General features: G+C 42.3%; 1 protein-coding gene across 1 annotated transcript; it reads right to left on the bottom strand.

Moving 5' to 3' along the window:
• Positions 1 to 29,180: 29,180 nt before the first annotated feature.
• On the bottom strand, positions 29,181 to 98,578 carry LOC126263422 (trissin receptor-like). Its single transcript, XM_049960516.1, has 4 exons — positions 98,539 to 98,578; positions 98,251 to 98,395; positions 73,663 to 73,822; positions 29,181 to 29,447 (listed from the first exon to the last, which is right to left on the bottom strand). The coding sequence occupies exons 1-4, from the start codon at positions 98,576 to 98,578 to the stop codon at positions 29,181 to 29,183; spliced, it is 612 nt and encodes a 203-aa protein (XP_049816473.1).
• Between the last annotated feature and the right edge of the window lie 45,601 nt (positions 98,579 to 144,179).

The raw sequence follows: 144,179 nt of genomic DNA on the forward strand, positions 1-144,179 counted from the left end.
ATCAACAGCAGCATAACATGGTATAACGGGAGTAGGATCCGTTATGAATAGGAAGGTCGAGCAAAAAGTGTGTTACTGTGAACAGTTCAGTTATATGGTTGTTCCCATCAGAACCGACAGCGATAGTTCAGGTAAATATGCCGACGTAGCAAGTCGAAGATGAGAAGTATTTGAGGTTATTAAACGGGTTATTCAGCACGTAAAGGGAGCTGAGTATCTGACAGTTATGGGGGACTGGAATGTGGTTTTAGAAGAAGAAGTAGAAGAAAGAGTTGCAGGAATTGTGGGCTTGGTATTACGAATGAGAGACGAGAATGGCTAAATGAATTCTGCAATAAATTTCAGGTAGTAATAGCGAACATTCTTTTCAAGAAGCACAGTAGCAGGAGGTATACTTGGAAGAGGCCTCCAGGTATGGAAAGGTTTCGGCTGGATTTCGTCATGGTCCTGCAGAAATTCCAAATCTAATTCTGGACTGCAAGATGTACCCAGGACCTAATACAGACTAATCTTTGTTGATCCATTATGGACTGTGGGACAACGGCTGGCATATATTTCTTGATACAATTGCAAGGTGGCAACACTGAGCCACAGCGCCAGAGATTGCGTCAAAGAGTATTATTCAGCCGCCTCCACTGGCAGTGGTTGTTCAGAAGTTGCCGTGGGCAGTTGTAGTTCATAGGTTGCCGTGGGCAGTGCTTGTTGAGAGGATGTCGATAGCAGTACTAGTTGAGGGCATGTAGTGTGTAGTCGTTCTGTTGGACGAGACAGCAGATGCTGTTTGAGTGGGAATGTTGCAATGATCACAGTTTATTTTTCGTCAATATATATGAAGGTACCCAAAAATTTTTTATTTCAAATTTCGTAAATAACAATGCCTCTTGGTCACAGGTTCAGTCAACAAAGCATCTGGCCTGTGTTCATGTATTAGACTGTAATTCTGGTTTCTGTGTGCAATTACAGTATTTCTGGTTTTTTTATTGCTTCATTGTAAATGGTGTTTAAAATAACTTGTCGTATTGAGGAAGAACCGTGCCAGGTGTGTACGTTGAATCACTTCCACACACAGTTACACTTGTGCTTTGTTGTTTCGTAGCTTTTATAGTTTCTGGGGACTTAATTAATGAACTGTGTTAACGGAAATTTCCTTTCATTCTTTATTGTTATTCTATGCAGTCAGATTGCGTACTAATACTACTCAGGGCCAACCGGTTACGAGACTTCATAACCGAACATACAGCTACTAAAAATTATTGGCATTATATTTAATTAAGCCCCCATGCACGTGGCGACCGCTGCCAGGATCGTCCCTTGGAATTCTTTTGATGTAAAAATAGCAGACAGTAGGATTGTTGTAGTAATTGTCGGCCGGAGTAGCCGAGCGGTTGTAGGCGCTTCAGTCTGGAACCGCGCGACCGCTTCGGTCGCAGGTTCGAATCCTGCCTCGGGCATGGATGTGTGTGATGTCCTTAGGTTGGTTAGGTTTAAGTATTTCTAAGTTCTAGGGGACTAATGACCTAAGATGTTAATTCCGATAGTGCTGAGAGCCATTTTTTTGTAGTAATTTGTAGTTTAGTAATTGTAGTCTATATTGTATGTATAGATTTTGTAATAGAACATTTGTAGTTGTCTTGTCATTCTTCTGATGGTTTTTTTTTGTGGAATTTAATTTTTGATGAGTCGTATACGGGTTTGACAATTTTGTGCAATTGTGAAGGCTTTAATTGTTAGTTAGGCGTGTTTTTTCGGTAAGCATTTCGTGTGAATGGTACTGTTGGTGATAAAGTGTTATATTGTGTGTAATTTTCGTATAGTGACGAGTTTTGTGTGTTTTGTAAATGATTACGCGATCGATGAAAAAGGCAAAAATGTTGGATAGTCAGAATGACGAAATTGTTAACACGGCGAACTCGCCAACACAGGAGAACGGTGTGATGAAGAATGAAGTAGAAAATAATTTAATATGCAGAGAAAATAATCTGGAACCAGTTCAAAATTTTTCACAATTGCCAAATTTTCAGAATATGAGATTAACGACAGAAGATTCTGAAATAGTATCGAACACAGATAGCTTTACAGCTATGACGATGGAAGTTAGTTTTACGGGAAATGTTAGGGGGGAAAAGTATTTTGAACCAGTTAATATGGAGCAGTTTATGGGTGCTATATTAAATTTGGGATCACGGATGGGAACAATGGAGACACAGTTAAGATCTGGATTAAAAACAGTGGGATCACAAATAGGAACAATTAAAACTGATATGGGAACAATGGAAACACGGTTACACTTACGAAGAGGGACATGTTTCAAAAACATGAAAGATGAATTAAAAAAAGAAATTAGAGAAGAAGTACAACCGACTTTGAATGCTCACAATAATAGATTAATTTCAATAGAAATTAGACCAAAGGAACAGGATAGAGAACAGGAAGAAAGAGATCGCGTCACAGTACAAAAATTTTCCGAGTTAAATCTTCAACGTGCACACGATAAAGAAGAAATGTTTGAAAGAGTCGAGGAATCTCTACCAAATGACAGAATAAATAACCTAAGACAACAATATGAACAGTCAACTACTAAATGTGACAATACCGAAACCCGAGTCGCGACACTTACGGAAGACGTAAATAAACAGATAGAACAAATAGGTGACTTATCGGAAAGAGTTGGGGAGATTTCAGATAAATTAACAAGTCCTAGTTTAAATGGGGTCAGAGATTCAGATGATACAGCTCCATTGCCATTTGCAGAAACCGAAGAGTACCAGAACATAAATAAACATGTTGAAAATCAGGGAAAATTTAATGAACGCGTTAAAAGGGAATTGGAGACGTTACGAAAGCAAGTTAAACAAATTGAAAGCGAAATCGTAGGGAAAGACAGTAGAAGAAATTTAGAATCACAGATAGCAGCGGGTTTTGAAGAAAATAATTTATTTCATTTACGAAATGCAACAGGAGAGCGCCAGGAGCGCGAACTTGACAATGATCGACATTCGGACTGGGACAGACGCGGTAGGTCTTTGTCGCCACGAGGCGAAAACTTTGACTATAAACACTTTTTAACTGTTTGGAAATTTAAGATCTTTCGCAATTCTAAGAATGACATACATCCATGTTCATGGTTGGATCAATTTATATACGCACTTCCACCAAATTGGCCAGTAAGTCCCAAGCTGGAATTTATGTGCGGCTATTTAAGTCCTCAGGGGATTCGCTACACTAAATGAATATGTGCCGTAGCGTGCACAGGGTCCCGAGCTGTAGTGGTGCTATTTCCCTTTTAGTTTTCTGCACCGCTGCCTACTCTTTGACAATTCTATCAAAACAACTCTTCAACTATCAATCTATCTAGAGAGTCGGTAAAGAATAACCGGATATGACTGTTTTACCCCGAAGTGATTTCTGAAATTACCGTTTGGACTTACTGTATCTTCAGCAGCATTCATTCGTAGCTTAAACAAAAATTTACCTGTTTATCTTCGTGACAATATTACTTCATATGTTGACGATATTCTTATTGTTAAACGTTCTTGGAGTGAGCATAAAAAAATTTTGGATCCATTATTAAGTATTTTTGAAAGAGTTGGCATTACAGTGAACTTGGAAAAATCTGAATTTGGTCGTTCTCAGGTGAAATTTCTTGGTCATGTTATTTCTACAGAAGGTATTCTTCCTGATCCAGAGGAACTAGACGCTATTCGTAATTATGCTGTTCCTACTACAAAACGTGATGTTCGTAGTTTCCTTGGTGTCTGTAATTTTCTTAGACGCTTTGTTAGATTGGGTAATATGGCCACACCTCGTTTATGTGAACTATCTGGAAAGAATTATAATTGGTGTTGGGATGAGGAAGCTCGATCAGAATTTGAACAACTTCATGATGCTTTAGTTGCTGCTCCACTTCTTTCACATCCTGATTTATCTAAAGATTTTTGTTTGGCGATGGACTCACCATACAAAGGCCTAGGTGCACGCTTATTTCAAGAGATGGAAGAAAACGGTGTTGTAGTACAGAAAACTATTGCATTTGGAAGTCGTGTTCTCTCTAAATCAGAAAAGAATTATTCGATTACGGAACTTGAGGCTTTGGCTGTTGTTTGGGCTTTCACAAAATTTCGCATATTTTTGTATGGCAGACATACTAAGCTTTACACCGATAATCGAGCTCTGTAATTTCTTATGTCAACACAATTAACACATGGAAGATTGTCACGATGGGCGCTGTATCTACAGGAATTTGATTTTAGTATTGTTTACATACAGGGATCTTCAAATATTATTGCTGATGCTTTATCACGTGCACCTATGGGTTTGAAACAAAGTGCTGAGGAGGACTGCAAAGAACACAATTATTGTTTGATGTCTATTCAAGGTGTTGCGTTTGAAAATTTTATTTCGTCTTCGCTCCAGGACATCGCTAAGGAGCAAAACGAGGATCCAATCTGGAAAGACATTAAAGAGGAGGAGAAAGGAAAGCGTAGCGATTAGACAGTATTATTTAGTTCGCAATCATATTCTTTTTAAACGAAAATCGGTCGACAACTCTGTTTGGTTAGTTTGCAATCCTGATGAGTGTGTTAATAAATTGATTTGGTATACACATTTTAGTTATGCACACTTTGGTCCCAGAAAATGCTTTCATAAATTACGAGAAAATTGCTACTTCAGTAATATGGAAAAACGTATTCGATCTGTTCTTGCCAAATGCAAATTATGTCAAAAGGCTAAGCCGCAAACTATTTCTCACAGAGCACCGTTGTTTCCTATCATTCCAGCGAAATTAAAGGAGATGGCTGCAGTCGATTTGTTCGGTTCAGTGGTTCGTTCTACTAATGGTTTTGCGTACATTTTGGTAGCAGTGGAATTGACATCAAAATATGTGTGTTTTACACCTTTACGCAAAGCAACGGCTCGTTCAGTATCTAATGCTTTCATCAAACATTTTCTTAAAGAAGTGGGTCATGTTGATAAGGTTATATCAGATACTTCATACTCTACGGCGTCGTAAGATTAAACCAATTTTCTTTTCACTGTTTCACCCTCAATCTAACGCTTCAGAGAGATGGCTGAAGGAAATCAATAAATTGTGTCGACTTTATTGTCATCAGAATCACAGAACGTGGGATCAGTATCTCCATATTTTTCAAAACATTCTGAACGAACTCCGCAATGATTCAACTTCTTTACCCCCTCTATTGATATTAAAAAATAAAGCACCGACAAATCGCATTTCTGAAATCGTTCCTTTTCCGCCTTCATGGAAACTGCGGCATTCTGAAGTTGTCAACCTGGCTCTACAAAATATTGCATCTGCGGCTGCTAGAAGAGAAAAATCAGCTAAACGTCCTGGTCGTTTAAAAACCTTGTCAGTTGGTCAAAAGGTGTTAATTAAGTCTCACCGTTTGTCTCACAAAGGAAAAGGCTTGTGTCGCAAATTTTTTCTGCTTTATAACGGTCCATATAGAGTTAGCAAAATTATTCATGATAACACTGTCGAAGTAGAAACTCTTAAATCTCGGCGCTCTAAGGGAATACATCATATATCGAACGTTAAAATTTGTGTAATTACATACTTTTGAGAAGCTAACAGTTACACGTAAACACGCAGAGAATACAAGGATACCTCGCCGTGTTCTGGCGCCGGCATATACTCAAAGCAACAGTCAAGTCTGCGCGCCGTACAAGGCAGTCGTTGACCGCAAACAATTAATTCCTACGTCACGCGTACCTACAGCTGATCGAGCGCTCAGTGCGAATACACTGATAGCCGTAAACAAATACACAGTCTAATTTCTCTGATTAAATTCAGTATAAAGCTGTAGTGACTTGATAAATTATGTTATTAACGTTCAGTTTTTTTCAGGATACAGTTGTATAAAATATTTAAGAACCTCAGGTAAATTCTGTGTGTGTCCGACGTTAAGAGGACTTGCTATCGAGAAAATTTCAGGAAGGATGTAATTTCGAAGAAGAAAGTAATAAACTGAAAAGGTAACTATTAATTGAGTTTATTTTTCAGGTAACATATTTCCACTTAGGTACGTACTTTAGACGTAATTTGCTGCTCGCGATTACGTGATTTATACTTTGTGTTAACCGATTTTGACAATGATTGATTAATGAACAGGGTTGTTACTTACGCATGTTATGCATCGCTTGGCTGCACTGCTTTTTCACTGATGTCACTTTTTTTATTATGTGCCTGCTGTGCTTATTTATTTAAATTATAATTGTCACCTGGTTAGTTGTGCTGATATGGTTATGTATGTAGGTTATACTTTGTGATTTATCTGCTTGCGCCTTCATGGTTACTTATTAACATTACATATGAACATTTATTTGCTTATGTTGATATGATGCTAATGCCCTGTTTATTATGTAAGATATATATTTGCTGCTTTGCGTATGGATTGCATATTTACATATTTCTGTTTTGTTGTCATAACTACTCTTTAATTTGGTATATAGAAATGCTGATATACGGTGTACGAACACGGAGTTTAGGTCACACTATGGTATTAATTATTGATTGTTCGCTTGGCAGAGCCTCGTTATAGGGATTGTGCTACATCCACTTGTTAACATTCTGTTCTTTACTGGTATATTTACTCGCTATTGCATGTTTTGCTTACGCTCAGTGCTTTATATTGTAAGATAAGAAAATGAACTGCTATAATTCTACGAACGACATTGGTACAAGAAACTTCATTGAAGTCACATGAGCTGGAGGTTTTATGGAAGCTGTATAAATTTATGCTAATAGGAAGGAAGCTAACGACATGACATACCAACACTAGGTTTAGACCATTGACAGTTATTACACTGCATTCTTCGCGAGCAATTGAATTAGCAAGTGACACTTGACACAAAAAATACTCCACATGTTTGCTTCTGTTTTCCCATGATTCTTGAAGTGGTGTACACACTGTGAAATATTATGATCATTCACACTTCGTACTCGTACTTACTGAGAGTTATTCAAACTAAAGGCTGTTAGAGGTCATGTGTGCATTTCTTTTATTTAATGATGGACAAGGTAACCAAAATGTTTTTTATGATTCGTAATGAGTAGAAGATTTGTGTCATGTGGATTACACAGAGGTTGTGTGTGGACATTGTGTCTTCGGATTGTATGGGATGATGAACTGAGGTTTGCACTAGGATTTTAACTGTACTTGTTCGAGGAGACTGACTAGATGAAAGAGTTGTTATGGAAGTGAAATGTTATTGGCGATAAGGTTTATATGTATCGACGTATTGAAGAGGTATTATTGAGGTATTTAGATTGTGTGAAGTTGATTATTGGAATTTTGGTGGACAAGAGGTAAGGTAAATGATATTGAGGATAAGGTTTATATGTATCGACGTAAGAGGTATTATTGAAGTATTAAGATTATGTGATGCTGATGATTTTTGGAGTTTTGGTGTATAAGAGGTAAAGTAAGTGAGGAGCATTTTTCTTTTTTTTTTTTTTTTTTTTTTTTTTGGTTGGTTTATATGGAACAAGGACGATGGAGATGGCAGACTAGAACACTCAAGTAGAAGGAAGATTGTCTACACACACTTTGTTAAATCAATAAGCAGTATATACTTTTTTTTGGAGAGAGGAAGTATTTGCGTATCTTGGCAAACTGACAGTTGTTCAGCAAACGTACATTTGATTTGGCTTGGCAAACATTGGTCTTGACATGATGACTATGACATTGACTAACTGTTATTGACTGTTATACACTGCTGCCACTACTAATTGATACACATGTTGAACATCAAAATTTTTGACAGAATTGCATTTACACAGTTAACACTATTCAAGTAGATTGATGAGTGAGCGTGTTTTGTGTGTTTTCCTTTCCTAACCCCAAATAATTGGTACCGATCTACCTCCTAAATATTATTTAACTTGTTTGTTGTGACTTGCACTGACACCCATAAATATTATAGGTTTACTGATATTTGTGTATTTGTAATAGTTAATATGACACTTCCTGGCAGATTAAAACTGTGTGCCCGACCGAGACTCGAACTCGGGACGTTTGCCTTTCGCGGGCAAGTGCAAGAGCAAGTAAAGCTGTGAGACCGGGCGTGAGTCGTGCTTCGGTAGCTCAGATGGTAGAGCACTTGCCCGCGAAAGGCAAAGGTCCCGAGTTCGAGTCTCGGTCGGGCACACAGTTTTAATCTGCCAGGAAGTTTCATATCAGCGCACACTCCGCTGCAGAGTGAAAATCTCATTCTGGAGTTAATATGACAATTATCTGATATCATTTGTGTGTTGATTATAATTTGTATGTTTAGTGTAAGAGCATTGATAATAATTTTGTAAATGCAGTTGTGTGTGCATTCAAACTGCTGTTCGTGCTTGCACCTATCATCATTGATGGGTGCTACTTGGAAATGTTTAATTTCTGTTGATAAACTCTGATGAACTGTTTGATTAGTGATAGTGAATATTATGGACTGTTACCAGCACTTATTCAACATTGATAGGTGCCACTGATGGAACTGCTTCTACTGAAATGATGTCACAGGTTGGTGTCTGCACCTGTCAACATTGCTGTGTGCCACTGATGGAACTGCTTCTACTGAGATAATGTCACTTGTTGCTGTCTGCACCTGTTCAACATTACTGGGTGCCACTGATGGAATTGCTTCTACTGAAATGATGTCACAGGTTGGTGTCTGCACCTGCTCAACATTGCTGGGTGCCACTGATGGAATTGCTTCTACTGAAATGATGTCACAGGTTGGTGTCTGCACCTGCTCAACATTGCTGGGTGCCACTGATGGAACTGCTTCTACTGAAATGATGTCACTTGTTGCTGTCTGCACCTGTCAACATTACTGGGTGCCACTGATGGAACTGCTGCTACTAAGATAATGTCACTTGTTGGTGTCTGCGCCTACTCGCCATTTTTGGGGGCCACTGTTGAAGCTGTTTAAATACTGCTGATGAAATGTTATGAGACTGCTATTTGCACCTGTTGACCATTGCTGGCTGCTACTGTTGGAACTGTTAACTACTCTGAGGAGTGATACTTGTTTTTTGAACTATCGAAAATATTTTATGTGAATATTTGTATAAACTGATTTTTTGTGTATTTACTGTTTATGAAATGTTATGAGACTCTTACCTACACCTGTTAGTCATTGTTGGTGCTACTGACTGAATGATACTGGTGTAAACTATTATGTAAAATCACATGTATGCAAGCATTTGTATGCCTTACTGTATTTTATATTTTAGGTTATTGAAGGGTCAGTGCAAAGCCAAAATTTATTTAGTTATGTGATATTTACTTATTAATATTATCTTTTATTTTTGTCTGTATTTTTTTGGACGAATTTGGTGGAATTTTCACCACCAATGCTGGCAATAACACCATCAAATTCTAGCCTGTGGAGGAGGGGCATATGAAAGGTGGCTACACTGAGTCACAGCGCCAGAGATTGCGCCAAAGAGTATTATTCAGCCGCCTCCACTGGCAGTGGTAGTTCAGAAGTTGCCGTGGGCAGTTGTAGTTCAGAGGTTACCGCGGGCAGTGCTTGTTGAGAGGATGTCGATAGCAGTACTAGTTCAGGGCATGTCGTGTGCAGTTGTTCTTTTGGACGAGACAGCAGATGCTGTTTGACTGGGGATGTTGCAATGATCACAGTGTATTTTTCGTCAATATATATGAAGGTAACCAAAAATTTCAGATTTCCTAAATAAGAATGCCTCTTGGTCACAGGTTTAGTCAACAAAGCATCTGGCTTGTGTTCATGTATTAGACTGTAATTCCGGTTTCTATGTGCAATTATAGTATTTCTGGTTTTTTTATTACTTCATTGTAAATGGTGTTTAAAATATCTTGTAGTATTGAGGAAGAACCGTGCCAGGTGTGTACGCTGAATCACACTTCCACACACAGAACAGTTACACTTGTGCTTTGTTGTTTTGTAGCTTTTATAGTTGCTGGGGACTTAATTAATGAATTGTGTTAACGTAAATTTCCTTTCATTCTTTATTGTTATTCTATGCAGTCAGATTGCGTACTAATACTACTCAGGGCCAACCGGTTACGAGACTTCGTAACCGAACATACAGCTACTAAAAATTATTGGCATTTTAATTAATTAAGCCCCCATGCACAATAATTAACAAACAGCCGTTTGTATTGCAAAAATTTATTTTATGAACTTCTTATGTTCATAAAATAAATTTCTACAATACATACGGCTGTTGGTAAATTATTGCATCAAGTTATACAGACTAAGATCACAATTTAGTAGTGATGAAGAGTAGGCTGAAGTTTCAGAAAACCATCAGAAAGAATAAATGGTCAAAAATGTGGGCTACGTAAGAACTAAGGAATGAAGAGATACAGTGGAAATTCTCTGAGGCTACAGATACTGCTGTTAGGCATAGCTAGGTAGCCAATTCACTTGAAGAGGAATGGACATCTCTGAAAAGGGCAATCACAGACGTGGGGAAAAGAACGTAGGTACAAAGAAGGCAGCTGCGAAGACACTATGGGTAACAGAAGAAAGTTGATTGACGACAAAAGAAAGTTTTGTACAAAAATGTTCAGGGAAATGTGGAGGGCCACATCAAACCCGGTAGAATACTGATTCGTTCTGTATATACACATTGTAACTAAGAGACTGTAATTTCATTTGTAATCAGTGCCAACTTGTATGTACAACATTGTTTATTGCTCCCCTTAACTACCTATCGCTATGAATGTAATCTGTTTTGCAAATATTTCCATTTAACGTCACGTTATTCCACTTTCACACAACGCAAAATTAATGAGAAAGTGTGTCAGATGTAATATGGAGGTGAAAAATGATTTCTTGTTCATATAATGCACGTCACTTCTACCTGTAGCCGGACTGGATCATAGCATTTCCGTTGCATTATTTTATATCAGTGTCGTATTTAAGCCTGTTCGCCCGACATTGCACGCACGGCAGACGTGGCCAAGACGGAAGTTAGTAAGGCGCTGACTTCCCCCAGTTAGCACAAATCTCTGGTATGTGGCAGCACGTTTCTGGACCCACGTTGCTAACGTGCTACGAATTGTTCCATTTGAGTTTTCCCACGAATACCGACGTAACGTTTCAAATGTGCGCCATGGCGGCTCTAGTTTTGGAAGGGTTGTCACCCCGCTGGCGCCACTAACAGCTGATGTCGATCCTGGTCATTAATCAGGGTTAGGGTCTTTGGTCGAGGAGTGTGTTGATGGGTTTGGTGGTCCATAGTCCTGGCAGTTAGCGGGAGGCCATATGGCTGGTGAGTTGGTTTCTGCGGCACTCTTGCTGCCCGGTCGTGGAACTCGTGAAGCCACGAGTTGTTACGTAGTCGCAGCCAAAGTTTTTGGCTAGATTAACTATTGATAGTGGTGAGTTGCGGGCACCTCATGCTGCATGCAGCCTGATAAGCAAGCACTGGGCCAACTATGGAGGCTTAAACATTACATCACCTGTTGATCACCTGCGTGGATTGCAGGGTATAACTCTTCTGCTTGGAATCCTGGAAGTCATGGCTCCTTCGTACCTGAGCGGAATCATAGTCATTGCAAGTGTATGAATAATCCCTGTTGTAAACTGAGTCGATGTAACTGAGACTACAATGTAGTCTGTGTGGAAGGCAATGCACTGTTATAAGAGAGTGTTCCCTGGTATTTGGATTTGCTGGTGGATGCAGTTTACGTCGTCAATATTCATGTAATATTAAGTAGAGTCAAGTCAAGACTTGTAGTGTAGTCATTTCGGCAATAAGTTAATATTTGCTATATTTTAGATACTGTCGTTTGTAACCTTATTTGAGGAGCTTACTATTTCCTTTCTGGTGGATGTTGGCGGGGTAGTTCTGGCAGCGGACGACGCTTTCCTTTTTCCTGGGTCTGGAGCAGACACGTGTTTCCTTCCTGCTGCGGCGTTACTTCCGTCGTCACTCGACGTCTAGGTTTCCCACAGCCAGGGTTCTCTCTCAGCTCAAGTTATGTAAATTTGATCGATTTTGTACTTGCCATGGCGGAGTGTAGCCCATTTAATTCCGGAACCCTTGAACTATCCAAATATTGGGAGATGAGCAAGCACACAATTCTTAAGGTGTGTTATGGAAGTCTGATGGTCCTTGTGACTACACCTGTCCTTTAACAACTTGTTTAAATCTTGATGACCCCATTTGCTACTTCTGGAGCGTGTTAAATTTTAAAGGCTTATACTTATGAAAATAGAGTGCTGAGCTCTTTTGTCCTCTGTCATTAGCTAACTCCAATCGGTGTCAAATTCACGTGGCGGCTTCCAGTTTAAATTACTATGAAATGAACACCCTTAGCTGCTTACAGGCGTTGACATACGTCAAAGGGGACAGATGAAAATGTGTACCTTGACCGGGACTCGAACCTGGGATCTCCTGCTTACATGGCAGACGCTCTATGCATCTGAGCCACCGAGGATACAGAGGATAGAGCGACTGCAGGGATTTATCTCTGGCATGCGTCCCACGAATCACACATTCTCCACGTATTGTCCCAGCCTACATTCGTAGTGCCCCCGCCCATTTTACTCATTACTCGCGGCGCGTTGCCGATTCCCGTAAGAGCTCGGGCACTGTTTGTACATTCGCACAGAAGAAGATGGTCAAGTGGCCGGTGAGCCTTAACTATATATATATATATATATATATATATATATATATATATATATATATATATATATATATATTCCTGGAAATTGAAATAAGAATACCGTGAATTCATTGTCCCAGGAAGGGGAAACTTTATTGACACATTCCTGGGGTCAGATACATCACATGATCACACTGACAGAACCACAGACACATAGACACAGGCAACAGAGCATGCACAATGTCGGCACTAGTACAGTGTATATCCACCTTTCGCAGCAATGCAGGCTGCTATTCTCCCATGGAGACGATCGTAGAGATGCTGGATGTAGTCCTGTGGAACGGCTTGCCATGCCATTTCCACCTGGCGCCTAAGTTGGACCAGCGTTCGTGCTGGACGTGCAGACCGCGTGAGACGACGCTTCATCCAGTCCCAAACATGCTCAATGCGGGACAGATCCGGAGATCTTGCTGGCCAGGGTAGTTGACTTACACCTTCTAGAGCACGTTGGGTGGCACGGGATACATGCGGACGTGCATTGTCCTGTTGGAACAGCAAGTTCCCCTGCCAGTCTAGGAATGGTAGAACGATAGGTTCGATGACGGTTTGGATGTACCGTGCACTATTCAGTGTCCCCTCGACGATCACCAGTGGTGTACGGCCAGTGTAGGAGATCGCTCCCCACACCATGATGCCGGGTGTTGGCCCTGTGTGCCTCGGTCGTATGCAGTCCTGATTGTGGCGCTCACCTGCACGGCGCCAAACACGCATACGACCATCATTGGCACCAAGGCAGAAGCGACTCTCATCGCTGAAGACGACACGTCTCCATTCGTCCCTCCATTCACGCCTGTCGCGACACCACTGGAGGCGGGCTGCACGATGTTGGGGCGTGAGCGGAAGACGGCCTAACGGTGTGCGGGACCGTAGCCCAGCTTCATGGAGACGGTTGCGAATGGTCCTCGCCGATACCCCAGGAGCAACAGTGTCCCTAATTTGCTGGGAAGTGGCGGTGCGGTCCCCTACGGCACTGCGTAGGATCCTACGGTCTTGGCGTGCATCCGTGCGTCGCTGCGGTCCGGTCCCAGGTCGACGGGCACGTGCACCTTCCGCCGACCACTGGCGACAACATCGATGTACTGTGGAGACCTCACGCCCCACGTGTTGAGCAATTCGGCGGTACGTCCACCCGGCCTCCCGCATGCCCACTATACGCCCTCGCTCAAAGTCCGTCAACTGCACATACGGTTCACGTCCACGCTGTCGCGGCATGCTACCAGTGTTCAAGACTGCGATGGAGCTCCGTATGCCACGGCAAACTGGCTGACACTGACGGCGGCGGTGCACAAATGCTGCGCAGCTAGCGCCATTCGACGGCCAACACCGCGGTTCCTGGTGTGTCCGCTGTGCCGTGCGTGTGATCATTGCTTGTACAGCCCTCTCGCGGTGTCCGGAGCAAGTGTGGTGGGTCTGACACACCGGTGTCAATGTGTTCTTTTTTCCATTTCCAGGAGTGTATATATATACTAAGATGGTATCTTTCAGTTTGTTGTGATAACTGGCTGCCGTAACTTGTCACTTTTCTTGTATTTTGAGGGATTATATATTTATTTAAGGGTCATTATTAATATTTATGCTGGTGTGTACAAGTTGACAATTACATTTAAATTGTATGCCTTCCCAGCTTCTCTTGTACTTTGGTGGTTTGTGGATTTTATTGCTCAAGGGGCTTTAGTATGGTTTGTAAATTGTAAGGGCTTTCCAGCAGCCACAGTCAGTGGCCTGGCTTGTTATCCTTTCTGTATTTTGGGTGTGTCTTGCGTATTTGTTTCAAGTTTCCTCCATGGGTGTAAATTGCTAGTACTTTTAGTGGCAATCATTTGTAATTCATTTTGCTGGTAAAACTCAGTTTGTTGAACCAGCTTGCAGTCACACCTAGTTGGTGTCACTTCTGACTTGCATTTGGGAACATATGTATATTCATGGTTTTAGACTCTGTTCTTAATACTATAAATTGTTAAAGAATCTTATTTATGAATATATCCTGTTCAAGATTTTTAAATTATTGTGAGCGTTGTTATTCATTTTTTGACAAGGTTTTTAATCTGTAATCATAAAATTTTCTGATAAGCAATAAAGTGTATTCCATGAAGTGAGAAATGACAAAATATGTAGGTCCGCCTTCCATGTGTTTTTCCTTAAATTATCCCAACCGTTGTTGTGAGGTATCAAAATGTACCGCCTATTCCTTTGTGTATCTGACAAACTCCCTGTTACTGGAAAATAAAAATTTGTTAGGGAAACGACGCTTATTTCGTCTGTAATAAGAACTCTCTGCTCTATCCCTTGCCTCAGAGGTGTTAGTAACATCTTTCGTGAGACAAAGTCTGTGGAGTTTGTTAGGTATCCAGAGGAATTAATGGAGAGCTGAAAGTGTATACTTTCCAACGTTGACGTAAACATGGATATGCAATCGAATGATAAATTGAAGAAAAGAATGGCTTTGCCTTAATGACTTTGCCTTAACTGTCATTAAATAATCTTCAGTTTTATTGTAACATGATGAATTTCCAGGCATTTAGACGTGTATATGAAATCGACGTGTGGTATGTTTATCTTAGGGCCACGTGTTACTATCGCCAATTGTTTTTTGTGTTCGGCCACTAAGCGTGTCACTTTGCGAGTGGTCATATAGTTCACATTTCTGCAATCGACAGCAGCAAGACGCGTGCCTCAGGTAAGCGTAACACGCACCGATTTGATGTGTGTGATCGAGTAGATCTGAACATGAGACTGGATGCCTTGAATAGATCATGTTACAATAAACTTGATGATCGCTCAACGGCAGTCTGAACATATTCCTTCTTGCTTTTAACTGCATCCTGAAGCCAATATTTTCTTACTTTTTATGTACTTTTGTTTAGTCTTTAAGAGGTTTTGTTGATATTTACAGGAAACGAATGGGATGATATAATTACATGAATCTCAGTAACCTTTAGTCCGCAGCTATTGGTCTCGCGGTCGCGTTCTCGCTTCCCCAGCACAGGGTCCCGGGTTCGATTCCCGGTGGGGTCAGGGATTTTCACCTGCCTCGGGATGACTGGGTGTTTGTGCTGTCCTAATCATTTCATCAGAGTTCATGAAAGTGGCGAGATTGGACTGAGCATAGATTGGGAAATTGTACAGGCGCTGATAACAGCGCAATTGAGCGCCCCACAAACCAAACATCATCAACATCATCAGTAACTTACAAAGTGGTCGTGACAGCAAATTTCTGAGAACGTACGTTTGGAGCACGGCATTATGTAGAAGTGTCTCATGGGCTGTGGGAAAACCATCTTTTGAGATGCGATGGTTGAGCAGAATTTTGAAAATTAGTTGGACATAACATAAAAGATGAGGAGGTTCTTCACATAACCGATGAGGAGAGAAACTTGCTTAACATCCACGGTACAAGAGAATGCTGTAGAGGTTCAAGACTGTAAGGAAAGTCGTAGATTGGAGTGTATCCAACAAATAACTGAGACGAAGAGTTTGGCACAGGAGAGAAATTCGGGGCTGGCCGTACCAAGCCAGTCAAAAGACTTAAGACCCCCCCCCCAAAAAAAAAAAAAGAAAAAAGGTGCCACAGATGGGTTAGCATTCCCCTTGAACACAAAGAACTTGTCTTCAGAAGCCGGCCGGGGTGGCCGAGCGGTTCTAGGCGCTACAGTCTGGAACCGCGTGACCGCTACGGTCGCAGGTTCGAATCCTGCCTCGAGCATGGATGTGTGTGATGTCCTTAGGTTAGTTAAGTAGTTCTAAGTTCTAGGGGACTGATGATCACAGATGTTAAGTCCCATAGTGCTCAGAGCCATTTTTTTTGTCTTCAAACACATAACTGTCAATAACGGATATTCGTCTAGTATGATGGACAAAATAACGTCCGAAACTCGACATCTGGGATAGAGATGTTACTTTATGAAAAGAAGAAAAATGTTAAGATTCTCCGCCATACACCTCTCTTATGTCTGACAGAATAATCACAACACTGAAGTGGGCGTGGGTATTTGCACTAAAAATACTTTAGACAATACTGTGCGACATAAAGTCAGCATATTAATTCGTTTCCTTTTTCTGGTGAGTACAAAATTAATTCTGGGGACCTACAAAAAAAAAAAAAAAGGAAAAACTGAACTGCGACGTGTACATCTTTTAACCATGTCATTAAGCAGACTACTTAGCCAGTTTCTACTTGAGTGTGTATTGGTGTTAGACCTTGATCATGTTACATATGCTTGGTTACTTTCATTTTCTGTAATGTTTTATCTTAACCTTAATATTTTACGCATGTATAATCACTTCCTTACATAATACATACCTGATATACAGATTCTATATACGGCTTTCACGTGAGATGACGTTTTTTAACTGATGTAATCATTTTTGTTTTGACAATTCATCTGTCTCTTTTATTTACTTGATTTTACATGTAGCATTTCTTACACGGAATACGTATTCCTAGCACGATGTTCACATTACATTTACGTGAGGACCCTATTATTATAAGCTATTTTAAACAAGATTTGTATTTTGTCTTGTTAGGACTGTTAGTACGATATCGCACTAAAAACTCCATCACGGATTCTGTATTCTATCACATTGCTTCTTAAGCCTAGAGATTTTGTCTGTCGCTTTACGGTGTAACATGCGCTTATCACGGTCTTATTATTAATATTGTTCTTTCAGTCTCTTTCAAACAACCACTTATGTTTCTTGGCCTTCATAAGACAACTGTCCAAATAACTGTTTCGTATTGTTACATGCATAGTAATTGTGTATCGACTTTGTTCGCAATGTTTTCACCGCTAGTGTCTTATTCTCTTCGAGACTGTTCCTATGGCTCTCATCCGTGTCATTGGTTTTCCTGGTATCAAACAGGGTGATACGAAACTTAGACTTGCATTACTGTCTCGTATTAATCTATTATTTATGTAATGTTGAAATAACCAAAATTTCAGGTAGCTTTCCATCCTAATCATCATTTTCATAGCTTTACCGTAAACAAGAATATTGCTGTTCTCATAAATGATAAAGAGAACTGATTAAATTTTGTTGGACGATGCAACGTTCAGGCCCAGAAAATTACGCCGGGAACTAGGTTTTACAAAGTAAATGCAACTCCTCTCTACTCTCATGTCCAATTAAGAGGCCTTTCGCTGTGCCGTTTAACCCGTTTCCCTGCCGCCTGGCTCCTACTTTTGAAGTAAAGAAGCCGCCCACTCACGGTGAAGTGGAACCCTATTTGCCTTGGCCAGCGACTTTTGCTGTGCCACCCAGATGCTTTGCCACTTTTCAAATAACGTTCCTTGGCAGGTGAGGGACCTTCCCCATCTTCATTCAGGTGGGATGTTTAAGTATTTCAGCCACGTAGAAGCTTCTTTTCCATTGGAAAGTTGGTTTTCTTCTGTATGAACTTGTGAACGTGCAGTATAGTTGACTGACACAGTAGTAGACAATTATCTATGAATCTGTAGTTGTATATTCTGCAGTTTTTATGAACCTACATTTTGTGAACAACCCGACATATAAAAATGAACGTATTTTTATTATTTTTTTTAAATCATACTTTCTTGATTTTCTAAACACTCAGAATTCTTTGCCAAATGATTTTCCGATTGCATTGTTTATTTACATGTTAGTAGATGATCTAACCCACAAATGGTAACACATTTGTTTCTAGGGGATTAAGAAAGAGTTAATTGCAAAGGAAAATCAGAAGATAGTTTGCTTCAATAAAAGATATTGAGGTGCTATACCACATCAAATTAACTGAAACTGATTGTGCCTCAAATTCGATGCCCAATGCAAGTAAATGCCAGCTACTGGAAAACATTGATAAGAAAAGTCAATAGAAATTATGGAATGCTCGGATACTGAGAACACACACTGGAAGACACACAACAACAAATACTGCATTCACTCTTTGGTTATTGAAATCTTTGTCCAATGAGTTACACTACATCGACTTGTACAGACAAAATCTTCAGTGGCGAATAAAACATTCTTTTGTGAATGATACCGCTCAGACCGCTTATTAAAATTTCTTTACTTATTACGACTGAAACCATCAACAGATATCGAAAAGCTTAGAACTTTTAAAAGGAGGTTCTGTGTTAGTATAAAAACCTTTGCCTAGTCGGGGAATTAATTGACGCGATTAGACATAGATTATGGTACTGACACAGAACCTTCCTTGATAACTCCTAAGCTTTATCGTATCTGTCGATGGCAGCAGTCGAAACGTCGTAATAAATAAAGAAATATTAATAAGCAATCTAGACGGTTTTATTAGCAAAATATTCACAATGGTCCTGAGTTCATACAATAAATTCATTTCCTTTATTAATACAATGAAACGTTAATAAAATAACTTGATCATTGAGACGATGAATACTGTTACCAACTTGTATTCATATAAAATGTTAGTGTTACAGCAAGTATCTCATGTCAGCGCCGCTTTTATTGTAATATTACACTTTGATTCGACGAAAGCGATTCGCATGACAGAACTCAGGTTGAACTACATTCAACTTTTTATAAAAGCGCAAATAATAAATTCCATGCTTAAATGAATTAACTTTTCATAACTGGAATTCACAGTCACGTAAATTTTTTTTAAAGACATCATGTTTACGCCAGTGACTGTTAAACTTTTTATTTCCACCATTGCTATTTCGGCCTTTGGGCCATTATCAGGTGCAGACGTTTTGGCTTTAAGCCATGTCATCTTTATACAAATGTGTCAGCTTGTATAAAGTTGACATGGTTAAATCCAAAACACCTGCACTTGACAATGGCCCTAAGGCCGAAATTGCAGTAGTGGAAATAAAAAGTTTAAAGTCATTGGCGTAAACATGATGTCTATCTATATGAATTGTTCATTCTGTGGTACCGGTATGTCCTGTGTTCTATATTATTTCCAGTGTTGTATATTTCTAGCCAACGGCCTCGCCGCAGTGGTAAAAACTGTTCCCGTTAGATTACCGAAGTTAAGCGCAGTCGGGCTGGGCTAGCACTTGGATGGGTGACCATCCAGTCTACCGAGCGCTGTTGGTACGCGGGGTGAACTCAGCCCTTACGAGGTGAACTGAGGAGCTACTTGATTGAGAATTAGCGGCTCCGATCTCGTAAACGGACGCACGGCCGGGGGAGTGATGTGCTGACCACATGCCCCTCCATACCGGCATCCAGTGACGCCTGTGGGCTGAGGATGACACGGCGGCCGGTCGGTACCGTTGGGAATTCTGAGGCCTGGTCGGACGGAGAACTGTACGTTTGTGGGACATATTCCTGATAGTTCTATGTCTAGCGATGATTTATTATTAGTTTATTTCTTTTAATCGCTGTTTTGAGAGTAAGTTTATCACAGACGTTCCTCATGACCTTGTTTGTAATCGAAACCTTTAAAATCTTTACGCTTTAATCCGCCTTTAGTTCTAGTTTTTTTTAATTATTATTTCGTGTATGCCAATCAACAGATTCTTTCTTCCCTTCTTATTATACACTTATTTATTATGTATCTAATACGAGGAACAAAGTAAGGCAATATTTTAAAGCAGCAGCTGAGATTCAGAAAGGGTGTATGAAGAGATCACTGCTGACTTGCTAAGGCAGGGTCTAGAAATGATATACGGAAACTACTCTAAATAAGAGCAGCCAGGAAATTGTTTGAGACATATTGATCCCACGATACGACTCTGGCTGATCTCACTGCAAGCTAAAAAGCAACAGATATTACTACGATTGGCTATTTTTGAATGGCTGGTCAACGGATCTTTCACTTGATGGTGCGTCAGCGGCTCCCTTTTGACTATTATGGTCGTGACAGGACAAGTGTCAAACAGTTTCCCGGGACCAGGGCTGTGGCAGAGGTGGAAGGAACGATTACAAAAACGTGTTTGGCTTGTCTTTGAAATGTTGGTAGGGCTAGTAAGCTTTTATCATTCACCAATTGATTATAGCCCATTTTACATGAGCGACTTTGACTTCAAAATCGACTACTCGCAGTGAGTGAGCGTCACTTGAAAGCGTGTAAATCAGGCGCCTACCACACCACTGGTGCGTTGATGAAGTCAGTTTCATGTTTCAAGGATCATTAGCACGGTATAACGTAATGATGTGGAACGAGTCATTTTACATCCAAAAACAAATTAATTTGTAAATATGGTTACAGGCTGATCATTTACAACTTTTTACTACATCAGGAAACATTCTTCTGCAGAATACAGTGAGTTGTGATTGTTTTAAAATTTTAGTATGCTGTCTGTCACGTGTTAAGACTCCGTGGTAAGTTATCAAAAATGTTGGAAATTTGTGGTAAGTCTTATGAGACTAAACTCCTGAGGCCATCGGTCCATAAGCTTACACACTACGTAATCTAACTAACTTATGCTAAGGACAACACACACAAATGCGCGAGGGAGGACTCGAACCTCCTGCGGGTGGAGCCGCGTGAACCGTGACGAGGCGGCTAGATCGCTCGGCTACACCGCGAGGCGAAATTATTGGTTGCAACCATTGTGCACCTCTTTTTGTGCTAAAGACCATCTTAACGTGGAGTAGTTAATCTCATTTCTTCTTCTGGTATTGTAATTTTGCACAGTGTTGTCCCTTTTGAACTGGAGTGGATTATTTTCAGAAGATATGATGAGGGAATAAACACGCTGTGAAGTATTAGAATGAGTGATACCTTAAGCAGATGTTTACAAAGTAATTGTTTGATAAGCACCAGATATTATTATTACAGCACGGTTTTTATCAATAAAGGCTTTGTTTCTGGAACATGAGTTACCCCACAACGCTATTCCATATGTCATTATTGAATGAAAATATGCGAAATATGTGAACTTACTGATTTGTCTGTCCCTAAGAGCTGCAATTATCCTAAGTGCAAATGCAACTGTACTAAATTGTTTTAGGAGTTCCAAAATGTACTTCTCCCCTTTTAAAATCTCATCAGCATAGAAAACCTAAAGTTTTTAACTTTACACCCTGCTTATAATTTTGTCACTATGTGTTACACTTACCAGTGGTGTAGTACCTCTAGATGAACAGAACTGAATATATTTGAAATTGAGAGTGAGGCCATTCGCACTCACCACCCACCTCCTGAGACGGGCCACCTTATTAACTGAAGTAAGCGTAAACAAGCATTCTCAGGGTAACTCCGTCGAGTGAACTGTCTCTCCGGTGTCTGATGTAAGGAAATATCATTATTATTATTATTTAAGCATCAGATTGAGAAGAGGAAGCGACATATATTTGCTTGGCTCCCTTTCCCGTTTAGGAAGTGTCGCGTACTATTGTGGAACAGTGAAGCTTTGTGCGAGCGACGTGCGATTAGAGAAGTTTGCTAAGAAATTCCCGGACGTCACTCGCACTGAAAATGTGCCCAAGGACCAGTTTAAAATAGTTTGACGAATATTGCAAGAGGGGAGGGGGGGGGGGTATAAGTAGTATGTTAACGTCGGCCTCGACTGTTCTGTCCACACAATGACGCGTCGGACACGGTTGGCTCTGTTTGTGTAGAAAAAAAAAAAAAGAAAAAAAGGAAAAAAAAATTGGCACATAGAAAGTAAATGATTAAGCAAATACAAATTTGAGTATTTGACATTTTAATTACGAACTTGGACGTACGTATAACATGTTAGCGCTTATGTCAATAACAATGACTGAGCTTGAGTGGTTTGAAAAGTTTAGTAATCGCGTTGAAATGTCCATTCATTAACCACTCTGTGTTTTTCACACATTCTAGTCACACACGCTACAAAATTACAGTATTTATCAACAAATTTAAAAAAATTACAAATCTTGTAATGACGCCTATGTAATGGTGCGTCCTTATTATACAGGAGATAAAAAGACAGAGAGATCGTCCGGCAGTGACAATGCTTTGCGCGCTTGTTTTTTGTAATATTCAAGTGTCTTCAGAGTCTGTCTTTAATATCGACGTTTTTACATGCGCGTTGAATTAGTCTATGCTTTCTTAGGCGCGTCAGTAGCACTGGATTCATTTCTCCTTGTAAATCGTCAAAATACATTATAACAATGCGTAGTTATTTACTATACATTGACAAATAAATGGCTCTTGGCCTCTTCCGTTACTCAAATCAGTGTTTCATGTGACGAGATGTGGCGGTGTGAAAATACTGCATCTCATCGCCTTCCGTGTGGGGAACGAGAGGTGGTGTAAAGAACAATACTACTTGTCGGCTGTCTGTCGGCCTCGAAGCCTCGTTTCAACGTTACGCCTGAAGTTCATAGCTTCTTTATCATAAGAACGGCTATTAATACGGGAGGTTGGCCGCTGAAAGTGGAGTACACTGTAGCAGTACCGTAGTAACAGTAAACGTTTCGTGAGACACAAAATAAAGAAGATCTACACAGTAGTGACCACCCATGATGAACAGCATAAGCTGATTAACGCTGCCTCCAAATTATAGCTTCTAGTTTCCCTGAGGAGAGGGTGTCGTAATAGCGTGCTTCGTTTTTAGAGGTCACTAGGAGGTCTCTGTCTAGCCGACAGTACACAAACTGTCTCCATGCCATCACATTAGGCCCTATAGGTCTGCAGAACGCAACAATACGAAAACCTCACCACAGTGGGGATAGGTCAGAGAAGATGTGAGAGGCAACACTTGGAATGGAACCTTCACTGACAGGATTTGTCTGACGTCGGATGACCCAGGTAGAAGAGTATATGAACAATTATGATTTTGAAACTCACACTGATGAGGCCAAACAAATAACCTCTATCCGCCATAAGGCCGAAAGCCACCAGTCGGTGTAAAGAGCACGTAACGCGGCGAGGAAAGTAAATAAACAGGGCAGAGACGACTGGAGACTCAGTCTAGCGACGATAAGGGTAAGTCCATGGTCATATGGGACATTGTCAAAGGGCAGCAGCGCCTTGGAACGAGAATATCGCTAAACAGCGAAGCCAATAGGCTAGTCGGCAACTACTGCCGTTATCATCTATGGGCAGTAGTTGAACGACGAGGAACATGTTTTCGACTACAGCGATCAGCGTAAATTGTTGAATATGTGCCTCCGCAGCAGGTCGAAGGTCATATCCTAATATGCCAGGCTAACGGCTGCTCGAATCATGCGACACGCAACTTATTTACACTACTGGACATTAAAATTGCTACACCACGAAGATGTGCTACAGAAGCGAAATTTAACCGACAGGAAGAAGATGTTGTGATACGCAAATGATTAGCTTTTCAGAGCATTCACATAAGGTTGGCGCCGGTGGCGACACCTACAAAGTGCTAACATGAAGAATGTTTCCAACCGATTTCTCATATACAAAAAGCAGTGGACCAACGTTGCCTGCTGAAACGTTGTTGTGATACCTCGTGTAAGGAGGAGAAATGCGTAACATTATGTTTCCGACTTTGTTAATGGTCAGATTGTAGACTATCGCGATTGCGGTTTATCGTATCGCGACATTGCTGCTCGCTTTGGTCGAGATCCAATTACTGTTAGCAGAATATGGAATCAGTGGGTTCAGGAGGATCCCAACGGCCTCGTATCACCAGCAGTAGAGATGACAGGCATCTTATCCGCATGACTGTAATGGATCGTGCAGCCACGCCTCGATCCCAGAGTCAACAGACAACAACCATCTGCACGAACAGTTCGACGACGTTTGCAGCAGCATGGACTATCAGCTCGGAGACCATGGCTGTGGTTACCCTTGACGCTGCATCACAGACAAGAGCGCCTGCGATGGTGTACTCAACGACGAACCTGGGTGCACGAATGGCAAAACGTCATTTTTTCGGATGAATCCAGGTTCTGTTTACAGCATCATGGTGGTCGCATCCCTGTGAACGCACATTGGAAGCTTGTATTCGTCATCGCCATACTGGCGTATCACCCAGAGTGATGGTATGGTGTGCCATTGGTTACACGTCTCTATCAGCTCTTGTTCGCATTGACGGCACTTTGAACGGTGGACGTTACATTTCAGATGTGTTACGACCTGTGGCTCTACCCATCATTCTATCCCTGCGAAACCCTACATTTCAGCAGGATAACGTACGACCGCATGTTGCAGGTCCTGTACGGGCCTTTCTGGATGCAGAAAATTTTCGACTGCTGTCCTGGCCAGCACATTCTCCAGATCTCTCACCAATTGAAAACGTCTGGTCAGTGGTGGCCGAGCAACTGGCTCGTCACAATACGCCAGTCACTACTCTTGATGAACTGTGGTATCGTGTCGAAGCTGCATGGGCAGCTGTACCTGTACACGCCATCCAGGCTCTGTTTGACTCAATGCCCAGGTGTGTCAAGGCCGCTATTACGGCCAGAGGTGGATCTTCTGGGTACTGATTTCTCAGTATCTATGCACCCAAATTGCGTGAAAATGTAATCACTTGTCAGTTCTAGTGTAATATATTTGTCCAATGAATACCCGTTTATGATCTGCATTTCTTCTTGGCGTAGCAATTTTAATGGCCAGTAGTGTAGGTCGGTGGAGGCAGTGTTATGCTATAGGGCACATTCACCTGGGCTACCATGAGGGCTGTGATAGTGAGCGAAGGCGCCTTGACAGCTGTGGGCTACGTGAACATCATATCGGCCCAGCTGCGTTCCCTCATGCTTGAGGTCTTTCCCGACGCAGATAGCATCTTCCAGCAGGATAACCGCTGATCTCCCAAGTCCATATGATGCTACAGCGGTTAGAGGAATATTGCAGCGAACTCTCGTTGATGTTCGGCCATCAATTCGGCTGATCTTTATGGAAAGACGATATCGAGCGCCAGCTCCAAACTCGCCCACTGAACACTGGGCTGTGATGTATGGATACTGAGTCACCTGTACACAGCCATCTGGTGCCACATACATTCAGGAAAGTGTGAAGGTCTTTTAGGATCTATGACATGCAGAATCGCTGTTGTATTGCTTTCCAATGGAGATGTATTGCTTTGGCTTTCAGTGTCTGAGCACTGTTTTTTAAGACACTGCGTTTATTTTTGAATACGTTGGTTTCATTTCGTGCAAATTTATTTTTTAACATAAAACGTTTTTCAGTTTAGAGCCATGTTTTCCTGTACAAAATATATAACATTTCGGACATGGCTTTAGTGACTTTCCTTTGAGTCCAGTGATGTACTTTGTTTGTCCATGATCCATTGACATTTAATCATGACTACTCTAATGAGCGAGACATGTCACAATTCCGGAAAATCGTTTGTATAACTAGTCTTGCGGTGCAAGGTGTGATTAACTTTATTATATTGGTTTCCTGCAGCACAAGGATTTGAGCTCTGCTATTATCAATTGTCCCACTGAATATTTGTAACGGCAGTTTAGCTTTAGAACGTCCATGATGTTGTTTCAGACACGTGAACGACACACTCTCTACGAGGAATGTGACCTGCAGCGGGTTCTTATCTGAACACCCTGAGCAGAAAGATTCAGGTTATGCTGCAGTAAGTAGATATCATTGTGCAGTCCCATTCCTAGATGTGAAAGCGTAAATGATATTCGATGGTACGCTATAACTTGAGTATTTGGAAGCAAACACATACGGACAGGTATTTACATGCAAAATCGCACCACAATCCCGGCACAGAAGAACTGTCATCCAACCTCTGATCAGTCAACCACAGTATATAAGTAATGTTCACAATTTAACATCTGAGCTTAAACGGGTGAGAAGAACGCTTTGCGACAATGTCTATACTCCTAAATTTATATGCAGAGTAATGGCAAGCAATAAAAGAACGAACTACCGGCAGGACATAGATAAACGGCAGCCAGCAGAATGCGTAAAGAGTGTGTGACAGAATAGGAAAACATTTTCGCTTGATTTCACGACCATCTACAGCAACCGTATTCTCCAGAATGAGTTAGGTTCCACAAGGGACGGTATAGATTCTCTGCATCCTTCCGTCGTTTACAAGGCGGACTGTGACTGCAGTGATGGCAAATAAGTATTTATCGGCGAGAGCGGTATGGTACTTGCGACATGCATCTTGGTGCACGAACGTCACACTCTGCTTGGGCAGTAGAAGCAACCAGTGGTGGACGACACACCATTCCAATATTAAAACACCATAATATGTGATAAGGAGCTTGGCTGTAGCTTCGTACCATCCTCGCTGTCATCGTAAGAGTCGTACGGATAGAACAAACAACGACCCAGGGCTCGCACGAGGGAAACAGGGCTATACTCTCCCTTTGTCGATGACTACAAATCATGGGTTACACTGTTTTTGGCTATGGACAACAGCAGATCGCCACTCCTTTCACCCCACTAAATAAATTAGAATTTCTCACTCCGTCCACCATAGGAGGCAACATCTTAAATGGTTTTCCTGAATTGTAGCGCGATGTCATTCTTAGTAAAGACGTCATGGAAGAATGAAACAAACCCCGGATAGTACACTATACCAACATACCAAGAAAATGACCACCAAAGTCGAGCCTGAAAAGTAAGTTTTATTCAGTGACGGTTACTGTATGATATGATTGGTACCATACAAGGAAAATTTACGTTAACTGACTACAGCCTACGAACTTACGATTTTAGTTTCATAAGCCTTATTGTTTCATTCCTAGCTCACCTCGGGTCCAACAAAATTCAGAGACACGTAGTTAGTGGAAAGCGTATTTTGGGCCGATCGATTAGAGTTCGGGGGTGCAGCAGCAGAAATTCCACTTCTTCAACTAATGTTTCGATCATAGCCTTTCCCCCATCTGCCGCGTGAAGTGACAGACGGCAGAAACAGCACTCACATCCGCTATTCTAAATTCTGCGCTCGTGTCGAAGAGTACAGAAGGAATGGAGCTTTGTGCGAACTGAAATTGTGGTCCGATGCTCGATCGATACAGAGATATGCAGCATAGCGGCGACGTCTTTCTGAGTATATCGAAGAAAGCTCCACATTCCATTCTTTGTCCACGCTGAAACCGCTACCTACTAATCAAATCCTTCAGTACCGAGTCCTAGATGAAGTCGACGCTACAGTTTCGACATTCTCATGCAGCATACAGATGAGAGAAAAAAGGAACACCACAACTTCGACTCGTTAAGATGTCGCTAGATTTGCGGTCTTTGACACAAATCAACATCTTTTACTCTGAAACTACCTGACAGATTGAAACTGTTTATTGCACCGACAAATCGGAACCCTTGCCTTTCGCAGGAAAGTGCTGTACCGACTGAGCTGCCCAAGCTTGTCGCACAACCCGTCCTCACAGCTCCACTTCCGCCAGTACTTCGTCTCCTACCTCCCAAACTTCACAGCACCTCTCCTGCGAAACTTGCAATACTAGCATCCCTGGAAGAAAGGCTACTGCAGAGACACGGCTTAGTCACAGCCGGAGGATGTTTCCAAAACGAAATTAACACTCTGTAGCCGATTGCGTGCTGATACGAAACTTCCTTGCAGACTAGAACTGTGTGCCAGATCGAGACTTGAACTCGGGACCTCCGCCTTTCTCAGGCAGGTGCTGACCCTACTTTTCTTTCGCTTTTTTTGTCAATTTTGTTCGTTATTTTTCGTTGGGTTTAGTCGAGGTGGATGTCACATGATACCCGTTCAACTTCATCTTTGATCCTTTCAATCAGTTTTTTTTATTTTTTTAATTACAGGGGCAGTCAGCCAACACGCTACCTTGCTGGCTGACTGAGCTACCCAAGCACAACTCATGTCCCATCCTCAAAGATCCCGAGTTCGTGTCTCAGTGCAGCATACAGTTGTGATCTTGAAGTTTCATGTGAGCTTACACTTCGCTGCAGAGAGAAAATTCCATTCTGGACCATTTACCCTTGCGCACTGTGTGACCTTAGGCATTGTGGCGCAGCTCTCATGCAGTTACTTCATTCTATCAACTCACTTTGAAGATAGGCGAAAGTATACTGCCGAGAAATGTTGTACTGCTGCATGCGTGATATCTGATGATTAAATCATTCATCATCGGCTTCTTTGGGCCATTGTCCCGCTTCAAAGCGGGGTCGGCCTAGTTACTATGGATTTGGCAATGTTAGTGTCAGAGGGTGGTCGGATGCCCTTCCTGTCGCCACCCCGAACCCCTCAGGACGGAATTAGTGTAGCCCAGCTGCAAGCGTCTAGTGTAAGCTATGAAAGAGTGCGAACGATTTCAAATGTCTGAGAGTCGAGTAACTGAGGCGGAACGTGGGGACCAGCCCGGTATTCACCTAGTGGGATGTGGAAAAGCGCTTAAAAACTACATCCCGGCTGGCCGGCATACCGGCCCTCGTCGTTAGTCCGCCGGGGGGATTCGATTCGGGGCCGGCACGCCTACCCGAGTCCAGGAAGCAGCGCATTAGCATTCTCGGCTACCCTGGCAGGTCTGATGACTAAATCATTACGCCGCGAAAGTATGTGTGCGTCACTTGTTTTAAAATGTTCCTCTGATCCTAAACTAGCAAAGGGAGAGTTTCTGAGGCACAGGATTTATAAATTTTGATTTTCATTGGGTGCAAGCAGCAAAAGTCAAGTTACAGGGGCAACGTTGGTGCGCCTGCACAGCAGGTGGTCGAGGCTACGGTACCTGGTGGCAGTGCCCCGCCGGCGAGAGACCGCGGCTGCTGCGCCAGAGCGCCACGGAGATGCGCGAGTAGAGCGCCAGCATGACGGCGAGCGGCAGCACGTACAGCAGGCCGAACGTGAGCCCGTCCAGCAGGCCCTGGTCGTAGCGCGACCGGTCCGGCGCGCACAGCGTCTGATTGCCCAGCCGCACCGTCTTCATCCACAGCAGCCGCGGCGACGAGTAGCCGGCCGCCAGCAGCCACGCCCACGCCACCACCGCCTGCCCGCACAGTGCAGAAGGCTCCATCAGCAACTACAGCAGATTGTCCTTGAAACGTAGAAAACTAAAGGGGCAAAAACGTTAGATTGTTAATAAACCGTCGTAAATTTTACAACTCTACATTTTTGATATGGTCCTACTCAAGTCTGGATTTATCGTTAAGTGGGAATGTACGTGGGAGGGCTAGGCCAAGTGCCGGGGATCGAGCAATACAGGCTCCGACAAAGATAGCGAGTGGCGAACCTCAGAATAGGCAATTCTCTCAATCTAATTACGCGCCCAAGGTACAGCATACAAGATCACGGTTGGGTGCGGAACATCGGAAACCAATGCTGGCCCTGCAATGATCATAAATATCGACGTTTCTTGTCTTCTCAACACTTAAGTCGGAAGAATGTATGTAAAAGAATATACCAAAATTATGGTCACTACATAGTCAAATCAACAAATGGGGCACAATTCTCAATAATAAGTTAATTCTCAGACCCGTTGTACCCAAAGACACACACACTAATGGCCATTAAAATTGCTACACCACGAAGATGACGTACTACAGACGCGAAATTTAACCGACAGGAAGAATATGCTGTGACATGCAAATTATTAGCTCTTCAGAGCATTCACACAAGGTTGGCGCCGGTGGCGACACGACACCTACAACGTGCTGACATGGGGAAAGTTTCCAACCGATTTCTCATACACAAACAGCAGTTGACCGGCGTATCCTGGTGAAACGTTGTTGTGATGCCTCGCACAAGGAAGAGAAATGCGTACCATCACGTTTCCGACATCGATAAAGGTCGGATTGTAGCCTATCGCGATTGCGGTTTATCGTATCGAGACATTGCTGCTCGCATTGGTCGAGATCCAATGACTGTTAGCAGAATATGGAATCGGTGATTTCAGGAGGGTAATATGGAACGCCTTGCTGTATCCCAACGGCCTCGTATCACTAGCAGTCGAGATGACAGGCATCTTATCCGCATGGCTGTAACGGATCGCCGGCCGAAGTGGCCGTGCGGTTAAAGGCGCTGCAGTCTGGAACCCCAAGACCGCTACGGTCGCAGGTTCGAATCCTGCCTCGGGCATGAATGTTTGTGATGTCCTTAGGTTAGTTAGGTTTAACTAGTTCTAAGTTCTAGGGGACTAATGACCTCAGCAGTTGAGTCCCATAGTGCTCAGAGCCATTTTATTTGTAACGGATCGTGCAGCAACGTCTCGATCCCTCAGTCAACAGATGGGTCGTTTGCAAGACAACAACCATCTGAACGAACAGTTCGACGGCGTTTGCAGCAGCATGGACTATAAGCTCAGAGACCATGACTGCGGTTACCCTTGAGGCTGCATCACAGACAGGAGCGCTGCGATGGTGCACTCAACGACGAACCTGGGTACACGAATGGCAAAACGTCATATTTTCGGATGAATCCAAGTTCTGTTTACAGCATCATGATGGTCACATCCGTGTTTGGCGACATCGCGGTGAACGCACATTGGAAGCGTGTATTCGTCGTCATCGCCATACTGGCGTATCACCTGACGTGATGGTATAGGGTGCTTTTGCTTACATGTCTCGGTCACCTCTTGTTCGCATTGGACGTTACATTTCAGATGTGTTACGATCCGTGGCTCTACCCTTCATTCAATCCTGCGAAACCCCACATTTTAGCAGGATAATGCACGATCGCATGTTGCAGGTCCTGTATGGGCCTTTCTGGATACAGAAAATGTTCGTCTGCTGCCCTGGACAGCACATTCTCCAGATCTCTCACCAATTAAAAACGTCTGGTCAATGGCGGCCGAGCAACTGGCTCGTCACAATACGCCAGTCACTGCTCTTGATGAACTGTGCTATCGTCTTGAAGCTGCATGGGCAGCTGTACATGTACACGCCATCTTTTTGACTCAATGCCCACGCGTAACAAGGCCTTTATTACGGCCAGCGGTGGGTGTTCTGGGTACTGATTTCTCGGGATCTATGCACCCAAACCGCGTCAAAATGTAATCACATGTCAGTCCTAGTATAATATATTTGTCCAATGAATACTGAATACCCGTTTATCACCTGCATTTCTTCTTGGTGTAGCAATTTTAATGGCCAGTAGTATATATATATATATATATATATATATATAGTGGTCTATTGATCGTGACTGGGCCAAATATCTCACGAAATAAGCGTGAAACGCAAAACTTTGTCTAGCTTTAAGGGAGAAACCAGATGGCGCTATGGTTGGCCCGCTAGATGGCGCTACCATAGGTCAAACGGATATCAACTGCTTTTTTTTTTAATTTGAACCCCCATTTTTATTACATATTTTTGTAGTACGTAAAGAAATATGAGTGTTTTAGTTGGACCACCTTTTTCCCTTTGTGATAGATGGCGCTGTAATAGTCACAAACATATGGCTCACAATATTAGACGAACAGTTGGTGACAGGTAGGTTTATTAAATTAAAATACAGAACGTAAGTACGTTTGAACAATTTATTTAGGTTGTTCCAATGTGATACATGTATCTTTGTGAACTTATCATTTCTGAGAACGTATGATGTTACGACGTGATTATCTGTAAATACCACATTAATGCAATAAATGCTCAAAATGGGGTCCGTCAACCACAATGCATTTGGCAATACGTGTAACGACATTCCTCTCAACAGCGAGTAGTTCGCCTTCCGTAATTTTCGCACTTGCATTGACAATGCGCTGACGCATGTTGTCATCCGTTGCCGGTCGATCACGATAGCAAATATTCTTCAACTCTCCTCACAGAAAGATATCCGGGGACGTCAGAACCGGTGAACGTGCGGGCCATGGTATGGTGCTTCGACGACCAATCCACCTGTCATAAAACATGCTATTCAATACCGCTTCAACCGCACGCGAGCTATGTGCCGGACATCAATCATGTTGGAAGTACATCGCCATCCTGTCATGCTGATGTTCCAGTTGTCGGAGCCATCGTGGATATTTCGTTGCCCAATAGTGCATATTATGCCGGTTTAGATTACCGCTGTTGGTGAGTGACGCTTCGTCGCTAAATAGAATGCGTGCAAAAAATCTGTCATCGTCCCGTAATTTCTCTTGTGCCCAGTGGCAGAACTATACACGACGTTCAAAGTTGTCGCCATGCAATTCCTGGTGCATAGAAATATGGTACGGGTGCAATCGATGTTGATGTAGCATTCTAAACACCGACGTTTCTGAGATTCCCGTTTCTCGCGCAGTTTGTCTGCTAATGATGTGCGGATTAGCCGCGACAGCAGCTAAAACACCTACTTGGGCGTCATCATTTGTTGAAGGTCCTGGTTGACGTTTAATATGTGGCTGAACATTTCCTGTTTCCTTAAATAACGTAACTATTCGGCGAACGGTCCAGACACTTGGATGTCGTCGTCCAGGATGACGAGTAGCTTACATAGCACAGGCCCGTTGGGCATTTTAATCTTAATAGCTATACATCAACACGATATCGATCTTTTCCGCAATTGGTAAGCGGTCCATTTTAACACGGGTAATGTATCGCGAAGCAAATACCGTCCACACTGGCGGAATTCAAATGGTTCAAATGGCTCTGAGCACTATGGGACTTAACTTCTGAGGTCATCAGTCCCCTAGAACTTAGAACTACTTAAACCTAACTAACCTAAGGACATCACACACATCCATGCCCGAGGCAGGATTCGAACCTGTGACCATAGTGGTCACGCGGTTCCAGACTGTAGCGCCTACAACCGCTCGGACTGGAGGAATGTTACGTGATACCACATACTTATACTTTGTGACTATTACAGCGCCATCTACCACAAAGTGAAAAAAGTGGTCCTGCTAAAACATTCATATTTCTTTACGAACTACACGAATATGTCAGAAAAATGGGGGTTCCTATTTTTAAAAAGAACGCAGTTGATATTCGTTTGACCTATGGCAGCGCCCTCTAGCGGGCCTAAATGGCGCAATCTGGTTTCCCCCTCAAGCTAGGCGAGTTTCGTTCTTTGTATTTTTTTTTCGTTTGATGCTTATTTCGCGAGATATATATAACTAGAACTTTGAAAAATGCACGGAAGTATGTTTTTTAACACAAACCTACGTTTTTTTAAATGGAACCACGTTAGTTTTGTTAGCACATCTGAACATATAAATAAATACGTAATCAGTAACGTTTGTTGCATTGTAAAATGTTAATTACATCCGAACATATTGTAACGTAAAGTTGACGTTTGAGTACCACTCCTCCGCTGTTCGATCGTGTGTATCGGAGAGCACCGAATTACGTAAGGATCCAAAGGGAACGGTGATGGACCTTAGGTAAAGAAGAGACTGGAACAGCACATTACGTCCACATGCTAACACCTTTTTATTGGTCTTTTTCACTGACGCACATTGAGAGGCACCCACATGCCTCGCTCATACTGTGGCATCAAGCAGTCAGGCCTGCAAAATGAGTGGTCTGCCAAGCGAGTGGATTCATTCTTAATTTATCGAGTAACATGAACTCTCGTACTCACAATTTAGTTACCAATTATCCTCCTGTAAGATTAATACGCAACGGAAACACGCATCTGACTATCAATAATTTACAGAAATCTGACTGTACACTACGCACTGGCAATACCACATTTTCTTTTCGTCTTTTATTTAACGGCTTTTATTAACACGTGCCCATCCCACTGAATATGAATGGCGCACACATTATAAATTCGGGACATTATGACAACATACAATTTGAAGGAAAAGTCTACCAATCTCTTTCTTTTCACTATCTGATTTATTCCGATAAATTCTCTAACCTAAACACACAAATTCTATAACCTACAACAATAACATATGAGAAATTCCGCCCAGTGCGCATGGCTTTACATTAATGAATCTCTATATTATGGTCTCGTAATTTATTTAACGCTACAGTACACTTTCTGGATAGGATGGTGGATCTTTCATTATACCTCGCACTTCGACTCTCACAATCATCATCACGAAACTTTCCTCCAGATCGAGCGACACAGAAGGAGCAAGCATAACCCACTAATCTTTTGAAACTACGTTGCTACTCTCCCATGCAAACCACACATACCCAAAATTACATGACATACATCACACTGCAACATGAAATACAACACTAAATAGTCACAACACTATCACTTTCAGCTTTCCCACTTCAATTAATATTTATCCCAGGTTCACACGACACTGCCCCACTTGTAATTCTACTTTCCTACTATGAACTCTGGAGATATATGCACGTCTTCCTGTGCAATGCAAGCCAAGTGGCGTTGCTGGATAGACGGCCGACTCACCTTGATTCTCTCTCAGAGTTTAAATCTAGCGTCACACGGAATAACATTAAGAACATATTCATCACACACGCGAGTCCTCAACTGATACCATGGACGAGTACTTCTCTTTATCCTATGTCTCATACACAGATTGAGACTCACACAGTACTCACCACGTGGAAGTACTCGTCTCTAATTTCAAGTCCTGCACACGCCGTTTCTTAAATATTTCAGCTTATGGTACACACGCTATTTCTTAAATATTTCAACTTATTGTACACACGCTAGTAATTCAGCTTAACTTAAGCACACGGAAGTATTTCAACTTATTGCTACACGTGGTTTCATTGTGACCGTTGGTCACTTCCGAAGATTACTACAATCTCATTAATGTTACCTGCCTGACATTTAATTCTCCCCACAAAAGTTCCTGAGATAGAGAAATTATTAGTTCAAACTACTCTTAAATATTCCACATGCATACCATGTCTCCACTCTTCCGTCATTACGGAGCACAACTAAAACAGGTCTTAACAGCACAAGATCCAGCGGCAGAGTGCTGAAATATGGCCGTTCTATAGGTCATCTCGCACCTCTGTCGAGGTGGGGGAAGCACCTTGCTATCGTATTGGTCAGCCACATTTCAGGCGCTCAAAGCTCTGGTAAATTTCATGTCTTTGGTCCCACCAAAGGTGGCCAAAGGATCGACTCAAAGATGATCATATATTCACATTCACTATCTGTGGTTAGCAGACGACCATACATTCATTCATTTCACAGATCTCACCAAACTGGATGTAGGGATTTACTTTGTGGGAGTGCACATGCGATCACTTAAATAAATAAATTGTCATTCTTTCCCACACTGGTATCCGGCTTCGCTGCATTAATTGAAATTGAGTTATTTTTACACAAAAAATGTGTTGTTCTGACAAGAATAAGAAGTATTTTGTACCTATTTTCAATGTCGGGCGGTACTGTACCCTTTCACCACCGGCTACCCATGCAGAAAAAAATGGCACGGTACTATCCTTGCAATGCGAGGGTAGTTCCGAAAATTTTTTAAGAAAACTTTATTAGAACAAAAATAGCAAGTCATCAAAATAACCAGGCGGAGACCTTAGCCCCTGGTGACCTCAAATAGACGACCAAATGCTGTTACTTTACCAAATTATTGACACAGTTGTTCCATTATTGTACTCTCCACAATCCGGATTGACGTACACATAAAAGTTTACGACAATCAAAATTACAAATAAAACATCACGCCATACAAATAAAAAATAATGGTGAGATAAAAATTGGCTTAGTTACCGGGATCTCCGTTATTTTTAGGAGTACTCCAAACTTCAATAATTCTAAAACAAATGAAAAATACTAATTGTACTCATGAAATTTTAAATAGCTCAGCGTCCTAACACAGACCAAGTAAGCTGACATTCATAAATTGCGTTGTAATAATCTTTACACGGCAATGTCTAAATACAAAACAAAATCAACAAAAGAAAAAAAAATTCGTACACTAGTTGCACGTAGAATGTCAGGCTCCATACCATTACTCTAAAATATACCTCAAACCTACAGAGAAATAAAACTGAGAAGAAAAACAATGAAATATACCACAAGTTACGTACTGGTTACGTAATATAGTTCGTCTAAGACATCATGTCATACCCCATTAACTATCATCACCTAAGCAATTGCCACAACTACTCGACTGTGAGTTTAACCTTATCCTCATCCACCAGTACAAATACCTGTTGCTGAGCCCGTCAGTCGATCAACTTTGATCAATACACACAGTAAATAGTTTAGCAATAACTGCTTGAATCCACCAGTAGCTCTCGTATCTTACTCTACTGCTCATTTCTCTGTTGTTACACATTTGGACGACAAGAACTTGCATTTCGACTAGCCTTCGTTACACTTTAATGTGAAATATCACCACTGTGATAATGCAAATAAGTGGCTTCAGTCAACACGCCAATAAGATCATTACTGTCCATGACATCAAAATGCATCAGTTAATTCCGATATTTGTTGTGCAATGCAAACCCTTGTCCCCTGTGACAACCTTACTGATCAATGCTACAAGAGCCGCTACGTTAGTATTACGCCACTGGCTAATAATTAAAGCATTTCTAATAAACATGCTACATGAACTTGATAACCCAGAACAAACAAAAAACAAACACTAACTATTCTAAACACAAATGTTAATGAAATACAATTACACTTGCTGTCCCTTCAGGAATGAAACACATAAAAAAAAACATTTACACAATTACAAATACATTATTCCCTATCTTGCGAGTCACACAGAAACATTTCATTCTGTGATTTTCTTGGGGTCAAAAAGTTGCTGACAGGTTCCCTAGAAACACTGTCTCGGTGTCAAAGCTCTCCCATGGTTACCCGGACGAAAGTCTTTAAGTCACTCAAAGCGGCATTTTGAACATGCACTGAACAGTGAACTGTATCTCAGATTAAACACAAATGTCATAGTCACTCTCAGAGTACCATCCACACAGATCTGGTCGTCCAGAAATGGCCCTACAACTACTATTACCCACGGTTCTGTCCTTTCAGTTCATGGTGTAATTAAAAGTCGTAAGTTCCATCAAACAGCACTTATTCCCGCACCAATTCAAGAAATGTCTCCTACTACAGACGCAAATGTCAATGTCCCACTCTAGTTTCTTGCGTTCATACAATAATTAGTCACCGTACGACAACTGTCCTCTTCAAGAATACCAAGCGTCCCACATGCAATTCACAAAGCACACTTAACAAGTCACTGCCAAAAGTTTATGGATCCCACCGTTCAGTGGTCAAGACAAAACAAAACGATCATCCTGTATGCTAAAGACAAAATCTTTTCCACCACTCACAACGTGGAAACACCAGTCCTTCACTTTCCACCTTATGGAGACGTAACGAGCAGTCATCTTGTTTCACAGCTCCACAGTCCGGTACTAGTTAATAGTTGCTGGTAACAAATGCCCGCCGGGCTCTGCCGCGCGTCGTCCATTCTGCCGTGGCGCCGCTGCGCGCCCTGTTGAGCAGAAGAAACCACCCGCTGTTGCCTCCGCGGGATACTTTCCCCAGTCGTAAGGGTGGCGGAACTTATGAATGGCCAGTGGTACGTGCGTGTCGCCCCAGGCCGTTGACCTGCTGTAGCGGGCGCGTGGAGTGTACCTCATCTGACAGTGGAGTGGGGAGTGCCGCGGCTCTGTCGCTCGTCGCCATGGCGACGTCAGCTCGGCCCGCTAGCGGTATGGGCGTTACGACACCCAATCAGTCAGACCCTTCCATGCATCTCGCAACATTACATACAAAAGGATATTCTTACATTATTTAAATACTCATTGATTACATGTATGATCTATTAGATACATTGGTAATAAAAGAATCTTTGTTCTAAAAAACATAAAATCATACACCCTAATTTTCTACACATACAATCATCAACATTTGCCTCTTTTCTATATACAGCCCACACTCGTGCTATTCATTGTACCCGTCGTCCCTCATACAAAACATGAAAGTGTAAAAAAAACAAAAGGAGTAATAAGCAATATATACTGCTCATAATTACAACATAAAATAGTAGGCTACTCTAATATCCTATCACAGTGAAAATATTAGAAACTGTTTATTCTAAAACTACAATATACAGTGAACCTTTGTGCTTGTGACAGAGTGAAATTAATACCCCTTGAAAGTGTTCTAACAAAAAAATAAGAAATAATCTACACAGCTCACAATTACCTACCACATGTTATTAAATATTAAACTACTTTAACATCCTAACACAATAAACATTTTAGAAACTGGTGACTCTAAATCTACAACATACAATGCACCTTTGTGCTTGTGACACACTGAAATCAGTATCTCTTTACATATTTTACATTTTATTATATATAACAACATTTCTAGGACATGTGTGAACCATCCACTTGATGTCAGATCCTGACCTGCCATCGAGGTTAATCCAAATCAAACAATACACAATAATGTTTTAGTTACAGATCGGTAGCATCCCCTTTACAGGAGTGTGCGCATTGATCACACTACTCTACGACTCTCACTCACCAGACATCACATTCTCCTTCTCATTCAATCCATTAATACACTAACAGAATAGGTCCAGAAGTCAGCTAACCTTAACACAACCACACTCACGACAACATACCATACCTTTGCTCCCTTATACTCATAACACCTCCACACTCACAACATACCATACCTTTGCTCCCTTATACTCAACCACATAACACATGAAGCTGTTTCGGAGATAGCATTCCAGTCTCCGAATTCGTCCTTTCACTCTGGCACCTCTCTCCATCGGCTTACCTCTGCATTCACTTTATGCTAAATATCAACTTAGAATTGCGACATTTCATCTAAGAACAGAAATACACAAATTATTCAACCTGCAAAATAACAGTACACATTATTGGTACCGTTTTGATTAGTTATATTGGTACCAGGCTTCAACAACAACAAAAAATATTATTTTTGCCAAATCGCAAATGTTATGCTAAGAATTAGATCTACACTTATATTACATCTTACGTCAGTATTCCACAACGTTCACCATCTGGATCTCATACTCCCTCTATGTCCTTTCACATTGTGCAGTTGTCCTCATCTCTTCATTCGTATTTCGGCTCTCCGTCCGTCCATTACTCCATCATTTCCTGGTCTTCCTTCGCCATTGGCATCAATCTCTATTGCAGCATACACAGGCCTCTCTGTAAAATACATCTAAGACATCTCCACATTATTAATTCCACTCACCTTTATTTACCACTGTTTCATCACGTCGAATCTCTCTTTATTAATCACACTGCTCCACGTCGCTTCTCTCCTTATATATCACCTTTATCCACTACTATTTATCTACCATCTTTATCCACTCATTAATCATCACGTCGTTTCTGCTTGATCCTCATTCATATGACAAAAAATACGTACATACACCACTTTGTCGACTCCTGTTGATGACTCATTCGACCAGTCTATTCCGTCATACTTCCTGACATCCCGCCTGAAAATTCTTATGTTCGATTTGACCCTGCACAGCGTTACACACCACAAATAAATACACTGACTATCTACCATAAATTGCCTACTTTCGATCTATCCTTAACTTTTCCATAATTTGATGTTAGAAATGTGATGAAGCCCACGCGATTGTTTTCCCTTGATCGTCTCAATCAGTACAGCATTTTCATGGACAATCCGCCTCACTCTGAATGGTCCATTGTACACCGTAAAGAATTTGCTAGTTAGAAATCTGTGCTTCTTTGATAATCGATGAGTTTTTATTAGAACCTTGTCTCCTACTGCCAATTCGATCTTACGGATCTTTCCTTTCTGCTTCTCCTGCCTATCCTTAGCTGCTTTCTTAATACGCTCTATCGCAACCTTGACAATTTCTGTGTGCCTCTGCTTTCCTGATCGCGGAAAATCTACCAGCTCCCTGACTCGATCTGGTGGTGGTTCATTCTTTAGTACCGTAATTGGTGATAAACCAGTTGCTCCATGTGGTAGCTCATTGAGGATGTCCTGAAAATCTTTGAGAAAAATACTCCAACTTCTGTGTTGCCTATGGCAATAGATCTTACACAATTTTCCCAGTTCTTTTACCACTCTTTCACTGGGGTTACTTGCAGCATGGTATCGGGATATGAACACCGGTTTTATCCTTCTTCTCTTCAGTGTGGTTAGCCATTGTCTGGATCTATATTGCGGTCCATTGTCAGCTATGAACTTTTCTACAGTTCCTACTTCTCGCAAAAAGTTTTTAACGATCGCTGCTGCCACTGTCCTTCCCGTCGCACGTTTCAATGCGGTAAAAGTCACATACTTTGACACCACTTCCAATGCTACTAAAACATATCTATATCCCTGCACTGACTTAGGTAGCGGGCCAAACAAATCTGTTGCTCCGAATTCCCTCAATCTACCTGGCACTATCGGAAAAAGCGGTGCTTTGCATGAGATAGTTAACGATTTTGCCTTCTGGCACAATTTGCAACTACCAAGCACGTTCTTGATCCTCCTCTCCATACTAATGAAATAAACTGATTCCCTTAACTTCTTACAGCATTTCCTTGCCCCGTAATGCCGTAACTTAGGTGCGTGTACAAGATCAACTTGTTGACTATTTCATTTGGTATACACAACACCCAGTCCTGTGTGTTCGGATTTCTACGGTAGAAAAGGACCCCGTTCTGAATTGTATAAAAACGTGCTATATTGGCATCTAAGTTCGCTCTAATTCTGTCCTTCACCATTCTCCATGACGCGTCTTTATCCTGCTCTTTCGCGATATTTGTGAGTACCGCCCCCATGTATTTCTCGAACAGCACGCCCTGCATATACACTCCTGGAAATGGAAAAAAGAACACATTGACACCGGTGTGTCAGACCCACCATACTTGCTCCGGACACTGCGAGAGGGCTGTACAAGCAATGATCACACGCACGGCACAGCGGACACACCAGGAACCGCGGTGTTGGCCGTCGAATGGCGCTAGCTGCGCAGCATTTGTGCACCGCCGCCGTCAGTGTCAGCCAGTTTGCCGTGGCATACGGAGCTCCATCGCAGTCTTTAACACTGGTAGCATGCCGCGACAGCGTGGACGTGAACCGTATGTGCAGTTGACGGACTTTGAGCGAGGGCGTATAGTGGGCATGCGGGAGGCCGGGTGGACGTACCGCCGAATTGCTCAACACGTGGGGCGTGAGGTCTCCACAGTACATCGATGTTGTCGCCAGTGGTCGGCGGAAGGTGCACGTGCCCGTCGACCTGGGACCGGACCGCAGCGACGCACGGATGCACGCCAAGACCGTAGGATCCTACGCAGTGCCGTAGGGGACCGCACCGCCACTTCCCAGCAAATTAGGGACACTGTTGCTCCTGGGGTATCGGCGAGGACCATTCGCAACCGTCTCCATGAAGCTGGGCTACGGTCCCGCACACCGTTAGGCCGTCTTCCGCTCACGCCCCAACATCGTGCAGCCCGCCTCCAGTGGTGTCGCGACAGGCGTGAATGGAGGGACGAATGGAGACGTGTCGTCTTCAGCGATGAGAGTCGCTTCTGCCTTGGTGCCAATGATGGTCGTATGCGTGTTTGGCGCCGTGCAGGTGAGCGCCACAATCAGGACTGCATACGACCGAGGCACACAGGGCCAACACCCGGCATCATGGTGTGGGGAGCGATCTCCTACACTGGCCGTACACCACTGGTGATCGTCGAGGGGACACTGAATAGTGCACGGTACATCCAAACTGTCATCGAACCCATCGTTCTAGCATTCCTAGACCGGCAAGGGAACTTGCTGTTCCAACAGGACAATGCACGTCCGCATGTATCCCGTGCCACCCAACGTGCTCTAGAAGGTGTAAGTCAACTACCCTGGCCAGCAAGATCTCCGGATCTGTCCCCCATTGAGCATGTTTGGGACTGGATGAAGCGTCGTCTCACGCGGTCTGCACGTCCAGCACGAACGCTGGTCCAACTGAGGCGCCAGGTGGAAATGGCATGGCAAGCCGTTCCACAGGACTACATCCAGCATCTCTACGATCGTCTCCATGGGAGAATAGCAGCCTGCATTGCTGCGAAAGGTGGATATATACTGTACTAGTGCCGACATTGTGCATGCTCTGTTGCCTGTGTCTATGTGCCTGTGATTCTGTCAGTGTGATCATGTGATGTATCTGACCCCAGGAATGTGTCAATAAAGTTTCCCCTTCCTGGGACAATGAATTCACGGTGTTCTTATTTCAATTTCCAGGAGTGTACAATATATCATATCTGTTCTCGTTTACCTCCTCATCAAAGCATTGACCATGACCTACTGGGTTCCTTGACAACGCATCTGCCACTATATTCTGTGGCCCAGGAATATACATGACCGAAAACTGAAACTCCTGTAAATAGAGTGCCCACCTAGCGAGTCGTCTGTGGTTAAGTTTGGCCGACATCAGAAACTGTAGTGACTTGTGGTCAGTATAGATTTTAGTATGCCTTCCATACAAATAGTATCTAAACTTACTAAAACCCCATACTATTGTCAAAGGTTCAAGCTCAGTTACCGTGTAATTTCTCTCAGCTTTGCTAAGCACTCGGCTCGCAAATGCAATAGGTTGTTGTATTACTTGTCCTCCTTGCTCTTGCTCTTGGAACAGTGTTACCCCAAGTCCACTACGGGAACTGTCCGTGGCCATACAAAACTCTTTCCCTAGGTCTGGATGCCCGAGAAGAGGCGCCGATAGCAGTGCCTTCTTTAACGCCTCATACTCTTCCTGTGCGACAGGGTCCCAATTCCATACCGTTTTCTTTCCAGTCAGCTGACATAGTCTGGGTGTCGCTGCACCCCCAATCTTAATGAACCTCCTGTAAAAATTGATTAATCCTAAATAACCCCGTAGCTGACGTTTTGTTCTTGGCACCGGAAAATCTCTGATTGCTTCGAGTTTGTCTGGATTTGGTCTTATTCCCTCTGGTGTCACAATGTGACCTAGAAACTCGATTTCTTTTCGTCCAAATTCTGACTTTCCCAAATTCACGGTCACCCCATGTCTCTCCAGTGCACCGAGCAATATGCCTAACGTTCTATTGTGGTCTTCCCAGTTTCTTTCGGCTATCAGGACATCATCCACGTACTGTGTTACCTTGTCTTTTATTTCATTAGGAATGACAGTATTTAGCGCTCTGATAAATGCCGCGGATGATACATTTAACCCAAATGGTAGTTTCAGGAATTGATACGATTTCCCGTAGCACAAGAAAGCAGTGTATTTTCTACACCCCCTATCTAACTCCACCTGCCAGAAACTCATTCTCAAATCAACTGAGCTGAGAACTCTGATCCCGTGGAACTTTTGTAGCAATTCGTCAAGTGTCAGCGGCCGATCTGTCTCTGGCTCTATTATCTTATTAATCCTTCTTGCGTCCAAAACTAACCTAATTGACCCATCCTTTTTTTCAACACAAACTAAAGGGCTGTTGTACGGACTGGATGCTGGTTCGATAATCCATTGTTGTAGCATGCTTTCGATCTCAGCTTCCACTCTTTCTTTGTACACAACAGGTACCTGGTACACTTGGGCCCTAAACTGTTTATGTGGCTTGACCTTGAATCTATACACAAAATTTCTTATTGTACCCGCAGCATGTTCAGATACCTTTCTGTTCTCGTATAAAATTTTCTGCAATTCCCCGTAGACCGTGGTCCCTCGTAAATGCCAGATTTTCTCCCTGATCTCCTCCTCCAAACATTTATGAATTTCCTTCTTCTCTTGTTCGAGCCCCGTATTCTGTGCCTGTCTACCGGACTTTACCGCCAGACATAATGCTAAGTGTGCGTTATCTTTACCATGTAAGCAATCGTCGAATCTTAATGTAATTTCCTCCGAATCTCGTTTCAACTCCATCGAACCATTTCTCATGTTAACGACTGCTTTATATTGGTTCAAAAAATTAACGCCTAATATCCCTTCAACAGTTAGAGATGACACAATCATGAACACTGTACTAAACCTCTTCGCCTGGCACACAAAGTCTACCTGCGCTTGTAACTTCACCTCAGTTCCCTTTCCTGTAATTGCCCCTCCCACTGTTGTCCTTTGCAATGGCAACGTTGGCCATGGTTTTGTAAGACTACAACACTTAAACACATCTTCCCTCAAAACACTCATTACACTGCCTGTGTCGATGACACAAGGTACGATTATATTATTTATTTCTACGCTAATTATTGGGTGGACTTCACTCCCCACATCTCCTACCTCCTCTAACAGATTCTCCCTTAGTTTTCCGTAATCGATATACCTAATATTTACATCATTAATAGTCCTGGTTTGTACCCGTCTATCAAGTAGTCACCTTCTTGTCCCTCCGTCATTGTGACAATGATTGTCCTGTCGTGAACCCAATGACTGCCTATCCTCTCTTCGCCCATCATTTTCATTTTCCCTCCTTCTTCCATCTCTGTCCCATCTTCTATTTTCCCGGTTTGCTGCTCGATATCCCCATGAATTCTGCCCCCCTGTTTCCTCGCCATCTTCCATTTCCGTCATTCCTCTTATTCCATGCTCTCCTGTCATTCTGATAGTTTCTACCGTTCCTATCCTCAACTCTGTCTGACCTATGAGTCATGTCGCCGTTCACAATGTTGCTCTCATTACCCAGTTCCAGTAAGAAGTGCTGAAATGACGAAGAATCGTCTATGCCTCTGCCTGCTATCACTATATCTCTGCGCAATCTCACTGGCAACTTCGTTATACAGATCCTAATGAGCTCCCCAGTTTCGTATGGCACATCCAAATACCTGTTTCGTCTCAGCATTTCCTCATAGCACGACACTGGATCTCTTATACCACCTTCGTTACAATTTGGCATCATCAATATGCTTTGCTTAACCTGGTCCTGCTTACTTTTCGACCAGAATTCATTTAAAAACTTGTCACAAAACATCTTGTAGCTACTACAGTCTTTAATAACTTCCTGCATTTTCGCTCTAGCCTCGTCCCTCAAATGGTTACACACAAACTTCATTTTGAGGAGCGGTCCCCACGATGAAGGTAATGAATCTTGAAATTGAGACAGCCACAGGCATGGATGTCGGTAATTATCAGGATCCCGAAAACAAGTGTACGTTTGTACCGACACGAAGTGCCTCCTACATTCTTCTTCCGCATTTATGTTTTCCGACCTTGGGCTATACCCAGTTGGGTTTGCCACCTGTTTTATCCGACACAACCGTTCTTCTAACTCTCTGAGTTCGTCTTCCTCTTTCTGCCTATTTTCGTTTTGTGAATTTATCTCCCTCTCCCTCTGCAGTCTACCTGATGGTGTTTCACCTTCGCTTCTGCACGCTAATTGCAACTGTGCTAGTTCTTCCCTATGTTTCCTATTCGTTTCTAATTGTGCTTCTTTAAACTGTAATAGTGATTGTATCTCATCCTGGTCGGCATAAACCTCTCGCTGCATACTGTCAGAGCCTGTTTCGCCTCTCATACTGATCTTTTCTACATCTGCGCTAATCGTATTCATTCTGACCACTACCTCCGCAACTTCATCCCTGTGTTTATTTAGCGCCACTTCCTGCCGTGTGACTTGAGCTTCCACGCTAATGCCCCTTGTTTATCTGCAAGTAAGTCCTCCACTATCTCTTTGATTCGCTCATCCGGCAACACGTCCCTACGTTCTGTAATATCGCTCTCTATTGCACTTATTCGTACCTCCAAATTATTGGCTTTTTCTTTCACGGCATCACATACTTGCTTCATCGCACCCATATTCTTCTCCCCCTCATCTAACCGATTATTGACTGCGGACAGACGCTCATCGATAACTGTGTGTAGCTACCTCATTGCCTCTTTATTTCCCTTATCCATTGCCTCCAGTCTTTCCTTATTTGCGTCCAATCTTTCCTTAGTTGCTTCAAATCTTTCCTTATTCTCCCTATCTCTCTCCTTATTCTCCCTATCTCTCTCCTTATTATCTCTATTCATCGCTTCTAATCTTTCCTTATTATCTCTATCCATCCTCTGTAAAAACTGCAGTAGCACACTGTCATTTGCTACTTTCGGTGCGCTCACCTCGCTCGCCTGAGAAACCGTAGCTTCGCCAAGGGTAGCTGCACTTTCACTGCATACCTGACCTAGTCCCGGCTCGCCCGCGTCGTCGGGAAAAGCCCCCGATTGTGAACAAAGCCCACCGCTCAAAGGATCACCTTGCAGCGGTCCACTGAACAATTCAGCCTCTTCCGAGTGTTTGTCTTTCTCGCTCATTAACCCATGGTCAACAGCTACTTCCTGCTGCACCGCTACGTTCACAACAGAATCGCTATTCTCCATGGTGGCTACGCTTTTCGACTGCGACCTAGTTACTACGGACATTACGCAAAAGAAATTATACAACGATCTTCCAACCTTATATGATATAGCAATTAATTACATAAAAAATAAAAGACCCTCACCAATCCAGAAAGAAATTGCAAACAGAAAAAATTTTACTTCTTAGCGCTATCACTACATATTCCATCGAAAATAAAAATAAAATCTTAACAGCAAACCCTAACAGCAAAATATCCTGGCAGAATATATCCTGGCAAAAAATATCCTGGCAAAAAATATCCTGGCAAAAAATATCCTGGCAAAAAATATCCTGGCAAAAAATATCCTGGCAGAAAATATCCTGGCAAAAAATATCCTGGCAAAAAATATCCTGGCAAAAAATATCCTGGCAGGGTCGAAATTATGAGAGGCACCCACATGCCTTGCTCATACTGTGGCATCAAGCAGTCAGGCCTGCAAGATGAGTGGTCTGCCAAGCGAGTGGATTCATTCTTAATTTATCGAGTAACATGAACTCTCGTATTCACAATTTAGTTACCAATTATCCTCCTGCAAGATTAATACGCAACGGAAACACGCATCTGACTATCAATAATTTACAGAAATCTGACTGTACACTACGCACTGGCAATACCACATTTTCTTTTCGTCTTTTATTTAACGGCTTTTATTAACATGTGGCCATCCCACTGAATATGAATGGCGCACACATTATAAATTCTGGACATTATGACAACATACAATTTGAAGGAAAAGTCTACCAATCTCTTTCTTTTCACTATCTGATTTATTCCGATAAATTCTCTAACCTAAACACACAAATTCTATAACCTACAACAATAACATATGAGAAATTCCGCCCAGTGGGCATGGCTTTACATTAGTGAATCTCTATATTATGGTCTCGTAATTTATTTAACGCTACAGTACACTTTCTGGATAGGATGGTGGATCTTTCATTATACCTCACACTTCGACTCTCACAATCATCATCACGAAACTTTCCTCCAGATCGAGCGACACAGAAGGAGCAAGCATAACCCACTAATCTTTTGAAACTACCTTGCTACTCTCCCATGCAAACCACACATACCCAAAATTACATGACATACATCACACTGCAACATGAAATACAACACTAAATAGTCACAACACTATCACTTTCAGCTTTCCCACTTCAATTAATATTTATCCCAGGTTCACACGACACTGCCCCACTTTGTAATTCTACTTTCCTACTATGAACTCTGGAGATATATGCACGTCTTCCTGTGCAATGCAAGCCAAGTGGCGTTGCTGGATAGACGGCCGACTCACCTTGATTCTCTCTCAGAGTTTAAATCTAGCGTCACACGGAATAACATTAAGAACATATTCATCACACACGCGAGTCCTCAACTGATACCATGGACGAGTACTTCTCTTTATCCTATGTCTCATACACAGATTGAGACTCACACAGTACTCACCACGTGGAAGTACTCGTCTCTAATTTCAAGTCCTGCACACGCCGTTTCTTAAATATTTCAGCTTATGGTACACACGCTATTTCTTAAATATTTCAACTTATTGTACACACGCTAGTAATTCAGCTTAACTTAAGCACACGGAAGTATTTCAACTTATTGCTACACGTGGTTTCATTGTGACCGTTGGTCACTTCCGAAGATTACTACAATCCCATTAATGTTACCTGCCTGACATTTAATTCTCCCCACAAAAGTTCCTGAGATAGAGAAATTATTAGTTCAAACTACTCTTAAATATTCCACATGCATACCATGTCTCCACTCTTCCGTCATTACGGAGCACAACTAAAACAGGTCTTAACAGCACAAGATCCAGCGGCAGAGTGCTGAAATATGGCCGTTCTATAGGTCATCTCGCACCTCTGTCGAGGTGGGGGAAGCACCTTGCTATCGTATTGGTCAGCCACATTTCAGGCGCTCAAAGCTCTGGTAAATTTCATGTCTTTGGTCCCACCAAAGGTGGCCAAAGGATCGACTCAAAGATGATCATATATTCACATTCACTATCTGTGGTTAGCAGACGACCATACATTCATTCATTTCACAGATCTCACCAAACTGGATGTAGGGATTTACTTTGTGGGAGTGCACATGCGATCAATTAAATAAATAGTCATTCTTTCCCACACTGGTATCCGGCTTCGCTGCATTAATTCAAATTGAGTTATTTTTACACAAAAAATGTGTTGTTCTGACAAGAATAATGAAGTATTTTGTACCTATTTTCAATGTCGGGCAGTACTGTACCCTTTCAACATTACCATGAGGGGTGAGGTACACGTACACACGTGGTTTCCGTTTTCAATTACGGAGTGGAATAGAGTGTGTCCCGACATGTCAGGCCAATAGATGTTCAATGTGTTGGCCTTGATGTACCGTGTGTACCGTGATGTGCCTACAACCTCAGAGGATATGAAACAACGTATTGTGGCAGCCTGCGGCGACATTACACCAGATGTACTGCGGCGTGTACGACATTCATTACGCCAGAGATTGCAATTGTGTGCAGCAAATAATGGCCACCACATTGAACATCTATTGGCCTGACATGTCGGGACAGACTCTATTCCACTCCGTAATTGAAAACGGAAACCACGTGTGTACATGTACCTCACCCCTCATGGTAATGTACATGTGCGTCAGTGAAAAAAGACCAATAAAAAGGTGTTAGCATGTGGACGTAATGTGCTGTTCCAGTCTCTTCTGTACCTAAGGTCCATCACCGTTCCCTTTCGATCCCTACGGAATTCGGTGCTCTCCGATACACACGATCGAACAGCGGAGGAGTGGTACTCAAGCGTCATCTTTAGGTTACAATATCTCCGGATGTAATTAACATTTTACAATGCAACAAACGGCACTGATCACGTATTTGTTTATATGTTCAGATGTGCTAACAAAACTAACGGGGTTCCATTTGAAAAAACGTAGGTTTGTGTTAAAAAACATACTTCCGTGCATTTTTTTATGGTTTTTATTAACCAATTACACTAGCCCCTCTCCTCACGTTCGGTCTGTGGAATCGATTCGTCAGTATTTGATGTGGTTTACGAAATATATCCAGCGGTAATGTTAGGTGACTCACCCTATATATATATATATATATATATATATATATATATATATATATATATATATATATATATTAAAAACCTGAAACTTTGTTATCAACCAAGTCACAAGCAAAGAGTTCAATTGCTAGTGGCTGTAAAACATTTGGTAACAGTATTTTTGACTGTACACTGATTGAACACTCAACGGCGCTCTGTCGGAAGATAGTGATCTGGCCAAGTTATTAGTAATCACAGAACAACGACGTATTTTGTTATAACAGTAATTTCAACTTCACGCTCATTGAACAATCACCGTCGCTCTGTCGGAAACACGGCCGTCCACGCGGGACGCCTACCACCAACTGCCCGTACGCTAGTACCTCCTCTCTGTCCGAAAGCCGCCAGCGATGCCACGCTAAGCACCGTGACACCCTCTGGCGATGCACCAGAGGAAGGAGAACACGGCTCAGTTTTATTGAAAGGAATCGTTGTTTATAGTTTATTCACCAGGTAATTACTATAGTATGATCTCCAGTGGTGTCTCATACACAAAATAAGTACAGAATGTTCTGTTTTAGACGATATACTGACAATACCAAATTAGCTGGAACCACGAGCTGGTTCTAGCTGCAATCGTACACTGAAATGACAAGTCATGGAATAACGTAATGCCTCCATACAGATGGTGGTAATATCACGTACACAAGGTACAAACGGGCTCTGTATTGGTGCAGCTGTCATTTTTACTCAGGTGATTCATGAGGAAAGGTTTCCGACATGATTATGGCCGCACGACGGGAATTGACAGACTTTGAACTTGGAATAGGAGCTGGAGCCCCAAGTACGGAACGTTCGATTTCGGAAATCGTTAGTGAATTCAGTATTCCGAGACAGTGTCAAGCGTGTGCCCAGAGAACCAAATTTCAGGCGTTAACCTCTCATCCCAGACAACGCAGTGGCAGACTGTCTTTACTAACGACCGACAGCAGCGGCGATCGCTTAGATGTGTCAGCAATACGGCGTGAAATAATCGCAGAAATCGTTGTCTGACGTACGACGAACGTATCCGTTAGGACAGTGCGGCGAAATCTGGCGTTAACGGGTATGGCAACAGACGACCGACTCGAATGACTTTGCTGACAGCGCGGCATCGCCTGCAGCACCTGTCGTGGGCTCGTGACGATATCGTTCGGACGCCAAAACGACTGAAAAATTGTGGCCTGGTCAGGTGAGCCGATATCAATTATAAGAGCTGATGGTAGCGTCAGGATGTGGTGTACACCCCACGAAGCCATGGACCCAAGTTGTCGAGAAGGTACTGTGCACTCTGGTGGTGCCTCCATAATGGTGAGCACTGTGTTTGCTTGGAATATTCTAGGTCGTCTGATCCAGCAGGCCAGATAATTGACTGGAAATGGCTATGTTCGGGTATGTGGATACCATTTGCAGCAAACAACGATGGAATTTTTATGGATGACAATGCATCAAGCAACCGGCTCAAAATTGTTCTCGATTGGTTTGAAAATCATTCTGTAGAGCTCGAGCGAAAGATATGGCCAACCAGGTCGACCGACATGAATCTTATCGAACAGTTCTTGCACAAAATCGTCCATCGGTGACACTTTCGCAATTACGGAAGGCTATAGTGGCAGCGTGGCTCAACATTTCTGCAGGGGACTTCCAACCACTTGTTCAGTCGATGCCATGTCGAGTTGCTGCACCACCCGGTACAAGACGAGGTCCGACACGTTGTTGGGAGGTATCCCATTACTTTTATCAACACAGTGTAGAGGTGTCACTCTGTCGCCCTCTCCGTAATGAGTGAAGAAACTAATGAGCATCGAAACATGACAAATAACGAATGCATAACACGTAACATGGCAAAATGCATATATATATATATATATATATATATATATATATATATATATATATATATATTAAGAAAAGGCAAACCTACGTTTCTAGCATTTGTAGACTTAGAGAAAGCTTCTGACAATGTTAACTGGAATACTCTCTTTCAAATTCTGTAGGTGGCAGGGATAAAATACAGGGAACGAAAGGCTATTTACAATTTGTACAGAAACCAGATGGCAGTTATAAGAGTCGAGGGGCATGAAAGGGAAGCAGTGGTTGGGAAGCGAGTGAGACAGGGTTGTAGCCTCTCCCCGATGTTATTCAATCTGTATATTGAGCAAGCAGTAAAGGAAACAAAAGAAAAATTCGGAGTTGGTATTAAAATTCATGGAGAAGAAATAAAAACTTTGAGGTTCGCCGATGACATTGTAATTCTGTCAGACAGCAAAGGACTTGGAAGAGCAGTTGAACGGAATGGACAGTGTCTTGAAAGGAGGATATAAGATGAACATCAACAAAAGCAAAACGAGCATAATGGAATGTGGTCAAATAAAATGGGGTGATGCTGGGGGGATTAGATTAGGAAATGAGACACTTAAAGTAGTAAATGAGTTTTGCTATTTGGGGATCAAAATAACTGATGATGGTCGAAGTAGAGAGGATATAAAATGTAGACTGGCAATGGCAAGGAAAGCGTTTCTGAAGAAGAGAAATTTGTTAACATCGAGTATTGATTTGTGTCAGGAAGTCGTTTCTGAAAGCATTTGTATGGAGTGTAGCCATGTTTGGAATTGAAACGTGGACGATAAATAGTTTGGACAAGAAGAGAATAGAAGCTTTCGAAATGTGGTGCTACACAAGAATGCTGAAGATTAGATAGGTAGATCACATAACTAATGAGGAGGTGTTGAATAGAATTGGGGAGAAGAGGAGTTTGTGGCACAACTTGACAAAAAGAAGGGACCGGTTGGTAGGACATGTTTTGAGGCATCAGGGGATCACAAATTTAGCATTGGAGGGCAGCGTGGGGGGTAAAAAATCGTACAGGGACACCAAGAGATGAATACACTAACCAGATTCAGAAGGATGTAGGTTGCAGTAAGTACTTTGAGATGAAGAAGCTTGCACAGGATAGAGTAGCATGGAGAGCTGCATCAAACCAGTCTCAGGACTGAAGACCACAACAACAAACAATATATATATATATATATATATATATATATATACCTTAAAATCACTGATAATTGACAAATGGATTAAAAACCCTTTATAACAACTAAAAAGTGAGAATTAATGTTACAGTATAATGGCTTACGTAATTTTATTGTATATGAATTTCTGTGTAAGGTGCATAGATGTGTACTTCCTCAGCTCCCTCGTAGAAGTTTTATAAAGTCTCAGTGCCACCGACTGGTCTGAAGATAATCTACTGAGACAAAAGCCATTTGCAATTACATAAAGCATCATTTGCGAAAACGACCCATTATTTTCATCAAAATTAAGGGTAACAGATTTCCACATCATGAATATCTACGCAGGCCACAGTATGGCCTCGAAATGGGCGAAAGAGGGCTGGTGAAAGGTAGTGCGGCTGTCCTGCGTTTGCATTTTACAAGAAAAAGCAACAAAGGAGAGCGAATTGTTTCCTAAACATTAATTCGTGAACTGATGCTAGATAGATAACTTGTCCAGAATATATCGTAGCGACATTTCTTCCGAGAACTGGTCAGGCCTTTATCAGTGCGAACGACTGAATACCATTTACAATCTCACAGGCGGTCACCCTTCCGGTTTTGGTTACTGCTGGTTAGTAAGGAGGTATACCTAGCTTAATTGTAATTCTCTCTGAAATATCTCTTTGTAAGAGACGCTTTGGTGGAAAAACTCAAGAAATTTAGAGAGATAGTTTGAAATAAAAATAAAATGGTCGTTAACCCAGATGAAGAAGAAATTGTCAGACAGGTGAAAAGACCCAAGACACAGTAAAGCATCTGGGGAAGATGGAATCCTAGCAGAAATTCTCAAATTAGCCGGCTCGAACACCATGAAAAAAATCACTGAAACTATGCAAGACATTTGGCAAACATAACAAATTCCAGAAGATTGGAAAAATGGGTTAATCACGCATTACACGAGAAGGGAGGCAGAACAGACGTAAATAACTACAGGGGAATCGAACTACTATAAGTTGCATATAAAATTCTATCCCATTGTCTCCTTGATAGAGCACAGAAACAACTTTAAGCAGAAATTTGTGAATATCAAACAGGATTCAGACCAGGCCGTTCGTGTCCAAGGAAAATATTGTACCTAAAGCTAATCCAAAGATATCAGAGAATATGTAGCAAAAATTTAGTCTCCATTTTCGTTGGTTTCAGAAAGCTTACGGCTCAACTGACCGCTAATGACTTTTCTAGATATTCAAGTAACGAGATCTACGTGTGTAAATATTGACATATACGAAGTCCAACGTTAAATATATGGATGATCCGTTTGCAATCAGAACTGGAGTAAAATAGTGAGATAGAATGCATTCACTACTTTTCAACTGTGTCCTTGAGAAACTGATACAAGAATGGCACAAAAAGAAACCAGCTGTCAATATTGACCAACCAATCAATTTAGGTAGAGGTGTGTTATCTATATATTGCCTGATATTTGCAGACGAATTAGCAATATCAATTAGTAACAGTACGACAAAACTTTGATTTTGGCTACAGCAATAACTTTTAGGGAATCCATTATCAAAAAATCAGTTGAAATACGCATTGCGGGAAATGTAATGAACCGTGACAGTGGTTACCAATTGAATAACGCATAGAATCTCGTCATCTCCGAAATTTGGTCGAGACGAAGACGCCAGAAGACTTCGATAGCTGCGGCCAGCGAAAATACCGACGGCAGCTGAGTAGTGCAGTTCCACCAACGAAGGCGCTGCCGCTTGGCAGTGTGGCCCTTCTGTCTCCGCGACTGCAGCGCATGAGCGGCAGTACTATCAGCGCACTATATAAGCTGGAGCGGAGACCGTCCTCGTTCCTGTGCCGACTGGAATGCCTACCAGGATACCATCTCCAACCAGGTCGATAGCCACCCCTTCACCTACCACCACCCTGACGATGTTACGCATGCCGCCTCCTTTCTCCAGCAGACCATGTCTGAGACCGTGGAGGCCCACGACCCTACTGTCGCCATCCACCCCCACCGTCCTACCTTATCCCCACAGGCCGTCCTCCTCCTCCGTTAATCCCGCCGTCTCTATCGTGCCTTCCTCCACACGCGTGACCCGGACACAATATGACACCACCGGCAACTCGAGCGACACATCCGAAACTTGCTCGCGGCTAAGAAACGCCGGGACTGGCGACTGATATGAATCCGTTTGAATGCTACCCTTCCTATAAACTCGTCCAAGTTCTGGTCAGCCTTCCTCGCCTTACCGGAACTAAACCCTCCTCCTACTATCCTCTTCTCCAGGATGATCACCACTTCTCTGATACCTTTAGTAAGGCCAATCACTTTGCCTCCTACCTCTCCGATGTCTTTTCCATCCTCGACGATCCCCAGTTCGATTACTCCCTCTTCCCGGATGTCCACGATCGAACTGATACCTCTGTCCCTCCCCCCGCACCTGGTTTCCAGTACTTGGACAACATTGCACACACGAAACTCAATGCCCTTATCACTACACAGGATCTCATTGCTACACTCCGCACAAAACGCAACGCCGCTCCTAGTCACGATCGTGTCACCTACCGTCACCTTCGTGAAGCTCCTGTCTCTTTCCTCTCCACCCTGGCCAGGCTCTACAATGGAGTCCTGTCCACCGGTTACTACCCCGACCTGTGGAAAACCTCCCGTATCCTCATGTTCCTTAAACCCGGTAAACCGCCGTCCGCCGTCTCCTCCTACCGTCCCATCAGCCTTACCTCGGTCTTCAGCAAGGTACTGGAATCCATCCTCACCCGACGCATCCACCAGCACCGCCTCCTTCCCGTTAACCAGTGTGGCTTTCGGCCGTCCTTCTCTTCCGATGACCTTCTCCGACACCACACTCATCTCCTTTCCGAACAGCTTAATTCCCGTCGCTCCGCAATCTTCCTCTCCCTGGACTTCGAATGTGCCTATGACCGCATATGGCGCTCCGGTCTCCTCCAAGGCTCCGTCCTCTCCCCCCTTCTGTACCTTTTGTGTACGGTGGACATGCCGCCGCCGTCATCCCCCCGTCCACCTTCTCCAGTTTGCCGATGACACCGCCTTCCTTGCCCTTGCCCCCACCCTGCAGCGTTCCCAACACCTTCTCCAATCCTATGTTGACTGGTTCACCGCTTGGTGCAACCAGTGGTTGCTTAAGGTCAATCCCTCCAAAACTCAGGCGATCATTGTAGGCAAAACCACCCCTTCCTTCCGCCTCCTCGATTTCTATCTAGCCATCTATGGTCGTCCTATCGCCCTCACCCCCACCCTTAAGTACCTTGGCGTCACCCTCGACCGTCGCCTCTCCTGGAACCCCCATCTCTGGACAATCCAAGCCAAGACATACTCCCAATTCTGTCTCCTCAAGCTGGACCCCCTCCACCACGCTCCACACCTATAAATCCCTCATCCGCCCTATCCTCTGTTATGCCCATCCGGCCTGGATCTCCACCCCTCCTTCCTTTTACAAATCCCTTCAGATCCTTGAACACCATGCTCTCCGCCTCACATATCATCAAGAGCGATGTTCTTCAAATGTGGATTAAAGTTAAGTATTCCATAAGCTACGTACTTTTCTTTATAGCATTCATTACGTATCCTGTTTCAGACCTCACGCCAGCCTGCGTGAGTTTAAGCGCGTGCCTTTCGGCTTCCTCTCATTGTGTCTAGGCTGTCTTGTCTAGACACAACACATTCACGTTTCGTAGCTAAGACAATCACATGGGTTTGTAAAGCAACAATAGTGTGGGCCAGTTAAACTTTTTATCCCAAGTACCTCTGGAACAAAAATAGATATTTTAAAACGACTTTCACTAGTATGAATGTAAGACAGGGGCTCATGAAAACAAATACTAAAAATGGTTCAAATGGCTCTGAGCACTATGGGACTCAACTGCTGAGGTCAAAAGTCCCCTAGGATTCGAACCAGCGACCGTAGCAGTCGCGCGGCTCCGGACTGAGCGCCTAGAACCGCTAGACCACCGCGGCCGGCGAAAACAAATACTACGAGACATTCTAAAAAGTAAACAAGTATTAGTTTCAACAACAACTTTTGTCTCTTTTAAAGCGGCACCCGGTATTATTTCTTACTCAATCAATAACATGAAACACTACAAAAAGAATGGGGCTGGTTGCACAGCAATATGTTAATTACATCCCAAGAAATTGCAAGAGCTAGCCAAACTTAAGGACCAAGAAGGATTTAAAAAGCAAGTTACCAGAGTGAAATGAGGAGGGGGGGGGGAGGCAGCATTCGCGACCAAGAGATGTCTGGTAGTATTAAATAACTGCCTTAACATGAGGAAGAAATTTATGAGAATGTACCTTTGGCGTTGTATGGCAGTGATTTACGGACTGTGGGAAAACCTTAAAGGAAGGGATTCGAAGCGTTTAATTTGTGATTTTGTAGAAGGATTTTGTAATTAGGTGGACTTACAAGATTAGAAATCAGGATGTTCTCCACCGAATCAGCGAAGAAGGGAGGTACAGAAAAAACTGAAAAGAAGGGACAGAAAGGTAAGAATGTCCTTAAGACATCGTGGAATACCATCCGTAGTACCAGAGGGAGCTGTAGAGTGGAAAAACTGTAGGAGGAAGCAGAGATTGGAATACATTCAAGAAATAACATGCAGTGTATGTAAGTGAAGTAGGTTGGCACAAAGAGGATTTTATGGCAGGCCATATCGAACCAGTCAGAAGACTGATGTCCTCAGACCTCTCTTCCTCTAAATAAATAATTAAATAAATTGAATGTCGCAGACTCTCCGGAAAGACACTTACCGAATGCCGTTGTATGAGGTCGCTACGAGTGTGTGGGGTGCCAATAGGAAGACAGCTATAGACTTCAGAGACACTCGGGGTTTCGTGCTGTCAACAAGCAACCACTGATCGTGGCACACGTGTAGGTGCAATGAATCCATTCATACGACGCAGTGAACTAATTCTCTTTTCCTTTTGACCTCGAACACTCGAAAATCGCTCGAACTCACCAGTGGCTAGTGATTAGAACTAGACACCAGAGTGCGGAAACCGTAGTTTGAGTTTATAGCGAATGTGTATACGTAAAAAAGATAATCGAAGATATGGGTGATCATTTAATATAATAACACAAGGAGACTTAGATTTTGTTTGTATTTCTGGCGAGATTCACTACGTGTCGCAGACTCAAGTGGGCTTAGGGCATTGCAGTTGCAAATTTTTATGGAGTCTTTGAAGCCTAGTAATGATAAGAAACAATCACCTATTAGAGAATTTACAAACTTTTATCTAACTAAGTAACAACAGCGAGTAAGTAACGTCGCGGGTGGCGTGAGACTTGAATTGTGCAAACGTGTTATACCCGGCAGAGTTATATCGGCATTGACAAGAACGGATAAGAAGTCGTTCGAAAACTTTTCATAGAATCAGCATTTGGTTTAAGTGATATAAAAAATTCCTTGAAAATCTGAACTGTGTGAGCAGACGAACATTTTAAATCCTACAAATTCTAGAATGCGACTTAAGTACCTCAAGCACTGTGGCAGGAATATTTTAATTCAGAGAGAGGTACAACAATAATTGATGGTAAAGTGTATGCTGGACACGTACCTACTCTAGAGAAATCGTCTGCAGGCTCTCGACGCTAGCACAGAGGTCAGAATCCTCAGCGCGGCTGTCACATTTGGCTGATGAGACGTACGGCTGGTGGTGCTGTGGGGATGGGCACAGCTGCCGTGGATTGTGACGGGCAGCCGCCAAGGGAACTGGGGAACTGTGGGACGTAGCTGGCCTCTCTCTGCATCTGACAGCTCTATCCGGGAATGAAGCGTCATTCACGGAACAGGTGAGCACGCCGTGTGGACTGCACAGGACTGCTAGTGCAGTCACTTTACCGCGGTGTGCACAAGTGTTTGCCGTGAATGACGGCGTTCGTAAACTTTACCCTAATAGAAATTGATTGTTACTGCATTCCAGTGTCCAATAGTTAAGAAGTGGGAGCCTGTTCGTGAACAGATTGTCGTAACGGTTACGGTAATAGATGAAAAGTAAAATCGTATGAAATTCTTGGATGGGAGACCAGGAAGTACGTTTCAGCCACCGCAGTGAAAATAAAAAAAGTATTTTACTTGCAAGATTTCGCTGTTTCTCTACATATACATTTGTTGTTGCGTGGTTCCAACTAGATCTGTTCACTATACATATCGATATATTGATATATCGCTACTTCCAGGAAATATCGATATATATGACCAATATCCATTTCACCGTTACATTGATATCGAAATGTCAAAATCGTGTATCAACATTTTTATTTTAGATTATATTTTTTCGCAATTTTCGATAAATATTTCAGTTGTTCTTTTGAAATTGTGGAGAACATAATTTTATTTTCACAGTGCCAGAGAGTCCTATTATTTTTCGAGCTTACATCACATCGAGTCTTTCTCTTTGACTATGTGAAGAAAGTACAGATTGCACAAAGAAGAAGTCCGGCTCCACTGTGGGGTGGGGGCGGTACGAATAGGCTAACAAGATATTCGATGTAAAGATGCAGCACAACAATTGTGTTAAAAAATAATTTTTAACGGAACTATTGTGCTATTTCTTCCCATCAGTATGCTTCAAAAACAACTGCTGAAACTGATGAACAAAAATCTAAATGACAAGAATGGTCTTTGCGGTGGGCGGTGGCATGTGAGGGAAAGGTTGACGTAATCAGCGCTCGACGCTACCGACAGAAACTGCAATGTTGAACTTCACCACCCAATTTTGACGCTACAGCTGCTAGTTTCCTGGCGTTTACAGAAATGAAGAAACAGGGAAGTCAATATGAAGTGTTCCACACAAATCCGATATGTGACGGAAACCGAACGACGGACCCATCTGACACCTTTTACTGTTCCATTTATATGCAATTAGCATTGTTAGCAAAGTGGTTAACGCCAAGCATGAACGTGCATCGTTTTCCTTTCAGTTCTTTCTCTAAGGGGAATAAACAGGCTGCTAACTTGATGTGCAGAGTATCGAATAATAAATAGAAAATTAAATACACAGCTCTAAAATTGGCAGTATATTTATATAGTGCAACCGATATTTCTTTTTTCCAGTATGTATCATTTTGGTGATATATCGATATATATATGATGATTCTCTCGATATATGGAAGGTGGGCAACAATATTTTTTTTAAATATCGATACATCGGATTCCCGATATTGCTAAAAATATCAACAGTCCTAGTTCCAACTTTCCAATCCCCTCGTCATCTAATGACTCCTGTGAATTCCTCGAATACCCTAGCTGGCATGCAAGTGTTATCTCTGCCAAATTGCTCTCCATATAGCCAGAGATTCATGTGAGCAAGAGATAAAATCGGAGGGAGCCAAATCCGGGCTGCAGGGTCTGTGATCAAAGCATGTCTAATTGAATACGCCGCCCGGTGTGGCCGTGCGGTTCTAGGCGCTTCAGTCTGGATTCGCGTGACCGCTACGGTCGCAGGTTCGAATACTGCCTCGGGCATGGATGTGTGTGATGTCCTTACGTTAGTTAGGTTTAAGTAGTTCTATGGGACTGATAACCATAGATGTTAAGTCCCATAGAGCTCAGAGCCATTTTTTTTTCATCGAATACGCTGCAGGACTGTCATAGTTACTCCTGCAGTATGCGGCCCAGAATTATTATAAAGAGGGAAATTGCATGAAACCGGACGAAATCCCTCCGCAGAACGTCACACTTCCAGACACTGCATTCCAGATGTATTTTTGGGATCCCTACATATCAATGTTTCTAGCAGGAAACCCTATTATTACTTTCTTTTTTTATCGCTAATCTGATGTCTGCTACTTCTCGTCACTTCCGACTCTCTTCGCTTTAGCCTTACCTCATACTCTATATTCATTAGATCGGCCATTTCATTCAACAAGTCCGGTAATTCTTCTTCACTTTCACTGATAATAGCAAAGTTATCAGCGAATCTTATCACTGATATTCTTTCACCCTGAATCTTAATCCAACTCTGATTATGACGATCTCTAGTATGCATTTGCTTACGTGATTTCATGTGATTCGAAAACTAGTCACTAGACTGAAGTAGCAATCAATCCACACCATGTGTTGCTAGGTACAGTATACTCCTGGTGAGGGGTACCAAACTTTTCCTCTGATGGAATACTTTGAGAATTCTGGTAACCAAATGAAAAGTTAATGAAATTTTAAAAATGAGAAAACTTATTTTATTAAATTCTTAACTAAAGACACAGAAATTATAATAACATTTTAAAAAATTATTAGTATAGTAAAAATGTCGAATAAAAACCACGATGTTGTTAATAGACTTTGAAGAACATTTACTCAATTCCCATGGAACACTAGTGATCCACAGAACACAAAAGTGGTAATTCTGGTGTAAGTTCTTCACCCTCCCCTATAGATCGCATGAAAATGTATTCACAAAAAATTATAATTCATTACAGAAATGCGGAACATCTAACGTACTTTATTATTTCAAGAAATTTAACGGTATTGTTGATATATATATATATATTATTTTCGTTTAACAAAAAGGTATTTCTGTATCACATTTCAAAGTTACCATACAAGTCACTAAAAACACAAAGATTTTACTTTTATTAACAGGTATTATTCAGTATTTGTTAATTAAGATTTCCATTTGTTAATATACGTAGAACTAAAAACATAAATTAGGAACTACCCCAAAACAGACATCTTAGCCAGATAATTCATTATTACTATCTGAAGATACTTTGCATTATTATTTTTATCTCCACTAGATCGCATTGTGAGTAATGACCGTTGTCGCCACCAATAAAATTATCCGTATCTCAAAAACGATTAATTTCCTGACTTATGTTTATACGAGTTGTTTCCAGTTCTGACACGTGTTTCCTGCTGTAGGAATATGAATCACTTTTTTTAAACGTCCCAGATAAAGGTGTTGTTGCATATGCACTGAAATTAGCGTTTGTTTGTCACATTGTTAACTGTGATGAAACATAGTCGCTTAGGATTCGTAAAAGCGCTGGTGGAATCAAATAGGATTCGTGTGAATTGTCAGAGAGAGGAAACAGTTCGAATGCATTAGAGCACGCTTGATTACACAAGCCAATCAGACAGCTGGTTTATTCATGAAGGAGCACGTGACCGCACACTGAGTGCATTATTCGAAACTGGCAACGCTTCCCATAGAAGCAGGTTCCAATACGGGCATGATACACCGCGTAACAAGATTACAGCATTAAAAACTCAAATGGTACCTTTTTTGCGGGCTCCACAATACTCAGTCCTCTTATCTGGTCATAAATTTTAGAGAAATACAGTGGATATACTTCGATTCAAATAAATTTGTGAATGATGTTTCTGCAAGTTGAGTGGTCGGGCCCAGCCAATGTTAGTTAATCGCGCTCCAGATGCTCGCCGTGTTGCATGTTCTGTAGGTGCTGTAGCGTCCTGTCAAATATGGCAGGCGGCTCACAGGCAACAATGTCGTGCCCTCCCCTTCCGACACCACCGCAAGCTGTCGGTCACAATGTTATTTTCATTGAACTAGCCATGAATTGTGCAGAATTGTCGCGAAACTATGTTTTACTGCTGTGGAGTATATGATGCATCGTAATTCACAAGCACTATATATATATATATATATATATATATATATATATATATATGTGTGTGTGTGTGTGTGTGTGTGTGTGTGTGTGTGTGGGTGGGTGTGTGGGTGGGTGTGTGGGTGGGTGTGTGGGTGGGTGTGTGGGTGGGTGTGTGGGTGGGTGTGTGGGTGGGTGTGTGGGTGGGTGGGTGGTCTCACAGAGATGGTTTACAACTTGACAGCACATGTTGCAAATCGGCTGTTCGACAGATTGGCACATGAATCACACGAAAATACTACTTACTTAGCATTTCACAGGTATGTGATTCGTTTGGGCTTCTACAAACCGAACTGATAGTTCAAAAATGGTTCAGATGGCTCTGAGCACTATGGGACTTAACATCTGAGGTCATCAGTCTCCAAGTACTTAGAACTACTTAAACCTAACTAACCTAAGCACATCACATACATCCATGCCCGAGGCAGGATTCGAACATATGACCGTAGCGGTCGCGCGGTTCCAGACTGAAGTGCCTAGAACCACTCGGCCACATCGGCCGGCAAACTGACAGTCTTTTCCAATTTTTTGTGTAACATTGACCTGATAACTTCACATGCGAAGACGCTGTTGGGCTGAACCACTCAGTTCTGGTACACTGTTTTACAGTTTCTGTGAGGTTTGAGTCTTTTTGGTTTATGATTTTGGGTATTGCAACTTCCACAATCTAAAGGACTGCTGAGCGTATGCGGAACGTATCGTCATGGAAATATTTTACGTTAAATACCTTTCTAAGCCGTTATACTTTAGTAAGACCTTGACAAATAGTGAAGAAAACCGATTCAACTACTGCGCAATTACTCAGGGAAAGCGCCTAGCTTAATACGCACATCAGCTGATGATTTGTATGTTCGTCAAGAGTTACTCAAATGATTCTTAATCAGTTCGTTAATAACTTCATCATATTCTGCAAGACAAGATACTTTCTTTTAACAATTTCTTCATTATTTTTGCCATAGTACAATGGCGCTAATTTCTGTTACAGTGGTCAGAATACTGCTTGTTCTGATGAGACCGATACTAATCATGTATTAGTTTAACTCGATATTGCAACACTTTCTCTCAATTCTTGGCTCATACCACACTGCTGAAGTGAGTGGCTGGAAGGTTATAAAGAAAAGCCGTCTACATTCATCGACAACGAGCTTAAATTTGTCTAACCGTCTCACGGACTAAACATTAGCAATGGCTAGAACGTTACTTGCTGCAAAGCAGGTAAACCGAAATTTAATTTGCGAGGGTATTTTTACTGTGTAAATTCACTACATTATCTTCTAAACCTGTTCCGCGACTTCTGTACATTGCAACTGGATCGGAATACACGTGTAAGGTAGACGACTGATAATACTGGGAGAGCAACGACTGGAGAATACTCAACAGAAAAACTTACGACTTCTGTATCCTAAGAAGCAAATTTAGAAACGCAGGGTGGCAGTTATGACGTCACGCCTTGTAATGTAACCAAGACTGAAGAAAATAAAACCAGCTAGATTTGCCGTCAATGTAACGTGGTAGAAGGTTTTTGAGCTCTTCTGTGAAATAAGTATCACTGTGGCTAAAGGTGGATGCTTGTTGAAGATGGTTTGAAGAAGAACCAAGACGGAACAACAAGACTGGAAGGCCAGCAGAGAGAAGCTCGGGTCAAAAAGGCTGCAAGATACGAATGCAGTTTTTCTGGTCTACTATTCAGCTTGTTGAATAAGCAACGAAGGAAATATAAGAATGATTCAGGACTGTGATTAATTTTCTGGACGAACGTATATCAGCGACTAGAATTGCAGATGCCGCCTATCCTCCATGAATTTGAGAAAGGTTCACAGAACGTGGTGAATGGAATGAACCATCTACAGACCACAGAATGTAGACTTGCCGTGAATCAAAGAAGATCGGAAGTAATCAGGAATACTAAAAATGATATCTGTGATAAACGTAAATTCAAAATGAAATGATCGTATGTCATTTACTGGCCGGGATATCGCCTTCGGGGTTCGGGCGCCGTATTGCAAGTATTTTTTGTTGACGCCACTGCGGCGACTTGCGTGTCAACCATAACTTCAAAATTCCTGGCTACGCTGTAGACATAGCGAAGGAATTCAGTTACCTTGAAAGCAAAATAACGCGTGAGGTACGAAACAACGGGGATGTAGGAAGTAGACTGACACACGCAAAGGGAGCATTCACACTAAAAAAAATAACTGTACAACCATGAAACAAGCGTCTCTGAGAATGTAGGGTAGGAGGAGGTGAAGCTCCGAAATTTTCAGTGTTTCTAATATTATGGTTTCGAAGAGGTGGATTTTCCCCTGATTTCCTATTGAAATCATTTTTTTGATTGTTACCTATACCCCTCCAAATTCTAGCTCTGTCGCATCATTCACTATAGAAAAATCTACAAATGGACTCCATAAAACGGGCTAGAGCTCCGCACTGGGGGTATTTGTCCAATTTCAGATAAACAGGGATAAAAATTGATGACTGAGTAATAAAAGAACTTAGCCAAGTTACCTAACACAATATGAAACTGATATGTCACGTAAATTTGAACGTAATCCATAAAAATATCTGTGCAAAAATAGTACCTTCTGCTCCGTGAATAGAGGATTAGTAGAGTAACCTGAAAGTCTTCAGTTACCCAGGCTAGCAGGCCGCAGGTGGCCGAGCGGTTCTAGGCGCTTCAGTCTCTAACCGCGCGACCGCTACGGTCGCAGGTTCGAATCCTACCTCGGGCATGGATGTGTGTGATGTCCTTAGGTTAGTTAGGTTTTAGTTGTTCTAAGTTCTAGGGGACTGATGACCTGAGATGTTAAGTCCGATAGTGCTCAGAGCCATTTGAACCATTTTACCCAGGCTAGGCTATTGAGGTGCCTAGTAAACATCGTACCTCTGATTGTTCCTTGAACTCACAGCCACTTGTTCTCCGTCATCAGATACTTCTCCGCCAAATAATATGTTCATAGCTATATCCAAGCTACTGCCATAAGGTGAGAAGTCTGAATCTGTCTCTGATGAATAATCAGCTGACTGTTTGACGGCTGTTTTCTTTAATTTTCGGCAGTGATGAAATGAAATCTAATTTACGTCGTTTTCTTTCAATAGTATGCTCTTTTGTTTCATTGGAACGCCTTTTACTGTCAGTAATAAGCTATACGTTTCCCATGCACTCTTCTTTCATTCATTCTTTGTTAGGTGTCGACGTTAGAAGCAGAGTTTCTAATGCTTTATCAGAAAGTTTACCCTAAATCTTTATTTTACACAGTGTAATTATATCTTCACTGACATAATCTCACGCAGTGTGTGTTGAATGTCATCTTTTGCGGCTGTTATCACAGCTAACAGTCGTCAGATTGTTGTAGCTGCCGGGATTTACCACTAACCAACTGCTGGTATTTGCCCCATTTCTCCATTTTCTGCGAAAGGACAAACTGGTACAATTATTTATACGCGGATGTGAAGTTTAATGCACTAGTGTCAACGAGTAATTCGTTGGTTCTTCTTTTCAAACCCTACATTACACAACGTTCAAGTAAAGCATTGGAAAAGTTACATGTGAGTAGTAAAGAACAGACTTACCTCATTTTCTCACCTCTAGAGCTACCTGCCGGGACGAGCTAGAGCTTAGAATAAAATGTTGCAGTACGACAAAACTGCCACCTGGAATCCAACTCCTGAATCGATGTCAGTCAGTATGAAAACTCGCTGAGGGTTTTTAACCCCACTTTGGGCTTTACACCACATGCCTTACGTGTACTGTATGGAAATGAATAAGGAATGTGGGTAAATCCAGGAGTGGCTATTCCGACAGAAATGCTTGTAAATAATTGGAGTCGCCTGAGGTCAAGGTGAGCATGCTCAGTGCGGCAAAGCAATTTGCCTATACGTCAGATGCGTCGCACCACAAATGCTGTGGTGTGTAATACGTTCATTTTACCTTCTGTTTGGTTGAGTACACAGTTTGACAAATGAAAACACACATGTATTACGTACTAGGACTAAATAAATGATAATTTGAAAGATGAAAAGTAGCTCAATAAGATGCAGTTCATATCTGCTTCCTCTTTATGGCACATTTATTCATGACTTTGCTTCCTCTTTATGGCACATTTATTCATGACTTATAACTTTGCTTCTTGATTCAGATACCTAATCTTTATAAATGGTCTTGTTATTATATAAAAACCAATAATTGAGTTATGAATCTCACGGAACTGTTGTTTCTAACTAGAGCATAGAGAGTTTACAACATTATTTTTTCTTTGCTCATTGCATTTACATGAAAAATAACAGATTCTTCTACAAACTGCAACCCTCTGTCTGTCCATGCTGGCGCTGGAGAGTAAAGACCACCATCGGATGTAACTGGTATCGAGTGTGCATAAGGCTCCTGTACTTCACTTTTTGCTACTGGAAAATCTAACGATTTATTAATGTTTTGGCACTTAAATGCAGTGGAACCGGCAATGTACTCCACTGAATCTGGAAGGACACCAGAGATGCCTCATCACACACTGTTAAAACGTGTATAAATAAATTTTCTTCGACATTCATAGCTTCTGAGATTTCTGGCACAGGTAAATCATTAACAACATTTACACAGAGCTCACTGGCAGTTAAACTTAGGGATGCAGAATCTGAGTCGACGACACACTGAGATAACTCTGAGTTTAATTTTTCAGTAACTGAACTGTTTCAGAGAACAAAATATCGCTTCCGTTATCCGTCAATATAAGGAGACGTACCATGTTCCTTACTTCCAATAGCGTAGGGTTATGGTAAAATACACTCCTGGAAATTGAAATAAGAACACCGTGAATTCATTGTCCCAGGAAGGGGAAACTTTATTGACACATTCCTGTGGTCAGATACATCACATGATCACACTGACAGAACCACAGGCACATAGACACAGGCAACAGAGCATGCACAATGTCGGCACTAGTACAGTGTATATCCACCTTTCGCAGCAATGCAGGCTGCTATTCTCCCATGGAGACGATCGTAGAGATGCTCGATGTAGTCCTGTGGAACGGCTTGCCATGCCATTTCCACCTGGCGCCTCAGTTGGACCAGCGTTCGTGCTGGACGTGCAGACCGCGTGAGACGACGCTTCATCCAGTTCCAAACATGCTCAATGGGGGACAGATCCGGAGATCTTGCTGGCCAGGGTAGTTGACTTACACCTTCTAGAGCACGTTGGGTGGCACGGGATACATGCGGACGTGCATTGTCCTGTTGGAACAGCAAGTTCCCTTGCCGGTCTAGGAATGGTAGAACGATGGGTTCGATGACGGTTTGGATGTACCGTGCACTATTCAGTGTCCCCTCGACGATCACCAGTGGTGTACGGCCAGTGTAGGAGATCGCTCCCCACACCATGATGCCGGGTGTTGGCCCTGTGTGCCTCGGTCGTATGCAGTCCTGATTGTGGCGCTCACCTGCACGGCGCCAAACACGCATACGACCATCATTGGCACCAAGGCAGAAGCGACTCTCATCGCTGAAGACGACACGTCTCCATTCGTCCCTCCATTCACGCCTGTCGCGACACCACTGGAGGCGGGCTGCACGATGTTGGGGCGTGAGCGGAAGACGGCCTAACGGTGTGCGGGACCGTAGCCCAGCTTCATGGAGACGGTTGCGAATGGTCCTCGCCGATACCCCAGGAGCAACAGTGTCCCTAATTTGCTGGGAAGTGGCGGTGCGGTCCCCTACGGCACTGCGTAGGATCCTACGGTCTTGGCGTGCATCCGTGCGTCGCTGCGGTCCGGTCCCAGGTCGACGGGCACGTGCACCTTCCGCCGACCACTGGCGACAACATCGATGTACTGTAGAGACCTCACGCCCCACGTGTTGAGCAATTCGGCGGTACGTCCACCCGGCCTCCCGCATGCCCACTATACGCCCTCGCTCAAAGTCCGTCAACTGCACATACGGTTCACGTCCACGCTGTCGCGGCATGCTACCAGTGTTAAAGACTGCGATGGAGCTCCGTATGCCACGGCAAACTGGCTGACACTGACGGCGGCGGTGCACAAATGCTGCGCAGCTAGCGCCATTCGACGGCCAACACCGCGGTTCCTGGTGTGTCCGCTGTGCCGTGCGTGTGATCATTGCTTGTACAGCCCTCTCGCAGTGTCCGGAGCAAGTATGGTGGGTCTGACAAACCGGTGTCAATGTGTTCTTTTTTCCATTTCCAGGAGTGTATATCTTATCCTCGTACCCATGAAAAAAAGCCCAAGCAATCTTGATTTAGTATGTAATTGGTATGTATGTACATAAACGTAGTTAATACTTTTTAGGTCTTCGAAGCATTCCTAAACAAATATCTAACAATCTAAATCCACTACGCAGACGTTAACAATCATATTTTGGAACTCTAAGAGTTCAAGACATCAAAGACGTAGTTAACAAGCTCAGCAAAATTATTGTCAATGGCGTTTTGAAGAGCGTACAAGACCTGAGCTGTTCATCGTAAAAACAGGCGTGCTGTGACCATTCTGTCTTGTTCGCCATTTTACTGTTAAGTGCACTTCAATAATGTGTTGTGTTACCGTTAGGTTACTTTATTGATGTATAAAAAATTCCTGTACACCTACCTTAGTTACACTATGTGATCAAAAGTATCCGGACACCTGGCTGAAGCCGGCCGGTGTGGCCGTGCGGTTCTAGGCGCTTCAGTCTGGAACCGCGTGTCCCCTACGGTCGCAGGTTCGAATCCTGCCTCGGGTCTGGATGTGTGTGATGTCCTTAGGTTGGTTAGGTTTACTTGTCTAATTAGACTTATCTTGTGGCAAAAATACCCATCTCTTGACTCAAGGTACGTGACGTGGCTGTATGATCCTGCATGGCAGAGTGTTAGTCAGATAGGACTGCTGATGTTCTTCGTGGCACTGTGTATGGGCCTGCTGAACCCATCTGCTCCATATTCGCATGGCAATGGTGAGATCCTGACTAACAAGTTGTAAGAGGTCCGAGCATATGTAATTTCGATGTATTGCTCATGCGCTGCCTGCGATGTGCAAGGTATAAGAGAATCGCTGACCAGAGAGCAGTGTTGACTGAGTAGGAACTGTGTAGCTGTAGCAGTAAGTTGTTGCTAGTCTGCGCTAGTCTGCAGTCTGCTCTGGTCTGGAATAGTGTATCGTGTTGGCTGGGCCGGTCGCGGTGCAGCGATGCCGGAGCCTGAATATTATTGTATAAGGTGAAAAGCAGCCTCGCGCATATCTAGTAATGTTATCTGGACTCCCATGCAAATGTTTTAAAAATGTCCTAATAATAATCTTTGTCATATAAAGTAATTTTTTTAACAAGCATTCATTTCAATTTGAAGAATTTACTACTTTCTCCAATCCATGATCATTCCGATTGTTGCAAAAGAAAAATCAGTTGCTTCCTTTCATAAATGACAAATCTATCGGCCAGCATAGCACAGAGCTGTGCCGGAAAAATTTATTGTAAGAGCAGATATATGACTACTTCTCAGAAATTCACAAAGGAAATACGATCCTAGCCGGTTGTCGCCAAGTGTAACCTCCCCACAAAATTATAAAATAAATAATACGAATAAGATTCTAATTTTAGTGTAACCTCCCCACACAATTGTATAAATCATAATATGAATACGATTCTAATTTTAGTGTAACCTCCCCACAAAAAATAATAAAATAAATATTATGGATAGTGATTCTAATTTTAGTATAACCACAGAACAAAATTGGTTCCCATTTATAACCTCCCTAAAGAAATTCATTCACATTTAACCTCCACACAAAATTTGTTTCCCATTTAATGTACCCACAAAATTCTTTTCTCATTTAATGTAAGCTCGAAACAGAAAAATTCCTAAACCTCGTAATAAAAAATATATTCAGTAACCTGGTAAATTTTAGACGACAGCAGTGCTGCGTCATGGCCCTGTAAGATCATTCTAAATAAAAAGGAAAAATTGTTACCTTAATAAAGTCGCTTAATATATCTGCTCTTACAATAAATTTTTCCGGCACAACTCTGTGCAATGCTGGCCGATAGATTTGTCATTTATGAAAGGAAGCAACTGATTTTTCTTTTTCAACAATCGGAATGATCATGGATTGGAGAAATTAGTAAATTCTTGAAATTGAAATGAATGCTTGTTAAAAAAATTACTTTATATGACAAACATTATTAGGACATTTTTAAAACATTTGCATGGGAGTCCAGGTAACATTACTAGATACGCGCGAGGCTGCTTTTTACCCTATACAATAATACTCAGGCTCCGGCATCGCTGCACCGCGACCGGCCCAGCCAACACGATACACTATTCCAGACCAGAGCAGACTGCAGACTAGCGCAGACTAGCAACAACTTACTGCTACAGCTACACAGTTCCTACTCAATCAACACTGCTCTCTGTTCAGCGATTCTCTTATACCTTGCATATCGCAGGCAGCGCATGAGCAATACATCGAAATTACATCTGCTCGGACCTCTTACAAAGTGCAGCATTATCTGCACCCGCCACAACAGAACATATGGAAATTTTCATTCAGAACGTTACACATTAAGGCATTTATCCCAATGGGAAGCGAGACCATTAGTTCATGTTTCGTAGATCATGGTTGGCTGCTGATGGATTCACATTCACACCCACTCTTGCTTTTCCTCGTCTGATTGAAGCCGACGTCCTCGCATGTCTTTCTTCAGGTCGGCAAAGATGTGAAAATCACACAGTGATAAATCCGGACTGTATGGAGGATTGTGCAATGTTTGCCAACCAAAATCATTCATCTGTAGCCACTATCTGATCGGCGGTGCACAGGTGGGCGCTATCGTGTAACTAGATGATTCCGTCCAATAGCAACCAGCTTGTTTTGACTCGATGACGGGTTGCAGTTTCCGCAAAGTGTCTTCTTAGCGCTGCGCATTGACTCAGGTTTCACGCTCGAGATGCTCGCCGAACACAAGGCCCTATCACCGAAGGGTAATGACATCACTACCTTACCGGAACTTGTGTCAACAACTTTGGATTTATATTATTATTGAAGAGTCAAGTTAGCTAAGATCCAGAATGAGATTTTCACTCTGCAGCGGAGTATGTGCTGATATGAAACTTCCTGGCAGAACGAAACTATATGCCGGACTGAGTCTCGAACTCGGGACCTTTGCCTTTCGTAGGCAAGTGCTCTACCATCTGAGCTACCCAAGCATAACTTACGCCCCGTCCTCACAGCTTTACTTCCGCCAGTGCCTCGTCTTCTACTTTCCAAACTTTCCGGCGAAAGGCAAAGGTCCTGAGTTCGAGTCTCGGTCTGGCACACAGTTTTGATCTGGAAGTGTTATCTAAGATAGCTAGCAGTTTTTTTATTGCTATGATCGGTTTCGACAGATCTACACTGTCATCATCGGATATTTTAATATTATTAGATGCTCACGTTTCTTACGCCGAAGTGAAATCACATATTGTAACAAGCATGTACAACTAATAATGTTACAAGATTCAACGACGACACCGGCCGCGGTGGCGGAGCGGTTCTAGGCGCTACAGTCTGGAACCGCGCGACCGCTACGGTCGCAGGTTCGAATCCTGCCTCGGGCATGGATGTGTGTGATGTCCTTAGGTTAGTTAGGTTTAAGTAGTTCTAGGGGACTGATGACCTCAGATGTTAAGTCCCATAGTGCTCAGAGCCATTTCAACCATTCAACGACGACAGTGTAGATCTGTCGGAAACGGTCACAGTAGTAAAAAGAATTTCTAACGATCTTGGCTAATTTGATTCTTCAAGACAACGTAATTTTCAGATCGCCCCCAAACTGAAACAGTGTAAAACATATATAGTTATGGATTTCTTTAGTGGGGAGATGTGGGATGTTTCCAGTGTTGGCTATGCCGTTTACCCTCGAGTTTGAAATGGTGGCACCAAGTGTCATGATGACCTTCTACTGCAGGTGCGCTCTGCTCTTCAAGTTTCTCCATCGCGGATCCACAAGCACTGTACAGCGCTATGAAGACACTTCGCGCGAGCTACTACGCACCGTCAAGTCCAAACTCCCAGGAATGCTAACGGTCGAAATCATCCTTCTGCCCCAACCCCCTTCTGGCAATCAGACGAAAGCTATTATTCTGGCAAATACAATCGACACTCGGCGCGATGGTTGATGGGAGCGACTGCAAATTGGAAATGCCTTTACGGTCGCTCCCATTAGCCACAGCGACGAGTGTCAACTTTGTGTGCACGTGTAGTACTCTTCAGCGAATTTGTTGGTAAACACTGTAACATCCTCCTTACAGCTCGTATCTTTCAGTGTGACTTTCACATCTTTGACGAGTTGAAGAAGGCCGTGTGTGCACGCCGGTTTCAGTCGGACAAAGAAATTGCAGAGTCGGTGCGTTTGTGGATCTACCAGCGTCCGAATTCTTTCTACGAAGCGAGAATTGACCCTTTCGTCTTCCAGTGAGATAAATGTCTTAACGTATAAGGTGATTACTTTGAATCTAACTATTCCACAGTCACGTTGTGGCGGGTGTTCGGTTTTCATTTGACAGCCCCTCATATGTTTATCCTTATTTTGCAAGTCATAACGCAAACACAGTCAAAAACAACAATCGAACGCCATTTGCTGGCGAAGAAACTCACAAAAGTTGGTGTGTTGGGCCTAACTACTTTGGCGATTACGCTGAAATGGCAATTATTTTTATACCTAAACATATACTTCTCGTCATGCCAACGACCTAGAAACGACGGAGAGGCTCCGTACGCGCCGCAGCCGCAGTGGTCCACAACCCCACGACGGCTACCGCAGTCCACTTCACCCCTCCGCCGCCCCACACCGAACCCAGGGTTATTGTGCGGTTCGGCCCCCGGTGGACTCCCCCCCCCCCCCCCCCCGCAGGGAACGTCTCACACCAGACGACTGTAACCCCTATGTTTGCGTGGTAGAGTAATGGTGGTGCACGCGTACGTGGAGAACTTCTCTGCGCAGCAATCGTCGACATCGTGCAGCTGAGGCGGAATAAGGGGAACCAGCCCGCATTCGCCGAGGCAGATGGAAAACAGCATAAAAACCATCCACAGACTGGCCGGCTCACCGGCCCTTAACACAAGTCCGTCGGGCGGATTCGTGCCGGGGACCAGGCGTTCCTTCCCACTCCGGAAAACCGTGCGTTAAACCGCTCGGCTAAACGGGTAGGCAAACTTTTGTTACTTTGCAGTTTTCCTGGCCAGGAGTGCACATATAGTTTAACCTACGTAGCCTTTCCGACGCTTTACGAGCTACTATAGTAAAAAAATACGGCTGAAATTTACCATGAGTCTCGCCGGCGTGAGGATGCGCCGGCAGGCGATGGGGTGTATGATGGCGACGTAGCGCTCGGTGCAGATCACCACCAGGATGAGGATGGACGCCGTGTAGCTCAGAGTGTGGACGAATACCGTCATCTTGCACATGGCCTCACCGAGCAGCCAGCTGCAACAGATCCACCCGGTTGCTTGCAGGGTACATAGGTTTAACCAGAAAATCTGAAGAAATTACACTACTTGATGCATACTCCTTAAGTTGGCTTCTTGACGTCGGTTTTTAAAGGTTAATTACCCATAAACGGCCAATCACATCAGTCAACTGCATTAAGATTCTGTCCAGTAGCGTGGACCGCTGTAATCGTCGTCGACATACGGGTTATGCCATTTACACTTACCACGACTCCTGTCTGGGCCGTGCCTCTCTTCCACCTTCGGTTGCTGAGCGTTGCGTTGCTGATATAAGTTTTCTGGATACAAGCATGTGCTGCAGAGACTTTATCTGTTTATATCTGTAGGTAGTTGCTACATATGAAATAATCTGTACCCTTGTTTCAAATGGCTCTGAGCACTATGGGACTTAACATCTGTGGTCATCAGTCCCCTAGAACTTAGAACCACTTAAACCTAACTAACCTAAGGACATCACACACATCCATGCCCGAAGCAGGATAAGAACCTACGACCGTAGCAGTCGCGCGGTTCCGAACTGAGCGCCTAGAACCACTAGACCACCGCGGCCGGCGTACCCTTGTTTCTCTCTCATTAATTGCACCTGTTCAAGCAAGAATTTACCTCCTGCGTAACACCCAAATTCCACTTCAGTTGCGTGAATACGTTTCGTTTAGACGTATACCAAATCAGAACTAGAGACCTATATCTCTTACGTCAGTCAGTTGTAGACTTTTGGAACACGTATTACGTTCGAGTATAATGACTTTTTTGGTGACTAGAAATTCACTCTGTTGGAATCAGCATGGGTTTCGAAAAAGACGATCGTGTGAAACCCAGCTCGCGCTATTCGTCCACGAGACTCAGAGGGCCATAGACACGGGTTCCCAGGTAGATGCCGTGTTTCTTGACTTCCGCAAGGCGTTCAATACAGTTCCCCAGAGTCGTTTAATGAAGAAAGTAAGAGCATATGGAGTATCAGACCAATTGCGTGATTGGACTGAAGACTTCCTAGATAACAGAACGCAGCGTGTCATTCTCAATGGAGAGAAGTCATCAGAAGTAAGAATTATTTCAGGTGTGCCGCAGGGGAGTGTCGTAGGATCGTTGCTATTCACAAGATACATAAATGACTTTGTGGATGACATCGGAAGTTCACTGAGGCTTTTTGTGGATGATGCTGTGGTATATCGAGAGGTTGTAACAATGGAAAATTGTACTGAAATGCAGGAGGATCTCCAGCGAATTGACGCATGGTGCGGGGAATGGCAATTGAATCTCAATGTAGATAAGTGTAATGTACTGCGAATACATAGACAGAGAGGTCCCTTATCATTTAGCTACAATATAGCAGGTCAGCAACTGAAAGCAGTTAATTCCATAAATTATCTGGGAGTACGCATTAGGAGTGATTTAAAATGAAATGATCATATAAGGTTGATCGTCGGTAAAGCAGATGCGAGACAGATTCATTGGAAGAATCCTAAGGAAATGCAATCCGAAAACAAAGGAAGTAGGTTACAGTACGCTTGTTCGCCCACTGCTTGAATACTGCTCAGCAGTGTGGGATCCGTACCAGATAGGGTTGATAGAAGAGATAGAGAAGATCCAACGGATAGCAGCGCGCTTCGTTACAGGATCATTCAGTAATCGCGAAAGCGTTACGGGGATGATAGATAAACTCCAGTGGAAGACTCTGCAGGAGAGACGCTCAGTAGCTCGGTACGGGCTTTTGTTGCCGTTTCGAGAACGTACCTTAACCGAGGAGTCAAGCAGTATATTGCTCCTTCCTACGTATATCTCGCGAAGAGACCATGAGGATAGAATCAGAGAGATTAGAGCCCACACAGAGGCATACCGACAATCCTTCTTTCCACGAACAATACGAGACTGGAATAGAAGGGAGAACCGATAGAGGTACTCAGTGTACCCTCCGCCACACACAGTGGACGTAGATGTAGATGTAGAAAATCCCGTTTTTGTTACATATAACTCCAATTAGATTGTATTACTTGGCAATTTCATACAATGCGGTACAATGTTCAGTTTGTAGCTGCTACCAACTTTCAAGTTGATTAATTGTAAGCCGGCCGCGGTGGTCTAGCGGTTCTGGCGCTGCAGTCCGGAACCGCGGGACTGCTACGGTCGCAGGTTCGAATCCTGCCTCGGGCATGGGTGTGTGTGATGTCCTTAGGTTGGTTAGGTTTAAGTAGTTCTAAGTTCTAGGGGACTTATGACCTAAGATGTTGAGTCCCATAGTGCTCAGAGCCATTTTTGATTAATTGTACTTGAGATCATTGGTGGTTTGCGGGTCATGCGGGAACATGATAGTTAAACCGTAAACAGATTCAGTGATGTTCCTGTTGCTGTTGTTGTTGTTGTGGTGATGAGGTCTTCGGTCCTAAGTATATTAGCCTATGCGGCTCTGTGGGCAAGTCTGTCCTTTGCAAACCCCTGCTTTTCAGCATAACTACCACAACGATCTACTTGTACCTACTTACTTTAGTAAGTCCATAGAATCCCTCCACAATTCCCCCCTTCTCCCTTTACATACACATACAAACATAGACTACCTACCATCATCAGATGTGTCCTATGAAGCAATCCCTTACTTCAGTCAAATTGTGACACAAATTGCACTGCTCCTCTGTGCCATTCGATACTTCATTTGTTATACAATGTTACCAAATAACCGTCAGAATTCCAGGCTTTCGAGCATTTCAGACGCTGTTTATAGTTCACATTTCGCTTCCATATAAGACTACACTCTATAAAATATTTCATAACGCTGAAATTGATATTGGATGTTAACAAATTTATGTTTGTTAGGAACGCTTTTTACTGTTGCCGGACTGGTTGTTATACCATCTACATCTCTTTCGTTGTCAGTTACTTTTCCATCCAAAGCTCCAAGGAAACTTGTATAGGCATACGTACTGAAATACAGAGACATGTAAAAGAGGCTGAATAGGGCGTAATGTCGGCAACGTCTACATACGACAACAAGTGTCTGGCGCAGTTGTCACATCCGTTATTGTTGCTACAATGGCAGGTTATCAATATATAAGTGTGTTTGAACGTGGTGGGACACAGCATATCCGTTAGTAGCGATTAAGTGGGGCTTTTCCCGTACGATCGTTTCACGAGTGTACAGTGAATATCAGGAATCCGGTAAAACATCAAATCTCCGACATAGCTGAGGTCGGAAAAAGATCCTGAAAGTACGGGACCAACGACAACTGAAGAGAATCGTTCAGCGAGACAGAAGTTCAACTCTCCTGCAAATTGCTGCAGATTTCAACGGTGAGCCATCAACAAGTGTCAGCGTGTGAATCTTTCAACGAAACAACATAGATACGAGGTGTGGCTAGAAAAAAACCGGACTAGTACTGGTGAAACAATAAAACGAATGCAATAAGGCTTAAAGTCGCGTGGCCTGTCACGTGACTCTCGCTCCGCCTACTGCTCGAGTTTCATCTGCCTCCTGCACTCAGTCTGCCCGTGGCGTCTGTTTTAAGTAGTTGACGTTTTGTCTGTGCGTCGGAAAATGTTGAGTGTACAGAAAGAACAGCGTGTTAACATCAAATTTTGTTTCAAACTAGGAAAATCTGCAAGTGAAACGTTTGTAATGTTGCAACAAGTGTACGGCGATGATTGTTTATCGCGAACACAAGTGTTTGAGTGGTTTAAACGATTTAAAGATGGCCGCGAAGACACCAGTGATGACACTCGCACTGGCAGACCATTGTCAGCAAAAACTGATGCAAACATTGAAAAAATCGGTAAACTTGTTCGACAAGATCGCCGTTTAACAATCAGAGCAGTGTCTGAGTTAACAGGAGTTGACAAGGAAAGTGTTAGGCAGATTCTTCATGAAAGTTTCAACATGAACAAAGTGTGTTCAAAAATGGTTCCAAAGTGTCTCACAATTGAACAGAAGGAACGCCGAAGAATGATTTGTTCTGACATCCTGGAAAACATTGAAAGTGATCCCACCTTCTTACAAAATGTTATTACTTGCGATGAATCGTGGTTTTTTACTTACGATCCCGAAACTAAACGCCAATCGATGCATTGGAAAACTCCTGGTTCTCCACGACAAAAAAAAGCACGAATGTCAAAATCGAAATTCAAGGCAATGATGATTGTTTTTTTTTTTTTTTTTTTTTTGACATCAAAGGGATTGTGCACATTGATTGGGTACCAGAGGGACAAACAGTGGTGAATCAGCATTACTACATTAGCGTCCTGGCTACCCTACGTGAGCGAGTACGGAGAAAACGGAACGATTTGTGGAGAAAAAAGTCATGGATCCTTCACCAAGACAATGCCCCAGCTCACAGTGCGTTGTCAGTGAAGACGTTTTTGGCAAAACACAACATTCCCATCTTAGATCATCCACCCTACTCACCTGATTTGGCCCCCTGTGACTTTTTTCTTTTCCCTAAAGTCAAGTCAGCTTTGAAAGGAACTAGATTTGAGACTGTTGAAGCAGTAAAAGAAAAAGCGACGGAAGTAATGTATGGACTTACCGAAAATGATCAGCAGCATTGCAGAACAGTGGAACAGTGGAAAATTCGTATGGAGCGGTGTAGAGACCGAGGAGGAGAGTACATTGAAGGAGATAACATGAAATTGTAAATAATTGTAAATAAATGTTTTTCCAGCATCAGTCCGGTTTTTTTCTAGCCGCACCTCGTATGGCTTTCGGAGCCGAAGATCCACTCGTGTACGCTTCATGACTGCGCGATACAAACCCATACGCCTCACCTGGGCCCGTCAACACCGACATTGGACTGTTGTTGACTGGAAACATATAGCCCGGTCGGACGAGTCTCGTTTCAGTTTGGTTCGAGCGGATGGACGTGTATGAATATGGAGACTTCATGAATCGCCGGACCCTGCATGTCAGGAGGGGACTGTTCAAGCTGGTGGAGGCTCCGTAATGGTGTGGGGCGTGTGAATGTGGAGTCATATGGGACCCCTGATACATCTAGATACGGCTGTGACTGCTGACACGTACGTAATCATCCTGTCTGATCAGCTGCATCCATCCATGTCAATTGTGCATTCTGACGGACTGAAGCAATTCCAGCCGGACAATGTGACACGTCACACGTCCAGAATTGCTACAGAGTTGCTCCAGAAACAATCTTCTGAGTTTAAACACTTCCGCTGGTCACCAAACTCCCACGACATGAGCATTATTGAGCACATCTTGGATGCCTTGCAACGTGCTGTTCAGAAGGGATCTCCACCCCCTCGTACTATTACAGATTTATGGATAGCCTTGCAGAAATCACGGTGTCAGTTCTCTCCAGCACAACTTCAGATACTGATCGAATCCATCCTAAGCCGTGTTGCGGCACATCTGTATGTTTGCGGGGGCCCTACACGATGTTAGGCAGGTGTACCAGTTTCTTTGGCTCTTCAGTGTAAAGCCTCATTTAATAGTCCTAACGTCATTTCCTGACCTAATTCACTTAGAATCTCCTGATTAGATCTATTACATTCGATTACAATAGTTTTATTCATATCCCTCTGACAATCAATCGCTTTTCAAGACCTTAGACATTACGTTCCCTGATCTTCCAAGCCGTTCGTCGTTGCTAACAGTTATGAAATCACCGGCGAAACTTATGGTTTCTATTTTTTTTCTTTGAATTAAAATTTACCTTCCTGTTCGGTTCTTTCTCAACTACTGCTTCCATTTCATGCCATTCGTCTTTTATAACTGTTGTGTGGTTTCTATTGAATTTATAAATAATATCTTTTCTGAATTTATCCCTGGCATCTTCAGATCTTCAAAGAGCATACTATATGTTGAAGTGCTGTAGACGTTGGTTTCCATTTTTTAAATGCATGATCAAGTGTCAGTACTGCCTCATGTGTTCGTGCATTTCTGCCGTACCCACAATGACCACCTCTGATGTCATTTTCTATCAGTTACTTCGTTCTTCTATAAATAATTAGTGTCCGTCTTTTGTAGCCATGGTTTATTTAAATGCTGGGTTGAAATCATTCACATCTACAACAGCTTCCTAGTTTGGAGTTGGAATTATTGTATTCATTTTGGAGTATGAAGTTATTTCGATCTGCTCGCCCCATGAAGTAATTTCGTCATGCTTTCTCTGTCGAATATCTCAATAAATCTGAGTGAATGTATACTTCAAAAGTGCCTTTTAGGTTTTGAGTGCACCGAGAATTCAGTGTTAAGTGATGTGCCAAAAAATTTTTTTTTTATAATTAGATTCTTACCTTGAAAGACAGCCCAGACAGAACAATAAATCACATGCAGCTTTTCAAAAGTGAATTTCGCCAATGGCACTGCTCAAAACAGGTGTAGAGTACTCTTGATATTTTACAACTTCCCCAGACGTATCCAGACTGAGATTATCACTCTGCAACGGAGAGTGCGCTGATATGAAAGTTCCTGGCAGATTGAAACTGTGTGCCGGACCGAGACTCGAACTCGGGACTTTTGCCTTTCGTGGGCAAGGCGGTACAGGAAGTTTCATACTAGCGCACACTCCGCTGCTGAGTGATAATCTCATTCTGGAAACATCCCCCAGGCTGTGGCTAAGCCATGTCTCTGCAATATCCTTTCTTTCAGGAGTGCTAGTTCTGCCATGTTCGCAGGGGAGCTTCTGTGAAGTTTGGAAGGTAGCAGACAGGTACTGGCAGAAGTGAAGCTGTGAGGACGAGGCGTGAGTCGTGCTCGGGTAGCTCAGTTGGTAGAGCACTTTCACGTGAAAGGCAAAGGTCCTGAGTTCGAGCCGGCCGAAGTGGCCGTGCGGTTAAAGGCGCTGCAGTCTGGAACCGCGAGACCGCTACGGTCGCAGGTTCGAAACCTGCCTCGGGCATAGATGTTTGTGATGTCCTTAGGTTAGTTAGGTTTAACTAGTTGTAAGTTCTAGGGGACTAATGACCTCAGCAGTTGAGTCCCATAGTGCTCAGAGCCATTTGAACCATTTGAACCTGAGTTCGAGTCTCGGGCCGGCACACAGTTTTAATCTGCCAGGAAGTTCCCCAGATGTAGTTTTTGTTTGAGACAAAGAGATGTAGAATAGCTAAAAGTAATACGAAGGAGAAAATACGTTACGCATACCACCACAACTTCATTAGGCACGGGAGTTGAGTTATCTTAAGTCCTAGAACACCGGGAATTGTCAGTGATGTATTACACAGAGTTATGAAGATTCTAAATTATTCATTCTTCCAGAAGTTCTGAATCATAACCATGTTGCTACGACATTCTGTGCCAGGTGACTGATTACCTAAGATATTACAGTCTTTGGCTAGGCCTGTAAAGGCCTATATTCTAGTCAGCAACTAGGAGTCAGTAGGTGCAAGCCACTCACAAGCCTGCATGGTCCGGTAGGTACTACTGTGAACCCTGTTGAACGCGTGTACTGCTCTGTTTCTGATCGTGTTCGTGACTGCGGCTTCCTCGTTTTGGCGCGGACTACTGGTGTGGCAGTTTGCCTTGCGGTCATTTCGTGATGGCCATTCTAATGTATCCTGCAAAAAGAAATGTAGTGAGGCACGGATGTATTTTGCAGCCCGCAGTAATGTGTTAGCGGTACATTCTGGACCCTGAATGTTCCTTCCCTTGCGTTAAAACTTAAAATCCTTTGATCAGAAAGGACAACTTTAATCAGAATTCTGCCTTCAGCAGAAAGATATCTAATTGTAAGCAAAAGTCCAATCAGCAAAAGCTTTTTCCAAGCTCCAACTAGAAGAATCTTTTGCAAATTGCAGACAGCAAGTACTTTTTCTACTCTTTGTATGCTCTATGGCTTAGAAGGTGCGGCGGAGAGTTCGAGATTAGTTGCTGCTTAACAGATTATTTTCGATGGGGTTGTTGTACATCTTTATGTTGAAGGTTTTATGTGGAAAGAAGTTACGCAGTCTTATTGCACCTAATCTATATGAAAGGAAGATCAGTTATAGGTTTTCTGAGACCAATTATAAACTTCCTTGAAGGAAAGGTAATCTCAAATTTCATTCGAATATTCATTTATACATCCATTTCATTCCATTGACGAATGTGAGCACTCCAAACTCTTAAGTACATGTATAAAATGTGGTCTGACTGCATTATAAATTGTGTCTTTCGTCAGAATTCTGCGTAAAGATGGGAGCCTATTCGGGGCTTTTCTTTCTGAAGGCATTTACTCAACTCAGTACAAGAATGGAGTAGATGACTCAGTTATACAATAATTGTCAAAGCAGATCGCACTTTATTTCTGCAAGTGGATGACGCATTTTGGCAGACTGCCATCTTCAGATCTGTTTTAACAAATACGGAATATACACAGGTACAAATTATTTATTTCTAACACTAGTTTAATAAATAACACAGTCTCACAGCACTTGACTTGCATTTTTCTTACTTCTATGTTATAACCTTCACGACATTCAAACCAAGCACGAATATGTATGAATGGTAAAATAAAATATGTAGATTGCGTCTGCACACAGGCGATGCTGATTCGTAAATATTGTCGAGATTTGTCTTTTTATGTAAAAATTAATAAGAATTTTTGTTATTAAAACTGCATTTTCAATTATTAATTTTATTATTAACATCTTTCACTACTGAAACAGTTCAAAACATAAAAAAATTCTCATTACCAATGAACTATTATTGTCAGTATTATGATTTGGCAGCAGTTTTAGTTTTATGTCGAGCAGGTTTGTTTTGTTATTTGTATTAAGGACCTTATGTCGTTTGGAAATGATTGGCTGAGAAAATTAAATAAATTGTGGAAACTTTAAAGAAATAGTCTGAGACATTTAGTTAATTAATAAACATGGAATCGATTTTGCAAGCAGGATCAGTGCACTAAGAAACCGTGTCAATAATAACTAGTAGTAATGAACCAAGAGCAGAAGAGAAGAAAAAAATTATGTTTTGCAATGTCAAATTAAAATTATAGACGATATAACCTTTGCCTCTTATTTATTCTCAAGACTATGAAAAATATAACACAATCAAAATCATGGAAGTAAGATTTGATAATTTCGTATATCGTAATTTTCGTCAAATTAAAATGAGCGATAGATTGGAAGCTCTACAGTCAACAATTCTGCTGTGAGTTTGTTTTTGCAAACGGTAACACATGGGCATACGACACACCTAACGTTGATTACATGAAGTCCACAAAACTAAATGAGAGAGAGTCTGTGCCGTCTACTGCGGCAGACCCAACTGAGCAAGCTTGGGACCAGCAGACGCTTGGAGTGATTCATCAGTGGATGACCTCAGGAGGGCTGTCGTCGAAGAGCGAGACAAACTTCAGCGGCAAGTAGTTCTCCTCTTCCACATGGACAACAAGGAGAATGCAAGCTCGTTACAGGGCACTAGGTGGAGCTTAGATTGAATGCAACTGAGAAGCAAATTTTAAGTCCACTTTCAAACAGACTTTTTTATTTTTAAATTTTTACTTCAATAAAAGTACCTGACACGAACTAGACAACAACATTTGTGAAGCACATTTTGAACATGGAGTCAAATTAGGAATAAATTTCCTTTGTTATTAACAGAAATACCTTATTTTGATCCAAATAAGTTAGTCGGTATACAGAAAAGTCATCAGAAGCAAATCCTCTAAACTGTTACAGTCATCGTTACTCAGGAGAAACATTTAGTTTAGAGCACATTCATTCTATTCGCCAAGAGTCAATATTTATTTGATTTGCGTAATATATAAAAACAAAGTGACGTGTTAAAACATTCTAAAATTTAAATTTTTAGGAGATTTTTACTCATGATCATCCACTGCTTTATTTATAAGAACAAAGTTATCCTATTTTAATATTTTTTGTGGGATCTAAAATTTAAAAAAATATCTCACACCGGCCTGATTTAGCTTCACTGATCAGGACAGTAAAAACATGCGTATGTTAAGGGAATTTTCATTCACAAAGCAGGCTTATCACATTCACACAGTTCAATACTGTTCTATCCTGATTAAATTGAGCTTAACTTAAATTCAATAAGGCAGTGAAGCCATTTCGAAGTCTCGGTGCGACGAAAATTGTCAGTCGATCTCCTGGAAACATTTGTAATAATTATCGACTTTCGGTGATCACATGGGGAAGACCGGACATCTGCTGGTAAGACCGTGTTAGCCTATTTATTTGAAGTAACTGGATATCTTGAGTATACAAAACGGCAGGTTCGTCCAGTGTAAATCAGACGTTCCCCATTGAGCCCGTGCAACACAGCGTAGTAAGCAGACTCTGTCAATAATAATCAGTTAAATAATACGCAAACACACTTCCTTTAGTTTAGTTCATGTATGAAATTCCTTCTCATGCAGAATCTCATCAAGATGGCGACTAGCTCAACAATACACACATATACATCCTCCTTTCACGACAAATCGGCAAGCATTCCTTCATTCTTTTCATAAGAGAAAACATAGATAGCAGAGAAGCTATTCCATGGAGTAAATGGACGCTCCAAGGAATAATTGGGCTTGAAACACTTTGCATTGATAATCGGTAAGATAAGAAGAGATATTTCGAGATATGTACTGAGTTATATAATTTACAAAATTTCTGAAAATATCGACGAGAGACCGCTGCAAGAGACATTACACTATGCTCGACGTTACCCTGGGTAATGGTGGTAGGGTCCACTTTAAAATATGATCAGCGAAGAGGGAAGTGCCGCGCGAGATTAGCCGAGCGGTCTAGGGCGCTGCAGTCATGGACTGTGCGGCTGGTCCCGGCGGAGTTTCGAGTCGTCCCTCGAGCATGGGTGTGTGTGTTTGTCCTTAGGATAATTTAGGTTAAGTAGTGTGTAAGCTTAGGGACTGATGACCTTAGCAATTAAGTCACATAAGATTTCACACACATTTGATTTGAAGAGGAAAGTAATACTGACCAAATTAGCACAGTACTCTGTGATTCTTACAAGGATACTTACACTAGCTCGCATCTAGGTGAAAGAAGTTCGTGCTGTGAAAACGTTAACTGCGCACGGTCGATCCAAGTTTTATACTTTTTAACTGCGAGGAACTTTGTTTTCGGGGACATCTGGTACCTTAACCATACTGTGTACTGGAAATCTTTCGTAGCAGCAATACTGAAAGCGAAAAACGGCTATCTTGTAGAATACTCTAAATGATAAGCAGATTAGAACCTTCAGTAGATTGTTATCTAGTATTATTTTTCAGCATTTCATAGTTTAGGATAGGTTTCATAGTACACAGCATATTTCCGAGAATTTTCCATGAAAATTTCTCAGCGAATCTCTTCTTCCTTTATTTATTTTCCAAATGTGACTTGGGAATTGGATGACCATACCTGTTATTTCTCCTTTATGGCTTACATACAATATGTTCTATTTGTCTCTAAAGCTCTCACCATGCTGTGGCACAAAAAATTTTCGTAAAGTTAAAAAGAAAAATATTGATAAAGCATAGGTAGTAACTACTGAGAGTAAGAAATAGTCACTAATAAATTTTACAGCTACAGAGTACTTCGATCAGTAGTGGTTAGGTTACAGTTTCCTCTCCTTTATGTTCCCTGGTACGTGCACGACAGACTTATTTCTTAAGTTTCTTCCACTTACCCCTTTCAGGTTGCGGGGTAAGAGGAATGTATTTCACTAACTAAAAATTTCAGGTTCCTAAGAATTCCATCACTTTATGTGTCAGTATTCACTTCATAGAAGCTCTGATTACCTCATACCGAAGTTAGCGAATACTGCCATCATACGACTAATTTCGAAGCAGCTTCGATACAGTAACTACTGAAAAACTAACTAATGCCGTTACGTTGCGCTGAAAATTTTGGAACAATGAAACTGTGCAGATCAAGTATTTCTGCGAATAAAACCAGTGAAAAATTCACAAATAATGGTGGTTTACTCTGAAAACAATTTCATAAAATTGAGTGACAAACGTTATACACTAGGTCTGCACGGTTCCTAACTGTGTTTAACCAGCAGCATGTTTCTCACCTTAGTAGCTATTCACTTATATAAGCAAGTATTAAGTACCCCCACCCCCTTAACTGTTCTGCTACTGGTTTCATTCGCCATTCGGTATGTGTCTCACCGTGTAACACACATTAAAACTAGAACAGAATACGGTACCAAAGTTCACCGTAAGTATGCCATCCGAAATAATCTCATTAACGGCAAAGTCTGATATCTGTTCTCATCCGCCCGAAAAATCAGTTTTACTTAGCGCCCAATGCAATCCGAAATGATCGCACTTCACGTACCTTAAACGGTGGTAGAAACTCTATCCGAAATTCTGGCACTCGAGGAATGAATTATCGTCTCAGTTAGCAGAATCAGACTGGTTTACAACTACACTACGTTCGAACCTCAAGTGGAAGAACACGAAAATACGAGGGTTGGAACTTTAATAGTGGCAACTATTTATTTACATCTCGTACAAAATAGATACATGTTTCAAAGTTTCACTGACCTTCAAAGTAGTCACCAGCAATGTATATAAAGCGTTGCCAGAGAAGTGGAGGCCGTAGCATACTGTTAACAGAGTCAGTTGTGTTGACACTTCGAGCGGCGCGGTCTATTTCCCGACGAATTTGTACCAGTTCTGAAGAGAGTTGAACACGTGAGGGCATAAGTCATTGGAGTACAGTAGATGGTATAGCAGTTAGCAGCCCCATCAGTCAAACAAATCAGTAATAATTGCCACTGTACGTGCTTGAGCATTGTCCTGCAAAATGATGGTCAGGTCCTGTATAAAGGGTCATCACTTCTGCCCCTTTGCTGTTCATTTTTGGAACACAACCTACGACCAGCTTAGAGACAGAAGTGATGACACTTTCTGCAGGACCTGGTCATCATTTTGCAGGACAATGAATGATGGGGCTGCTAAGTGCTATACCACCTACTGCACTCCTCAGACATAAGCCCTCGTGAGTTCAACTCTATTTCTAAACTGAAGAACTGCTACAAATTCGTCGGGCAACAGACCGCGCCTCTCGAACTGTCAACACTTCCGGCACTGCTAAGAGTACCCTACGACTTTCATATCGTTGGCAACGAATTATACACAGTGATAATGACTACTTCGAAGGTCAGAAAACTTTGAAACACGTATCTATTTTGTACGAACTGTAAATACACAGTTGCCACTATTAATGTTACAGCCCTCGTATTATGACCAACCGCTTAACAACCTTTTGATCCATTTTTAGAAAGCAATACAGCAGCTATTATGAGTGCCATGGAATCCATCCGATCTGCACAGTTCCATTGTTCCACAGGTACGTGGCACCTGATGTCTGTTTCCCATAAATTACGATTCTTGGCTTATAGGTGCAGAGCTGCAGCACGACAGTATCTCAGCTAATTTCGTGGCCTAGATATCAATGTGAGTTCATGATCATGCTCCCCAAACTATTATAGAACAATTACGGCCTTTTGGCAAAGGGAGTTATCCTGCTGGAAAATGCCATCGCAATCGTGGAAGATATCAAGGAAGAAGGGATACAAACGGTCCACATTAGTCTTCATGTAGACCACAGCAGTCATGGTACCTTCGACTTTTTCCACAGATCCCGGCGAAGACCATGTGAACCTCCCCCATAGCATAATACGGCCCCCACCCGCAATCGTCCATGGCGCTGTTCATATCTCGAGTAGCATGTGGTACTTGTTTTGGGATATTGTGGAATATTCCCGCTGCAGCTCGTTTAGTTTAATGAAGTTCCGATAGGTGGTGTCGCTATACGTAGCCTTCAAAATGGCGTCGGTAATGGAGATGTGTTCCCTCGGCGGACAACCACAGCCCCACAGATATTCGAAGACGCTTGCAGAATGTGTACGGAGACATGGCAGTGAACAAAAGCAACGTGAGTCGTTGGGCGAGTCCTCTGTCACCATGGCAACAAGGTCGGGCAAACTTGTCCCACGTCCCGCATACCGGCCGGCCGCACATTGAAGAAATGACTTCAGTACGTTCGCACCCACAAATATTTAAATGAAATTCTCGTTCTCAACGCAAGGCATCAACAAGTCTGCGCACCCGAGAGAAGCTCACAAAACTTCATTGGACTCTTCTTCCTCATCCACCCTACAGCTTGGATCTCGCACTTTCCAACCAATCTGTTTGACACTTTGCGGGAAACAGGCTGACAGAATAATAATTTACGAGTCGGTACTTTGTCCCCAACGTCGCCCAGTAGGGTGGTACCATGTGGGCAAACAGACCCTTTCAGTAAGGTGGCCTATGTACGTCACATTGAACGGAGATTATATTAAAAACAGGGTCTGTAGCGTAAAGAATGGGGATTAGTAAGGTGTACTGGAATCCTGAACAAAACTAACTGACTTTCAGATAAAAATTTACTCATTTTACGCCTCTCGTATTATTTTCGTGAAGTTTACATTTCCGATTTGCACAAATAACTTTTACGAGATACTTTGTATGACGGCAAGTCACGTTCTTTTCAAGAAATCTTCTGTAAATTAATACTTATCTCCAGACAAATATTTAATTGTGTTAAACGAGCAAACCCTTAAGAACTTTATTATTGTCCATCAGACAGTAACCGCCGCCATATGAGCAACACCATTCTTGCGAACGCTTGCCAGATAGCGGTAAACGTTTCCTGCGGACGCCCTTATGTGGCAGTTGAGCGGCTTCTCGCGAAGCAGGTGAAAGAAAAATAACTATTTCTGTAAAAAAAGGAAATGTCCAAATCGTATACTTATTTTCGTCTGACACCATGTGCTCAGCGAATCTCAGCTGAACGTACCACTCTCGGCCAAAAAGTGAAGCTAACAATTTTCCCGGAATCCTACGAATGTAGCCGGATTTATGAAAATAAGAGTAGTCTACGCTGTGGCGAAGACGTCTACCTTGTCAGTAAATTATCTGGTGCAATTTCGTGACATGTTAACATGAATCTGGTGTTCCGTGCTGTAATGTAACATCTCAATTACAATAATATCAGGCACTTAATTTAGAACGTACTACCAGGTCCGTCACACTGTTTTGACTTACGCCAATTTTTTACGTCAATCTGCAGTAACCACTCACAGAAGGCACGTGTCAGGAATATCAGTGAAGGGTATACGTAAAGTGTCTCGGGTTTAGGCGGAAGACGGTGCAATCGTTGTAGTTATACGAAAACGGAGCGATTCGTCTGACATACAAAAGAGCATGATCATTCGCTTTCGGACCGTGAATGTCAGCATATCCGAAACTTAGATGTTTGGAAACTATCCGCGTGTCGATGCGGTTAAATTATAACATGAATAGCAAAGTGGCACTATACAGAACTGGCGGCGAGGAGCATGTGGTGCACTACGGGCCATAGATGGCAAGGGCGAATGACGACTGCGGAGATGTGTACGGACGAATACATGTAAAATTCTCTGGCAACGGGCTGCCCAGGGGCTTCCAAATGTTTCTCCTCGATGATATAGTTCAGTGAAAATTGCTTCATTTGGGCCACCACAGGAGGTCCCTGGTTCATGCACCAAAGATGACTGCTGTTTATCGGCGACGAAGGCTGGAATTTACACGCCAATATCGAAACTGGATGTCTCCTAAGTGGTAACAGGTGACCTTTTCAGATTAATCGCGTTTTACACTCCTTCCCACAGACGGCATGAAACGCGTGAAAGCAAACATCCTTCAACAATCGTCGGATAGGTCCAGGCCGGAGGAGGGAGGGTCACGGTCTGGGGGATGTTTTCGTGGCATTCCGTGAGTGATGCTGTCCTTCTAGAAGGGATAATGGATGAACACAAGCATGAATCTATCCTTGAAACCATGTCAACCCCTACATGCAGTTCGTTTCTCTTCGGCACTATGGCATCTAACAGCAGGACAATGCAACATGTCACACATCTCGCATTGTCCGCGCACCACAATGAGTTCCTTGTACTTCCCTGGCCACCAAACTCCCGACGTGAGGAAGTTCGGCCACCAAGTTGCAAGTCTTTTCAGCTGGCGCCACATTCGGTTTCTTCTGAGTCGATGATGAGCAGATCATGACGAGGACAACACAACACCTAGGTCCTGAGTGGAGAAAATCATCGACGTAACCGGTACACGAACCCAAGGCCGCTGCATGGCAGTCAGACGCGGTCTCTCAGCTAAGGGTGCGGACAAACTAACACTGTTACTCTTCTTGTGATGTTTCGTCTCTGATCCGTTTTTCACCATATTTTTTCAGACTTCTTTTCTTACGCTATCAGTATTTCGGCATGTTTAAACTAGTACTACTTTGTGATGATCAATTTTTACATCCGTCCGTAACTATTATATCTAACAACCTCCAAAATATATTTGCTAGTCCCGTCTCATTAAGTCTATTCCATCGCTGTCTTTAGAATTTTCCTGAGTAGCCTCCATAGCAGTTTTCGAGGCTGATTCTGAAGAGCTTACCATCTTCCTTTTGGAATTTGATTCTGTGGCCAGATGCCTACTTGAAACCAACCGTTTTCTTAAGCCTTGTGTTGAGGCGGAAATAATATAAGTAATTTGCTCAGCCCTCCTAAGAAGTAAGCTAAGTGGAGATTACGTTACAAATACGATAGCTATTGCACGTAAACAAGTGGTAAGGTAAATTAATTCAGCTTTACAAATTGCACGCTACATTACGCTGAAATTATAAGTGAATGATTCGATTAAATTAAAAGGAAACTTCAGATAAATTTAAGGAAATACGTAGGAAGGGAGAATGTTAAGAAATTTCCGCTGTGGTGTGTAAAGGAAGGCGTCGAACTAACGAAAGAGAAATCATTAAGTGAATTGTTATTAGGTTAGGAAAGCGCTTGGATAAGATGAAGAGAAATAAGAGCTAAATTTAAAATATAAAGCATGAAAGATTGGACATATTTCTATAGAATGAAACGGTAGATCACTTACCAAGGATTCATCTCAATCGTACTGATAACTGATGAAAGCTAAGGAAACATATACTACAGAAACAGCGTCAGATGCATTTAGCTAACTAACTAGCCCAATGCGTGAGGAAACGAAAAAAATTAATGTTCTCAAAAAGCACTGTGTAACAATAAACAAGAGGTGTAATTTATTTTCCTCTTAATTTTGAATGCGTTAGTCTCCTACACCTATTGATTGACGGTGGGTTCTAAAAATACGGTTGTGAGAACCTTTTACTCTCGTGCGGTGAGGCAACGTCGTTGAATCGGAACCGACTGGAAAAGCTTCCAGCAGGCCGTGACCCGGCGCTATCACAAATCATGTCAGTGAGTGGCGGAATACGCTCGCATCACGCTCCGCTACTTCCATATTTCCAGCACCACCAATCTTTCTCAAGGTGAATATAAATGGTTATTTCGTTCTTTCATTACATTACGTTTCCCTGAAATGGGGTTTCATGCAGACTGAGAAAAAATATGTTCCGGAAACACCGCTCATAAATGTGCTCCCTCACGCCCTTTTGTGAAAACCTGAAAATCCTTTTGTGTCTCCGTTTATTGGTATCGGCCTATTTCTCGGCAACTTACTTTACATTTTTTTATTTTTTTTAAATGTTCAACTGTTGATTTTCTCACTCGGAAATGTGACTATGTGTTTTTTCAAATACGTGTACGTGAGATAATTCCCTCGTCTGTGTACCTCTCTCTCTCTCTCTCTCTCTCTCTCTCTCTCTCTCTCTCTCTCTCTCTCTCTCTCTCTCTCTCTGTGTGTGTGTGTGTGTGTGTGTGTGTGTGTGTGTGTGTGTGTGTGTGTGTGTGTGTGTGTTTTTCAGGGAGAGGGCAGTATACGTAAACTTATTATTCCCGTCTTTTCAGACAAAAATTTCTCAGAGCGGAAAACAATCTCCGTAACTCCATTTTCGTATCAAAATTGCAGATCTCAATGTTATTTTAAACTTACACGAACTGTGTAGTTTGGAGAATCAAACAACAAATAAGAAATATAAGGGAAAGCTTCTTTCTTCTTCCTGGATCATGCAAGCACATAAATAACAACCGCATCCCATATTACAAATAGCAACATACAAAGTATGTAACATTTAATGTAAGAATTACCCGTACAATTTTTGTAAGAATTACCCGTACAATTTTGCTGTGGTTACGCTAGTTGTAATTTCACAAAATAAGTAAGGGCTTGTAAGTCCCACAAGGAATAGTCAGTATTCAAGGATACGATACGAACTATTATTCGAAGCAGAAAAGTCTAGTAAACACTTGCTCGGAGATGAATGCCTTAAGAGCTGTGAGCACTTCTTCATCGTCATTATTGTGACACAAATCTCTACTACTGCAAGCTCTTTGCTTTCCTTATCTTGGGAGGGGGTAGTCTGGACTAATATAAGAAAAAATGTCTAACAAATACGTGCTCTAAAATGCGTACCTTGTTCATTAGGACAGATGTGTTTCGCAGTAGTGAAGATGAACAAGTGCTGACAGCTCTTAAAGTATGCACTTTAAATCTCATGTTTACTGGATTTATTTCTTCTTTTGGTTCATACTGCCACCTCTCAAAATATGGAAAGCAACGAGCTTGCAGTACAAGAGATTTATTTCACAATGTCTACGACGAAAAAGTGTTCATCCATTCCATTTCAGAGCCCATGTTTTCAACACTTTTTTGCTTCGAATGATATTCCTACAAAGCCCCTGAACTCTGACCATTCCTTCTGGAATACACTGTGTAATTATTCTGAATCTGTTGGGAAAAATACGGCCACCTTCAGAGTTTCAGAGTAGAACACAGTTCTCTTGGTGCTACTGGATCAGAGTACGCGTAAAAACGGTACAGAGGTTACTGAAAAAGGTATTTGCTTAAAAATCTCTAAGAAAAGAGAGAGCGAAAACAATTTTGTGGCAGTTCCTTTTTTTGGCCAAAAGTATTTTTTGTACGTGCCTGCCTGTGATCGGGGGTCTGGAGGACCTCGGCCGTTCTCTTATGTAAGAAAATGAAACAGCTACAGCGATCCTTACGTCATTAATTGTTTGGCTACCAGTTCGGTGCTTCAGATCACCATCTTCAGGCCTTAGGGGGTTGCCATACAATAAATGACATCATAAGGACGGACTATGTGTTTCATTTTTTGCATAAAAGTATTTTTGGCTACAAAGGGCTAAAATTATTATGACTTGGGTTGCCTGCTTAGCTGTGTGGTTTCGCGCTTACCTCATATGCAGTTGGCCCGGGTTTGATTCCCGGACGGGTTGGGGATTTTCTCCGCTCGTGGACTGGGTGTTGTCTTGTCCTCATCACCTTTTCGTCCTCATCACCGGCACGCAAGTCACGTAATGTGGCGTCGACTGAAATAAGACGCACTCGGCGGCCGGTCTTCACCGGATGGGGCCTCCCGGCCAACAATGCCACAAGCTCATTATAGCGTGAATATTTTAAGTAAGCTTTACTTCAAAATTATCAAATATGATGGAAGTTCCGTTTTTTCCAGCTTTGTAGCTAGTTACTTGCGTATTCTAGCGCTTTGATAGCGTATCCCTAAGTACAACTAAAGGTCCAGTTTCTTAGTTGGTCTATAAGTTCATTTCTTATTCTAGCATACAGATGATACATGGCATATTGAAATGCGATCCCACGAAAACTACTATACTGACGGTCATGAGGCCATCCCCATATGCTAGTCCATCAACGAGAAACGAACTGACTTGAAGTACAAACGAACAGTACACCTCGTCATCAAGGAAGAGCTTGACCAATGTAAGTAACTCGCTTATTCTATATCAATTGTCAAAGCTAGATATTAATTCCAATTTAAATATCAGAGTCTGAAGACTTCTCTTACTATTTTAAGAAATTTATTCGCTTTCCTAATAAGTGTAAAAAGTCTTTTTTTTTCCAGAACGTTAAAAACTAATACTTAAAAAAACATGAAGATTGTGCGACCAGCATTTAAATGTGATTTATTTGAAATCTTCCATAGAAATGTCCAGTTTCGGCCAAGTACTGCCATTTTCAGATCGGTGACAAGGAAGGTTCTTATGTAAATACTAGGACAGGACCAGCGGCTAGGGATAGCGTCTTTGATTACCAATCAAAATGTCCTCAATCCCTGGTTCGAAACCCGCCGCCACTTAAATTTTGAATAAACATTGTCAGAATGGCGACTGATGAATTCGGCCATTAGAAGTCACTCTCGCTCTGTCAATGGCCTTCTAAAACTGGGTAGAGGAGCGGATTGAGGTTCAGGGCACTCTCTTGCCTCTGGGGTGGGAAATTTCCCCGAACGGCGGAAGAATCAGAACTGATCAAAGGCATGAGGATGCAGAAGGCAATGGAAACCACTACATTAAAGGCACAGTGTGTGTATAGACTGGAGATGTGGCCTGTAATTGAAATAGTATCATTATGACCTCTCTTGGCAAAATATTCCGGACTGGTCTCTCATTCGCTTCTCCGGGAGGATACTGCCAAGGGGGAAGTGACTATGAGACAGATTGAATAACCAAACAAAAGATGACGTTCTACGCGGCGGGACGTGCAATGTCAGAAGTCTGAATATGGTAGGGAATCTAGAAAATCTGAAAATGGAAATGATAAGGCTCAACCTACTGAAGTCAAATGGAAAGAAAACAAGGAATACTGATCAGATGAAACTAGGGTAGTATCTCCAGCAGAGGAAATTGTAAAACGGGAGTAGGATTCGTTATGAATAGGAAGGTAGAGCAGAGAGTGAGTTACTGTGAAAGCTCATTGGCACGCTTGTTCTCATCAGAATCGACAACAAACCAAGGCCGACAATAATATGAAGTTGTAGGGGAAGAAATAGAAAATAGGGTTACAGTAAAATATGAGCTTCGTAATATGAACAAGACAGGAGAAAGACTAATTGAGTTCTGCAATAAATTTCAGGTAGTAGCAGCAAATATCTGCTCAAGTATCACAAGAGGAGGAGGTAAACTTGGAAAAGGCCTGGAGATACGGAAAGAATCCAGTTTGATTACATCCTGACCAAGCAGAGATTCTGAAATCAGATATGCATCGTAAGACGTACCGAGGAGGAGATATGGACCACAGTTTAGTAATGATGACGAGTAGGCTGAAGGAAAAATCAGTGAGCAAAGAAGTGGGATACGGAAAAACCTAAGAAATGAAGAGGTACACTTAATGTTCTCTAGGACTATAGATACTGCGATCAGGAATAGCTTTGTAGGCAGTTCAATTGAAGAGGAACGGCATCTCTAAAAAGGGCAATCACAGAAGTTGAAAGGAACAATATAGTTACAAGGATGGTAACAGCGAAGTAAACCTTGGGTAACAGAAAGAATATTTCAGCTGATCGATGAAAGAAGGAAGTACAAAAACGTTCAGAGTGATTCTGGAATACAGAAATACAAGTCACTTAGGAATGAAGTAAATTGTGAGTGTAGGGAAGCTAAGGCGAAATGACTGAAGGAAAAATGTGAAACAGTAGAAAAAGAAATGATTGTCATAAGGACAAGGACGGTAACATTAAGAGTAAAATTGGAATTCCACCGTTAATTGCAGAGGAGAGTGTGGATAGGTGGAAGGAGTACATTCAAGGCCTCTAAGATGGGAAACACTTGTCTAATGTCGAGATAGGAAAATAAAAAGAAGTAGATATGGAGGCGATAGGTGATCCAATTTTAGAATCAATTTTTAAATGAGCTTTGGAAACATTACGATCGAATAAGGCAGAAGTGATACATAACATTCCGTCAGAATTTCTGAAAGCATTGACAGACATGGCAACAAAACGGTTATTCACATTGGTGTCTATAATCTATGAGTCTGGCGATATACTATGTTCATTTCATAAAAATACGTCATTCACACAATTACGAAGATTGCAAGACCCGGCAAGTGCGAGGATTACCGTACAATTATCTTAATAGTTCATGCATCCGAGTTGCTGACAAAAATAACAAGCAGAATAATAAAAAAAAATTAAGTTGTGTCAGATGAGGATCAGTTTGGCTTTAGAAAAGATAAAGGCACCTGATAGGCAGTTCTGATGTTGTGGTTGATTATGGGAACCAGACTGAAGAAAAATGAAGACGCCTTGGTCGGACTGATGTTAATTTGATTGTCCAGTGTTTGCCAGTTACTATGACGTATTATTTTAATTTTCTCTTGAAAGTTTTCTGTTGTTTATCCAGTAACTTAATAAATAGTTTCGCTTGCTTTTGATTTTCCGGAGCATAAAGTTAGGATTTATTTTGGGAGGGTAGTGATGAGAGTCAAATTTACCATTTCCTAGTCCAGTACTTTTCCTAGTACAGTACTTTGACGTTCTGAGTTTCCCTACTTTTATTTTAGATATCGTTTCATGGTAGATCAGGAATTTTCAAATCAAATGAAGAGGTATTTAGGTTTCCTCTTTCCTTGCACCTTCTTGAATAAATCTGACATACATTTCAGCTGAAATGATTTAAGGAGATTAATCAGTCCTATGTTACTTTTGTTTGTTGTTTCGTGTGTAATTCATTCCTCTAGAATTTCCTGTCAATCTCTTTAACTATTTGTGCGTTGAATTCACCCAGAAGACATAAAATTTAGCTATAAGGCTTCGAAAATTTCATCTTGCAGAATTTCCTATAATAATTTTGCTTCACTTAGATTTTTCTTATTGTCAGCATTTATTCCTACATGACGGATTAACAAACTTTTACGTTTGGGTATTGGGTTTAACATGTAGAAAAGATACTTCAGTAGGAACAACGAACGTTTTAAGAACATAGGAGGCCATACGTCCCATACCTTTCAATCCTGGTATGCCTATAAGTATTGTATTTTCTTTTCCTTCTGACACACAGTGGTACAAAAGCTTAGTCTCTGCATGTTTCAGACAATATCCATTACTCTTCATTTACCAGGTTTTGGCAAGAAAATTGCATTCAGAGCACGTGCAAGGTGCTTCTCCTTTAATGTAAGTCTTGACGGTTTCCAACGCTACTCCGGGAACCTCTTATTGCTGGTGTTGGACATCCACGGAACATTAAGACCCTATGCGTTGCATAAAGCAACTGCAAACTCCACATCCGAGCTTCACTTATCTCCATTCCTTTTCCATTACGTCAAGGAATACAGTGTGGGAATCTTGAAAGAAGAAGATATTCATGAAACATTACCACTTGGGAAGAAGAATAAAGATATTTCCAAAAACGAGAACATATACCCATGATTATACAAAATTTTCGGGAATCCACCAACAAAAGTCACAGTCTCCTGGAAGCATAGCCAAAATGGCAGATCTATGAATGTCAGCAGAGGAAACAAAATTTTCGACAAATAGGAAAAATGATCTAAAAGGTTAAAAGTACAGACGTTGATCCAAATGAAATGGTAAAAAGTCAAATATTTAGTAGAAACAATCCAAGACAATGATTTAGCAACATCTTCTGTATAGGAACGGATACACAAGATGGAAAGAGCTCTCTTTATAATTAAGAGTACAGGTAAAAATAATACCTTTCTAAAAACGGAAAACAACACAGTAGTGAAATTGCAATGCCTACAAGCTAGCGAATGCTTGACACTGAAGTATAGACTTGAATTATTAGAAAAAGGAAAAAAATAATTCGAAAGAATATGTTAGGTTCTTCAGAATTTTTTAATTTAAAAAATATCAACAAAAATTTTAACAACATTAAAGGCGCATCAGAAACCATAAGGAAGAGGGGATTACTATTCTTTGGACATAGACAATGGAAGACTATAAGTTAATCGAAATAATCTTAAAATATCTAGAGGGAAAGAAGGTAGCATCCACATTTATTCAAGACGTGAAAAACGACTTGGAAAAATAACAGCATAATAGAAGAACTAACGAAAAGTTGTCTTTAGAAAGGAAAACTGGAAACAATAAAAGAATGAAGGTATACTAGAAGGAAAGATGGGAGCAATGAAAGATGTAGGAAGAAATTGGAACTGGCCTAGAAGGCACTAAAGCAGAAAATAAGAAAATGAGACTGGTGCGATTGGCGAGGGCATTCGATATGGTTCGACATGAGGTTGCAGGAAGTACGCTAAACAACATTAGGTACGGTATCTGTCCTCCATTTGCTGCTTATAGCAATGTGCCATCATATGTCGTACACGTGCTTCAAAGGGAAACAGCGAAAACCCATTAGGTTTCGTCGTGTTGGTTGTATTTTTATACTCTTTTTGGAGCTGTATTGTCTCTACTTCTGTAACCGTGCAACTTAAATTAAGGCCTATTATAGCTGCGTGTTGCCGCGATGTTCCGTAGGACTCAGATTTCGAATTTATTAAGAATTTGCCAGTATTGTAAACCTTGAAGGACAAAACTTCTCATAACACTATTTATTCCTCTGTGTTCTTCAGTAGTCGTAGCTTCTTTAAATAAGTTAATAAGAAATATCACTATTACAAAAATTCACACAAATTAAAGTTCATGAGGTAATGGAAATGATAGCTGCGCACAACGCTGAAGTGTTGAGCATGCTTCTGTACGAAGTGTAGTTCCTGACCGGGTACTCACTCGTTGTAGAGCTGCAGGTAGAGGTGTGGGAAGACGCAGAAGAGGCCGACACAGAGGTCTGCGATGGCGAGGTTCGCCAGGAAGAAGTTGGTGATGGAGCGCAGCCGGCGCGACATGGTCACCACGACGATCACCAACAGGTTACCTGCACAACCAACACCGCTACTCAGTTGTTTAGTGCCTTCGCGCCAGCATTTATTAGATTATCACTTACGTGCACTCTTAAGACCATCATGTTATCCATCTGAAATCCACTTATGTCACCTGTGTTGTGTGAACATTACTGACCACCAGTTGGATTCTTCTGGGTGAGAAGCACAGCCTCCATTAGGCTGTCAAATTTCCCTGCGCTGTTAGTTTAAATGAGTATTAATGACTCAGTACTACTTAGTTCCGACTGTTTGTTTATGCTCAAGTACGCGATGAATGTGGATCCATCACATTCGTACATGGTGATAATTATTGAACTACATGAAAAAGTTATATTAGTTACAAATTACGGCGTGCACACACTTTCCTCAACATGTAATCATCACTACAGATATTCTGGCTTAGGTGTTGACTCGTTCGATATGCCTTCCCTCATTGGTCATTATGTGGCGCAGACAAATAACAAAATACTGCATGACCCGCTGAAGTGTAGGGACGTCGATGGTATCGACGACCTCCTGAACGGCTATTCTCAGGTCAACAAAGTTTTTGGGGTTACCGTACCATCAAGAAATATCGCAGCGATTATTCCATGACAGGACGTTGCACACCCGTTGAGGGGGAAGAGACTTCTCGATCGTGAAACGCAGATTCTCAGTCCCACAAATGCGCCAATTTTGTTTATTGACGAACCAATCCAAATGAAAGCTGGCTTCGTCGCTAAACCAAAGCGCACGCGCATACTAATTTCCATCAAGCAACGTGGCCAACCGTGTAGATTGAACGTCATAACGCAAACTGTTCAGAAGTTACGACGATTTCATTTCGCGTACTTCGATAATTGTCACACTGTATGTAACGAATTGACATACCGTCCATAACTGTGCATGGATGGAATTTTTGACGTCACTGGTTCAATTTGGGATGCGGGTGGGGAAGTTTCCTTGTCCTAATCTCTCTCGGATGGCCCAAGTCCACTCAGCCTGCTATCAAAACGAGTGACGGGATTCTTTCCTAGGATGAAAGGCGGGCAAGGTGAGTGACCGGCCAATCTCTCCCTCCTACTGCCACGATGGATCGCAGGGCTGCACTGCAAGTGTAGTCGGTCGAGAATCCGGTCAGGGGTTTGCGCTGTAGACTTTACCTTTCTACCCTACTTTGTTACATCTGTTATGCACTTTAGAAGTACGTAGCAGTCATAACAACGTACACGTCTGAAATAACTGCCTGATGGGAACGATTTCATATCTTAAATGATTCCCCAAAGCCACTGAATTTGTACTGTGGATTAAAAGTAAACGGAAAATAACGTTTCTGCTCGGTGTTTCATCTCTTACGTGACAAATTTCAAGCGGAATAATACCCCACAGGCTAATGGTACTTTGATCTCTGTGCCTGAAGTTCGCGAAATGTTCTCTGCATTCTTGTCGTTTGTTTCGTAGTGTACCCTATGTATTTCGACGACGCCTTCCAGTTCATTCCTTCTGTGTGTAGTATCACGTATCGATACCACCATACTGGCGTATCACAATTGGCAACTGAATTGCAAGTTTCCGTGCAACACTGATAATGGTCGTGTGTGACCTAGCGGATCCAATGGAGCGTGACCACTGAATCGCACATCCAGCGGCTCTGTACCTCGAGCGCCTTCTGCCGCCGCGATATAGGACGGCCGGCGGCAGTGACTCGGCGTATTGGCGTTCAGAGCTTCTTCATTACCTGTTGCTATGCACACGCCGGTGGTCGACATCATAGTTGATAAAGTACTGCAGGGAGCTTCTTCCTTTTGGACATTATGAGATGGACGATAATTCTTGCCGTGTCATTTGTATTGATACTTTGTACGTTTGGAGAAATACAAGTTAATTAAATCTTCCATTCACTGTGATAACTTGTTCGATATCATTTCTTTTCTTGTCCAGTTGTCCTACGACGACAGTTGCCGCACCTCTCCTTACCGTCGAGTATGAAGTCTAATACAACAAGGTGTACCGGTGCTATTACTCACAGCAACGTAGTTAACAGTAACGCTGAACACAGGAAACTACTGTGAAGCACCTCTGTCGGAACCAGTGATCACTACAGCATGTCATCTCCGTTCCCCTCATTAATTCGGGCACAAAACACATTTGTGATATAGACGTATCTCTCAAAAAATTATGTGCATTATATGAAGTCACGAAAACAGCCTTCAGTAATCAGTCTCACAAACGGTTACTACATACGAATCTCAGTATTGTTCATGTGTTACATCACGTCAGCATCAGATCAATGATATCTTCTTATAGCATTGCCTCATTAATAATGTTTATTGACTTTACTAAGGCTGTTTTGAACAGCTGATCTCGCACATATCTAACTGAAACTAGAATAATTTTGGTGAAGCAGCAATCGTTAACGTATTGGCCTTCAATGTTAGGGAGACAAAGAGGAAACTGATTACTTTTTTGGAATGTTGGGAACTATTATTTTAAATATCATTCTTTCGAGCCCCTACTAATAATGTCGATCCCCAAATCCCCATCTCCCGTGAATACATTTATGTTGTACTCAACTGTGTTCCAGGATTGTTCGTTCAGGTGTGAGATTTTTTTTAACTTTACAAGAAATGAACAACAACTTCTAATAATGTTTGTATATTATGGTTCCGTACATAGACAATATCGTGAGATCGATGTAACGAAATATCTCGATGCCTCATTTTGCCCCACTCGCCGTAGGCAAAAACTATAAAGCGCCATAGAAAAACTTACACACACCTGAGGCTCTCAAAGCGTCTGCTAGGCTACACTCGTCGATATCCCGTCCATACAGTAACCACAACTGACCCAGAGCTCCTCCCCCCACCCCAGCTCCCTGCCCCCCACAACACGCACATCCCTCTCCCTCCGTTTCTTCATCCGAGGCTGCGGCTTTTACTTTTGTGACTAGTCATGTCAGACACGAGACTTACGTCGGAATTACGACGTGCCTCATGATTTAAATTAAGTTTAAGGTGCTCTTCTAGTGGTAGCGTCTATGATTAGTAATCAAAATGTCTCCGGTCCCAAGCTCAAACCATGTCACTACAAAAAAATTTGAATAAAAATAGTCATTAATGACGGCCAAAGATTTCCAGCATTGCAAGTCATCCACTTTCTGTCCACGGCCTCGTCAAAGACGGAGGAGAATCAGACAGAGATTGAGAGCATCCTCTTGCCCTTGGGGTGGGAACTGCCCCTACAAGAGGGAAGGATCGGTAATGACCAACAGCATAAGAATGCAGAAGGCAATGGAAACCACTGCTTTAAAGACGCATGAAGTGTATCCACAGCTAACGTGGCCTGTAATTGGAAAAACTGCCACGATGATCTCATCATTTCATTGGAAAAACCTTCCATAATAGTCCCCTATTCGGATCTCAGTGACAACGTTCTGCGAATCAAAACATGGAATTCAGAAGCGTGAACGTGGTAGGGAAGCTATAAAATCTGAAAAGGGATATCATAAGCCTGAATCTAGATATCAGTTAAATGACATGGAAAGACGACAAGGATTTTTGATCAGAGAGAGAGACTCTTGTCTAGACTGAACTCGAAATCACGATCCATACTTTCTGTGAACACTAATGCCAACTTTGACAAAGTTATATCACATGACTAACTCACACTTCTGGTACAACATCCTCCTTCAGTGCTTATAAAGATGGTCGTAGAGCTACCATGACAACAAGTCACAGTTGGTTTCATTGCCCCCGGGCGATAGCGTCAGAGGACACTGAATACGTCGACTATGGTATTAAATTTACTTTGTATACATTAGCCAAATACAGTCACACATACAGTAGCCGTTTACACTTTTGTGTAGGACTTAATATCTCAGCCTCAAATTAAAAACAGTTCCCATTCCTTGTCTCTGACCACGGCTTTCCTAAGGTATCTATTAGCTGCATGTCAATGCTGCAACTGGATTTCACCTGTCAAACAATCTTGTCTGGGATTTCCACTGCCCCACTATCAACGAATCTGTAAGACCTCGACTCTACAACAAGATTATATGCTACCGCCCGCTCTACTTTTAGTGGAAGTCAATCAAAGTATACCGGATGATGGCGGTGTTAAGTGTAGGTATTTTTATTTGTGGTATCTCAATACAATCACAGGTAATTATGTCTGTTGTTTTTTCTCTGCATCTAACACTTTTCCCACAAACATGTCACGAACTTTACGAGCTTATATTTTCTGCGTGGTCATAATTGCACCAGTTAGTGAACTACGCCTGTCAGTAAAGACTAGCTGTCCTACGTTCACGCGACCACACTTCAACACCTGATCTGTACTCCAGGGAAAAATAAAAATTAACGGCTTGCTCTTGGGACATATACTTGGAATCTTCGTACATCCATATTTAAACTGGACGAAGGTGGGACACAGCTGGTATGATTTTTATTAAAAATGAAATTCCTCCAGCTGTATTTAAGATTTTATATTTACTTCTCTACTACTTTCGACGTTGCGTCATCCCTATCTTCAGTGGCGGCGAGTTACTGCCGGCCATCCATGTGGAGCATGTGATGATCTCACAGCGGACTTCTAGACTGAGCGACACACAACTGATTTCGTCAAAGTGTACAGGCATGAAGATGGCGTTGATGCAACGTCGAAACTAGTAGCGAAGAGCGAAGTAAATATAAAATCTTAAGTATAGTTGGAGGAATTTCATTTTTAATAAAAATATACTTGGAAGTACTAACCGTAGGCCGTCTTTAGTCACCAACCGAAACATATGCGCTTATACCCATTGTTGTTGTCGTGGTCTTCAGTCCGAAGACTCGTTTGATGCAGCTCTCCATGCTACCCTTTCCTACGCAGGCCTCTTCATCTAATAACTACTGCAGCCTACATCCCTCTGAATCTGCTTAAAGTACTGATCTCTTATTTTCTCTCTACGATTTGTAATCGGCATACTTCCCTCCAAAATTAAATTGGTGATTCTTGGTGTAACAGACAGTGTCCTAAAAACCGAACCCTTCTTTTAGTCAAGCTGTGCACAAATTCCTTGTCTCTCCAGTTCCCTTCAGTACCACCCCATTAGTTACATGATCTAGCCATCTAGTCTTCAGCATTCGTCTGTAGCATCACATTTCAGAAGCTTCGATTCTCTTCTTATTCCGACCCTTTATCGTCCACGTTTCACTTCCACGCATGGCTACACTACATGCAAATACTCTCAGAAAAGACTTCCTAACACTTAAATCGGCATTCACTGAGAACAAATTTCTCTTCTTCAGAAATGTTTTTCTTGCAATTGCCAGCCTACATTTTATACCCTCTCTTCTTCGGCCTACATTAGTTATTTTGCTGCCTAAATAGCAAAATTTATTTACTACTTTAGGTGTCTCTTTTCCTATGCTAATTCCCTCAGCATCTCCTGTTACTACCTGCATAAGTATGTTGAGCAGGCAGTTATCATCATACTTGTTTTCAATCCACTTCTGTGTTGCTGTACATGTTGAAACTGTTCTTAAAATAACAATCCTTGTTTTATGAACTATATTTTTTAACTGTACTTCGATCTTAAACTATAATATTCCTAATATTTTACAGCGTATTTGCTTTCTCAGCATCTGCTATCATTGTACGACTCCGTTCACTGACTGGCCAGGTAATCTGTTTTTATTTTTCTTTCATCTTTATTTGACAGTAGCTATTCAGCTTATTTTTACTGACGATGCTCTATTATTTCTTCACCTTGTAAACTAACATTTATGTTCATTCGAAGATTGCATTAGTTTCGTGAAGTTGTAAAGTTCTTGCTACTTTTTCAGAAACGGGTTATCCACTTAACGGTTCGGAATATTCCTTGCAATGAGAAATGCTCTCTCATGATTTATAGTAGTATTCCGATCTCACTGCAAAATGAAAAGATCGCACGGCAGTATTGACCAGAAGGCCCCGTGTGGTTCTGTTTGTGTAAGTCTTTTTATCTGACGCCATTTCGGTCGATGAAGATGAGATGAAACATCGAAGATAATGCAAAGGCCCAGTCTCCGAGCAAAAGGAAACTTTCAATATGGACTGGATTCGAACCTGGAACACAGAGATCTAGAGGCGGCGACACTAATTACTAAACCAGAAACTGCGGACATGTGACTCCAAAAATGAACAGAACATGAGCCTGACAGGGAAGCGTTACTGAGCGCAATGATTTTCAATAGGCATTACAAAGGTAAACTGAATTTACAGGAAGTGGTAGCATCTGACCTTCAAGTATCGTTGCACTATAATCATGCCATGGGCATGTAGACCCACATTTTTATTAAAGCAAACAAATGCAAGGCATAAAATAAACACAGTTTATCAAATGAACAAACTGTGACCTTGACACCATCAACAAAATTCTACACCTCCCATTTGTGATGAAAAAACACGCACGTCTGACGATCACACTGATTGGTTCTATTTATGAAATTACTTGCAGTAATAATTCTCTAAAGCTGTTACCACCATTGACGGCAAGTCGTGCACTGTGCATCGAGCGTAGGTGTGCTATGGCAACTAGGTATATATTCCTTCAGGCAGCCGAAAGGTGAAAAAGACAGCTAATTTCGTTTAGTTTTTAATGAAACGCCTCACACTCAGCTCTCGACACAATGAAAAAATGAAATACATCAAAATCTTTATGTAGTGGAAAACGCTGAGCAAATCTCGATGATAGGGTGAGTGATGAATTTAGATGTTCTACCATGCGGACAGATCACTAGAAAACAGGTCCTGTATTTTGCCTCACAGAGGCACGAAGACCGGATTTCCACACGGGAAACACGCTTCCAAATCATGAAAGTTCCAGTGAAATCCTATACCCTTAATTTTTCCATACGAACCATGAAAATAATCACACGTGAACCACAAGACCTCTGTGATTGATTAACAACTACCACACATTCGAACTGCGTCTTACCACATCGTGGAGCTGCGAACAGTCCACTGCTCCATCAGACTGCTCAACAAGACCTCCGTCTAAGAACGATACAGTTATAAGTGTCTTCGAGCCCACTACCCAGAGTTCACCACGAGAAGAACTGGAAACTGATAGCTCGCTAAATCAGACCACCACATAGACTGTTTCAGGGACGAAGTATGTTAGTAGCAATCAATAACTACGTACTTAATTATACGTTTGCAGAAAATCTGCATTAACTAATAGGAGATATTATTGAATAATGAAATCAGCAAACGAAATAGCCACTTTCAAATTTAAAACTTTGCTTTATTACTTCCAGTTTCCTTTATCATCAGAAAAATACATTATTTTGTTATAACGCTCGTTACTATAGAACCTAAAGCACACCAAATTTTGACCGTTCATACAGCTATCGAACTCCATTTTGCATAGAATTTCGGCAACTGAAACTGCTTTCTGCATAATGTACATCGTTGTTCTCGCTTTCTCGTTTGCCAATTACTTCCACCTGACACTCCAGGAATGATTTATGCATCACTAACATACTATGTGCATCTTGACACACATTAGAATTATCTCACCATTGTCAGTTTATCTTCATGAGAACTAAGGGATTACTGACCCGCTATGTTAATGTAAGTCACAGTTGCAATTCGCTATATATCTCTATAACATTCTGTGAAATTGTCAAACTTTTTTATTATTTATTCGACTGTAGATTAAATTCTAGTACAAATGTCTATCGACAGTTTCAGACTGGCTGTAATTACTGCTGAAAAACTTACATCGCTGTTAGGAAATAGTTTAATGACTGGATGGCGAGGGAAAACAAAATTGTACCGAAAGGTGTTTCGCGACAAAGTAACCTGAACATTAAGAGATCACTAGATATTGGGTTGGACATGAGTATTGTGTCTGAGACTAGCATGTGCAGACATGGGCCATCCTTGATTTGTTCGTGTCAGAGTCGATGGATCTAGTTAGTGGTCTCCCTGCAGTACTAACCAATCTGAGTCTCGCCCTAATATAGAAAGAAAATATTGAGGCTCAGCATTTCGTACTGAAGTAAACTTTCCTTTGACTAGCTTATTAGCATCATTTGCTTTCACGCTGTGCAGAGGGAGATAATGAGGCCGCCTCGGCTCAGACCTGAGACTGACGTGTTCTGCTTCTACCCACTGAATGTTCACAAAGCTGTTCGCGACGTCGATAAACGGCGTTCTTGGGGGTCCATATTCCGCAACAGCTAAGGGGCACGCCGCTGTTTTTAAAGACTTGTCGATGGCTGCGGTCTCGTTTAAAAAAAGCAGGAACTGCCAGCCTCGTCGTCTGTACAGCTATCCAGAACCTGGCGTGGCCTCTGAAAGACCTTCAAGAGTATGTGCAAAATGCAATAACTATATTAGTCATGCGATCTTTCTGATCAGTAATTACATTTATTGTTGTCGCTGTCACCTCTGTATTTACTAAAGAGGAATGACACGTTTGTCTCGGCTAGAAAGAATTTCTGTGCAAAGCTGTGTCACACACAAGCTTCCAATAAGTTTTCAGTTGGAGAAATATATACATCAAATTAAATTCGGTTTCGAAGTATATCTTTTTCATACTATGATTATCAATTTTAATTTGTCGGCTGTTACGATATCATTCTTCAGTACCATGTAACTATTTTTTCGACGGAAGGGACCACATTGCAGTAACGACAATAGATAAAATTTCTTGTAGTTATGAAAAAACAGAAGCAGTGTTTTCCGAGTGTGTGTGCAGCAACTGAGACATTTCTACTTTAATAAATTCCAACATGTTGAAAATATTCCCTGAAGAATGTGGTTACATCTAAGCTACCGCACTATCAACAAAGTGTGTGTAAACTAAGCAGCAATAGAATATCATCGCCTGTTTATGGAACTAGGGATACTAACTACTGATTCCCAATATATTTATTCCTTGATGAAATTTGTCATTAAAATATAGAAACAGCTCAGTTAATGAAATCAATACTACAAGAATGAATAATCTTCACAAGCATTTAAAATCACTTACTCTTGTATAAAAAGGTGTGCATTATTCAGGAACACACATTTCCAATAACATGCCAACAGCCATAAAAAGTTTAACAACCGATGAAATTCAGTGTAAGAGATGCCTAAAGGATTTATTGGTGGCCATCTCCTTCTACTCCATTAATGAATATCTGAGTAGAACCAACTGATTTTATATATAGTACAATCAAACTTCTGCACCATTTCAGTGCAGTAATATGATCATCGTAAATAAGTATTGTAGTAGTCCTATTACATGTTTATTACCTTATAAAAAAAGTCGACATTTTTTTCAATTTTAAATTCAGTGCATTAATGCGATCTTAGTAAATGAGTGTTGTAAAATGATCCTTTCATATAGTGTTCATTAAAAAAAGACGACATTAGCTTATTTGTTTTAGTTGTAAATATTTATCACGTATTATTGTTTTTCTGACATGTTCTACATCCCGGAGGACCTCCTCGCTACGGATCATCTGGAATGAAAGTAAATCTAATCTAATCTAATGGAAATAACAACTTGGCACAACATGCGGAAGCATACTATTAAGCAACAACTTTCGTTCTGTCAGAATTTTTGTTCTAGCAGGAGAACAAGTTTGACCACAGAGGGAAACCGTGACAATATCACGCCGACTCCTACCTCAGGTACTGTTGCTTCATTTGATGTATCGCGCATTTATAATTTCAAATAAATATCCGATTTTCGTAGGTTACTGTCATATAACGATTGTTTACAAAAAATTATTAAAGTACTTTCCGTGAAACCAAAGCATTCTTTGCTCTCATTACTAACCTTATTCAACTGCTTTTAATTAACTGTTACTGAAATTTCAAGGTCTCTCACAACCACAGCGCAATTACCTTTAAAAACGCCTTGATATTCTGTGACTAACTTTTCAAAGTGAGTTTTCTTGCTAAGCGATTGTGATATGTAATGCCTGATACGAATATGATGAAGCTGCGTTCAGAGTTCTGACACTTTTTCTACGAGATCTACTTTCACCTAAAAGTTCTAAATACAAGAGGGAAAATCTGTATTCAATTGACAGTTAAACGAGGTGCATAAATGGGTCCAATAGGATTGTTTCCATTATGACATCTTGTATGGTACTTCGATTAGGCAATTAAATCGGTAACGATTCAGTATTGACAAGCGCAGACGAATAGTCATATAAACTCTGTACATAGAGCTTCTGGTCCACGAAATAAAGGTCGCGCCAGTCGTGGCTACAACTGTTCACTGTAGCTGATACAGTTAGTTAGAGAACCGCAGCAAGTGTAACGTTCATATTACAGAAACAACTGTCTCGACAGGTTTATTTTTCATTTTTCACCATTACAGTTCTTGTTTTAGGCTAGAAGCTGGGCGCTTCAGGGTTATCCATCGTTTTTTCATCTGTTGCTGTATATTTGTCTGCTCGTAGTGAAATCGTGGAAAATTCCGTTCGTAATCTACGAAGCTAATTTTGCACTTAGCCCAGTGCTGAAAGATCTCAAAGAATTTTGTTTTTGCCATACATTTTTTTCCTGCTGACCCAGTATTTACTTTCTCCTCTGCGCTCTCATTCATGTATTATAACAATAAATAATTATTTGGAATTTTATCCTACTGATGGTCACATCAAATGCCATCTTCTGTGGTCATATATTTGCCTAACTATGGTTTTCAGTCATTTAAAAGATTTTAAAACTGTATCTATGCATGTTGTAGTCCAGTTATACTACTGTGTTGCTCTTCTGTCTGGCTAATCTTTCTTCCCTGCTTATTTTTGGAGAGGTTTTTCACTATGTCGATTCCAGAAGAAAGACTCTGGATGCGCTTCGTGTATCTAATATTTTTTCTCACTCTGTATTTTGCCATAGGGACTGCTTTATTTGGCGATTCTAGCTTACTAACAAAATGTACAGACGATATGAACATTACTCAGTTTCTAATATGCTATCACCATTTCATCATAATCAGCTTATGATAATGTACTGTGAACGTGTATATCACGGATTACTTCGTTTAACTGTTAGTTCACGGGCCGTGAAAAATATTCCAGTTTTGGTGCTTCTCGTTCTATTACCTCTCTCATTATTAATAACTAAGGCAAATCTAAGCCAAAACGTCTACATGATTCACAACTGCAGCCCTTTGTCATCTGCAATAGCCTGAATGCACCTCTGATCCCTTTCTGATTTAGTTCGGTGAGAGGCACCTGATGATGTTAATAACTTAATATTTTGTGCAAAGCGGTGAAGTAAACAACAGTTTTGAAATCAATTTTGGCAAGTGAAAGTGAAGACTTATGAAAACTTTTGCAAATGTGTGGTTTTATCAGGCACATTATTCCCGGCACTTTGTAACACAAATAGCTTTGTTTCAGAAACTCATTAATTATGTTTCGGATGTATTTTGCTGCTTTGGAACTTCCATTCACTACTTTAACTTCAATCTCACACCTTCACTTTAAATACTCTATTTTGGGGTAACCATTTTAATTTTGGTCCATCATATTTCGGGCTTGCAGCCGGATCACGTTGACATCTTGGCACGATATTTCGGCTAACAAACATGCAGCCATTTTAATTTTGTCTGCAGAATATTCATGAAGGCAACTATCTTAAAGAATTTGTACACGGTAAATACAGAAATACTGGGAAATTGAGAGTGAACGCAATGTATTTTAGAACTTCTGACGTGAAGGGACAAGCTGTAAATATAGGCTGAAAACTGAAAGAACCAGACTCAGCGCAAACGAATCCCTTGAGAAATTAGCATTTATATTACATTATAATTCTCATTCTGGCACATAATTGTAATGTAAGGGATTTGAAAAAATCAATATTACAGGTGGCTGAGAACTATAGAAAAGTTTTAGAATTATTAATCGGTAGTGAAATGTTCGAAAGAATTGTTGTGGAATATTTCGAAAATTACACTTTTTAAAGAAAGCAAGAAATAAAGATATTACCACCGCAAGTTAAAAAGTTTCATGAATCGATTTCAACGTGGAGAATGTTAACTAGTACGAGGGGCAATATTAATTTGAATAGGCAATGAGCATCGCTAACAACAGACAGCAGGTCTCAGCTGCTGTTAGGGCTTAGCTGCTGTCTAAATGTTTCGAAGAGTAATCCATACTAAGGATGTTATAGTTAAATACAGGTTAAAATCACAAAACAATGTTTTTATGTCCCACTTTTACGCTGTTTTTAGTTTTACTTACTACCTCACATGCTTTGCTCGGGTATGATAGGTTAGCACAAAGAATATAAATTCGACAGATCTTCCAAAACTATTCTTTTCACTACAACTGACGGAGAAAAGCGTACTGAAAGAATAAGTTGTACTGTTTCGTTCCTGCACCTACAAATAACGATCAAAAATCACCCATTATAGTGTGAAAACAATTCATCTAATTCATATTGTCATCTTTTTCTTGAATTCCCTTACTATCGATTTATAAATAATTAATCACTTCATGAAATTAGTTGCCCAGAGCTATATTAATGTTTTTAATGTGCTGTTATTTGTCCCGCATGTACTCGCCTGTTGTTCAACGTTACTGATTCTCCATTTACTTTGCCAGTCAGTGAACACTGGTTGATACCTGTCGAGTTGAAGTTGCTGCTACCATTTATAACACCCGGATTGATGATTCTGCAATTTCTAAGCGAGTTTGCAAGGAGTTGTGCTCTGACGCAAAGGAGCACCTTGTGCACCTTGTATGTCTGGACGATTCACTCCTACTAGATGGCATCGCGACATATTGGTACGACCTGCTATTACTGAATACGGCAAGAGCAACGGCTTAAAAAAATACCTAAGTAAATTCATTAACGGCAGAATCCCGATATAAGTTGTCACCCTCGTAGTGCCGCCGGCCATATCAGGGTGGACGAGCGGATAGAGTTTCAGGGAACTCTCTCGCCGTTGGGGTGGGAAAATGTCACTAAAAGGCGAGAAAATGAGCAGTGACCAACGGCATGAGGACCCAGAAGGCAATAGGAACCTATAAATTAAAGATGTGCAACGTGCTTTTACAGGAAATGTGACATGTAACTGAATAAAGGGTATTGATCATCTTCCCATTGGCAGAACATTCCGAATTATTCCCCTATTCGAATATCAGGGAGGGTCTGCAGACAAAACTGAATTACCGACGGAAGTGTAACATACAAAGTGTCAGAGCATGGAATGTCAGAAATTTGCACACGGTACGAAGTTAAAAATCTAAAAACGGAATACAAAGGCTCAGTGAGTCACAGTGAAGTGAAATGGAAATAAGACAGGGATTTCCGGTCGTACGAGTATACAGTAACAGCAGCAGCACACAATGGCAGAAAATGATCAGGGTTTCTCGTGAATAGAACAGTAAGACGGAGAGTGAATTAAGGCCAACAGTTCAGTTATAGGATAATACTCATTAGAATAGACGGGAAACCGACGCCAACAAAAATAATTCAGTAGATATCACAAGCAGACGATGAAGAGACGGAGAAAGTATACGAGGATAATGAACGGGTAATTCAGTATTTAAAAGGAAATGGTTTCTAACAACCGTTAGGGACTGGGATGAGGTATTAGGAGACGTAACAGAAGAAAGTGGTGGTGGTGCTGGTGGTTATTGTTAAACGTCCCGTCGACAACGAGGTCATTAGAGACGGAGCGCAAGCTCGGGTTAGGGAAGGATTGGGAAGCAAATCGGCCGTGCCCTTTCAAAGGAACCATCCCGGCATTTGCGTGAAACGATTTAGGGAAATCACGGAAAACCTACATCAGGATGGTTGGAGATGGGATTGAACCGTCGTCCAGTGTGCTAACCACTGTGCCACCTCGCTCGGTAACAGAAGAAAGAGTTCCTGAATATGAGCTTTGTAGAAGGAATGAGAGAGGAGAGAGACTAATTGAGTTTTGCAACAAATTTTAGCTAGTAACGGCGAATACTGTTCAAGAATCACTATAGAAGGAGGTATACTGGGAAAAGGCCGGGGGATACGGAAGATTCCAGCTGGTTTCCGGTATCAGATACAGGGTTGTAAGGCGTACCCAGGGACACTTATAGATAACATTCGTATCACAATTTAGTAAAGAAGAAGAATATGTTGAATCTTAAGAGCCTTGTCCGGAAGACCCAACACGCAAAGAAGTGGTATTCTGAATTACTGAGGAATGATTAGATGTGTTTGAAGGTCTTTGAGGCTGTAGATACTGCGACAATGAATACCATAGTAGGCATTTCATCGAAGATAAATGGGCATCTCCAAAAATGGCAATCACAGAAATTAGACAGACAAAATGGGTACAAGGAAGGTAACTGCCAAGAAACCTTGGGGACAGAAGAAATATTACCAGATGAAGAAAGGAAGTACAAAAATGTTCAACGAAATTCAGAAATACATGGTGTCCCAGGAGGAAAAGAGAATATTCAGTGATATGACAGAGACTCTAATTTGAAAAAAAAAAAAAAATTCAAACGGACATGCTCTATTGCAAATGGTTTCCGAGATATAGAATACATTTAAAGTACGATTGTTTTTCAGTTACTGGCGCGCACATAATTATCTTACCCACCCAAGCCCTCCGACATGTTGTACTAACACAACCTATATCGTTGCTTTCACTCTATTTGTATGGGTTTGTCTTTCCGTCAGAAAACTAGCACGTCGAACGCGCTGTTGTCCATACTGTGTTATGAGTGAAGTAGTGCGAGGAACTGATAGTGTGGCAGACAGAAGTACCGGTTAACTTTAGTTGTGCACGAGCTGGCCTAAATGCGACACATCTACACTAATGAAGGATACGTAAATGTATATGTTTACGGCTTCCTCGATGGTAGTGCTCCTGCTGCGGTCGAAGAATACCGTCGATGCTTTTCACCTTATTGCGGGGTGTTTAGTACAATATGTAAAACAAACGTTCTTTCGAGATACCATTCTTCTTTTGAACTTGTAGTTCAACAATTTGTGCAGGAACACCAACACAACGTTGCAATTTTGCAGCGTAGTACCACTGCGAGCATATGGCGACTTTCTGAATGTGTTAATGTTCCACGATAACCTGTATGGCAATTATCTACAAGAACCAAGAGGGAACGATAAGAATGGAATGTCAGTAGAGACTTGCTCTCATAAAAAAGGGGTTAGAATAGGAATTAACGTTGCGCCACTTTGGTCCAATCTATACATCAAAGAAGTAGTTACGGAAATAAAAGAAAGGTTCATAACTGGGATAAAAATTGACGGTGAAAGGATATTAACGATAAGATTCGCTGATGTCATTGGTACCCTCATAGAAAGTCAAAAAGGACCACAGAACGTGGTTTTGAGGATGAACAGTGTAATGAGTACAGATTAAAGTGAGAAAGAAAAGCGCTTTAACACGAAAATAATGGGGAATAGCACAAATGCGTTTAGCGACAAACTCGTGTGTGTGTTTTCCAAATATTCCTTTCCTCTACGATTCTACACAGAACCTCCTCATACCTTACCTAATAAGTCCACTTAATTTTCAACATTCGTCTGTAGCACCCCATCTCAAATGTTTCCATTTCCTTCTGTTCAGATTTTCCCACAGCCCACGTTTCACTACCACACAGTGCTGTACACCATACGTATATTCTCAGAGATTTCTTCCTCAAATTAAGGGCTACGTTTGATACTAGTAGACTTCTCTTGGCCAAGAATGCCCTTATTGCCATTGCTAGTCTGCTTTTGATGTCCTCCTTGATCCGTCCGTTACTGGTTATATTACTGCCTAGGTAGCAGAATTCCTTAAATTCATGTATTTCGTGATCATTATCCTGATCTTAAGTTTCTCGAAGTTCTCATTTCTGCTACTTTTCATTACTTTCGTCTTTCTCCGATTTACTGTCAATCCATTTTGTGAACTCATTAGACTGTTCACTCCATTCAGCAAATCAAATAATTCTTCTTCACTTTCGCTCAGGACAGCAATGTCATCAGTGAATCGCATCGTTGATATATTTTCACCCCACTCCTGAACCTTTCTTTTATTTCCATAAATGTTTCTTCGATGTACAGATTGAACAGCAGGTCCGAAAAATTAGGTCTTTGTTTTACGCTCTTTTTATTCCGAGTATTTCCTTCTTGGCCATCCACAACTTACTCTTCCCTATTGGCTCTTGTACATATATTAAACGTCTCTCCCTACAGCTTACCCCTATTTTTCTCAGAATTTTCAACAGTTTTCCAAAAGTCAGATGGTGTGTCGCCAGACTAGTACACTCTACACACCAACGTGAATAGTTGTTTTGTTCTACCATTTTACGATGTAGATCGGTATTTCCAGTCGACAAATTCTTTTACGAATAATGTGTCTTGATTTTCCTTTAGTCTTGCTTCCATTATCAACCGCAACGTCTGAAGTTCCTCTCTAGTGCCTTCATCTTTCCTAATGCCAAACTGATCGTCACCTAGCACATCCTCAATTTCTTCCGTTCCTGTGCATGTTGTTCTTGTCAGCAAGTTGCATGCATGAGCTGTTAAGCTGCTTGTGCGATAATTCTCACACTTGTCTTAGAGTCTTCGGAACTGCGTAGATGATATTTTTCCGAAAGTCAGGTGGTATGTCGCCAGACTCTCACATTCTACACTGTAACGTGAATAGTCGTTTTGTTGCCACTTCCCCCAAATTACTTTAGAAATTCTTATGGAATGTTATCTATCCCTGCTGCTTTATTTGATTTTAAGCCCTCCAAAGCTCTTTTAAATTCTGAATTTAGTAATGGATCTCTTATCTCTTCAGAATGGACCCCTGTTTCCTCTTCTATCACATGAGACAAATCTACCCCTCACAGAGGATTTCAGTGTCTTCTTTCCATCTATCCGCTCTGTCCTCTGCATTTAACAGTGGAATTTCCTGTTACCAGCCTTGCTTTTAATGTCACCGGAGGCTATTTTGACTTTCCTGTATGCTGAGTCTGTCCTTCCTACAATCATTTATTTTTCGACTTCTACACATTTTTCATGCCGCCTTTTCGTTTTAGGTTCCCTGCACTTCCTATTTATTTCATTCTTCAGCGACTTGCATTTCTGTGTACCTGAGTTGTCCGAAACATTTTGATATTTCCTCCTTTCATCGATCTACTGAAGTAGATCTTCTCTTACCCAAGGTTTTTTTTTTTTTTTTTTTTTTTTTTGCAGTTACCTTCGTTTTACCTACGTTTTTCTTTGCAACATCTGTGATGGCCTTGTTTAGATACGTCCATTCCTGTACTGTCTACTGAACTATTCCTTATTGCCGTATCTATAGCCATAGAGAACTTCAAGCGTATCTCGTCATTCCTTAGTACTTCCGCATCCTACTTCTTTGCATATTGATCCTTCCTGACTATCGTGTTAAACTTCAGCCTACTACATTGTGATCTGAATCTATACCTGCTCCTCTGTACGCAGTACTATCCCGTATCTGATTTCGAAATCTCTGTCTGACAATGACGTAATGTAAGTGAAATCTTCCCGTATCTCCCGGCCTTTTCAAGTATAACTCTCCTCTCGTGATAGTTGAACAGTGTATTCGCTATTGCCGGCCGAAGTGGCCGCGCGGTTCTGGCGCTGCAGTCTGGAACCGCGAGACCGCTACGGTCGCAGGTTCGAATCCTGCCTCGGGCATGGATGTGTGTGATGTCCTTAGGTTAGTTAGGTTTAACTAGTTCTAAGTTCTAGGGGACTAATAACCTTAGCAGTTGAGTCCCATAGTGCTCAGAGCCATTTGAACCATTTTTGTATTCGCTATTACTAGCTGAAATTTATTACAGAACTCAATTAGTCTTTCTTCTCACTCATTCCTTGTCCAAAGTCCATATTCTCCTGTAACCTTTTCTTCTACTCCTTCCCCTACAACTGCATTCCAGTCCCCCATGACTAAGAGATTTTCATCTTCCTTTATGTACCTTATTACCCTTTCTATATCCTCATATATTTTACGTATCTCTTCATTTCCAGCGTGCGACGTCGGAATATATCCCTGAACCATCGTTGTCGGTGTTGTTTGCTGTCGATTCTGATAAGAAAACCCCTATCACTCAACTGTTCATGCCGCGCGGGATTAGCCGAGCGGTCTACGGCGCTGCAGTCATAGACTGTGCGGCTGGTCCCAGCGGAGGTTCGAGTCCTCCCTCGGGCATGGGTGTGTGTGTTTGTCCTTAGGATAATTTAGGTTAAGTAGTGTGTAAGCTTAGGGACTGATGACCTTAGCAGTTAAGTCTCATAAGATTTCACACATTGAACTGTTCACAGCAATACACTCTTTGCCCTACCTTCCTATTCATAACGAATCCTACTCCCGTTATGCCATTTTCTGCTGCTGTTGATATTACCCTACACTCATCTGACCAGAATTCCTTGTCTTTGCATTTCGCTTCACTGACCCCCACAATATCTAGATTGAGAATTCGCATTTCCCTTTTCAGATTTTCTAACTTCCCTACGACGTTCAAGCTTCTAATATCTCATACCCTGCGCGCAGGACGTTATCCTTTCGTTGATTACTCAATCTTTTTCTCATGGCCTCCTCCCCCTTGGCAGGCCCCTCCCGGAGTACCGAATGGGGGACTGTTCAAAAATCTATTGCCAAAGGAGAGATCATCATGACACTTTCTCAGTTACAGACCACATGTCCTGTGTATACACATTGCAGTGGTTTCCACTGGCTTCTGCATCATCATACCGTTGATTATTGCTGATTCTTCCACCTGTAGGAGAAGTTTTCCACTCCTGGGACAAGAGGGTGGACTAAACCCCTGTCCGCTCCTCGACCTACTTTGAACAGGCTGTTGGCAGTATGAGGGTGACTTTGTGCTGGAAGTCCTTGACCGCCAATGATGATTATTGATAAAAATTCCATCGGTGGCGGAATTCGAGTCCTGGACCGAAAACGCTTTGATTACTAATCAAAGACGCTACCCCATTTTTATGTTGAAGGTATGGTAGATCAGGGGGTTAATGTTCCAGAAAAAAATCACACGTGAAATCGAAAGGAAACTAATATAGGGCCGAAGTGGCATCCTCGTCACTCCATGGGAGTAATATCGTATCCCACGAAACTATGTAAACGTGGGACTCCCCATCGCTTCGTGGGGGGACGGGCATGAAACATGTTGCCTAGGAAGTTCGCGAAGTGTGTTTTGTATTTAGAGTGACGTCGGATGATTTTGCGTTGTTCTAGTAGATAATACCAGTAGTCAATGCCCGATATCACGGTCCGCGAGAGCACGTATGCGATGCTTGTCCTCCAATCCAGCGGGTTGCCGACGTTTTCTGTGAGGGGAAAAAAAGACAGCGTCTGAGAAAAATAAAGCGTCCGTCGTGAGCGTTGCTTCGTTGGTGCCTCGGAGGAGTGCCATGACGCGTTGCGTCAGCAGCCAAACATCATTTACCTCACCGCACTGCAGAGAATGTTCGCCAGTGTCCTGCATGCCACATATGAAGCATAGCAGGGAATCTACCAAGTGAATGTCGTACAATCGCTGGCGGTTGACTGTCTTGCGGTTGGTTAATGTATACCAACACGATCTCGCTGCAGTGGCGAGGAGAGGAGAGGAGTATGGACTGCTCGCCAAATCTGTCGCGAAGGAGGCGCATGAGGACGGTAATGAAATCCTGACGTATCACCATGCGTCGCATTGCCGAGTCAAGGAAATAATGGTTGATCCTGTCAAACGTACGATCATAATCCACTGACACAAGCTTCCGTCAGGGAAATTATGTCACGGTAATCGCCTAGGATAGAATGGATATTGCTCCAAACCCCTGGAAAAGACTGGTCTGGTGGTAAAGTCTTTGATATTACAGTCTGGAGCATTGCCGCCAACATTCACGCAAAGACCATATAGTCAGTATTGAGCATTGTGAGCACTCGAAATTGATGGGTGCTGACACTCCCTGCCGATTTCGGTACTGGTATAAGCAGTCCCGCCATGAATTGCGGAGGAACGTCCGTGTCAATGCTCAGTACCTCATTATACATCAACACCAATTGGGACATGATTAAATCAGCAAAGTCACGATAAAATTCGAGCGCCTACTAATTAGGTCCAGGAGATTTATGCACCACACCCTTCGTGAGTGCCCTCCGTATGTCAACTTGTGTTAGGGGTTCCAATAATGCCTCTGCATCCAGACCATCCACCCCCAATTACATCTGTCCCAAAATATCTTCTCCTATCCGGTTGTCCGTCGGCGTCCCAGTGAAAAGGAGGCGGTAATGCTCCAGAAATCCAGCAGCAATGTGATCAAGGGCAGGCGATTACGCGCATGTCCCTTGGACACGTGATGCATGCTAATACGTTCTCCATTGACGTTGTCCAAGCACCGAGCATGGATAGAAATTCCCTCCAGTGGACGTCTCGTGATCGATAAAATGCGATGGACTTCCGCTTGACGCTCGGGCGATGGTGCTCAGGTAGGACAGGTAACGGAGCACCATGTAGTAATAATTACATGTATCTCGGAGCCATTTCGCTTTTCCTTTTCCAGACGTTATGAGAGCTCTTCGTATCGCCGGTTTTTCGCATTGCAGCCACCACAAAATAACCGTACTGCGCATCTGGACACAGCGAGTGCATGTGTGCCATGTTTCTTCGATCCACTGGCGATATTCGAGATCCACCAATAAGGATGAATTAAGTTTCTACGAACTACGGCCCCGCCAGACCCGCTGCCGTGTGAGGGTTACCGTGCTTAAATATACAAGCTGATCCGTAAAAGTTGTGGGCCAAAGTACAGCAGCCAACACGTGATCTCTTAATCCGTCATAAACATAAATCCGATCCAGTGTGCTCGCCGCGTGGCTAGTGAAAAACGTGTAGACCTCTCGCTGCCCACGGATCTTTCCTCACGTGTCCATTAGAGTCATGTCCCGGAAGATCGTGTGCAATTCGTAGCAGGAGCTGAAATTAGGGTTTGATCCTTCGTTGTGAGAACACAGTTAAAATCCCCTCCTACCAAGATGTAGTGATACCTCCCATGGGATAGGCGCGCTACCTCCTCAGAGTACAATCGCGCTCGCGCCTGTCGATTGTCAGATCCAGAGGGTGCATAGATGTTGACAATACGAATGCCGTTCATGGTCATCGCCAAACCCCGAGCCGAAGGGACGTAATCGACGTCTCACATCGGAATCCCTTCCCGGACTAATATCGCTGTGCCACGTCCTCCGTCTGGAGTCGGCGCTAGGCAAGCGTTGTAACCATGCACGTCGGGAATGGCACCATTGCAGGTTTCCTGCACCAGCATAATCTCCACGTCTGTGGCATAAATCATGTGCCGGAAAAGTTGCATCTTGGCAAGCGAACCTGCGGTGTTAGTGTTCACTTTTCCCACCTTATATTCTTGGTTCGTTGTCGTTGTCATGCTCGTGTTAAGTAATTGTGAACTGCAAGGGCTTTCCACTATTCGTGCTACATGCAAGGGTGCGGAAGGTGACGTGGGTCTAGGGGCATTCTCCGTGTCACCTCCTTGCTCCCCTAACTCGGTCTGCTCTTGAGTCATCTAGTCCTTGTCACGCTCCGAACTCGGCAACACCTCCCGGCGGGCCATGATCGTCTCCACCACAGCCATAACATGTGCGTGGCTGGCCATCGTAAATCACAATAGCTCTACATCCTCCAGTATATAAATAAGAATGGATATGTTTGTTAAGGACGATCCGATCTTGTCGGGCGCCGTTTAGCACCGGATAGGTGCTAAAACTCGCCAGCGTTCAGGCGTATGACTGAGTACCGTTGCACATGGTCGCAGCGATTCAATAACCATCGATTATGGCACCTCAAACGGCAATTGAAAGAGCCGGGCCGGCCGGAGTGGCCGAGCGGTTCTATGCGCTACAGTCTGGAACCGCGCGACCGCTACGGTCGCAGATTCGAATCCTGCCTCGGGTATGGATGTGTGTGATGTCCTTAGGTTAGTTAGATTTAAGTAGTTCTAAGTTCTAGGCGATTTATGACCTCAGAAGTTAAGTCCCATAGTGCTCAGAGCCATTTGAACCATTTTTCAAAGAGCCGAATGAACCTGAAACCCAAGCCTAAAGGAGCGACTGTTACATTGCTGATACGGCCATCAGAGTGTCAACATTTAAATCCTCTTTGAGCGGCGGCGAGAGTTCTTTCACAAGCAGCTTCATCGGTCATCTTGACGTACATTGTACTGCTTACAATGGACAGGTGTATTCCAATTAGGTCTGTAACAGTTAACGAACTTCTTCCCTCAAAAAACGCTCTATTTCGAAAGCCTTGGGTGTGGTATATTCGTTGTCAAACGTAAATTGGAGCGTAGTCTTTCTAAAATTTTGTGGCATGGCGATCTAGTCAGACAACAACACGTGGGGGTACCGGCAGCAGTGAAGCAAGACAATAAAAGCTTGATACCGATATTTTTGCTCCATGGTCACGAGGTTAAAACGACGAGGTATATTCTGTTTCCGTTTTTACCGGACTATACTCAGAATGTCTACATGAAACATCTAATCTCAAGGACCGAAGAATCAAGGCAGTTGAGTTGCATACGGAATGCGACACTCAGCAGGTAGCTACCCGTCACTGAAATACAGGCCGGGGAACTAACTACAGATTGTTAGGGCTGTGCGGATAGTGGGAACATCGGAAAAGCAATACATGAGCCGTTGGGTTTCATTCGTCGCCTGGAGAATGTCATGTATGAAGTCGAGGATCATGACCCTCCATCAAGGAGACAAAAGCGTAGACACACTGTCCACGCCCTCCGCATGAATTTCAGAGTCTCAAATCGGGGTGGTAGCCGCGGGATCTGAGGCGCCTTGCCACGTTTTGTAAGCACAGGGACCGATAACCTCAGCAGTTTGGTCCCATAGAATACTACCACAAATTTCTAAAATTTTTCAATTCGACTATGGGTGGTTCAAGGAAACTGAAGATCCGCTAGACGCTTGGTAATCTTCGCCGGGAGGGGCTACTTTCAAAACTCATCATAGTGGGTGTAACAACACAAGCAGGAAGTGAGGATCTGCTAGCGCTGACACTATATAGTATCATTGACAACATGTAGATTGAGGACACTGTAGTCAGCTCGAATGAGAACTTGTGAAACAACAGGATGTTCTTTTTATAAAATAGTTTTCGATATTGGGCCTTGTCATTGTAACTACTAAAATAGTTAAATTGCTGACGTTTCGACCGACTTGCTGTGGTCCTCTTCAGGGTGGTTCACTGCAATATAGTGGTCAATGTCTTCCTTTATATGGTATCGTTTTCGGTTACATCGTGGCTACTGACGTCATCTAACAGATATTATTGGCCAGTTTTAAGAGGTTCTTAGGGGAGGCTGTGCGATACGCTATTGCCTCTGCTACTCCGGTGGCTGACTGGAAAGCGACTCTAGTGGGTGATTGGCAGAAGGTAGCGTATCGGCTTTGTATTGCCTTTGTCACTCTGGTAAGTGATTGATGTCAATAAAAAACGTCTTTCAGCCCTAAGTGCAACTCTGCCTTCGGATATGGACTGGAATTTGTTATGATATGATGATATCACACTTCCCTGCAGCGACACAAATTTAGTTTCGTTGTTTTACGAAACGCTTCCATCTTCAGTTTACTCTTCTAGGCTCTTTTACTACCGATTAAGCACTCAGATGACCATTTTTGTCTCTGTTATCGTCTTGTTTTCAGTTGTCTTAAAATAAATGAGAAACAGAGAGGCAGTTGTAATTTGTCTTCACCTGGAGGATATTCAGCTGAGCGGAAGCTCATAGTGTCGTGCCAGATTTTCCCAAATAAACGGCGAGTTCATAAACACGTTGGTGTGGCCTTCATTAATTATTAACCTTCCCAATTCTATTACATTTACGTTAGTAGAAGGGCGCTGGAAGAGGCAACAAGGCAAGGCAACTGAAAGAGGATAAGAGACTCTTCTCTAATTTTTCTTTACCTGCAGAATGGAGACTATTTGAATGAGCGGACTCAAACAGAGAGACGTCAAAATTTTTGTAGTTGATCTTCCCGAATAAACGGTGAGTTTATAAACACGTTGTTGTGGCCTACACTAATTATCAACCTGTTCGATTCTGTTATATTTGTACTGTAGTCGACATAATTAGCCTATCTTGAGAGATTAAGCAGCTCTGTAGATATTTAAGATATTACTTATTAGTTACACATTTTTAATCAGTACTCTGATATGTGGTTCTGAGTAGACAAGGTAGGTTACTGACGCAGCTACTTAGGTCTCAAGATGATCCAGGATGATCGAAACATTTAATCTATTTAAAAACTGTACAGCTGAGATGGAACAATTAATGACAGCCATCTTCAATACTGTACTTGTTGGCAGTAGGATGCTGTTGCATTCACAATGTTGGAAATGCTCACAGCTAACACAATAATCAAATATCAAATGAAGAAACATAAAATATGTCGCATGCGGATCTCTTGAAACTACAGAGCCGTTTCTCTTCTGTAGTTCACAATAGTTCAAAATTGCAAATGTAGAGTACGAAAAAACGGGTTCATAAAAGCATAAAATTGTAAACCGTTAACTTACTAGGAGATCTTTTCCTACTTCTACCCAGTTAACAAAGAAGGGAAAAACAATGGACTTCCGAACATGTATACAAGAGATAGAAACACGGTAAATAAATTGAACGCCAAATCATAAAAAATAAAGTAATTAATCTATAAATATGAGAATGTGAAGAGTACGCCATAGTTCCAGAATGACCTACTGAACAGTCGTTATAAATAAAAGCGAAACGCGTCTGGTGAAACACTCTTTAATCGCAGTATGCTTAAGACAAAAAACCAATAGGAACTGAAATATAATAGATACGGCGGAAGATGACCATGGAAGCAATCAGATTGTAAATGTAGTCTTCACGGGTTTGCCGTCGGGAAAGCTTGAAGGCCGGCCGCGGTGGCCGTGCGGTTCTAGGCGCTGCAGTCCGGAACCGCGGGACTGCTACGGTCGCAGGTTCGAATCCTGCCTCGGGCATGGATGTGTGTGATGTCCTTAGGTTAGTTAGGTTTAAGTAGTTCTAAGTTCTAGGGGACTGATGACCTAAGATATTAAGTGCCATAGTGCTCAGAGCCATTTGAACCATTTGAAAGCTTGAAGAGTCGGATCACATTATATCTTAACATTGCTTACTCTGTGTTAGGATCCTATTGGTGACTGTGACGTTTTTCTATTCCTGGTTGTCGTTGTAAATGCTTTGAAGGGTGTGGAGAGTGCTTTAGTTGAGTGAGAAGGCACAGATGTGAAGCCAGATATGGGAGTTGATCGTGTTTGTGCAGTATAAAGCAGATCTGAGTCACTGATTTCCACAGGTCGCGGATCCACACACTCACTCATTATATGACACGCCACACACTACCATCTCGGTTAAAGAAACATTCAGGGCGCTGATGAAATAAGTCCAGTAACGAGCAGAACTTTCATGGAGTTCGAAAAAACTTAATTATATGTTCCGTAGGATATTTGCACAGCAGTTCATGTTGCACACAGAAGATACCTACGGTGAGCTTATCCAAATGAGATTTTAAGGACACAGAATGTCTCGATGCTTTGGAACCATACTGAGAAAATGTGTACACTGTGGTGATGATTTTATGCCTGAGGATGGTCTAAATGGCGAAAACTGTGTTAAATAAAGGAAAATAATTCATCTACCTTCTGGAGGTGTCGCTGAACAGTATGAGTTTATGAAATATTTCTCAGGCGTGAAGAAGCTATTATCATTTTTTTCTTTTTTTTTTTTTTTTTTTTTGAATGTCATCAATGCAATGAAGATACGATGACTTTTAGTACTTATTTCGTAAACGAGTGATATTTGTTGTGAGGCGAAAGAGAAGTAGCAAACCAAAGTCATCTAAAGCCGTCGTTACACAGTTCCGCGAATAATGCTTCAGGTATCTGTAGAATGAAAGTGGAAAAAGTGATAAAATTCTCTCGAACTTTAAGCTGCGTCAATAGGTTAAAAACCAACGATCTTTAGACAGACTTTTCCTAGGCGATTGTCAATTGGTAATTGTCTTCTGGTTGATGCCTGTGATGTCACTGGTGCCAAATGCAGCTCCATATAAGGTAATGTTTCGACAGCAATAACACCGCGCCCGACTCAGTCTTCCGACGGTCATGTCCCATGATGTGCTTAGCTGCAGACAGTCGACTTTACTGATGGTACTGATATATATTTTTGTTTCAGTCGCTTCAGTTATAACGCTAATTCACAACCGAAGCGATCGAGATAATCATTTCTTTCAGCACCCTCAATAATGGCGGCGACCAACAGCTAACAAGGAAAAGGCCTCAGACAAGGCAAACCGATCTGCATTCAGTAGATCGCTTCTGAACAACCTAAAACGAAAGACTAAGATATTTTGGCTCAACAGGTATTGAGGAAACAACCCCTAAAGTTAATATCAAGCAATCAACTGAGAACTGACGGCACCAATAGATTATAGAAGACTGAACATATTTTATCAACGTATGGGTTCCGCCAACGCGTGTTTTCCTGGTAATTGAGGAAAAAAACTTTTTCGACTGCCGCTCATGTTCCCATAAAGTAAGAGCTGTTCAACGAAAGCTCCAGTGGTGCAGCGACGAAGGCTGCAGAGAGGAGAACTTGGGTTCGATACCCAGTTGCGTTATGCAGTTGTTTTATTTGTATTTTTTCCGTTTCGAAATTGATGAGTGTAGGATGGTAAATAAAGCAATAGAGAATAATTACAAGGTACGAATATAAATTTCTCAAACTGCTTGAATTAGTAAAGACTGAAACATTTAATCCTGATCGATTTATAATGTCCGTTCCACTCACTCTGTAGCATCTCCTGATTCTTTTTCCAACAGCTGCAATTCCGGTACTTGCTTATAAACATTAGAAGCAGATATACTCTCGGGACCGAGAACATCTAACGAATGCTATCTAGGCGTGCCTACATCGTTTCTTCCGAATATTCAGAGGAAAACAAACATGGTTTACTTTTAAAAATATTTCTTTTCCTGGAACTAATTTTGATGCATGTCACGCATACGATAACATTGTATGAAAAAGAGATGCAGAAAGGTGATCGCGCACTACGCCGTGAACTGTTATTGCGTCCTCTCGGTTGTGGAATTTGTGCTGGGTTCCCAGAAGCAGACTAATTTAAGTCTTGAAAAAAAATTTTTAAGCTGGTCATAAAAATAAACATCACATGGGTCGGACACAGATGTGCAGTTTGGTGGTATTCCTTTTGCCGTGCAAGTCGGTGACCCTCATCATATATTAACATGCTATCACGCATGACGGTATTAATTTGTCCACAGCATGTATCCAATATCAGTCAACACTTTTTTTTCTATAACGCATGATTTTAAAAGGTCCTCAAGATTTGTACTGCGAATTTAATTCTTTTACACTGACAGCAAAAATTTGCATCATCAAAAGTAATTACTGCAGAGTAATGATATTTCGGGAATACATTTGTATAGGTAACATATTCAAGTGATAACACTGCAAAAACACAGGTAAATGTAAGCTCGAGATAAGTCACTGCAAATGTAAAATATTGCTACATTAATAACCGGTGTAGCAACCAGAATGCTGAAAGAAAGCATGCACACGTGCACGCAATGTGTTGCAGTGAATATCAGTTTGCGAGACGGAGTTCCATGGCTGTTGCACTTGGTTGCCTGGTCAGTCAATACAGGGACGATTAATGCTGGTGTTGCTTGACGCTGGTGTTGGCTTTCGATGATGTCCTATATGCGTTAGACTGGAGACAGATTTGGTGATCTAGCAGGCCAGGGCAACATGCCCTCTCTTTATACAGCTTTTTGGGTTAGAACAGTGGTATGTGGGCGAACTTTATTCTATTGGAAAACTCCCCCAGGAAAGCTGCTCATGAACGGCAGTACAAGTCAAATCACAAGACTGACGTGCAAATTTGCAGACAGGATGTGTAGGATAACCACGAGAGTGCTCCTGCTGTCATACGAAATCGCACCCGATACTATAACTCCAGATACCCACTCATGCTCATAAATTAAGGATAATTGCAGACTGTGGCGCCACACAACGTGGCACTACACAAAATTGGCGCCAACAGCTCAGGCACATAGGGATAAACACGACACAGATGTGTAAGTCCACGGTATTGGTGATAAGTCGAGAAAACCGTCCCGAAACATGTGCTACAGAACGCCACTGTTTCCTTTGCATGTACCCCGACATCAATATGGGATATGATTCCCCATACACACGTACACAGGCCGCACAACGAGTTGCCATACTCTGGATCAGGTGGTCGAGCAGCTGCTGGGGTATAGCCTCCCATTCTTGCACCAGTGCCTGTCGGAGCTCCTGAAGTGTCCTAGAGATTTGAAGGCGTGCAGCGATACATCGACCGAGAGCATCCCAAACGTGCTCGATGGGATTTAGGTCTGGAGAACAGGCAGGCCACTCCATTCGCCTGATATCTTCTGTTTCAAGGTATTCCTCCACGATGGCAGCTCGGTGGGGCCGTGCGTTATCATCCATCAGAAGGAAGGTGGGACCCACTGCACCCCTGAAATGGCGGACATACTGGTGCAAAATGACGTCCCGACACACCTGACCTGTTACAGTTCCTCTGTCAAAGACATGCAGGGGTGTACGTGCACCAATCCTAATCCCACCCCACGCCATCAAAGCACGAACTCCATACAGGTCCCTTTCAAGGACATTAAGGGGTGGTTATCTGGTACCTGGTTCACGCCAGATGAAAACCCGGCGAGAATCACTGTTCAGAGTATACCTGGACTCGTCCGTGAACATAACCTGGGACAACTGTTCCAATGACCATGTACTGTGTTCTTGACACCAGGCCTTACAGGCTCTCCTGTGACTAGGCGTCAGTGGAATGCACCTTGCAGGTCTCCGGGCGAATAAACTATGCCTGTTCAGTCGTCTGTAGACTATGTGTCTGGAGACAACTGTTCCATTGGCTGCTGTAAGATCCGTTGTAGACTGTGGACATCCCCTACTGTAGTGCCTGGATACGTTTCCTGCCTTCTGGAATCGTTGCCATAATCGTGAGCTCACACTTTCTTGCATACGGAGGGACTGTGTTACGACCTGCTGTGTTTGACCAGGCTCCAGTCGCCCTAGTATCCTACCCCTCATAACGTCATCAATATGTGTTCTTTGAGCCATTTTCAACACACAGTCACCATTAGCACGTCTGAAAACGTCTGCTCACTTACTCACTGCACCCTACTCTGACATGCACCAATACACCTCTGCGTATGTGGACTGCTGCCAGCGCCACCATGTGACTACCGCAGGTCAAATGCACCGCATGGTCATACCCCGGCGTGATTTAAACCCGCAAACCGCCCACCAGAGCGTTGTTTCACCATATGTCAGCATTATCCTTAATTTGTGAGCACGAGTGTAGGTCCAGTGGGTCTCGCACGCAGAGGGATTGGTTGCAAGCGCCTCCTTCTAACCAACACAAGGCCGTCACTGGCAACGAAGCAGAACCAGCTTTCGTCAGAAAACGCAACAGACTCAACCCTGCTGTCGGATGAGCTCTCGCTTGGAACCACTCATTACGGTGGTGTCAACTCCTGCTCAAATTGCTGCTGCAGGTGCTGTACGATGTGCCAGAGTCATGCGCCGAATACGATGGTCTTTTCTCTCCGTAGTGCCATGTGACCGTGCCGTGCTTCTGCAAAATGGCAGACGGAATATCCAGCTTGACGTAGCCCTATTACACGACCTCGTTCAAACTCATTGAGGTGTTTATAATCGAGCAGTTGTTGCCTTCAATGCATTCTTGACTAACATCAGTTCACCACGTCCAATCTCAATTGCCGCTGCTAGCGCCAACTCTTATGCGACTGACCATAAATCGTAGTACACATCATATTTCGGATCCAGAAACACGCCTACCAACTTTCATTTATGTGGAATAAATCTTTTTTTTGTGTTGCGATTTTTTACCGCTAGTGTATTTCCCTCATTTGAAGCAACTGAAATAAGAGCTGCGTACAAATTCTTTATTTCATGTACACAGCCAACTGCGAAATGGGTTAGAAAGTCCATATTCGCAGCTATCTTATTTGGAATTGTTTTCGTACAATGAGGCTTAGTATTTTAATTCTTTATTAATCTATGTAGTTCGAGAAATTTATTTGGGTACTTTGTTATTATTCCTTATTGGTTTACTTATCTTATTAACTCTTGTGTTCATACGAGTTTCGATGTGGAAAAAACAAAAATGAAGAAAGAGTGGGGAATGGAACTGGCCTAGCTCAATACGCCAGTGGCGCTTTCGTTCAACAGCCCGTACCTTAGCCAATCAAAAAAGTTTCTTTGCAGTATTTCTAAGAAAATGTGTTTTCGGATCCCGTAATATATGTTGATGAAAAATGCTCAATCAGTCAACTATCTATCGATACCTTCAATTCTGAGTCGGTTGCGTGTCACGTACTTTACGGGTAGTTTTCTCAAAAATGTAGGAGTATTGTACGCAAGCGACTTGCCCATTATCAGCAGAATCGTTTGGCTATGTTTAGGGCCTTGCCCTTGTTCGGCCAGCTTACGACCCGGCCATGGGATGGCGGAAGCGGTTGCGGCAGTCTTGCAACCAGATCGCTACCTTATTTGGCACTTGACTGGGCACCAGTGACGTCAAGTGCTGTAACACAGATCTATTAAAAGTGGCAGCAGCAACCAAACGACAATCGCCATTTGACAGTTTGTGAAGAGTATTACATCGAGAGCTCGTCGGTTGTTAAACAACTGACGCGTTTGGAAGCTCGAGAGAAATTTATCAGTCCAATGAATGCTCAAACTGACAAATGTTACGACATGTGGTACGTGACATAACGTGATATTAAATAATTTCGCAAATGTACCAAAACTAACGTCGTAACGAAATATATTATTGTGTGAACTTTCAAAGATTTAAATATGATATCTTCTCAGAAAAATAACAAAGACTCTGCAATCATTTAATATGATCTGCGAATATAATTGAAACCTCCTGGCTTTTTTAAAAATTTTTTTTAAGATTTCGTGACGAGGCACGAAAACGTGTAAGTTTCATGTAATATTTATACTAAATATTATCAAATATTACTTAAAAGTATTTTCAGTTTTTATATACACCACCTCCTACATTCAAGAAGCGCTAAAATTAATTTCTTTATACAGATTTTGTCGGGGAACATTGGTGCAGAGGTCAGCGCCATTGTTATAAATGATAACGGCCCAGAGTCTTAATAAATATCACATTATTCTCTAATTTTGACAAGTAAAAATAAATGTAAATGTAAGAGATTTCTCTTGATTAACATTCTTCCTTTGCAACAAAAAAGTAATAATTATTTCCAATATTGAATTTTATTTGAGTAAACTTAATTCAATAAATTTTTTCGACCCTCGCTTAACGGAAACGCCAAAATCTTCTAAACCTTATGTCTTGACAGTAATTTAAATGACTAACAAATCCCAACATAATAACAAATACAGTATCATATCATAATGAGACCCCATGCTTAAAGGCTTGAGACTGAAAGAAAACATACCTATTGTTGCGTCTTTTAATATAAAAATGCCGTGTTGGGCAAATTAACTGCGAGAAATACCACATCAAAGTCTCTGACGTAAATAAATTTTCATTTGCGAAGCAAGCACAATAACATTAACTTTAAATAATACATAAAAACCAATACATAAAGCACCGCCGCAGACAGAGGCGGCAACAAATATATCTCGTTAAGGAACCAAGCGTCGAAAACACATACTGCGTGAGCATTAAGCATACGTAAGCACGCCCGTGGCGAAAGAGAAAAACGAAAGTATATTCTTCAAAAATTGTTCCACCAAGGACGATCTGCGGTACGCAGTGTTGTGCGCCCTCATTTTCGCACTGAGTCACTCAACAAAATTTAGCGCTGTAGCACCTGCTTGATGGTTTTAGTACAAGACAGGGAGCGCTACACGAGGAAAGAACTGCGAGACATGCACTTCCTTCACGATGCAACTGAAGACAATGGTCGAAGAGCTCAGCTAATGTACTTCTTTCCAGCACGAAAATGTCCGTATTAATGACGTTAACTGTATCTGTAATCGACTGAGGAATATCGGCACACTCATATCGTGGCAGTACAACGCAAGCACAGAAAAGACGGCGATAAATGGAGACTTCTATCTTTGAAAATGACGTGCCCTACGCTTTGAAAGCAGGTCTATTAAAAATACACAAGCAATTGTTGTTTCCTTATTCACCGACCTCCAATTTGGAATGTGTTGTGTGCACAGTTTCTTCGTCCTTTCCGTCCTGTCAGAATACAGACTCTCAGACCCGATCATAATCCGCCTGGTTGTAGTTTCGTACGCTTCTGCAACAGGCTAATAAATACGCTGAGTCAGTGAAATTGTTTTGTTTACGATGTTGCTCAACTTTACTTGTGAAGGCATGCACAACTGCCATAACCGGCATGTATGGGAAGATGAAAACCCAAGTACAAAAGTTGTGCGAGGTCTTCACCAACAATTAGTAGCGTACATTTGAATCGATACTGTGGGCGATTGCTCGCTTTGAATAATACGCAAGCTTTTATCTCAAAACTGTCCTGTAACTAACGAAAAATTAAAATACAAAGACCTGTTCAAAATTTAAAAAAAAAATGGTTCAGATGGCTCTGAGCACTATGGGACTTAACATCTGAGGTCATCAGTCCCCTAGAACTTAGAATTACTTAAACATAACTAACCTAAGGACATCACACACATCCATGCCCGAGGCAGGATTCGAACCGGCGCCTAGAACCGCTCGGCCATACCGGCCGGCCCTGTTGGAAAACGAACTCAGATTTTGTTTGCGTACATTACTTTGAAGCCATCTGGAAGGACACTGGGACGAGCTACACCCTCCAGGCGGCCAGCGAGGCTCTGTAGCCGGGTGGAGGGACCTAAGCCAGGTGAATTCGGAGGTGGGTGCGGCAGATGGGTTTCAAGTCAGTGCCACTAAACTGACCGTAATTTCCTTTTGAGTTGCTTGATGCTCTGTGGGCAACACAGACTGTATTTCCAATAGTTGAGCCATCTAGCGGAAAATGGTTTACGATACGAAGTTGGATAGAGCCGAAATGCTGTCTTTAGCAAGGTCAGGGAGATGCGCTCTAAACACAGCAGAGAAAGTTTTGTTTGTTTGGGTCCCATCACATGCTACAGATAAAATCTAGTTAAACGAGCGAGACCTCTTTCTAAGTGTGCGACAATGCCGAAAGTCATACCCATGAAAATCGAATATTTATGCAATATAAGAACTGCCACGTTTGGCTTATGTGGATGAACTGGTTGTTAGAGAAACTGATGCCGGGGTCCCTGAAACGCCCGCTAAACCCATCTGGGCAAAACAGGTAATAGGATTGTGGAAAGAGCCAAGGGTTGAGGTCAGTTTCTGCTTCTAATTGTCATTTATTGTAATTTAGAAACTCTTTCGCTGTAGAAGGCCTCCAACAAATCTTAAAAAGACAAAAATTCAATTAAGATAGCAATAAAATAATTCAAAAAATAACATACGCAAAGTGTAATACGAATGGCTGAGGGCAACAATTAATTTCCAAAATTTTACAATATATTACCATAGACCTTTAAGGGCAGAAGCCCAACAATAAATCTTAGAAAAAAAATCAAAATTCAATTAAGGTAGCAATAAAATAATTTAAAACCCAAAAGGCAACATATCCGAGGTGCAACACAAATGGCTGAGGGCCACATTTAAATTTCAAAACTTCAGAATATATTACAATAGACCTTTAAAGGCAGAAGGCCAGCATGTTAAACAACAAGAGATCTTAAAAATCAACAAGATAAAAAACCCAATTAAGATAGAAAGAAAGTAATTTAAATAAACATATGCAAGGTGCAAAATCAATGGCTGAGGGCCACAATCAAACTTCAAATTTTCACAATATATTGCCATATCTTGAAAAGCAGAAGGTCGCAGTGTTTAAGCTTGACAGATAAATTGAAGAGTTAATTTTGCAAAATTTTAAGAAACAACTATAACCATAAGCCAAAACTTTAAAATAGCTGACAACAGATAATTAAACACCGGTGGCACTCAGAATGCCTCCAGGGAGGTCGGTCTGCCCTCGTTCAATCAGGTGAGACAGGTTGTGAGCTCGACTACACTTGATCAGTTGGAACTCAACCAGGGGGCAGCCACGGCCCGACCGACACAAGAACTTGCTTCCCGTCAATCAGTACATGAGAACCCCAACCGGCAATGTTACAAACGTAATAATCTACAATGGAGTACGTATTAGCTGTCAAAATTACACACCATGTTGGACAGCGACAGCAGGGGAGGAAAGGACGCTGCCTGAAATTACGTTAGTGGTCAGGGCAGGTGACCGGAACACTAACGGCCACTAGGCAGAAAATTCCGCTGGTACACTTGAATTTGAAACACGGCAATAGTGAACTCGCTCAAAAGAACACTGCCTGAATTTACGTCTTGCCAAGGGCAGGTAACCAGAACGCTAACGGCCACAAGACAGAAAATTCCACTGGTGCACTCAAATCGTAGTCGACCAAAATAGTTAATTGCACCGGGTGGCGGCTAAATCTCAGCAGTAAAACCACTGTGTGTTGCTCACCGGAAAACCTTCCCAACAGCAAACCACCGAAGCGAACCACCACAACAAGAATAGATGTGGTTTGGGTAGTTGAAACCACTGCTCAACTTTGACGTCCTGAGTCGGCGAATCACGAAGCTCCTAGCGATATGACAGCTCCACACACATTCAGACACTGCGCAGGGACTGCCAGCAGCCCCAGCCGACTGCACCGCGCGGAGAAGTTCCCTCGTCCGCCACAACCGACCGACCCCCTTCAGACCCCCTAGCCGGAAACAATATGCACCAAACCAAAGATGGTACACGGCGCAAATATCGATACACGTCACTGCGGCCACACGTAGAAGGAAGAAGAACCACGATGTAACCGCGAAAAGGACGGGAAACCAAACACACATAGACAGCGAAGTTCACGAAAACGCGTAGTTGGGTGAGAGGACGGCTCAGTCCCCTTCATTGGTGCCCTTCATTGGCCACAAAAAGAGACAGAGACAGAATGAGAAGCCTTTGTTCAATATTAAACAGTAGGAAGTGCGTTATTGATTAGTCTAACCACCTGAAGAGAAACTCAGGGAAGGGGACCAGCACCTTTTAAGGAATCGTTTTACTAGTCGGCACTTGGAATATCCATAGCCCAGCCAATCCGAGCAGAGTAGGAAAGAACACAAGAGGCAGAACTACGACTTTTCTGTTATTAATCAGGCGGCACCAATTTGTTCGATTTCCTGCATTCGACTCTTCATCTCCAGGAGCTTTCACCATCAAACTTCTCCTCCATTGGCCAGTATTGCAGCCAGGTTCCGTCTCTGTCGAGATGGGCTGAGGGAAAAATTACATGATGACTCGATCTTAGCCTCAGGCACGGGTTGTTGGTGTGCCCCCAATGGCTGATTCTGCAGCTGCCTCAGCTACCACCTACAGATCGATATGGTGAGATCAACCTGCGACAGCGAGACGATCCATAGGGACAGGAAAGTGTCTTTTGTAGAATTTCAATAATCTCAAGCTTCAGTCTGAAGACTTGTTTTCAGATTCGAGAAACCGACTTCCTTCTAACTGCAGAAACAGGTGCAACGTATTGTCTTCTGTAGTACTATCTATCTTTTATACTAACCTCATGACAGTCAAGGAAGAACTTTTCGGCCGCAGTTGTTTCATTTTAGTACACGATTATTAGAATCTTACACTACACTCTTTTGTCAGGTGGGCCAGCTTTTTACTTTAGAATTATTATTGCTTGCATGGTATTATCAAAGATAGATCGCGTTGCCACCCCAAAGTTTGCAGTGAAGATCGATATCACAGACATTAGTGAGAGCTCGCTGGAATTCGCAACGATGTACGTGAAGACCACGCCTCCCTACTCAGCACAGCTCCGCCCTCACACTGTGGTCAATATAGTGTCGAGCCAGCAGTAGGTCTGTTCATTTCGAGACCTAAGCTACAGCATTCAACATCATTACCTAGGACTGTGACAAAGTTTCTGGTGATATGTATTTCGTAGGTGTTGCATTTTGTGCTGCAGGGGAACAATTTTTAATTATGTGCATCAAGTGATGCTTTGCTAGTCCATGACAGCTGGAAATTATCCAATACTCCAGTCGCAAAGAACTCTGCCGAAGTTAAGTAAAACTTTTAATCATGTATGTAATAAAGTGAACTAATATTTCACAAGCTCTAGTGTGTTGAGCCTTCTTTCAGAGCAATCAAGTAGCTTTTCCTGGTCACAACAATTTGTAGACGATCTATGAACAAGAAGCATACATTAGATTGGACAACCCTATATCCCCATGCAGAGACTTTGCCTCCTCGACTCAGTGGGGCAATGTGCCGACGGCTCTTCACAACGAACCTGCTGATGTTATTGTAGTTGGAATCCCAATGCAACATAAGGAGGATGTGATTTCAACAGGTGCACCTCGTAGAACTTGTACGTGCAGCTGTAATTACCTTTAGCAACTGGTGAATTGGCCAGATACGACCAATACATAACCCACAGTATCCCCAGATCGCAGGATATTAGACTTCTTTCTCTGGGGTCACATGAAAACTCAGTGAATTCTACCCCTGTTAATTTAAATGAGGAATTAGTTGCAAGAATTTTTACAATGGCCACACACATTCATAAAACGCCACACATTTTCCATTAAACACGGAACGCCCAGCTACGACGATACCGGCTCTGCACTAAAGTCACTGGCGCTGATGTTTAGTTGTTGTTGTTGTTGTGGTCTTCAGTCCTGAGACTGGTTTGATGCAGCTCTCCATGCTGCTCTATCCTGCGCAAGCTTCTTAATCTCCCAGTACCTACTGCAACCTACATCCTTCTGAATCTGCTTAGTGTATTGATCTCTTGGTCTCCCTCTACGATTTTTACCCTCCACGCTGCCCTCCAATGCTAAATTTGTGATCCCTTGATGCCTCAAAACATGTCCTACCAACCGAACCCTTCGCCTAGTCAAGTTGTGCCACAAACTTCTCTTCTCCCCAATCCTATTCAATACCTCCTCATTAGTTACGTGATCTACCCACCTTATCTTCAGCATTCTTCTGTAGCACAACATTTCGAAAGATTCTATTCTCTTCTTGTCGAAACTATTTGTCGTCCATGTTTCACTTCCATACATGGCTACACTCCATACAAATACTTTCAGAAACGACTTCCTGACACTTAAATCTATAATCGATGTTAACAAATTTCTCTTCTTCAGAAACGATTTCCTTGCCATTGCCAGTCTACATTTTATATCCTCTCTACTTCGACCATCCTCAGTTATTTTGCTCCCTAAATAGCAAAACTCCTTTACTACTTTAAGTGTCTCATTTCCTAATCTAATCCCCCTGCATCACCCGATTTAATTTGACTACATTCCATTATCCTCGTTTTTCTTTTGTTGATGTTCATCTTATATCCTCCTTTCAAGACACCATCCATTCCGTTCAACTGCTCTTCCAAGTCCTTTGCTGTCTCTGACAGAATTACAATGTCATCGGCGAACCTCAAAATTTTTACTTCTTCTCCATGAATTTTAATACCTACTCCGAATTTTTCTTTTGTTTCCTTTACTGCTTGCTCAATATACAGATTGAATAACATTGGGGAGAGGCTACAACCCTGTCTCACTCCTTTCCCAACCACTGCTTCCCTTTCATGCCCCTCGACTCTTATAACTGCCATCTGGTTTCTGTACAAATTGTAAATAGCCTTTCGCTCCCTGTATTTTACCCCTGCCACCTTCATAATTTGAAAGAGAGTATTCCAGTTAACGTTGTCAAAAGCTTTCTCTAAGTCTACAAATGCTAGAAACGTAGGTTTGCCTTTTCTTAATCTTTCTTCTAAGATAAGTCGTAAGGTTAGTATTGCCTCACGTGTTCCAACATTTCTACGGAATCCAAACTGATCTTCCCCGAGGTCCGCATCTACCAGTTTTTCCATTCGTCTGTAAAGAATTCGCGTTAGTATTTTGCAGCTGTGACTTATTAAACTGATAGTTCGGTAATTTTCACATCTGTCAACACCTGTTTAGTAGTCCTCTTAATATAAAGATTCAGTCACACCTAACGACTGCCTCACCGGTATTTAATAACAATTATCAGTTTGGTTAGCGAAATTTTTAACGCACTGTACATCGGCATGAAACCATTTACCTGCATAAGGTTTGTTACGTTGCCTCGACAAACGGCGTGGTTCATGTCACTCTGTGGATGGTCTGCCGGAGGTTGCTTCCGCTCGACAGTGGTTTATTTATGAGCTATTGTCATGGTAGGTACGCGGTAATGCCAATGTCGTACAAGTTCAGAATGAGTCAGCCACAACGCTAGTCAATAACCTTATGCATTATCACTAACGGTGCATACGGTGTGGCTGTGGCAGAAGAGAGCTCCATGAGACAACTCCTGTGGGTTTCGGGCACTTAGAGCCCTTCTTCAGAAGTTTATGCCTACCGGATTATTTGCGAGTGTCAATAATAAGATGCATTCAGTTGCTTATTATTTCATTGTATACGACTGCAGTTGCTGAAGACAGATAAAATACCTAAATAAAAATTCGCTTTAAAGGGGACATACGAAAACGTGCACTGTTTTTTTACTCTTTTGTAATATTGAACCACTTAATGTAAAGCCATTTACTGAATTCGTCTAACCACAATTTGAGATTACTGTCTGATCTCTAGTTAAACAAGGGTTAGAAGGAAAAAGGAAAACTAATTTCTCGAATCATTCCAGCTTTGGACTCCAGTAATTTAGGGAAACTACATAAAAACTGGACGTTGATCCTGAGAGCGATTTTTCAACCTCACTGCAAACCAAAGATATTTTTCCACCTAAAATTTCCTTAGCTCTTGGTGAGTAGAGAACTGCATTAAGATGTACCACCGCATCCACTATGAAATATTTATAGAATTGTTGTAGATAGCATTTTCATTTTCAGATGATTACAGAACAACCTTGTAGTACAGAACAGATCGCGGTATGCAATAAATTCTGGTTATATTCAGAAAACAGAGAATATTGATGAAGGTTGCCTTATTTTAGTGTGTGTGTGTGTGTGTGTGTGTGTGTGTGTGTGTGTGTGTGTGCGTGCTTGTGTGAATTAGAGAGAGAGAGTGAGAGAGAGAGAGAGAGAGTTTGTAGGCGGGAAGTGGGGCAGTGGCAGTGTACGTTAGAAAAACACGCTTCATAAAAAGAAACTACGCTGCCACAAGAGTTGTTCTTACCCCGTCGCCTGCACCCCTTGAAGTCACTAAAGGCGGCTGGTTACACGTGAAGACGTTCCCTCCACAGGGCACCCTCTACGTCGGTGGTCACAACAGCACGCCGAGTCGCCTTTGTGAGGCCCTCTGCCGCCATTACCGCCTCCAGCACTTGTCCGGGCGGCGACCTCGGTGTTTACACTCTCCCTTTTCTCAAATGGCGTCCTCACTGCTTCCTTTGTTCACCTGCTGCTTCCTTCGTGCCGAGCAGTACTGGGCTCGTTCCTCTGCTACCTTGCTGTTCCCTTCCTTCGTCAGCTGTTGATGATCACCGTACACTAACTTTCTGTCTGTATCTGATTCCAGGCTGTTGCAGCAGGTAATTATAATTTATCCACAAGCAAAATCTGTCTTTCTACGTCTTTTGTATACACATTTTAAGACTTTTCAAACGACAAGGACGAACTATGTGACTGTTTTAAAGATATACCTGAGAGAATCAGACTGTGGCGACGCATTAATGAGCTGAGGAAGTTTCTCAGGACTGTCACCGCCTTATGACACTATTCTAACCACTTGCTACTGCAACCGTCCTTTGCAACCCACAGCAACTGGACAACTTTAAGGTAAATTAGGCAACGATATGTAAGTCGACTCGGTGTATTTTATGCCAAATATTGCTTACTCATTTCCCTCCCCCCCCACCCCCACCACCCGCCCACCCCCTTTTTTGCCACAGCGAGTCTGCTTTCGATGTCCTCCTTGCTCCGTCCGTCATTGGTTATTTTACTGCCTAGGTAGCAGAATTCCTTAACTTCATTGACTTCGTGACCATCAATCCTGATGTTAAGTTTCTCGCTGTTCTCATTTCTGCTACTTCTCATTACCCTCGTCTTTCTCCAATTTACTCTCAAACCATACTGTGTACTCATTAGACTGTTCATTCCGTTCAGCAGATCATTTAATTCTTCTTCACTTTCACTCAGGATAGCAATGTCATCAGCGATTCGTATCATTGATATCCTTTCAACTAGTATTTTAATTCCACTCCTGAACCTTTCTTTTATTTCCATCATTGCTTCCTCGATGTACAGATTGAAGAGTAGGGGCGAAAGGCTACAGCCTTGTCTTACACCCTTCTTAATACGAGCACTTCGTTCTTGATCGTCCACTCTTATTATTCTCTCTTGGTTGTTGTACATATTGTATATGACCCGTCTCTCCCTATAGCTTACCCCTACTTTTTTCAGAATCTCGAACAGCTTGCACCATTTTATATTGTCTAACGCTTCTTCCAGGTCGACAAATCCTATGAAAGTGTCTTGATTTTTTCTTTAGCCTTGCTTCCATTATTAGCCGTCCTCCAACATATACCCATTTAAGTACTGTGCTTTTCAATTGCGATCATTGTATTAAATAAATCCTCCAACATATACCCATTTAATACAATGATCGCAATTGAAAAGCACGGTACTCTGAGGTGTGGTTCTGAGTAGACTCGAGGAAACTAATGACGTAAATTCTATGTTTGTATACAATTCTTATCTTTTCCTTTATTGTGAAATATATTATATAGAATATATTTAGTTTTACTTTGTCTTACACTTGAAGATGACCCAGAGTGACCGAAATAAGTAATTTAAGTAAAATATGCAACTTGGAGGAAACACCAAATGAGAATTATCCTAATTTTGTGAACGGCTGCTGAACCCGTCAAGATGATTATATCGTGGATAGTGAATTTTTTATTAGTTTTCACTTTGAAAAGACCATCACAATCAGTTTATAATTGTGAATATTCTTATATATATATATATATATATATATATATATATATATATATATATATATATGTGTGTGTGTGTGTGTGTGTGTGTGTGTGTGTGTGTGTGTGTGTGTGTGTGTGTGTGTGTGTGAAGTTTAAGAGGTACATACTTCATACATTACATGCAAATTACACTATGTAGCCTGCAGATGCAACAAGCGTGGTGCAGATATTACGTTGTGATCACCCATCAGTGCCTCCTCAATTGAAGAGTTGCTATGTACCTTATCCAAGTACGTATGGGCGTGTTCGAAAGTTGATTTGATTGGTGATTTATTGCCTGATTATTATGGTATTCCCATTTTCTTTCTTTTCAAACAATTCAACTGAAGATGTCCGCCTGCTTAGCTCGGTGGTTACATGCTTGCCTCTCAAGTAGCGAGTCCGGATTCGATTCCAGGCCGGGTTAGGGATTTTCTCCGCTCATGGACTGGGTATTGTGTTATCCTCCTCATCATTTCATGCTCATCACCGGCACGTAAGTCGCCCAATGTGGCGTTGACTGAAATACTCAAAGTACCCTCCGCCACACACAGTCAGGTGTCTTGCAATAAATCTAGGTCGTTGATGATACCACTCATATGACCCGAAGTCAAGTAACTTTTATAACAAATGTTTCCTCAGTATGGTTCACCAGTAAGCCAAACGACCACCCTGCCACAGCTACCGTCAATGGTATTTTTCCATAAGGCCAACTCAGAGACAAATAACAAGAAGTGTGCTCCCTGCCGCCGTTGGATAAGCAGCTGCAGCAGCAAGTCGTATACTCCTAGCTCACTCATTTGTTACATAGTTTAATTCTTAATTTCTTTGCGTGTTTTTGATACTTGCATTGTTTAATTCATAAATTTCGGGCGTATTATAGTATTTGAGAGTTGTAGCATCGCGTTTTAGTACCTGAATAGTGTAAAATCGCGTAGTCTCCTTCCGCCGCCGAGCAGTGTGTCAGCAGTGCGCAAGTAGCAGCATTACTGCATTTACTAGGCAATCTTGTATTTTAATAACCATTTAAATTTTGTGTCGATTTGTTTACGCTCTCTGTAGATTAGTTCAGACGTTCTTTGCACAACAGTTTTTAGCATGGATAGGAACTGCAACTGATGTGTTCGGATGCAGGCTGAGTTGGCATCCCTTCGCTCCCAGCTTCAGGCAGTGTTGGCTTGCAGCTTGAGGCTGTTGCCAATGGGCATCACTGTGGGGGTCCGGACAGGGGGTTGTCGGGGACGGCCAGCTCGTCCCACACATCCCCCGATCGAACTACGACTGTGGTTGCCCGGGATACTGCCCGCATTGAGGCTGATCTCTCACCTGTGGTAGAGTGGGAGATCGTCTCAAGGTGTGGCAGGGGGCGAAAGACATTCCGGAGGGCTCAACGGAAGGCCTCTCCAGTTTGTCTGACGAACCGGTTTCAGGCTCTGTCTCAGGCTGATACTGATCTTCGGCCTGACATGGCTGCCTGTCCTGTTCCAGGGGTTGCCCCTCAGTCTGCAAGATCCGGCCGGTCGCAGAGGGTGGGCTTACTGGTAGTTGGGAGCTCCAACGTCAGGCGCTTAATGGGGCCCCTTAGGGATATGGCAGCAAGAGAGGAGAAGAAAACCAATGTGCACTCCGTGTGCATACCGGGGGCAGTCATTCCAGATGTGGAAAGGGTCCTTCCGGATGCCATGAGGGGTACAGGGTGCACCCATCGCAGGTGGTCGCTCATGTCGGCACCAATGATGTGTGTCGCTATGGATCGGAGGAAATCCTCTCTGGCTTCCGGCGGCTATCTGATTTGGTGAAGACTGCCAGTCTCGCTAGCGGGATGAAAGCAGAGCTCACCATCTGCAGCATCGTCGACAGGACTCACTGCGGACCTTTGGTACAGAGCCGAGTGGAGGGTCTGAATCAGAGGCTGAGACGGTTCTGCGACCGTGTGGGCTGCAGATTCCTCGACTTGAGCCATAGGGTGGTGGGGTTTCGGGTTCCGCTGGATACGTCAGGAGTCCACTACACGCAACAAGCGGCTACACGGGTAGCAGGGGTTGTGTAGCGTGGGCTGGGCGGTTTTTTAGGTTAGATGGCCTTGGGTAAGTACAGAAAGGGCAACAGCCTCAACGGGTGCGGGGAAAAGTCAGGACCTGCGGGGACCAAGCAGCAATCGGTATTGTAATTGTAAACTGTCGAAGCTGCGTTGGTAAAGTACCGGAACTTCAAGCGCTGATAGAAAGCACCGAAGCTGAAATCATTATCGGTACAGAAAGCTGGCTGAAGCCAGAGATAAATTCTGCCGAAATTTTTACAAAGGTACAGACAGTGTTTAGAAAGGATAGATTGCATGCAACCGGTGGTGGAGTGTTCGTCGCTGTTAGTAGTAGTTTATCCTGTAGTGAAGTAGAAGTGGATAGTTCCTGTGAATTATTATGGGTGGAGGTTACACTCAACAACCGAGCTAGGTTAATAATTGGCTCCTTTTACCGACCTCCCGACTCAGCAGCATTAGTGGCAGAACAACTGAGAGAAAATTTCGAATACATTTCACATAAATTTTCTCAGCATGTTATAGTCTTAGGTGGAGAATTCAATTTACCAGCTATAGACTGGGACACTCAGATGTTTAGGATGGGTGGTAGAGACAGAGCATCGAGTGACATTATACTGAGTGCACTATCCGAAAATTACCTTGAGCAATTAAACAGAGAACCGACTCGTGGAGATAACATCTTGGACCTACTGATAACAAACAGACCCGAACTTTTCGACTCTGTATGTGCAGAACAGGGAATCAGTGATCAGGCCGTTGCAGCATCCCTGAATATGGAAGTTAATAGGAATATAAAAAAAGGGAGGAAGGTTTATCTGTTTAGCAAGATTAATAGAAGGCAGATTTCAGACTACCTAACAGATCAAAACGAAAATTTCTGTTCCGACACTGACAATGTTGAGTGTTTATGGAAAAAGTTCAAGGCAATCGTAAAATGCGTTTTAGACAGGTACGTGCCGAGTAAAACTGTGAGGGACGGGAAAAACCCACCGTGGTACAACAACAAAGTTAGGAAACTACTGCGAAAGCAAAGAGAGCTTCACTCCAAGTTTAAACGCAGCCAAAACCTCTCAGACAAACAGAAGCTATACGATGTCAAAGTTAGTGTAAGGAGGGCTATGCGTGAAGCGTTCAGTGAATTCGAAAGTAAAATTCTATGTACCGACTTGACAGAAAATCCTAGGAAGTTCTGGTCTTACGTTAAATCAGTAAGTGGCTCGAAACAGCATATCCAGGCACTCCGGGATGATGATGGCATTGAAACAGAGGATGACACGCTTAAGCTGAAATACTAAACACCTTTTTCCAAAGCTGTTTCACGGAGGAAGACCGCACTGCAGTTCCTTCTCTAAATCCTCGCACAAACGAAAAAATGGCTGACATCGAAATAAGTGTCCAAGGAATAGAAAAGCAACTGGAATCACTCAACAGAGGAAAGTCCACTGGACCTGACGGGATACCAATTCGATTCTACACAGAGTACGCAAAAGAACTTGCCCCCCTTCTAACAACCGTGTACCGCAAGTCTCTAGAGGAACGGAAGGTTCCAAATGATTGGAAAAGAGCACAGGTAGTCCCTGTCTTCAAGAAGGGTCGTCGAGCAGATGCGCAAAACTATAGACATACATCTCTGACGTCGATCTGTTGTAGAATTTTAGAACATGTTTTTTGCTCGAGTATCATGTCGTTTTTGGAAACCCAGAATCTACTATGTAGGAATCAACATGGATTCCGGAAACAGCGATCGTGTGAGACGCAACTCGCTTTATTTGTTCATGAGACCCAGAAAATATTAGATACAGGCTCCCAGGTAGATGTTATTTTTCTTGACTTCCGGAAGTCGTTCGATACAGTTCCGCACTGTCGCCAGATAAACAAAGTAAGAGCCTACGGAATATCAGACCAGCTGTGTGGGTGGATTGAAGAGTTTTTAGCAAACAGAACACAGCATGTTCTTATCAATGGAGAGACGTCTACAGACGTTAAAGTAACGTCTGGCGTGCCACAGGGGAGTGTTATGGGACCATTGCTTTTCAGAATATATATATATATATATATATATATATATATATATATATATATATATATATATATATATATATATATATATATATACTCCTGGAAATTGAAATAAGAACACCGTGAATTCATTGTCCCGGGAAGGGGAAACTTTATTGACAGATTCCTGGGGTCAGATACATCACATGATCACACTGACAGAACCACAGGCACATAGACACAGGCAACAGAGCATGCGCAATGTCGGCACTAGTACAGTGTATATCCACCTTTCGCAGCAATGCAGGCTGCTATTCTCCCATGGAGACGATCGTAGAGATGCTGGATGTAGTCCTGTGGAACGGCTTGCCATGCCATTTCCACCTGGCGCCTCAGTTGGACCAGCGTTCGTGCTGGACGTGCAGACCGCGTGAGACGACGCTTCATCCAGTCCCAAACATGCTCAATGGGGGACAGATCCGGAGATCTTGCTGGCCAGGGTAGTTGACTTACACCTTCTAGAACCGAGCGAGGTGGCGCAGTGGCTAGCACACTGGACTCGCATTCGGGAGGACGACGGTTCAATCCCGCGTCCGGCCATCCTGATTTAGGTTTTCCGTGATTTCCCTAAATCGCTCCAGGCAAATGCCGGGATGG

The sequence above is a fragment of the Schistocerca nitens genome, chromosome 6 (genome assembly GCF_023898315.1).
Source record: "Schistocerca nitens isolate TAMUIC-IGC-003100 chromosome 6, iqSchNite1.1, whole genome shotgun sequence".
Taxonomy (NCBI): Eukaryota; Metazoa; Arthropoda; class Insecta; order Orthoptera; family Acrididae; genus Schistocerca; species Schistocerca nitens.

Excerpts from the sequence above, each read along its gene's own strand:
- LOC126263422 (XM_049960516.1), bottom strand. The coding sequence starts at position 98,578 with ATGGAGGCTGTGCTTCTCACCCAGAAGAATCCAACTGGTG. Across the intron at positions 98,396-98,538 it reads CCAGAAGAATCCAACTGGTG|GTAACCTGTTGGTGATCGTC; the intron begins GTCAGTAATGTT and ends TTGGTTGTGCAG. Across the intron at positions 29,448-73,662 it reads TCACGCCGGCGAGACTCATG|GCGGTGGTGGCGTGGGCGTG; the intron begins GTAAATTTCAGC and ends CTGTGCGGGCAG.